The sequence below is a fragment of the Pleurodeles waltl genome, chromosome 4_1, assembly GCF_031143425.1.
Source record: "Pleurodeles waltl isolate 20211129_DDA chromosome 4_1, aPleWal1.hap1.20221129, whole genome shotgun sequence".
Taxonomy (NCBI): Eukaryota; Metazoa; Chordata; class Amphibia; order Caudata; family Salamandridae; genus Pleurodeles; species Pleurodeles waltl.
In genome coordinates this window covers 63,783,015-63,927,193 of record NC_090442.1, presented here as the reverse complement: position 1 = coordinate 63,927,193, position 144,179 = coordinate 63,783,015, and positions in this window count along the sequence as shown.

Here is a 144,179-nt window from a genome sequence, read left to right as displayed (position 1 = left end):
TATATATTCCTGATACTACTCCTTTTTGGTCCCCTATTGTACAAATGATTTTACAACTGTTCTGGGGGGTTCGAGGGTCCCTGTTTTCCAAGCTTTGTGGGCAATTTTAATGATGGCATTGTGGGTGATGAATAAGCCTGGGGGAAGGTTTTATTGGTTCTGTAATTCAGCGTAGGTGAGCATTTTCCCCTCATTGTATAGGTCTCCCAATTTAGTGATGTTATTAGACATCAATTTGTTGAGACCTGGGATAACTTGTTTCCCTGAAATATTAGACAAGTAAGACAGTGGGATTTCCGGTGTATATGGAGTTTTGATGTGTGCGTGTTTTAGGTATTGGGACCAGCACTGTTTGGACGACTCCCATTCCATCGGTAGTTTATCTTTGGATTTGGATTTCCAGGGGTTCAATAGAATTCCCATTATTTTGTCTATAGGGCAGTTTAAAGGGATGCTCAGTTCGGTGGTGTTTGGGGGGTTGCATAGCAGTTTTGCAATCCATTGTAGTTGGCCTGCCCAGTACTACATTTCCATGTTCAGGGCTGCTAAGCCACCCTCGGCTGTGGGTCTTTGGAGAGTTTGTATTGCTATTCTATGTCTGCTCTGGCCCCATATGAAGGTGGTTGACATGGTCTCTATTTCTTTGAATGTTGATTTCTGGATTATAAATGGGATTGTTGAGAAATAGTATAATAACCTAGGCAACACTATCATTTTGAGGAGGGCAATTCTGCCCGTGACTGTTAATGGCAGTGTTTCCCAGAAGCGCATGCTAGATCTAATCCCTCTAAGAGCTCTCTGTATGTTCCCTTATAGTAGGTCGTTTACTGAGTGATAGATCCTTACTCCTAGATATTTAAAGGTGTTGGGGGACCATGGAAGACCTCTTGTGTTGGTGGGTTCTGAGGTGTTAGCGTGCAGTGGAAAGATGGCTGACTTCCTCCAGTTAATCCGGAGTCCGGAGGCAGCTCCGTAATTATCTAGCATACTCATGGCCCCTTGTTGTTCCGTCTCTAAGTTTTGTAGGAAGAGTAGCATGTCGTCTGCGGATAGAGCGATGTAATGGGTCCAGTTGTTAATTTGGATACCTTTATAATAGGAGCCGGTTCTGGCCATTTGAGCTAGTGGTTCTATTGCAATTGCAAAGAGAAGGGGGGACAGTGGGCACCCTTGCCTAGTACCCCTTCCAACCTGTAGTGGGGGGGATATATAGTTGCCGGTTCTTACTCTTGCAGTGGGATTAGTATATAGTAGTTTGGTCCATTTTACGAACCCTTCCCCTAGTCCCATTTTCAGCATGACTTGTTCTAAGTAGTCCCACCTCAGACTATCGAATGCTTTCTCTATATCAACCGAAATGATTGCTGCTTTAGGTATGTTTGGGGGCAAGGAGTGAAGTATTGATGTAAGGCGTCTAATATTCTGGGATGTGCTGCGTTTGGGTATAAAGCCCGATTGGTCTTGATGTATCAATGAGGTCATGTGTGGGAGCAGTCTGTCTGCTAAGATACGGCTAAGTATTTTGTAGTCTATGTTAAGCATGGATAAGGGGCGGTAGGAACGGACGTCATTAGCGGGTCTGTCTGGTTTCATCAATGGGATCATAATGGCTACGTTAGTCGATTGAGGTAGGGTATTGCTATTCCATGCTTCTGCGTATAGTGTGCAGAGGTGGGGGGCTAGCATGTCCTGATACTGGCGGTAAAATTCTAATGGGAGTCCATCTGCTCCTGGAACTTTGCTCCCTGCCATGCTTTGGATGGCTGCTTTTATTTCAGAGATTGTTATATGTTGCGCTAGGGAAGACTTTATTTCTGGAGTTAGGCTGGGGGCAGGGAGGGCTTCCAATTCGTGTAATTGGGTGGTGGTCAATGTTTCTAAGGGGGGCGCATAGAGATTGGCATAGTAATCATGGAAGACGGCGTTTATCTCTTTTTGGGTATATATCTGTGTGCCTTGTGAATTTTCAATTTCGACTATGGTGGTTTGTTTTTTGGGGGGTTGCGCAAGCCAGGCTAGTAGAGCGCTAGCTTTGTCCCCTTCTGCGTGTTGTCTAGTTAGATATTGTTTGTAGTCAAAGCGAGCAAGTTTGGTACCTGCTGCGCAGATTTTTGTCCTGGTTGTCACCAGAGTGGGGTGTAGGTCGGGTTGTGTGGGGTACCTTCTTTCTAGGTCTCTAAGAGATTCTTCCAATTGCAAAAGTTCTGTTTCTATTGATTTTCGGACGCCTATGTTTTCGACAATGCACTTGCCCCGGATCACTATTTTAAAAGTCTCCCATTCGATAGATCTAGTAGATGCGGTTCCTTCATTGATTTTAAAGAATTCTCCTATGGCTGTATGTAGTGTGTTTTTAAACGCTTCGTCTTCGAGCATTTCTGCTCTAAGGCGCCATGTTGGTATTGTGGGCTTTTCTCTGCCCCAGGATAGAGTGGTTAACAGGGGGTTGTGGTCTGATATAGTTCTACTAAGGTATTCGGCTGCAGTCATGTCGCTCTGTATTTCGGGAGACACCAAAATGGTGTTGAGTCTAACGTGTAGGTCGTGTACTGGTGAGTAGTATGAGTAATCCCTTGACTGAGGGTTAGTTGTTCTCCAGCTATCTATTAATTGCCAGTATTGCTGCCATTCTACGAAATGCTTTGCAGTTTTCAGTGATTGGGATTGTGATATTGGAGGGTGTGATCTGTCTAAGGAGTTGTTAGTTATGCAGTTGAAGTCCCCCCCTATTATATTTTTGCCAGCCAGTAGGGGGCCTGTTTCTAGTGACAGTCTGTCCAAATCTTTACTTTGGTCATAGTTTGGCGCGTATATACTTCCTATAGTTAATTCTCTTCCTCCTAGTCTCCCCTTTATCACCACGTACCTTCCCTCTTTGTCAATGCTCTTGTGAAGTATTTGCATGGGAACTTCAGGGCGGATCCATATCAGTGCCCCCCTAGCGTAAGCGGAATAGTTAGTGGCTATTATTTGGCCCCTCCATCTTTTGTTAAGGGTTTTGACTTCTTGTTCGGTGAGGTGGGTTTCTTGTAGCAGGGCTATGTGGATTCCTCTACGCTTGAGGTAGTTGTGAACTTTGTAACGTTTGGACATGTTATTTAGGCCTCTTACATTCCAGGTTATTATTTTATACTGTGTCGTCATCGGCTAGATTGATCTTTGTTACTTTGACAGGGTTAGATGTGTGCTCTGCAGAATGTAAGATCATGTTTAGTGGCCTATGTTTGGTTTGAGTTCCTCCAACTATTGTGGTTGTGTGTGCATGAGTTATTCCCTCCCCGATAATAACAAAAACTTTCCCCAACTCCCTCTCCCCAGGACCGGTTATTAAAACTTTCCCCGTCCAAACCATTTAACTTGTCTTATCACCTATTGGTGGTGGGAGGTGTGCCAGAGCCGAGAGCTTACACTCTAGGTCGGTCCCGGGGCCCGGTAGAGGTATATCTATAGCCTTTGGTGGATTGTTCAAAGTTTATCATTTACTTATGGTTGCGTGACGAGTTCTTCTCGGATAAGGCCGTTTGCTATTGAAGATCAAGTGGTAGATTAAAAGTTCTGTGACCAATTCAAGAGTTACTAAATGATTTATTCTGCTGTTCTGGGGGTGACTTTTGGGAGGTCAGTGCAGGTGTCTTGTGAAGAGACAGAGAAGCTCCCACAGCTTGAGTCGTGGTCTGAGGTGTCTCCTAATGCTTGTGAGTCAAGTGTTTTTTTTTTGCTCAGGGTTGCTGCTATGTCTATCGCCTCACGCATTTCCTGTAAGGATTGGTGTCTGGGGGGTGTTGTAACCAATACTCTATTGGAGGACCTTCCTCGTCTCTTGCTGGCTGCGCGGGAGGGCTTACTCTGTGTGCTTGATGGTGTGAAGTTAAGAGTTTCCATCCAGTCTCCTGCTAGCTGAGGGGTTGAGAAAAAGTGTGTCTTGCCTTTGTGTTCGACTCTCAGTTTAGCAGGGAATAGCATTGCATATTTAATGCCTTTTTCGCACAGGGTGCGTTTACAGTCATTATATGAGGCCCTTAGGGACAGGGTTTCCCTGGTGAAGTCAGGGAATATTATTATGCGCTGATTATTTAGTGTGATTTCCCCTATTTTGCGGGCTTGCAAGAGGACATAGTCCCTGTCTTTAAAGTGCAGTAGTTTGGCTATGATTGGGCGAGGACCCTGTGGGCTCTTTCGAGTGCAAAGAAAGGTGATAAGCCTTCAGAAGGGATGGTGTCTTTGAGCCAGTTTTCTAAGAAAATTTCCATGTTTGCTGTGGAAGACTCTGATCCCTCCGGCACTCCGACTAGCCTCAGGTTGTTCCTGCGGGAACCGTTTTCCGCATCCTCTGCTCTGGTCTCCAGTGTTTTGATTCTAGCTGTGAGCTCGGCCGTCTCTATGGTTGATGTTTTTTGAGTTGACGTCACCAATTTTAGTGTTTTCTCTGCAGTTCCTACCCTTTCTGTTAGTTTGCGATGGTCGTCTCGTAGTAGTGATAAGTCCACGGTTAGATTATCTATTTTTTGTTCGAGGGCTTCACGAGATTCTCTTTGGCCTGCAGGAGCGTGTCCAAGGTTGTTTCTTGTTGAGTTGGTGTGGTCTTGGGATCCGGATGAAGAGGTTGTCCGGGCGTCTTATTGGACAACGGCTCCTCTTGGTCTTGTCCCTCTTGTTTTTTGGGTTTGCCCATTTTGCCATCTTTATCGTTGGGTGGCGTGTGGGAAGAGAAAAAAGGGAAAGGTCTCCGGTCAATGCAATTGTCCAGGACCCAGGTGAATGGTTGCTGCTGCCAGGTGATTCAGTTGTGGTGTGGTTTTAGGCCAGGGACTATTGGTCAATGATTTCAATCTATGTCGGGGAGAGCGTTCTGCATCCAGTTCCTTGCCGCTGTAATCTTTGCCGTGTTCAGGCACAGTACAGTTCTCTGGAGGAGGATAGCTTTCTGCGCGTGGGTCTCCAGTGGTCCAGTGGGCGATGGTCGCTGCGTCCCTCTGGTCTCTAGTTGATTGTTGGTGTTTGCGCGTTAACTTGGTTCTTGCTCATGGAAGGCCTCTGTGTGTGAGTCTCCGGTGGCCCGGGGGTGATGGTCGCTACGTCTGTCCTGCCTCGGGTTGATTGGCGAAGCTTGGCGGGTGGGTATGTGCGGGGTAGGGTTCACGCTTAAGTTTCCCTGATGTGGCTCCTTGTGTGCGTTATGGAGGGCGTTTGATTATGTCAGGGCATTGACGGGGGTAAGTGTTCTTGGTTAGTGCTTTCGCTGTGCTAGTTGTTCGCAGTGCGACTCTCCACCCCGGCGTTCAAGCTCTTTTCCCCCTTGCTTCTGGTTCCCGATCGGCCTGATTCTGCGCTCTCACCTGGATTTCATAGTCGTTCCGTAATTCTTCTTTCGCCGTTTCTATTATTCCCCGAGTCGAGCCACCTTTCCTTATCGTTGAGCAGCGTGTGGGAGGAGAAAAAAGGAAAGGCCCCCGGTCAATGCAGCTGTCCAGAACCCAGGTGAATGGGTGCTGCTGCCAGGTGATTCAATTGTGGTGTAGTTCAGGGCCAGAGACTATTGGTCAATGATTTCAATCTATGGCAGGGGGGGCTCTCTGCATCCCGTTCTTCGCGGCTGTGATCTTTGCGGTGTTCAGGCACAGTGCAGGCCTCTAGAGGAGGATAGCTTTCTGCGCGTGAGTCTCCAGTGGTCCAGTGGACGATGATCACTGCGTCCCCCTGGTCTCTAGTTAATTGTTGGTGTTTGCGCGTTAACTTGGTTCTTGCTCGCGGAGGGCCTCTGTGTGTGAGTCACCGGAGGTCCGGGGGTGATGGTCGCTATGTCTTTCCTGCCCCAGGTTGATTGGCGAAGTTTGGCGGGCGGGTATGTGCGAGGGAAGGGTTCACGCGTTAGTTTCTCTGATGTGGCTCCTTGTGTGCGTTGTGGAGGGCGTTTGACTATGTCAAGGCACTGACGGAGGTAAGTGTTCTTGGTTAGTGCTTTCGCTGGGCTAGTTGTTCGCAGCGCGACTCTCCGCCCCGGCGTTCAAGCTCTTTTCCCCCTTGCTTCTGGCTCCCGATCTGCCCGACTCTGCGCTCTCACCTGGATTTCATCGTTGTTCCGTAATTCTTCTGTTGCCGTTTCTATTATTCCCCGAGTCGAACCACCTTTCCTTCTTCAGCCGGGGAGTTGGTGCAATGTAAGTTTCTAGGTGCAGCCGCCATTTTGAGATCTGCGCGTGGTGTAGCTCGTAACTCTTTTCCTTTCCGTACGACTGTTCTTGGGCGATGGCACCTCTCAGACTTCTACACAGGGGTCCCCAATTGTTGGGGCTGCTTTTAGATAAGTTTTGGGCTTTGTTTAAGGCAGGATTCTTCCCGGGCCCCGTTCTCGGCTCCGGAGCTCCGCTCTCACGTGTGCAGCTTCATCGGCTGCTGGCCACGCCCCCAGACTCGTTCATTGTTGCCACATAATCGGATGCCTGGAAACATGCCACAGTACTTCCCCTCCTTCAATAACATTCAGCGGATTTGAAAACCTTAGCCAACTACCGACCTATACGCCTGCTACCTTACCAGTCAAAATAAATGGAAAAGATAATAAGAAAATGCCTAGCCATCCACCTCACCGACAACCACCTCCTTGACACCACTCAATCCAGATGCAGCCCCAACCACATAAAAGAGACTGTCCTCATTGCCACTGACGAGGGCATCCCGATGATTATAGACAGAGGTGGCACCGTAGCCCTCATCCTACTGGATCTTTCTGCAGACTTCAACACCATCTCCTGTCCTATCCTTATCCAATAACTGCACAAAGCCAGTATCCAAGTTCCTGCCCTTTGTGGGATTTGCTCCTTTCTGGGAGGCCACACCCAGTCGGTCAGCCTGGCCTCCTTCAGCTTTCACGCTGTCAACCTCATTTACAGAGTTCCACAAGAATCCTCACTCAGCCACAGTTTGTTTAATGCCTACATAACTCCACCCACCAGCACCATCCATGCCCAAAGAATCATATACAATGCTAACTAGGCATTGGCGGAACTCGTGGAGTTTCAATCCGTGGAATTTTGTGGAGTTATATAAAACTCCGGAAGATTCTGCAGAGTTCCGTGAGCAGGAGGAAATCGGTACATTGTGCTGATTGTTAGTGTCAGGAGCTTGTTCTGCGCTGAGAAATCAGAGTGAACGGCACCACATGACGTGCCAGAAGGTGCTGCTGCTTGAGTTGGTTTTACTGCCATTTGAATAGATTTTCTAATCAAGGGCAGCTTTCCCAAACAAATGGTTGCGGCCACCCATAATGAGATAATCTTGCCGGGTGCCCTCCTAGTGCCCAAAAATCATGCTACTGGGCACCAATTCTCGCTTGCGCTCACCAACTTACCATTGGGGAGCAGTGCTCCTGAAAAAACTCTGCCACACAGTGGTCAGCGGAATTTGGTCAGAACTCCACATTGCATGCATAATGCAGAGTGGTCAAAACTCTGCGAACTCTGCCAGTGGAGGCAAGTTTATGACCCACCGACTCATAAAGACGCCAAACATCTGGACCGATTTCTTCTCCGCATGACCAAAGTTGCCCCATCAATGAAAACCAACTGCCTCAAGCTTAACACAGACAACAGGGACATTAGTAATCTTTTGCACAGACACTTTGTTCTCTGGGCTCTACTCAGTGGCCCAGTACTAGACACTTTTGAAAAAAAGACGTGTGGGAGTCCAGGATGCTTTGGACTGCATGGATTCTACTACCTTTAGTTACCCAGAATGCCTTGCAAACCAGGTCTGAAATCATTGATGTTTCTCGCATTTTGTTGAACAAAAGTACCAGATTTAAGGTGCACTGGCCAAAGTCCTATCAACAAGCTTTATCACAAATCTGCTGATAAAATGCTACCCTACTGGTGTGAGTAGGCCTATTGTTCAGGACAGAAAAGGTCCTAAATGTATCAAGCAAACATCAAGCTTTTTCCAAAGACTTTTGATGATTTTAGAGATGTGTGTGTTATCTTTTGTGTGTTTTTACCAAACCTTTAGCCTTCACTCTTCCTTTTTTGCTCAATTTATTTTTGTTGTCATTAGCATTCTGCACACTTTACCAATGCTAACCAATACTAAAGGGTTTGTACTCGCTCCTCTGAAATCGTAAAATTGACTTACACCTAATTAGCACATTAAATTTACTTACAAATCCTTAGTAAAGTGGTATGACAAAGCTGGTCCTATACAGAACTAACCAGTACCACTATTGAGACAAAATTGCCCAAATTGTAATTTCAGTTTTTTCTAAGATAAGTATGACAGTACTGGAGTAGCTCATACAATTGGGCCTGAGGTAAAAATCCCTTATAAGCCATACCCTTACCTTCAACAAGAACATGGAGGGAGCTTATCTCTCTTCATTCGGCACCATTGGAGTGTTAAGAGACAGGGAGAAGGTGTGACAGAAGTTGTCGGAGTAACTACTCTGCCTCCCCAGCAGCACTAGACCGTTAACCACAGTTCACCATCTTGGTTGAACAAAATGCCTAATACTAATGAGTTGCATGCATTTAACCCTTTGCTGCATGTGCACACCACTAATATATGCAACAATCCTCTTCCCCATGTTTTTTAGACATTAGGCACAAGTGCCATCAGGAAGCGAATGTCATGAGTCCAACCTGAAACCGCGGAAATCATATGTGTTCTGAATGTAGAGTAGGAACAATACCCTTCTACAGCCATCATCAAAATGGTGCAAAGATGTATATCTTACTAATATTAATATATCCAGTATGTATGCATGATAGTGAACATAATCAGAAATAACCAAAGTCAAGGTTTATATTTCACTCTGAACTACAGCACTATACAAGTTAACTATTTGGGCCTTCAGAGACAATTTACAGTGTGGCCAATTCTTACATCTATGCTGTAGTTGTCGTCTCAAGGAAGACTACTTCAAAGAGGCAGAAGTACTTAGATCAAATCTTCTAGAGTGGGTGTATCCAAGACAAATGATCTCCAGAGCCATGAAGAGGGCTTGTTTTTGTTCCAGGGAAAGTTTGGTAACCCCTAGACAAGAGAGGAATCCAAAGATAGAGTGGTGATGGTGAGCACATTTTCTCCTGTCAGTAACGAAATCCAGAAGATCATTAGGAAACATTGGTCTTTAATTAAAAAAACATGTAAAGGGGCTCCCTTGTTTTCCTTTAAGTGGAACAGAAATGTTAGGGACTGTATTGTAAGGGCCCATACAGAAACTGGAAAGGTGACATTAGAGCACTATGGGGCTTACTTGATGTCCTAGGACACTACAAACGTGGTGGATGCACCACCTGCAGATTTACTTAGGAAACCAAATATTTTGCAATCAATAATAGAATTTTGAATTTACAATCCTTTTCAAACTGCAATGCTCGTAATGCTGTATATGTCATTATATGCCTCTGTATGAAGATATATGTGGGACACACAACACAAATGGTGAAACAGCGAATAGACCAGCACAGAACTCAGATCAAGGGCAAACTTGAAGAAGACCGTCTGGTACAACAGTTTGAGGAGTGTGGGCAAACTGAAGATCAAATTTACTGGCAAGTAGTGGAGGTCATAACCCTGGACAGCAGAGGGGCAACATCTCTGCAACTCTGGATTGGAAAGAATGCAAATGGATGGTAATTCTGGACAGTGCTCTGAATGGCATAAATTATATCAATGATTTGTGAAAATTAGCAGCAAGGCAATGTTGAAGTTATCAACATTCTTGTTATTAAGACCACTCTATATAGTATCAATATGCTGTGGATATAATGCATTCATTCATGTACCACTAACAAGACATAATAATGTTGGGTCGCAGCTTATGTCATTCTGGTTATGTTCATGCATAAATAATAGATATCAGTTGTTAGAAATGGGGTTTTTGGTTGGCAGTCAGGTTACCCCCTGTCCAAGCAAGAACCCTCACTCTAGTCAGGGTAAGTCACACACAATCCAAAATCAGCCTGTGCCCACCCTCTGGTAGCTTGGCACGAGCAGTCAGGCTTAACTTAGAAGGCAATGTGTAAAACATTTGTGCAATAAATCATACAATACCATAATATAGCACCACAAAAATACACCACACAGTGTTTAGAAAAATATATAATATTTATCTGGGTATTTGTAGGTCAAAACGATCAAAGATGCAATATGAATTTGTAAAGATATCACTGAAAAGTGATATAAAGTGCCTTAAGTCTTTAAAAAGCAAACAAAGGGCCTGATTACAACTTTGGAGGAGGTGTTAATCCGTCCCAAAAGTGACGGTAAAGTGACGGATATACCACCAGCCGTATTACAAGTTCCATAGGATATAATGGACTCGTAATACGGCTGGTGGTATATCCGTCACTTTACCGTCACTTTTGGGACGGATTAACACCTCCTCCAAAGTTGTAATCAGGCCCAAAGTCTCTTTCAAGCACAAAGTACCTGGTTTGGAGTGGAAAATGTCTGCAAAGGGCCGCAGAAGAAGAGATACGTGGAAAAATGGTGTGTGCGTCGATTTCTCCGCAGCACACACGTACTTGCAACGTTATTTTTCACGCAGGGAAGTCGCGCGCCGTTTTCCGGCGCGTGGACAGTCTCTTTCTGTGGGTCACGGGGATTACCAGATGTCCAGGGTCTGTGCATGGATTCTCCTGCTTGTTTTCCGGCTGCGCGTCGTTCCGCGGGGCTGTGCGTCGAAGTTTCGCTCTCATGGCAGGCGTCGCGCCGATTTCTCCTCTGGAAGTCGGGCGGCGATGTCCTTGCGAGGCTGTGCATCGAAGTTCAGGTCGCCCCGAAGGCGTTGCGTCGATCAGCGTCGGTGTGCAGCGTTTTTCTCGCCTTTGAACAAGCTGTGCGTCGATATTTTCGGCGCACGAAGAGTCCAAATGAAAAAAGAGAAGTCTTTTTGGTCCTGAGACTTCAGAGAACAGGAGGCAAGCTCTATCCAAGCCCTTGGAGAGCACTTTTACAGCCAGACAAGAGTTCAGCAAGGCAGCAGGCCAACAGCAAGGCAGCAGTCCTTTGGAGAAAGCAGACAGGTGAGTCCTTTGAGCAGCCAGGCAGTTCTTCTTGGCAGGATGTAGTTTCTGGTTCAGGTTTCTTCTCCAGCAAGTGTCTGATGAGCTAGGGCAGAGGCCCTGTTTTATACTAAATTGTGCCTTTGAAGTGGGGTGACTTCAAAGAGTGTCTAAGAAATGCACCAGGTCCCCTTTCAGTTCAATCCTGTCTGCCAGGGTCCCAGAAGGGGGTGTGGCAGTCCTTTGTGTGAGGGCAGGCCCTCCACCCTCCCAGACCAGGAAGACCCATTCAAAATGCAGATGTATGCAAGTGAGGCTGAGTACCCTGTGTTTGGGGTGTGTCTGAGTGAATGCACAAGGAGCTGTCAACTAAACCTAGCCAGACATGGATTGAAGTGCACAGAAAGATTTAAGTGCAAAGAAATGCTCACTTTCTAAAAGTGGCATTTGTAGAATGGTAATATTAAATCCGACTTCACCAGTCAGCAGGATTTTATATTACCATTCTGGCCATACTAAATATGACCTTCCTGCTCCTTTCAGATCAGCAGCTGTCACTTCAACAATGTATGAGGGCAGCCCCAATGTTAGCCTATGAAGGGAGCATGCCTCACAGTAGTGTAAAAACGAATTTAGGAGTTTTACACTACCAGGACATATAACTACACAGGTACATGTCCTGCCTTTTACCCACACAGCACCCTGCTCTAGGGGTTACCTAGGGCACACATTAGGGGTGACTTATATGTAGAAAAAGGGGAGTTCTAGGCTTGGCAAGTACTTTTAAATGCCAGGTCAAAGTGGCAGTGATACTGCACCGACAGGCCTTGCAATGGCAGGCCTGAGACAAGGTTAAGGGGCTACTGAAGTGGGTGGCACAACCAGTGCTTCAGGCCCACTCGTATAATTTAATCTACAGGCCCTAGGCACATATAGTGCACTCTACTAGGGACTTATAAGTAAATTAAATAGCCAATCATGGATAAACCAATCAATAGTATAATTTACACAGAGAGCATATGCACTTTAGCACTGGTTAGCAGTGGTAAAGTGCCCAGAGGTCAAAAGCCAACAACAACAGGTCAGAAAAAATAGGAGGAAGGAGGCAAAAAGTTTGGGGATGACCCTGTCAAAAAGCCAGGTCCAACATGACCCCCCACCAGCCTAAAGCCAGGGGAGAACAATCACTATCCTGATGTACTTCCCTGTTTGAGGCGACAGAACAAGGACCCAGGCCCACAACAGCAGGGGCATGCTCCAGTTCTTCGCCTTCCTGACTCCAATTGGATCCCTCTGTCCATACTCTCAGGGCCCACTAAGCCAACCAATGGGGAACCTTTCTCCTTACCTGCAGATCCCATCTGTGCAGCACCTAACCTTACTTTGCTCACAGATGTATCCCAGGAGCAGGATAGTACCACCAGGACCAACACAGTGGTGTTGCCCACTCTACCCCCGGGGTGTGACTCTTGTCCCCTCCCCAGGGATAACTCTGTCCACCTGGACAGCAAGCCACAGTGGTTACTGACAGCTGTCAGGGATAAGAGCCAGGCCCCAGGCCCCCCAAGGCTCTCCCACCACTGGGACTGTGGAGAGTGGGGGGCGGTAGCCCCAGGTGCTGGGCACCCTTTAACCATTCTCCCTTCCACCAGGTCAGTGATGACAGCCTGAACCTGGTCCTCCCCTCTGGGGCTCCGTACCCTCCCTCCTGGAGCGGTACCCCCATAGTCCAACATGGTCAGGGTGCTTAAAGAAGCCGCCCTGCACCATTCCTCCACCAGTGCAGGGCTGTTAACCTGCAACTGGCCCTTCAACCTGGTGTCTGTACCTTCAGGTTGGACTAGGGCCCGGGGTGTGGCTTCCCTCCCCCTGCCCTCCCTTCTGGGGTCCAGCACCCTCCAACTAGGAGTGGCCTCCTCAGAAGACAACACAGTAGGGGCACTGTTATCAGTAGCCCCTCCCTCCAGGTCCGGGGGGACACCCTGAACCTGGCCTTCCAGCCCAGGGTCTGTACCCTCAGACTGGATCACTGCCTGGCAAACCAGGACTTTCTGGGGGGCACACCTACCCCCCACCAGGTCAGAGTTTAACCTCTGCACCTGACCATCCAACCCAGAGTCATCACCCTGAGGTTGAACAATTGCCTGGCACACCAGGACTTTCTGGGGGCATACCTACCCCCCACCAGGTCAGAGTTAAACCTCTGAGCCTGGTTATCCAACCCAGAGTCACCACCCTGAGGTTGAACCATTGCCTGGCATACCAGGACTTTCTGGGGGGCACACCTACCCCCCACCATGTCAGAGTTTAACCTCTGAACCCGGTTATCCAACCCAGAGTCACCACCCTGAGGTTGAACCATTGCCTGGCATGCCAGGACTTCCTGGGGGGCGCACTCACCACCCACAAGGGACAAACCGTCCCCAAGGGCCACACAAGAGTCTGGTTGGTGCAGGTCTCCTGACCTCTGCCCATCCGGCAGAGTCTGGATCACCCCCAAACCAGAAACGGTTTCACCTGGGTCATTCCTGGGGGGCTCTGCTCTCAGAGCTGACCCCTGACTCTCCAGGTCCTCCACTGGGGTCCGCAACCCCCTCTCAACCCTCTGTCTGGACTTCTGCACCCCCTCACTAGGAGTGGTACTGCCAGACACCAGAACTGTTGGGGTGCTGGCTACAGTCACCCCCCCAAGTTCTTCTGACACTGCGGGGCTTCCCTTAACAGGTGGCCCTACGGTACAGGCTATGCTTCCCTCCTGGTGTTCCCTCATGGAACCCTCTAGGACCTGGGACCTACCTGGGACACTACAATCCTCTCCCACCTCACTTGGTTGGGAAACACCTAGACCACTCCCTTCAGGAGCACCCCCAAATGCCTCTTCAGACTCTCTAGTACTCACCCAGAAGTCTGCCTCCATTGTAAGCTCCCTAGGGTCAGAGAACTCACACTCCACCTGGTGTTGGCGTAGCTCTGGAAAATAAGGACCAGACATATGCTCTCCAGCAATTACATCACTCTGCCCTTCGCATGTATTAACCACAGTACCCTTCACCCAACCATCCAGTGACTCAGCCTTGAAAAAGCACTCTACATCACCCTCCTGAGACTGGTGAGACAGTATCTGACTGTCCCTGACACTCAACCCATACTCTTCTGGGATGTCTCTACACTCTATATCCAGGATGTCCATCAGGGGGGAACCCTTTTCCCTGTCACTCTCCTCTAGAGCCAGTAAAGTGTCCCTCCCCCAGTAGGAATATGACTCTCTGTGCCAGTTCCCCAATCCTTCTCAGGGACCCTGTGCATAACGGGAACTACCTCATACCCTTGAACCGCTTGGGGTGTGTCAACTCCCTTCTTCAAGTTGGGCACCACATCTCTGGGCTTGTGCCCTTCTTCAGCAGTACTGGATGCAAGATTTTTGCTGCCACCATCTGAACTGGACTCAGCCCTTCCGGCCTCCAGTTTCAGCTCTTCACAGCTCAGCTCCAGAGCTGCAATCCTTTCTTTTTCCAGGGCTAAGGCGCTCTCTGCCTCAGCCCTCTCAATAAAGTCATCTAGCTCCTTCATCCACCGCTCTTGAGCTAGGTGCCATTCATCTCTCACTGGTTTTCTTTCCTCATCTGAGTAGTCTTCCTCCTCATCTGAGCAGTCCTCTTCATCTGAGGAGTACTTAGTCATTTGGTTTTTTGCTGCCTCTTGCTCTGCCCATCTTTCTTCCCCCCAGGTTATGTAGGTATCTATCAGTACCATCTTAGTAGATCTCCTTGATACAGGAAGGCCCCATTTTCTGCAAAGCCTCCTTAAGTCAGCCTTAGTGAGGTGGTCAGTAGGCACAAAGTATGATATACGGTAGATACCCATTCTAAATCTGATAAGGGTATCATAGGCAAAAACCAAAATCCAAAGACCAAAATATCAATAGTATATCCAGGAGGACATCAGAGAACCAAAAGCAAAAAGATGAAAAATCAAGTTGACCTTCAACTGTGGGTAGGTAGTGAAATACTTAGCTACTGTATGTCACTGCACAAACACAAGTCCTATCCTCACCGCTGATCACCAATGTTAGAAATTGGGTTTTTGGTTGGCAGTCAGGTTACCCCCGTCCAAGCAAGAACCCTCACTCTAGTCAGGGTAAGTCACACACAATCCAAAATCAGCCTGTGCCCACCCTCTGGTAGCTTGGCACGAGCAGTCAGGCTTAACTTAGAAGGCAATGTGTAAAGCATTTGTGCAATAAATCATACAATACCATAATATAGCACCACAAAAATACACCACATAGTGTTTAGAAAAATATATAATATTTATCTGGGTATTTGTAGGTCAAAATGATCAAAGATGCAATATGAATTTGTAAAGATATCACTGAAAAGTGATATAAATTGTCTTAAGTTTTTAAAAACAAAGGGGGTCATTACGACCTCGGCGGTCTTGTAAAAAGACCGCTGAGGCCGCGGGAGACAGAATACCGCCATTGCCGGCGGTATTCCTGGCTCCCTATTATGACATTTCCGCTGGGCCAGCGGACGGTAACAGTGTTACTGTCCGCTGGCCCAGCGGAAATGTCACATCAACATTGCTGCCGGCTCGTAATAGAGCCAGCAGCAATGCTGATGTGCAGCGGGTGCAGTAGCACCCGTCGCGCATTTCACTGCCCGAAATTCGGGCAGTGAAATGCGCGACGGGACTATGCCTGGGGGCCCCTGCACTGCCCATGCCAAGTGCATGGGCAGTGCAGGGGCCCCCAGGGATACCCCAAGTCCCCTTACCGCCAGCCTTTCAATGGCGGTGTCTACCGTCACAGACAGGCTGGCGGTCGGGGACTCATAATCCCCAGGGCAGCGGTGCTTGCACCGCTGCCCTGGGGATTATGACCGCCGGCGGAATCCTGGCGGGATATTGGAAGGGCCGGCGGTATGGCCGTGACAATTCCGCCACGGTCATAATTGCTGGAGGAACACCACCAGCCTGTTGGCGGTGTTACCGCCACCTTACCGCCGGCCGCCAGGGTCGTAATGACCCCCAAAGTCTCTTTCAAGCATAAAGTACCTGGTTTGGAGTGGAAAATCTCTGCAAAGGGCCGCAGAAGAAGAGATACGTGGAAAAATGGTGTGTGCGTCGATTTCTCCCCAGCACACATGGACTTGCGTCGTTATTTTTCACGCGGGGAAGTCGTGCGCCGTTTTCCGGCGCGCGGACAGTCTCTTTCTCTGGGTCGCGGGGATTACCAGATGTCCCGGGTCTGTGCATGGATTCTCCTGCTTGTTTTCCGGCTGCGCGTCGTTCAGCGGGGCTGTGCGTCGAAGTTTTGCTCTCATGGCAGGCGTCGCGTCGATTTCTCCTCTGGAAGTCGGGCGGCGTTGTCCTTGCGAGGCCGTGCATCGAAGTTCCGGTCGCCCTGAAGGTGTTGCGACGATCAGAGTCGGTGTGCAGCGTTTTTCTCGCCGCGGAACAAGCTGTGCGTCGAAATTTTCGGCGCACGAAGAGTCCAAATGAAAAAGAGAAGTATTTTTGGTCCTGAGACTTCAGGGAACAGGAGGCAAGCTCTATCCAAGCCCTTGGAGAGCACTTTTACAGCCAGACAAGAGTTCAGCAAGGCAGCAGGCCAACAGCAAGGCAGCAGTCCTTTGGAGAAAGCAGACAGGTGAGTCCTTTGAGCAGCCAGGCAGTTCTTCTTGGCAGGATATAGTTTCTGGTTCAGGTTTCTTCTCCAGCAAGTGTCTGATGAGGTAGGGCAGAGGCCCTGTTTTATACTAAATTGTGCCTTTGAAGTGGGGTGACTTCAAAGAGTGTCTAAGAAATACACCAGGTCCCCTTTCAGTTCAATCCTGTCTGCCAGGGTCCCAGTAGGGGGTGTGGCAGTCCTTCGTGTGAGGGCAGGCCCTCCACCCTCCCAGCCCAGGAAGACCCATTCAAAATGCCGATGTATGCAAGTGAGGCTGAGTACCCTGTGTTTGGGGTGTGTCTGAGTGAATGCACAAGGAGCTGTCAACTAAACCTAGCCAGACGTGGATTGAAGGGCACAGAAAGATTTAAGTGCAAAGAAATGCTCACTTTCTAAAAGTGGCATTTCTAGAATGGTAATATTAAATCCGACTTCACCAGTCAGCAGGATTTTGTATTACCATTCTGGCCATACTAAATATGACCTTCCTACTCCTTTCAGATCAGCAGCTGCCACTTCAACAATGTATGAGGGCAGCCCCAATGTTAGCCTATGAAGGGAGCAGGCCTCACAGTAGTGTAAAAACGAATTTAGGAGTTTTACACTACCAGGACATATAACTACACAGGTACATGTCCTGCCTTTTACCCACAGAGCACCCTGCTCTAGGGGTTACCTAGAGCACACATTAGGGGTGACCTATATGTAGAAAAAGGGGAGTTCTAGGCTTGGCAAGTACTTTTAAATGCCAAGTCGAAGTGGCAGTGAAACTGCACACACAGGCCTTGCAATGGCAGGCCTGAGACAAGGTTAAGGGGCTGCTGAAGTGGGTGGCACAACCAGTGCTGCAGGCCCACTCGTAGCATTTAATCTACAGGCCCTAGGCACATATAGTGCACTCTACTAGGGACTTATAAGTAAATTAAATAGCCAATCATGGATAAACCAATCAATAGTATAATTTACACAGAGAGCATATGCACTTTAGCACTGGTTAGCAGTGATAAAGTGCCCAGAGGTCAAAAGCCAACAACAACAGGTCAGAAAAAATAGGAGGAAGGAGGCAAAAAGTTTGGGGATGACCCTGTCAAAAAGCCAGGTCCAACATCCGTATTGTTGTAAATGGTCCTTTCTGCAGGGTTATCCCTGAACTTTTTTGCCTTATTCCTCCTGTTTTATCTGACCTTCTTTTTGGTGGCTTTAGGACTCTGGGCACTTTACCGCTGCTTATCAGTGTTAAGTGCATGTGTTCTCTCCCCTGAAACTTAGTATGATTGGCTTACACCTGTTTGGCATTTTTAATTTACCTGTAAGTCCCTTGTACAGTGGTATCCCTTTCCCCAGGGCCTGTTAATTAAATGCTACTAGTGGACCTGCAGCGCTGATTGCGACACGCGCAGTTGTAGGCTTTCAAACCTGTCTCAGGCATTCCACTGCCTGCTGCATTGACTTGGCAATGCGAACTACTGCCAAGGTCTAAACTCCCCTTTTACTACACCTACGTCACCCCTAAGGTAGGCCCTAGGTAGCCCTCTGGGCAGGGTGCTGTGTATGTTAAAGATTGGACATGTTCTTTTATGTTTTACATGTCATAGTAGTGACAAACAGCCTATTATGTTTTTCACTACTGTGAGGACTGGTTCTCTCATAGGTTAGCATTGAAAATCCCCTTATATATTTGTAAATGATCATTTCATATCTGAAAGGAACACCATTGGCTGTTTGGTATGTTTGGAATGGTAGTAAGAAAGCGTGTTTACTGGTGTAGTTGGATTTTTTATTACTATTTTAGAAATGCCATATTTAGAAAGTGGGCATTTCTCTGTGCCCATAACTCTGAGTGTTTTTCAGCCTGACTCAAATCCATGCCTAGTGTAGAGTGACAGCTACACTTTGTGCATACTTTCCAGACAGCCACAACACAGGAGGGTCTGGGTGTGACAGGAGAGGCATCTGCATCCATCTGCTTACTGATAGTGATACTGGGCTGAGAGAGAGGGAGGCGGGCACACATACATTTGTATAGGCTGTGCCCTGCCCTCACACAAAGGGCTGATGTACCCCCAACAGATGTCTGGATGCAGGGCTGGGTTGACAGGTATTGTGTTACACTTGAAAGGGCTCCTTTGAAGTCACCCCTTGAACAAAGACATTTTTGAGTATAAGTACAGGGACTCTGACCCCATGTATTTAGAACACTTTTGGAACTGGCACTGAACCGCTGTCAGAAGGACTACTGCACTACACAAAGGATTCATCTGAACTGCTCTTCTGCTGTTGCCCTGCTGCCTGCTATCTGCTGGATGGCATAAAGACTCACTGGATTGCTTTTCTGTTGTTGCCCTGCTGCCAGCTGCTCCCTGATCCTGGTTTGCTGGAGGACTGCTGTTTGCTAAAAGGTACCACCATCAGGACTATCTGACTTATGTGCTAGCCAGCCACTTGCTAGCCCCCTCTGTGCCCCACATCTAGTGTTATCCAGTCGCTGGCTGGAGGAACCCTGATCCCTTAGAGCAGAGGTCTTCCAACTGGGGGGCGGGCCCCCCTAGTGGGGCCTTGAGTGATCCCAGGGGGGGCCCAGACTCTGGCCAACTTAAATATTATACAGATAATAGGTTTTTTATTAAGCAGAAACATGTTATTGCAGTTTTAAAAAGGTAACAGTACTTAACTGCAATGTTTAAATAGGTTTAGACATATTTAAACATTGCCATGTTTATAAAATAATTGTGAAAAATTCTGAGGGGGGCCCAAAGATGTTTATTTTTCAACTGGGGGGGCGCGGCATTAAAAAGTTTGGAGACCTCTGCCTTAGAGTCTCTGTGCCGGTGGGGTTCTGAAGCTGAAAACTCATATCTCTTTAAAGGTGGTGCAGGAAGAGTGCTTCATTTTCTTCTTTCTGGCCACAAGCGCAAAGTGTGTGCTTTATCTTCCCCCAGTGAGTGCATAGCACATGCTAGTGCCAATAAAGAACTACCTGTCAGAGTCCCCCTTCAGGGTGTGAGGAAACAGTCACGAACCATGTGAGAGAGAGGGTTTGGTGTTCGCCCGGGATGGAAGAGCTGCGCCAGGACCGGCTTGTCGCCAAACTGACTCGTGTCAGTGTAGGCATGAGCCTGCGAGCATTCGATGTCGGTGAGGACTGACCCAGGAGTGTGCCCCGATGCCTGCCTTCATGTCTGGAGCAATGAGTAACAGCGCCTCGTAGTCCGAAACCCCCCCCCCACCCGTGAACAGAAGGGGGCATCGTCCTGGGGACTTGCTTGTGCGGCCCGGAGGCACTAGGCCAGATGTCGAGTTGTGTTCAGACTGCAGGGGACCAAATGATGTCACCCATGTGACACTAAAGTGGTCTCTTCCCCCCTCCTTTTCTCCGGGGACCCCGCCTAGTTCTCCTTGGTGTGGGAAGCCCTGGAGGAGGAACCTGGAAGTGGCAGGGAGCCATTACGAGGGACACTCCTGTCAGGGTAGGGAACCCCACAACAAAGCTGGAAGGAACGCAAAGGCTTCGGGCCCCGTGGGTGACTGCATGGGAGTTAATGATTCCCTGCAAATAGTTGACTATTTCTAGAGATGTTATGTTCTCTAGAAAGATATCTCTGTGTCACACACGTATGAAGGAATCTTTGGGAAACATCTACACTCAGCTAGTCTAATCCTCCGTTCCAGGGCTTTTACCTTCTATCCTGCAGCGCCTTCCCTATTCAGTCATTGCTGCCTGGGTAAAACCATCCTAGCGATCCCAGAGAGGCATGAGAACACCTCATGTGAAGTCGCAGAAATTACTGCGCAATGCACGCTAGGTGCGCCGAGTTACCTGGCCCTACGTGTTGTTGGTAAATGCGGTCTTTTCAAGGAGATCCATAGTTACCGTATGACACTTAATATGAGTGTGGTTATGCTGCACACTATGGCCTGGTGGAGACATTTCATGATCCATGCATTTTACTGTAATCTGTGAGGATTAATGTGCTTTCTTGATGCATTTCATGCCCTTATGTTGTTTTGCCTTGCATTGCCAGGATAACAAGTACCACTTCAGTGTTGGCATAATATGCACAATATATATGATTTATATCATCTGTGGTCTACGATATATATTGACAAAATATGAAACATATTTTTATATAATCACCTGTGGAGTCTCTTTGTGGTGTATTTATTGTGTCACTGGTGTAAGTGTCTTGCACAAACACTTTACACATTGTCTCTGGGGATAAGCCTGTATGCTCTGTGCTAAGCTACCAGAGGGTGAGCACGGGTTATCTTTGGTGTGTAAATTACTCACCCTGACTAGAGCAGTGCATTCTGCCTGGCTTAAGTGCATACCCTAGCCTACCAGAAACCTCATTTCTAACAGTAAGATATACATCTTTGCTCCACTTTGATTTTGGCAGTCAAATGGTATTGCACCTACTCCACGTATGATGATGTCTATGGTTACAGGTTGGACTCGTGACAATCATTTCCTTGTAGGCACGTGTGGCTGATATCTCAAATTCATGGTGAAATTCGAAGAGCACTTTGTGATGGATTTACATGGAATCTATGTATATAAAGATATGGAATAAGATTAAATTTTGGAATATTCACTGAATCACAAATGTTTAACTCTATGAGATAAACCACAGGGAATTCAAAGATTATATTCAGCCAATTAGGGTCAACGAGTGGTACTCAAGGGGGACACTATCCTGAGACAGGAATAGTGCTAATGAACATTACCACCAGTCATGGTCAGTCGCCAGTCAGGTACCCCTAAGAAGACTGTTGAAGGAGCCGAGTATGGATTACGGAGACACAATGAGTCATTAGTGTTACCGCATTCCTATTTTTACTGCCACGTTCCACCTGGAGATCTCCATCCCATTGATGTCAATGCACCAAAATGCCAGGGGTGGCGGAAGTGACATCACAGTCCCTTTGATTTCCACTTTCACTCATACACACGTACGTACACATAAAATGTACACTTATATACACTCTCACCCGCAAGCATGCACACAATATACATTTAAAAGAATTTTTACTTACCTCAGCTGCCTTGGAAGGGACTAATTCAGTTAAATGTACTCCATTCTTATTACACTAATAGTGAATAATTTATTATTATTAGCTATAAGTGTAATCAAAAATTTATAGAAAACAAAGAGAGTGGAGCCCCAACAGACGTCCACGAGAAGGAGCTGCCCCTATGTTAAAGGCACTGAATTTGACACCTCTGAGGCCAGGGGTCGCAAAGACAGTATCTGGGGTAGCAAAGGGCTAGCCAGGGGTCGCAGCTGCGACCCCCGGCCACCGCTAAATGAGGTCAATGCTCCGTCCCATGTTCTCCTGTCCGCAGTCCAGCATGATTGTTCTCCATAAGTGCCACCTCTCTTGGGAGGCAGCTTTTCCCCTTTTGACTCCCTAGAATTCATCCTAAACTCTGAAGAGCCTCAATCCTCAGATTCTTATTGCATCCGCTGCTCATTTCTGTCATCTGTGGAAACCCTAAATATGGCCACAGTACCACCAGAACTCCTTCGTGTGCATTTTTAGTTTCTTCCCCAGGCAGAATTCTAGGTACTTGACAGCTCTAATGTCTTTTAGTGCTACAAAGGTTTAGAAACTCACACTCCCATTGACAATAACTATTGATAACTGGTTATAATAACACTTGTACTAATACTAACAATCGTAATATAAAGAATGGTATTACTATTCTCATTACTAATTATACACATATTAATGTTATAAATAAATAATGGTCAACTGAAAAGATAAAAGCAAAGCTGATGCAGCATTATATTGAACACTTATAACAATTAACAAAGATAATGATATTAATGTTATTACAAATGTTGCAATCAATAACATAAAATGTGTCCTAACGTGTTTGTTGTAAAGTACTTCCTAGTGAAATAGATCCCTCTTTTTTTGCTAGAAACCATCTACCAGGTATTAAAATTCAGCAAACTTTGATTGTGTGCAGAATACTTGCACATTAATAGGGGAAAAATAGTACAAAAGCAATTGACACTGCAAATTACATCCCTTGCAGAAGACAAGACACCCAATGTTGAAAGATCAAAACGTCCTGCTCTACTTGAAGTTTTGCCACGTTTAGTCAATTGTCATTGGATGGAACTGATGAGCCTCCACCTGCTCAGCCTCCAGGTATCCTAAAATACAATCCATCCATTGCAATACTTTGACAAGTAGGACTCAACAGCTGCATGGGAAAATACTTCAGCCTCATTTGAATATGTTCATACTTGTCTTGTGACACCATAATAGATATTTGATTGTTAATTGAATGTTCTTATAGGAAGTAGTGGAACCTTTAACAAATGTTAATAATTGTGAAGACAAAGGCTCCCCCAAAGTGAGTCATGCTTAAAATCTTTGCTTTGCCTTTTCTCTAGTGCGGGCTCAGAGCTGCTCGTGGCCTGGAGGGCTACCTGCACATTTCTGCAAGGCCAGTGGACTTCCTCATCACAACATAGGAAGTGGATGGTGTAGCCTGCGCACAGCACATACATGTGACACGCGTCAGCACAACGTGTGTTGATGAACTGAGCAGACTTCAGCGTTCAGCTTCCTGCCTGCAGCGTACTCTACTTAAACTCCATTATTTTGTAACTCACCCCGGGGTGGAGTGGGGTCAGTGAGGCTTACCGACACCACCCATCCTGTGGGAGTGATGAATGTCATGGCTCGTGTCCCACGATAAACACGTAGTCATAGGCACTGCAGAGCCAATACCTGAAGCACCTTCGGTTATCCTCACCTCCGCGTCATAAAGGGGCGGTCCACAGTGCAGAGGGATATAGTTTTGCGTGGCTGATGACCTCACAGATCTCCGGCTGAGAGGTGGTCAGCCTGTCAGCTGCTGATGAATGGCTGAGCTAGTGCCGGGGCACACCGCTACTGGCTTGAAAGCGCTTCCCTCACTTTGCATGAAAAACACAGCAAGCCTGGGCCAGCAACAGGGGTGTGGGCATGTTTTTTAATGTCCATTCACAAAACAATAAAGGAAAACTACAGACAGAGAAACAAGAAGGGCAGAGCCCAAGGTCCACCGAAGCGAGCCGCCACTGAGGGCTAAATAGTCACACTGACTGTAATGGGGATAGCTAGGCTTTTCATTCTATTGACATATCACAATCCGTCTATCCAGTTCCTCTTGCGATTTACTCCTCCACAGCACTCCTGAGCCTAGGCTTTTAACCATAAGCAGGGTCAGCGATTTCTGTGCCCCAGATATCTGTTAGTGCCAGCAGGAGGGTACTGCCCACGCATGCGCAGTGCTCCTCTGGGGATGGGAGGTGGGTTCCTTGCCGTGGGACTGATCACAATGCGCATGCGCTGATGTCTCTATGGGGGCACGGGGTGTTGAGAGGCCGGCTTGTGACTCATTATGTGACGTATGCCGCATCAGAGCACTGAGGCATAGCATGACAGGCTGATGTCACGACATTTTTACTTAGAGCTTTTTAGAAGCACCAATGACCAAGTTATGCCCCTCACCACGAGGCCAAGAGGCATAGTAAGCTGCCATAAATGAAGTTTCTGATATTTGGTACAGAATGTGCTTCTAGTCTACCTGGGCTGATATTTATTGTACATCCATCAAGGATAGTGGGCAGCAGTTTTTTCCTGCTTTCCAAACACATTTCTCTTTGGGGAGGTGATGTGCACATTTCGCTAAGATGAACGAGCAGAGCTAGGAAAGCTGACACGCAATCTTGAAAAAGTGCACAACGCCTTTTACTCCATCACTGCTTACAAGCTTCTCAGCCTGAGATCTACTGAACAAACACTCATTCTTGTTGCAAAGTGAAGAATGGATGTTGTCAACTATGGCTTAAAAGACTGCACACCCTCATTTGCAGGTTTATTTTGAGAAGTGTGAAAAACCGCTGTTATCACCTGAAAAGTCCCTCAGTGGTCCAGAATGCCACTGTGCCTCTTTTGAGATAAGTTTAGACACACAGCCTCCATCTACAGAGGGCAGCAGAGAGGGTCTCCTGAACATGCCCAGAGCAGGGGGTCTGTGAGCAAATGTATGAGGGGTTACCATGCATACCCAAGGGACTTCCACAGAGCCTGCTTCCTGTTCAGAGCTTCCTTTCAGAATAGATGTATCAGGTGGAAACTGTTAGCACTCTGCGTGCTGCGTGTTGCGTGGTGTGTACAGCCATCTGGTCATCTGGGAGTGCTGCTAGATCGCTGGAGCATGCTGGAGTGCGTGGAGTTTAGAGCTCGGAGCCCTACTCCCAGAGGCGCTGTGAGCAGGGAGCGGGGGAGCCCTGACCTGGAGCTTAATGCCCAAGCAAAAGAGCTTGAGGAGCCCTTGAGGATTCCTGGGAGACGACCTGTCGAGGAGGCATTAGGCTGATGGTCGCTGTACAGAAGGAGCCGCTGGTGGTAGTGCAGAAGCGGTCAACCCAGGTGCTGGCACTCCCGATCCCCTCCAACTGTATCTCGACACACCAACACTCTGCAATAGTCCACCACAACATCATCCCAGGGTTGTTTTAGCCCTGAGAAGTGTGGTGCGTCGACTAATAATGCACCAAGCAGCCCTTCCTGTGAGTGGTGAGCTGGTCCAGTGCTCCACAGCAGTGTCTCCACCAGTCACTGATATTTGCTGGGCTATCCTCCCCGTGGGACCAGCGGTCCCCGCAACCATATACACAAAGCTGCCTAATTGAAAGACTTAGGGCCTGATTTATGAAACATTTGTGCCACCTTTGCATGATTTATTGACACAAAAGCAGCGCAAACTTACAAAATACAATTATATTTGGAAATTTGCACCATTTACGTCAAAAAATGACGCAAAGGTGGCGCAAACGTTTTATAAATCAGGCCCGTAGGTTAGTGAGGGGCAAGTGAGGACAAGAGGTGAAGAGTTAAAGAAGAGCCTGGTGATGAAGAGGGAGTGTGCTGACACCAGAGGGTGAGCTAAAAGATTTTTTGTTCTGGAGTGTCCAACTACGACCAGAAGGGACTTAATCCACCATGACTTGGTGCAGCTATTGCAGAACTCGCATGTTCCCATGTCCGGCTCCAGTTCGCCTGACCTCCCCCCCCCCCAACCTCCCCATGCTCCATGTCCTCTACAGTTACATTAAATTGATGATTTTCAGAACAATGTTCAGAAAGGGCACTATAGAACTTGCTCAAACCTTTTGGAGTTTTTGTAGATTCAGATAAGTTGCATTATAAACCATTGGCTATCAATGACCAAAAGCTATTCAGGCCAGTACAATATTAGGGGGGGGCGGGGAGCATTTTTTACTCATCATACAAACGAGGTCTGGAAAGTTGAGATCTTATATTCTATTCACCCAAAAAAGAGGAAATCTCAACAGGCACTATATCAGAATAAAAAAACACAAGTTCCCTTTCAATGGGATCTATCCTAAAATCGGTCAAAAGGGAAATCGACTTCCCAAACACTTACAAGTTTGTTCTCACTACATCTGCACAGAATGTTCTAGCACGAGCGAGTTTTTAGTTACTGAAAGAAATAGAAGCTGAATTTGCGGCAGATATCTCCAGGAGCTTAGCTTGGTCAGTATGAATGGGTGAGTTAGAGCCTACAATTTCCCAACAGTCACACTGAGACATCTTGTTAAAACATATTATATGAGAAGCAAGACATGAGAGGTACTTAAGGGGCAGTGGAAAGAGAGAGGAGTGTGGATTGTTAGGGGTTCTTAAAACAATATGGGTCTTATTTACACGCCCCCGTGGCACAGGGCGGTGCAACAAGTGTCTTGCTGAGCCGCGCTGCACCACGAGGAGAGGGCAGAAATGCACTGTATCTACATGATACAACACATTCTTCCCTCTCCCCGGCGCTGGCACACAAATTGCTGCCTAGCACCAACGAAGGCACCCTTGCACCATGGTGCAAGGGTGCCTGCATTGTGGGGATGATTGTTTTTGAGCAGGAAGGGACACCTTCCTGCACAAAAACAATCACAAGAGGTGTTTTCCTTTTTCTATGTGTGCTACAGAACTTCGCAGGAATGATGATGAGTCAAATCAATAAACCACATTGACGCTGGTATTGACCCTGGAATATGCTTCAGAAGTTCAACACAATGTTTTAAACCAAGGTAATGTTTTAGAATTGATAAAGTACATTCCTTCCTCATTGCACAACAATTCTCCTGATATTGAGCAAATCAAAAGTGTTCCAGTTCAAACGAAAAGAATCAATCATGGCTGCCAAGACCAGCCCCCATCTCCAGCCTGGAAAATCAAATAGGAAAAACCATGCCTACTAAAGTAGAAGATTCACTACTTAGAACGAACCAAACACCTTCTGATTCGTCGGCGTAGACTAAAGCTGACTCCTTGCCAAGCTTCATAGTCACTCATCACAATAAACCCAGCTCGTGCCTTTGGATGAACCTACAGCTACCCTTACACTTGATCATCTACTTTTTTGCTCCTCGAATGTGGGCGGACTCACAAACTTAATAAAAGATCAACAAATGACAAAGTTGTTAATATCCTTTCATATAATCTCATTACAGGAAATGTGGGCCCAACAATCAATCCCGTTTATAGGTTATAAAGAATTCAGCAACTATGCAGTAAGGGACAAGGTGAAGGGACGCCCAAGAGGTGGGTTGACCACCTACATCTCAGCAGATCTAAATGATTCAGGTTCGATAATTCAACAGAACATCACATGGGTCCTTGCAGTAAAATTAGACCAATGGTTATGCCATATGACCAACCCCTTAAATCATTCTAAACATTTATATAAGGCCAGCTGCGAAAGAACAAAAGTCCACCATAGCAAATTTACAGCCCTTGCTGATGGACATAAAAGCAGCACAAAACACAGCTGAATTCATTCTACCAGGAGAATTTAACTGTAACCTTTTTCTCAGCATTTTAAAGAAGTCCAAAACGTAATTCAAGATCAGGCATGGAACGTTTCTGAACAGATGATCAGCACAAGTAAGTGGCATGACAAATCAGGACCAAATATTGTGGCTTCTTGTGCAGCAATAGGCCTAGGAGTTATAAATGGAAGATTCACCAATGACCAACCACCAGCGCAAACCCGGGTCACCTCAAAGAGCAGGTCATTTTCTCCCTACACATTGGTCTTGCTACCGCTTTGTGGCATTGTAGCCTATTTCAAAATAGTTTTCCGTAAAGAAAATGATCATCTGTTACAGACAATGGCACTTCTTACCAAGACACCATTTCATCTCTGGGCAAAAAGTCTAATATTTTCAGCAACTGCATCGAATTTGAAAAAATTAAAGTTGGATGGACTACTGTCGAACAATGATTTGTGACCAACCTGATCCAAAACTGGTTGTCCTTCACAAACGACCTCAGAGCACGACAGGTGGATCCAATATCTATTAAATCCAGGTGGTACACACAAGATCTCAACATACTGAAAAGAAATAAAAAACAATTATACAGGGTCCAAGGGAATACTCTAAAAATGTGACAGATGTTACATTGTTCAGAAAAACAAAGCAACAATATAGGAATCCTGTCTAGCTCCCCAAAGGGGACATCATGTCCAACTCCTTGCAACTTCTCTGTGCACAAGGAGCGTATTAAATTGAAGGCTGGGTCATTGATTACATCTTTCTTTAATTGTACAAAGCTCTGTGGGGTCAAACATTGTTGCCCTTATTGAAGGTCTTTGGTGCTAAACTGCGTCCAACTATCTCATATGGTTTTTATGGCGAACCCACATCTTTTTTGATTCGCCCCACAACGCCTCCCAAGCTCAAGCGAGGGCTGAATTCAGCCTCATCAACCAAGAAATCGCTAGACAAGGCGTTTTCACAAAAATGTGCTTTAAACAAAAAATGGCAAAGGAAGGAATCTTAGATCATATGCTTTCATCTGAAATGTCTGGCCCGATGCTTACACAATCTTCAAACCCTCAATCTTTGGAAGGACGCTCTGGCAGAATGGTCAAATGCATGGTCAGTGATATCCCCCTACCACCTTCTATTTCACCTGCCGCACCCAGGCTGCAGTTTTTCTAATTTTTCAAAGTCAAAGATCAAGGTGGATTACCTCGGTGGATTACCCACCTTAGATTTTGTCCCAAAGTGGTCCTCCCAACACAGCAACAAAAACAAGCAAATGGTGCAAAGACGCACAGGAATCCATTTTTTATGTTTTTTGCGTCTGTCTTATTCTTTTAGAAAAAATAACCATTTATTCAAAGAGTATTTTAAGGGAAATAATTCAATTTTAACTTGCAAAAATGGGTACATTTCTTAACGAAGAAGGGAAAGAAAAGTCTTGCATCCTTTCCTTAATAAATAATGCATTGTCATCCTGTTCCATGGTATTATTTGCAATTCGCAGTATTTTTATGAAATGTGCCTTTCTATTTTTATCTTGTATATACACATGCCATGGTTCTAATTAACTTTGTATGAAAAGCATTAATGAATATTTATCAACTGATGTTTTTTGATGTTTAGGCAGCCATTGAAAGTCAGTAGACCATCTCATTAGGGCACCAGACCTATAACGCTGGCCCATCACAGCTAAATGGGTCATGCTCCACCCCTCAACCCCTAAATGCACCACTAAAACCAGTGGCTGTTCAATGTCTCTCTTTACGTTATGCATTTGTTTACTTAGGATGTTTTGTAAAGTGGTGGTTGTCGTTTTACAATTCGTTCATAGATCTTCTGTGCAGAATTCAGAGTGTGGCCACCAGTGCTTAATTTGTGCTTGTAGTTTCTGGTGCTGAGCACTTCCACTTATTTTTTAGGGCCGGGGCTTATTCTTTTGCCGCAAGCATTTGCTGCGAGCACAAGACACATATGGGAAAGACGGAGGAAGAGAAAAACAAAAAATCGTCACAAAGGGAGAAAGTAAAAAGCTGCAAGAGTGAGCTGAAGGGGCAGGAAGTGGCTTTAAATGGATTGAAGAGGCCCGATATGGCTTCAGGATTACGCCGCCTCAGTATTCAGTGTTCCCGCATTTAATTGCAGCAGCCGCGTCACTAATAGCAGGGCTTTGGGCACCGGCACGTTTTTATTTACAAATTAAGCACTGGTGGCCAACAATGTGCAATTGGCAGTGAGTGAATAGAGTCCTGCAGGATGAGGTGAAGGCCATTAGTGCAGATTCTTTCTTAGCCATGACAGGAGGTGTGGATTCATGGAACTGGCGACCTAGAATGTAGATTGTCAGAAATGGGGTCTTTGGTTGGCAGTCAGGTTACCCCCCTGTCCAAGCAAGGACCCTCAATCTAGTCAGGGTAAGTCACACACAATCCAAATTATCCTGTGCCCACCCTCTGGTAGCTTGGCACTGAGCAGTCAGGCTTAACTTAGATGGCAATGTATAAAGTATTTGTGCAATAAATCATACAATAACACAATATAGCACCACAGAAATACACCACACAGCGTTTAGAAAAATATATAATATTTATCTGGATATTTGTAGGTCAAAACGATAAAAGATGCAATAAGGAAATGTAAAGGTATCACTGGAAAGTGATATAAAGTGTCTTAAGTCTTTTAAAAGCAAACAAAGTCTCTTTCAAGCTCAAAGTACCTGGCTTGAGTGAAAAATCTCCGCAAAGAGCCGCAGAGGAGGAGATGCGTGGAAAATGGTGTGTGCGTCGGTTTTGCCCCTTCACACACAGACTTGCGTCATTATTTTTCACGCGGGGAAGATGTTGCATCGGTTTCCGGCACGCGGACGGGCCTCCTCTTCGGGTCGCGGGGTTTTCAGACGCCCTGGGGTCTGTGCGTGGAATCCTGGGCTTGTTGAGCAGCTCTGCGTCGTTCCGGTGGGCGATGCGGGGAAGTTTCTCCCTCACGGCAGGCACTGCGTCGATTTCCCCTCTGGAAGTCAGGCGGCGTTGTCCCAGGTGGGCCGTGCGTCGAAGTTCGGGTCGCACCGCAGGTGCCGCGTCGATCTTTTCCTCGCGAAGTTGAGCGGCGTCGTTCCAGTTCGGCGAGCAGTGAATTTTTCACCTCAGCACAAGCTGTGTGTTGGAAAATGGGTTATTGGTAAGGGCAGGTAGGTACCTACACCTAGCAACAAGCCACTAACCTCCACTTAGGTCCAGTTAGGTCTCAGTAAATTAACCCCAGCTCAACCCTTGGTAGCTTGGCAACGAGCGTCAAGGCTTAACTTAGGAGACAGTGTGTAAAGCATTCAAATATCACAAAACAGTAATTAAATAAAACACAGGAAACAGTTTAAAAATCCAAAACCAATTTATAAAAATAGTTTATATTTTTATCTTTAAAATGACACCAAAACGAATAAAATCGGTTGAGGCAAGCCGGCTAGAATTTCCGCGGCGGGTCGGTCCCTCTACGGAGCTTTTTTACAAAAATTCTCAAATCTTCTCCAAACTTCTGGGGCTTCACCCAGATGTTCTTTTAAGGTTCTTTTGGGGTCCACAGCTCACCCCAATGGTCCAGAAGTTCTGAGATGGTCCTTGGGGGGTGTGGACTACCACTCCCAGAATGCACCTGGCGCAAACTCCTTTTTGGCCACTGGACAGTGGTCAGCTGGTCACTTTCTTCAGGAGTTGGTGCAGGGGACTCTGGGGGAGTCCCTCCTTGAACCAGTTGAAGCCAGGCAAAGTCCTTCTTGTGGTGAAGCCCAAGTGTGCAGCTGGTGCAGTCCTTCTGAGCGCAGGTTCCAGGTGCAGCCCAGGGGTCCAGCAGGGCAGTCCTTCTTCTCCTTTAGTTCTTTTCTTGTTGAAATCTGGTGGGGATCTGAGGTGTGGGTGCAGGTCTGCCAGTTTTATCCTTGCTCCTGGGTGAAAAGCAGGGGGGTCCTGGTTCTCCAATCAGGTACAGGGTTGTCCCCCTGTGATGACCACTTCCTGGGAAGTGTGGCAAAAATCCATCCCAGAAGGCAACATCCTCTAAAAATCCAACATGGCAGAATCTGATTTTTGGAGGTTACATCTGGCTGAGCCCACCCACTGGTGTGGCTAAAAATCATAAACACACCCCTCTCCTGCCCTCTCCTAATCTAATCAAGGGGGCACCTAGTTGTCTGGGGTTGCAGGATGTGGGGGTGTTGCTGGTTGCTCCAAATGTCTTTCTCTGCCTTTGAAGACCAGTTTGGCAGCCCTCCCCCTTCCTGCCTCACCATCTGCTGAGGGGAGATTCTCTCCCACAAGCACATTCCTTTGTGTGAAGCCAGGCCACTTCACACCTCATCAAGGGAGCTTGGCTAAGCTGCTGCAGGCTGGCCAATCAGAGCACAGCAGCAAAAACAATGCAGGGCTGAAATTGGCAACTTTTTAGGTAAAGTCTAAAACTCTTTACCTGAACAAGCTATATTAAATCCCACAACTGGAAGTTGTGGGATTTATTACAACAATTAATTTGATACTTAATTCTTGGTATGCATCTTTTAAGGAGACTTTAAAATTTAAAACAAAGTCTCCCCATTCTAGCCTATGAAGGCCATTTACTACTATGAGGGAAAAACGAATTTGGCTGTTTTTACCTCACCAGGGCTTATAAAACTATTTTTATAAAGTCCCTGCTTATAGTTACATGGCACCCAGCCCTAGGGGCACATAGGGCACACCTTAGGGATGATTTATATGTAAAAATAAGGTAGTTTAAGACTTTGTCACTACTCTTAATTCCAAAGTCGAATTTGCATATAACTTTAATTTAAAAGCAGCCAGCAAGGCAGGCTGCCTTTAAAATGACACTGGGCACCTCAGCAGTGCACCTATGGGTGCACTACCTATGCTGTGGTCCCTAAACCTACATGCCCTACCATATACTAGGGACTTATAGGTAGGTTAACTTAGCCAATTATAATTAGCCTAATTTGCATATTGATTTTACACAGAGCACAGGCCCTGGGACTGGTTAGCAGTACCCAGGGCACCATCAGAGTCAGGAAAACACCAGCATAAAGTGGAAAATGGGGGCAAAAAGTTAGGGGGCCTCTGCAATCAGCCCTGTTTTCTCACACTGTGCGTCAAATTTTTCGGCGCACAAGGAGTCCAGTTGCAAGAGAGAAGTCTTTTTGGTCCTGAGACTTCAGGGAACAGGAGGCAAGATCTATCCAAGCCCTTGGAGAGCACTTCTGCAGCAAAGCAAGAGAGCAGCAAGACAGCAGGGTAACAGCAAGGCAGCAGTCCTCTGTAGAGAGCAGTCAGGTGAGTCCTTTGAGCAGCCAGGCAGTTCTTCTTGTCAGGGTGCAGGTTCTGGTTCAGGTTTCTTCTCCAGGAAGTGTCGGAGGTGGTAGGGCAGAGGCCCTGTTTTATACCCAAATGTGCCTTTAAAGTGGGGGAGACTTCAACAAGTGGCTTAGAAGTGCACCAGGTCCCCTTTCAGTTCAATCCTGTCTGCCAGGGTCCCAGTATGGGGTGTGGCAGTCCTTTGTGTGAGAGCAGGCCCTCCACCCTCCCAGCCCAGGAAGACCCATTCAAAATGCAGATGTATGCAAGTGAGGCTGAGTACCCTGTGTTTGGGGTGTGTCTGACTGAATGCACAAGGATCTGTCAACTAAACCCAGCCAGACGTGGATTGTAAGGCAGAGAAAGATTTAAGTGCAGAGAAATGCTCACTTTCTAAAAGTGGCATTTCTAAAATAGTAATACTAAATCCAACTTCACCAGTCAGCAGGATTTTGTATTACCATTCTGGCCATACTAAATATGACCTACCTACTCCTTCCAGATCAGCAGCTACCACTTCAACTATGTATGAGGGCAGCCCTAATGCTAGCCTATGAAGGGAGCAGGCCTCACAGTAGTGTAAAAACGAATTTGGGAGTTTTGCACTACCAGGACATGTAAATTACACAGGTACATGTCCTGCCTTTTACCCACACAGCACCCTGCTCTAGGGGTTTCCAAGGGCACACATTAGGGGTAACTTATATGTAGAAAAAGGGGAGTTTTAGGCTTGGCAAGTACTTTTAAATGCTAAGTCGAAGTGACAGTGAAACTGCACACACAGGCCTTGCAATGGCAGGCCTGAGACAAGGTTGAGGGGCTACTTAAGTGGGTGGCACAACCAGTGCTGCAGGCCCACTAGTAGCATTTAATTTACAGGCCATGGGCACATATAGTGCACTCTACTAGGGACTTATAAGTAAATTAAATAATCCAATTTGGTGTGATCCAAGATTACCATGTTTAAAGGGAGAGAGAGCATATGCACTTTAGCACCGGTTAGCAGTGTATGAGGGCAGCCCTAATGCTAGCCTATGAAGGGAGCAGGCCTCACAGTAGTGTAAAAACGAATTTGGGAGTTTTGCACTACCAGGACATGTAAATTACACAGGTACATGTCCTGCCTTTTACCCACACAGCACCCTGCTCTAGGGGTTTCCAAGGGCACACATTAGGGGTAACTTATATGTAGAAAAAGGGGAGTTTTAGGCTTGGCAAGTACTTTTAAATGCTAAGTCGAAGTGACAGTGAAACTGCACACACAGGCCTTGCAATGGCAGGCCTGAGACAAGGTTGAGGGGCTACTTAAGTGGGTGGCACAACCAGTGCTGCAGGCCCACTAGTAGCATTTAATCTACAGGCCATGGGCACATATAGTGCACTCTACTAGGGACTTATAAGTCAATTAAATAATCCAATTTGGTGTGATCCAAGGTTACCATGTTTAAAGGGAGAGAGAGCATATGCACTTTAGCACCGGTTAGCAGTGTATGAGGGCAGCCCTAATGCTAGCCTATGAAGGGAGCAGGCCTCACAGTAGTGTAAAAACGAATTTGGGAGTTTTGCACTACCAGGACATGTAAATTACACAGGTACATGTCCTGCCTTTTACCCACACAGCACCCTGCTCTAGGGGTTTCCAAGGGCACACATTAGGGGTAACTTATATGTAGAAAAAGGGGAGTTTTAGGCTTGGCAAGTACTTTTAAATGCTAAGTCGAAGTGACAGTGAAACTGCACACACAGGCCTTGCAATGGCAGGCCTGAGACAAGGTAGAGGGGCTACTTAAGTGGGTGGCACAACCAGTGCTGCAGGCCCACTAGTAGCATTTAATCTACAGGCCATGGGCACATATAGTGCACTCTACTAGGGACTTATAAGTCAATTAAATAATCCAATTTGGTGTGATCCAAGGTTACCATGTTTAAAGGGAGAGAGAGCATATGCACTTTAGCACCGGTTAGCAGTGGTAAAGTTCGCAGAGTCTAAAAACCAGCAAAAACAGTGTCCAAAAAGTGGAGGGAGGCAAGCAAAAAGTTAGGAGTGACCACCCTAAGGCTGTCAGGTCTAACACAGATGTATAGGCTCCAGGAACCTCCACTTTTACATTGCCCCTCACACCTTCCACCACATCAGTCTGGCTCAATAAGATATTTTTGAATACGAACACCTGAGACTGCTTTCCAGAAAGTCTTCTAGGCGCGTGACAAGAGTTTGATCCAGCATCCTGACACCCTTTTAGAAGGGGCAGTGGATGCTCATGTGGGCGCTTTTATAATATGCACGGCATCACCGCAGATGTGTTCTGGCGTGATCATGTGGGGCATTTCCTCATTTCTTAGGGGTTTGATTGTGAGGAGCACAGAGACTGTGTGCTACAAAGAGGTGGTGCCCATATTTATACTTTATTAGCGCTGCATTTGTGCCATTTTTTTTACGCGAAAGCGGCACAAACTTACAAAATACAATTATATTTTGTTAGTTTGCGCCGCTTTTGCGTCAAAAAGTATAAATATGGGCCTAAGTGCACATACTGAGGACGATGGGAATAGATGTTTTTTGAACCACCAGGCATTTCCCTGCAGCAGGGTTTAGTCACTCACTCCCTGCTCCCCCTCAAATTTGTGTGGCTCATTTGACTCCAGTAAAAGACTGAGCTGCAGTTTCAAACCACGAGCCTCTCTTTCACTAATGATCCCTCCCTAGCGCATACGAAAACTGTCAGGGTTTGAACCTGCACTGATGTCAGTGGATTTTTGTGTTAATTAACTTAGCTATTAATTTAATCCACAACTGGAAACTGGAGAAAATGCTTCAACAGTTTCCCCAGGCCACAAACCAAATACAATAACCAACACATTTACAACCATAATCAATAACCACTGGGCTAACCACTAACCTGGGTTAGGGGTAGTGAGCTACCCCTGTAACGCACGAAAACACCACGGCATGGGTAGTAAGCACTAGATAAATGCACGTACAATGCATGACTATGACGCTGATGTCACTCTCTGTGATGCCTTTTACGCTGCATATCAAGTGACATTAATTCCTGTGATGTGAATGATTACAGAAATTCATACTCACTTCGAAGAATTTGTGAAGACTGGAGAGACAGCTCTTTGTTGGCTGAGACGTGACATACATCATCTTTATAACTCTCAGCACGACCTATGTCAGGTGTTTGTAGGTAGTGTAAATCTGTCTTCCTTATAGTTTCTGCTACTTATGGGTTCCCCTTTCACTATTCACTTTATCTATGCCAAGCCTAAATGGGAACAGTTGTGCCTATGCAGGTGAAAGTCCATATTTTATATATTTGTGTTTTTGACCGGGGTTAATCAATTACATCACAGTGCACAAGGCTCAGACCGAGGAGCCAGGAAGAAGGCATATTGCATCAGCGAATTAACTTTTAAATGCACAACATTAAAGGGCTAAGAAGTGGTGAACACTAAACTACACCACAAATCTACAGCACCAAATAGAATAAGGTAGGGTAGCACAGCAAAGCACAGCACAGCACAGCACAGCGTAATATAAGATAACGTGTATAACAGAGCAAAATAGTCTACCAGTAAGCAAAAACGGATAAAAAAATACAAAACATAACATAGAACATTACACAAAAATATATAACAAATCAGCCCGGTGCTCCTTCTTGTTTTTGTTGCTCCCAGGGGCAGGGTGCTGTGGGCCCCTCACCCCTGCCAACCCTTCTACAGACTTTGGCCACAGCGCTTTCCAAAGGGCGCTCTTTTTGTTGCTAAAGACAAATCACCGCCACAGCCCAGGCTGCAGCTTTGACCTAGCGCTGTGTAAAGCGCTTTATTTGGGGCCCCTGCGCTTTGATAAGCGCACCTCTACTGTAGAGAGATCACCGCCGCAGCCGGGTTCAGCAAATTACTCGGAAGTGCAGGGATCGCGCTTCTCTCAGTGCCCCCGGGGCACACAAACAAAAGCATCGGAGCAAGCGTGCTCCTCTCGGCGCCCCCAAGGCACCTCCCGCTCCTGGGAGCGCCCCCGGGGCACCAGCTGCCTCCGGCTTCTCACGGAGCCTCCCGGCGGCCCGGGAGCGGCTCCTTGTACTCGTGCACCACATCGGGTGCGGGAGAGTATTTCATCGGACCCCCGGAGGGGTCCGAGTGCCTTTCACTGTTGAAGCAGGACTCGGGGAAGGCGCGGGGAGCGCCCTCCTTCTCCGGTCACTGCGTAAGGAGCGGGACGCTCCTGTTGTGGGCATCTTTCTTTGATTTCCTAACTGAAATCGCGAAGGGAGACCTCGATGGAGGTCCCTTCCCGCCTTTGCCCAGAATTGTTGTTGGGCCATGCCCGGCCCTCACCCCACGGACAGGGTGTGAGGAGGCCGAGGCTGGCCCCCCTCCACGACGTAGGCCCCCGTTTTGAGCACAGGAGCGCCGGGGGCCCCAGTACTCACTTTTAGGCACTGAAAGTGCCTCTTCTACCAGAAAATAGGTACTTTTCAGGGAATTTGGGCTCTAGAAGCCTAGTACAGACTTATAGTGTAGTGTGGTTAGTTTTACATATTCATTGCGCTTTAGCTTCAGGCTTTAGGCCTTTGTGCACTTTGCCCTGAATATATTTTATTCATTTGCTGACAGCTTAGAGCCTCTGTGCACTTTGCTCTACATGCTTTTTATTAGGCTTCGTACTGTTATTTTTCAAATAGCCAGTTCTACGGTGTTGTTTTTTATTCATATCACACTGTTTTGCCTACTTCGCACTGGAGTTCTCCATAACATATTTACTCTGTGCTTCAGTCAAGGATACAGTCTGGTACATTGCCGATAGACGTGGTAAGAGTTTAGACTTGGCATTCCTGCGTAGGGACATTTTGTGATCACGATGACATGTTAGTTATAAAATCACTTCCTTGTCCCAATACACGCAAGAGGGAGATTCCGACCAGGGAACCACAACTTGACGCTGACTGCCTCGTTGCAGATGCTGAACCAAGATCACAGGTCTTTGCTCAGGTATGAGGGCTGATATCTCCACGGTGATTCTAATAGGCAAGCTAGAAGCTTAACATGCTGTGCTCTAGATAGAACAAGCAGAGGGAGAGTAGAAACTGTTTGACAATATGATAGCATTGTTTTTATGTTTTACTCTCCTGGTAACTATTACAATCCTACTGTGTTGTATCGTTCTGGTTATTGCGGCTCACGCCTTAATATCTAAAATACAGTCGTTTTATTAAAACATTATATAAAACTTATACTGTCTTTGTCATTGGTATATGAGATCATATTGGAAATGAGAGAGTTGGTTTGGATCTGAGTAACCACGACTTCCCTGAGAAGTTCCAAAGATGTCATGCGCTCGGCTGCCAAATCATTCCTTCCACATGGGAGAAATGAGGCACTGCTAGTTAGCCGGAGCAAAAACCGGATTTAGGGTGACAGAGTTCTTTACACGTGGGTCAGACTCAGTCCCCCACACCGTTATCGATCCTGCTACCTAGAAATCCAGTAGTCTCATTTAGAATAATGATAGCCCACGCGACATGGCGCCGCCAACGTTTGGTCTGGCTCTAATGATTAGGTCCGACTGACTCTCTTGGTCTCATATATGTTTTGACTCCTCGGTTCCGTATACGGAGAATTCCGTGGGGCTGAGGGTTTCCGCCACCACGGCATAGGTACTTCCTATTGCTTAGTGGTTGGTTGTTCAAGCTTGAACTTTGAAAGGAAAAAACCCCGATATTGGTGTGCCTTCTCTGTCCTGTAGCTGTTTTTGATAAAATGGCGAATCCTAATGTAGTGAACATAGCAATTAATATGCGACATCCGCTCACGGGACATCTATTTACACATGGACTGACAGTCCAGGGGGGTCCAGTCACTTTTGTGGTGGACGCCCATGCAGCCTATAGAACGGAACTTTTTTATTCTTGGGTCGCATTTCCAGCAGTGGATGGGGGAACAAATACTTTTCACGAATACACAGTTGCGAATGTCCCTGGACAATACAGGGCTTACGCTTATTTAGAAATACCTCTATCTTATCAAGAACACCATAATTGGCTTGATGGCGCCCTCCCACACTCAATAGCACAAGTTAGGTTAGGTCCACTGAGTAATGATGGTCCTACCTGGCCTTTATTGGCTACATATACACCACATCCTGCGGTTGCTCAATTGGCAGTGGTTGAAGTTCGTCGTTTATATACAGAATTAACGGCTACATATAGACGATTAGCTCAGTTTGTGATGCAGACATTAAATACGAATGCAGCGCGTGCTGCTCCAGCGCACCCACAGGCTGTGGTTCCGGGTCTTAATCCGGCCACTGTACACTCGGTTATGTGTAAAGTACCGGCTAAACGAGAGGAGACTCCGTTTTGGCTGGCGCAAAAAATTAATACGCTGGAAGCAGTATTTCCCCATACGGGACCTCAGGATAAACATAGAATTTTGACGATGTGTTTGCCGTACGGGATGGTTCCTCCGGTGGACCTTTGTAATACCTGGGGCGCGGTGTTTGCCGCGCTCTACACTACGGCACACGGTACACCGACATTAGCTAATTTACCGGACGTACTTAAACAGATTCAGGATGAATATGGGGCTGCCCCTGCCTTGGATTTGGGCATGCAGTTGCTGGGCAATTTTGCCACAGTTTCTTCTAATATTTTGAGTAATCTCAAAGGAGAGGCAGTAGCACTAGCAGTGCGTATGCGTCTTCGGGATGTTCCGCTGCTTAATCAGGAGCGGGAGCTTCCAAGAATAATAGCGGAAACATATTCTAGTATTGGTCGTGATAGTCTAGGGGCTAGACCACAAAAACCCCAGTTACAGGGTAAAAATAATAAAGATAATGCTAAACAGCAACAACCTGAGGGTTCGAAAAAGCGCTGGGAAAAGAAACAGCAAACACCTAAGAAGGATGGTGGGCAGTCTCCGCAACCGGAGACCCCACAGAATAAATATAATCTCAGGAATAGGGATACTTTGAAGACGCCTGATAGATATCAATATACTGATACACGCCAATCTCGTTCCTTTCAGGACTCCTCGGAAAAGAGAAGTGAGAGAGGTGGGCGGTCAGAGCGGAGGACGGAGTACGTGAAACCGAGACAGGATTCACAACGCTCGGCGGAGGTTTCTATTAAACAAGAAGAGAAACCGCTGCAACAGGAACAGCAATTTAAAAAGAAGAAAGTGGCAGCTGCCTCAGTTAGACATGCCGCTCAAGAAGAGAGTTCTCTTGACGAACAAGACATGGGCGTTAGCTCTGTTAGACAGCGCGGCAGAGGTCACAATAGTTCGCCGGAGTCTTCTAGAGCATCTGGAGGTGAAAGCAACTGATGACTTCATACAAGTCGAGACGGCGGATATGCGTGTCTCTGATCCTGATAGAGTATATGAAGTGACTCTGCGATTGGAAGGGGACATTGACCGTATTATAAACGCCATTTTTTGGGACCATGTGGTAAAATCATATGATGTTCTGTTGGCCGAACAAGATTGGCCACCTGACTTTGTTCGCGACTGTCCAGTTGGGGAGGAGGTTATTACACCTTCCTTCTCACCACTTGTTCCGAGAGAACTCGCGGAGTCCTATAGTAAATCATGGGCTCTAGCATAGGCTCCCGTCTTGTATAGAAATAACGTGGGGTGGGACAGACAATCACCTTATCATGTAATACCGATAAAGGGCGAACCTCAGCCACAACCGCAATATCCTATCAAATTTGAAGCTAGGGCATCGGTTAGGAAAATTCTTACACAATTGGAGTATCAGGGTGTAATTGAGCCCTGTGTCTCGCCGATGAATAATCCCTTGTTTCCGGTTGCTAAACCGGACCATTCATATAGGATAGTGGTGGATTACCGACATTTGAATAGTCATACACGCACATATGCGATACAGAATTCACATAGCGCAGCGCTTATGAATAATATAGTGCATAAAAAATACAAATCAACATTAGATATCTCGAATGGATTTTTCTGCCAGAATATAGCGCCCGAGAGTCGGGACTATACCTGTTTCAGTGCGTTTGGCTCTCAGAAATTTTTTTGTCGTTTGCCTCAGGGGTATAAGAATAGCCCAGGACTGTTTTCGGCTCGTGTAACTGAAATGCTGCATGAGCTCGACCCTGAAGCATTATCATATGTTGATGACATATATCTGACAGATGATGAGATTCTACAACATCTAAGGCGTGTATCGCGCATTGTTGTGGGGTTTGCTGATATTGGCTATAAGTTTAATTTTAAGAAATCAAAGATTGCCTTCATCAGCGTCATTTTCCTGGGATATGAGTTGTCGAGTGAGGGCAAGAGCTTAGCGCCTCATTTTTTGGAGAAATGTGCTTTATTGCAGCCTCCTAATACGGTTCGGAAGTTCCAGTCATTGTTGGGGTTTCTGAATTTTGGCAGAACTTACATTCCTGAATATGCAACGCGTATAAAACCCTTATACGAGTTGATTCGCCCGAATTTTTCGAGTAAATTTTGGACGATTGAACATACCCACATACTGCGAGACTTGCAGAGTGATCTCTTAGCAGTTAAACACTTACACACACGGGACAATAAGACACATTTAGTGATCAGGGTGATACCTGGGGCTGTTGGGTTTACTTATGTCACCTTTAATGAAGGGGAGACTGTCCCGATTGCATACAAGTCTCACTTGTATTCTGCTGCAGAGCAGCGTTTTGCACCAACTGAGAAAATTCTCACTGCAGTACAGATGGCTGTTATTAAAAAAGACCGCTGGCCCAGGGTCAACGCATTGTTGTCGTCTCCCCAGTTCCGGCCTTAGAGGCTGTTACAAAAGCGAGTGTTCCTAATTCGAAAGCTTTACACCCGCGATGGATACAATGGGCTACGTCTTTGACAGCCACTGATGTAGATTATGTATTTGACCCTAAACTGCAGACTCAAGAATTTCTTCAATACGAAATAGAATACCCTGTTCCTGCTGGTACGTTGCCTATTGACCAATATGAAGTGGTCATGTATACTGATGACTCTGCGCAACCAGCGGTTGGGACTAAACAACAGTATTCTGCTGCATGTGCGGTGGTGAGCGGCACTATGGAGGGGGAAGTGTTCTGCCCCCGACATACTTATACTAAAACATTGGGAGATTGCACGGCACAGCTGGCTGAGCTCAAAGCTCTATTGTTAGCGTTGGAGCACGCGGATCCGGCACTTTTAACCTTGCTGGTCTGTGACTCCTACTACTGTGTGCAGTCTTTCAACGAATATTTACACTATTGGAAGATGAATGGGTTCAGAGATTCTAAAGGCAACACCATTAAGCATAAAATGTTGTGGGGTAAGGTTGCGGATCTGAAGGAAACGCTTCCTAAAGTCCATGTTGTGCATACACTTGGACACCAGCGCGTTGGAATATACGTTGCTGGTAATACTTTGGCTGATGAAGCCGCGAAATCGGCAGTGGCTGTCGCCACTGTGGCCGCAGTTACTCGTTTGAGTTCCAAACCAGACACAGACATTTCAGCTGCCATAAAAGCTATGGCTGATGGCACACCCTTTCCTAAAGGATTTCCTTCAAAATATAGTTACTGCTTGAATGGTGCGCTAAATGCTACTGTTACAATTCCAGGCATTGGTGTACGTGAAATTCCCAATAAAATTGAGAGACCTCGATTGATTTCTGCAGCACATGAGGGGGTGGCTTCTGCACATGCTGGGGTGGCTGCCACAATTTCACTTTTACAGGCTCGTTACTGGTGGCCTGGTCTCTATAAAGAGACGAAGCAATATGTCCTTTGTTGTGACGTTTGTCAACAAATTAAAGCATCGTCGGCTAGACGCCCGCAGCAGACGCCCCTTCTGATTTCAAATAAGCCATTACAGTGTGTGTACTTGGATCATTGTGGTCCGCTGACACCAGATAGTGCATACAAATATATATTGGTTGCTGTAGATTCGTGCTCCAGATTTGTATGGGTATGGCCACAACGCTCGGCTGACGCTCAAACTGTTATTAAAGATTTGCGCATCTTTGTCGATATATTTGCAGTTGCGGCTTTCATTCAGACCAGGGCCCTGCTTTTGCCTCTAAGGCATTCAGGGACACCATGGCTTCGTTGGGGGTCCAGCTCCAATTCTCGTCTCCATTTCATCCAGAGGGAAATTCTGTCGTGGAGCGTTTAAATCGTGATTTAAAGCAGTCCTTAACGGCCAGAGTTATAGGTACGGGTCGTGGTTGGCTAGCCCACCTATATGGAGTACAGAGAGCACTTAATAACTTGCCTAGAAGGTCACTGGGGGGTCGTACTTCATATGAGTGCCTGTTTGGAACACAAATGTATGTTCCTGATGTAGATGGTCCTGGTGTGGAAGCGGCAGATACGCCCTTTGACATAAATGATCGTGTCACTGTAATGCAGGATTTACAACAATTCCGTGAAGATAACTCTTCTGCAAGTGCTGCCTCCTCAGGAATTAAGGATGAGCCAGTAACACCTACTGGTTGGATACCCAGGATTGGGGATCTGGTGCGTGAAAAGGTCGCAGTTAAAAAATAATTTGGTCCTTCTTATCGAGAACCTGTCCCTGTGTTGGGGGTGAGCGGCACGAGAACTGTGATTTTACCGCCGCTGCGAGGGGCCAAAGGAAATCGCTTTGTTTCCATTGATAATGTCAAGTTACAATATGTGGCCGATTCTGCACAGCAGACCAAGAGGGACACCCAGTAGTTCCGGAATCCCTCTCACTACTGGGGAGGAAGTCCCGCTGCAGGTGATTTTCACCGACACTGTTTCCTCTCCGAGCTTGGGGAGGGTGGATGATGATCTTGCGATTGTTCCACCGACGGTGATTAATATGGAATCTTGTGATCAAATTGCTGTACGTTCTACTGACGTTTCTGAACATGTGGTTTATAGCGTGCCACGGCGAGAGCCTCCGTCTGCTTCTTCGTTCACAGCTGCACCTTTTGCTAGAACTGCTTCTGGCTGCTTCAACGACGCTGATAATGATGGGTCCGGTTCCTCGTCTTCGATGTCTTCTGTCCACGGTCCACGACGGCTGCTGGGATGGCTTAAACGAACATATTTTGTTTTTCCTTGGAACTATTTTTGGCTGTTTTTGGCCGTGATGACTATTTTATTATGGTTGGGATTTGTGGTTACTTTTTTTCTGATAATACATGGTCATTTTCTTCCTGATCGATCTGACATTGAGCACGTGGAGACTGTGTTAAAACCACATTTTTAGTCTCATATGGTTCAAAGAGACTTGTCCACAGTGAACATTTCTGCTATACCAGTTCCGGATGGAATTGTGTGGGATAAAGTAATGTTTGATATATATGGTCCTACTGAATTGATTCAAATACCGTATGTCCTCAAATTATCGATGAATGATATTGTTATACCTGGCATTGTTTCTGATGATTGGGATGTGAAGACAGTAGATTCTATGCTAACGGATTTGCAATATTATACTGTCTATGACGATGAAGATGCTTACCAGTTTAGAGATAATCATGGTGACATGTTTTGTTACAACTATTATGGACACCACTTTATTCATAAAGCTAGTAGCCCTAAGCGCATGTTTAATTATGTGCAATGGGAACATTGCTCGACTCCTCCACAAGGGAGTTCAAAAACGTATTATGAAAAATTTGCATATTTTGCTGGGCATGATCCACGTAATGCTAGGTCCTACTATTTTAAAGTTACACCGTATTCTAATAAGCAAATGTTATTGACCGATACTAAATTACTGTATTCCAATTTGTTTGTATCTAAACTGTCGGTCGAGGGATATGAATACTGGTTCAAAACTGTTGACTTGAAAAGTGTTTGGGGTACAAAAAATTGGCAAATGCAAGGCAGGGACACGTTATTTAGAGCATGTATTATCCCTGTGCAGATGATTTTCCTCAATGACACAGTACAACAGACTAGCTGTTTGGGCTTAGCGACGATTAGGGAGTTAACTTTGCCTAGTATACCTGTCCCTTCTAAATAAAAAAATTGGCAGCACTATGTGAATGCTACTTTCAGTGACTTTACACATTGGGTCCAGAATGGTACGCTTAACACTTCATCGTTACATCCAGGCGGGTGGTTATTATGGCCTGTAGACACTAATAAGTGTCATCAATGTTTTGTCACCTCTTCAGGGGGGTTCAGGACTAGTAGGGCAGACCCTCGTTATGTTTCACCAGAACATGCTGATATTATAACTACATACAGTGTGGGGAAGCTTTGTCAGCAATGATTGAAGTCATCCACGCTGGATGCAGTTAAGTCACATCTCATGTTACTGTCTAATAATACTGATTTACAAGATTTTTTGTCAGGTCCCAGAGTACCACGGAAGAAAAGGTTCTTATACGAGGTTTATAATGAGATTTGGAAGCTTTCACAACAAGAAGCTGCAGCCCGGTTGAGGCAGATTGATCAAAAAAATCTGATGCAGACTTTGTCTGTTGTAGATAATGGCATGCATACCCTTTCTGAATGTGTTTACACGATTGACAGCATTGTTTCCTCTGCCATTGACATTATTAAATCGGACATGTCTTCTTTATATCATGGGCAGAGTCAGACGCGGTCCATCATGCAGCTGGGTTGGACTCTTCAGACCTTGAAGGCGGGTCGCATTCCATGGCAGCACGTTCGTGCCAGAGAGATCTTTATCTCTTTTAATTTAACTCGTCAACAACAACTGATGGCTAAAAAGGAAGCGACATATGTTATGTTAAATATTGAGAAATTAGAGAAACTGCCTTTCACAGTAGCTGAGATTCCGTCAGCTGAATGGTTGATCCATGGGGTTATTAATTTGCCTATCTCTACTTTGCAATGTACTTCGTGTTTGAAGCACATTCCGGTGGGTAGATATGAACTATTGGGAGACAGTTACATACACGAGGTGTGGGACCTTCCCTTTCAGTACAGATGTGTTAATGGTTTGAAGGAGGGTTTTCTTAGCGGCAGCGAATGCGAAGCTTCTGTCAGCCATTCAATGGTTTGTAAACAGCTGTCCTTGCACGGGGCGTGTAACGCTTCGATTGCTAACTTAGCTTGTTATCTGAAGGGAGTTCCAGTCCTGGTTATTAAAAACACTTTCCAGGTGCTTTCTAACGGCAGTTACATTGTTCTTAACAGCGAACGCTGCTGTGGCATGCGTGCCGGAATAGTTTACATCTTCGTTGTCAACAAGGCCGTTACGTGCTGCGGGAATGTGTTGTTTCCCCCCACTCAAATTAGGGAGGTAGCGGACATCTGGCCTCATATTGCTACTTCCAAGGTTGATTTCGACAAGTTGAGTCGGCTAAAAGCTTTATTGTTTCAAAAGCATGTGGCCCTTACATCTGCTAGCGAGACCTACGCACTTCAGGTGGCAAGGTCATCGGCGGAGATACAGTCCCTTTTGAATACTAACTTTCCGAATCACTTCGGTGAACTTGTGGGACGTATATTTAATGCATCCAGCACTGCTGGTATTGCACATTTTTTCAAAGTCGTTGGTGTTGGTTTTGCTCATACCTTCTCTTCCATATTCGGTTTGATACCTTTGGCTATACATTCTATTTTCGGAAGCATTTTTGGGGGTTTCCCGATTACTTTGGCTTTATTGGCTGGAGTCTTGCTGTTGTTGCTATTTTTTCGCAATGGCTGTCCCGTCACGACGAGATCCTGTATTGCTGCTCCCGTCAGCGCAGCTGTGTCGTGAACGCATGATGCAGCATTTTGGAGCAACACTCCTGGGACATTTGGAGTGCGAGTGGTCTCTGTCATTCAGACCGGTTTTGGATTGTGTGCAACCCGTGTTTCGATGCCTTTGGTGCTCGTTTGAACATGCACTGGCTCTCTGTCTCTCATTGCAGCGCCCTCCAATGGTCGATACTGATCTGTTGATGTTCCCGATTAGGGCTCATTCCCAGACTTGTGCACTACGGATGCGCTTGCTTCGTGAGGCAGTTTATGAGATTCCCTTCCTGCAGGAAGATGGTATTGTCTCTTTCATGGGCCCTGCACGGGGTGCCGCCCTGAATGGTTTTGGGGCTTTGGATCACACCTGCTCCATGGTACTTTGTGGCGTGGATCTTCCGATATTGACATATATCGAAGTGGAGGAACTCCTGCGTTCTATTGCTTCTATCTGACGATTGGATTTTTACGAAATTGACACTATATTGAATTTGGTTTTATGATCACATGTTACCTAAATTTATGACTTTGTTGTCTTCTCACCTTGTCGAAATACTTGTTTTAGGTATTGTTTATATTTAGGGCATCCTTTTATATTATTGGAACCACTTGCTACCGACAAGGGGAGGGTGTAGTGTGGTTAGTTTTACGTATTCATTGCGCTTTAGCTTCAGGCTTTAGGCCTTTGTGCACTTTGCCCTGAATATATTTTATTCATTTGCTGACAGCTTAGAGCCTCTGTGCACTTTGCTCTACATGCTTTTTATTAGGCTTCGTACTGTTATTTTTCAAATAGCCAGTTCTACGGTGGGGTTTTTAATTCATATCACACTGTTTTGCCTACTTCGCACTGGAGTTCTCCATAACATATTTACTCTGTGCTTCAGTCAAGGATACAGTCTGGTACATTGCCGATAGACGTGGCAAGAGTTTAGACTTGGCATTCCTGCGTAGGGACATTTTGTGATCACGATGACATGTTAGTTATAAAATCACTTCCTTGTCCCAATACACGCAAGAGGGAGATTCCGACCAGGGAACCACAACTTGACGCTGACTGCCTCGTTGCAGATGCTGAACCAAGATCACAGGTCTTTGCTCAGGTATGAGGGCTGATATCTCCACTGTGATTCTAATAGGCAAGCTAGAAGCTTAACATGCTGTGCTCTAGATAGAACAAGCAGAGGGAGAGTAGAAACTGTTTGACAATATGATAGCATTGTTTTTATGTTTTACTCTCCTGGTAACTATTACAATCCTACTGTGTTGTATCGTTCTGGTTATTGCGGCTCACGCCTTAATATCTAAAATACAGTCGTTTTATTAAAACATTATATAAAACTTATACTGTCTTTGTCATTGGTATATGAGATCATATTGGAAATGAGAGAGTTGGTTTGGATCTGAGTAACCACGACTTCCCTGAGAAGTTCCAAAGATGTCATGCGCTCGGCTGCCAAATCATTCCTTCCACATGGGAGAAATGAGGCACTGCTAGTTAGCCGGAGCAAAAACCGGATTTAGGGTGACAGAGTTCTTTACACGTGGGTCAGACTCAGTCCCCCACACCGTTATCGATCCTGCTACCTAGAAATCCAGTAGTCTCATTTAGAATAATGAGAGCCCACGCGACAATAGATGTTTTAGGTTTCATACCTGTTTACTGTTTATACATATATGTGCTAATGTTCCTTTTATGGGCATGTCTAGCTGATATGTATTTATATGACTTGTGGTATATTCTCTAATTTTCCTTTTATGGGTATTTAGGAATTGTTCATGACAAGTGCATATATCTTTTACTATAATTCCTGACTACTGCTTATGTTGCAGAATCCTGAGTACTTACGTGTTCTAATGTGACAACTGCATATTCCTGCAGAGTATTAGTAACTTGTGTAACATTCTGACAACTGCTAAGGTAGCAGGGTATTACTTACGTGTAATGTTGGTCTAATTATGTTTTGTGCAATACAGATTATTTTTACATAGCTCAGTGTTGTGTTTACTTTGTGGTGTACATTTTGCGTCACGTGTGTTGTGCAAACGCTTTACACATTGCCTCCGGGTTAAGCCTGTCTGCTCGTGCCAAGCTACCAAGGGGGTCAGCAGGGGTTATCTTGGACGTGTAACTCCCTAGCCCTGACTAGAGTGGGTAAGTTCTGCCTGGCTGAGGCGCATACCCTAGCCAACCAGAAACCCCATTTCTAACAATTATATACACATATATGTAGATACACACACAAATACATATACACACCCACACCCAAACATGCATATATATATTTAACCATGAGTAAATATACATTTATTAAACAGGATTAAAGAGAATGTGTACAATTCATTATTATGAAATATTAGCTATACATATTTCTTAAAGAACTATACATATCTAGAATATACACATAATGAGATTATAAATATTTATCAACACAGGCAGTCCATTGCTGTTTGAATATGGTGGTTATGAATTCAAAAGCCAACTCTTCAGTAGTCTTCCGAAGACAAGATAGTTATCCGTGGATCTTATATTTGGGGGTAATGAATTCCATGGTTTGGCTGCTTGAACAGAGAAGGATGTACCACCTATTGTCTTTTTCTTGTGTGGTGGTGTTTTAAGGCAGGGTGCCAATCTTGAGCAGAGGTTTCTTTGTTAAATTTATTTGTTTATTTTGTTTCTGATGAAAAGCAGTCCTGTTCCATGTATAGCTTTGTGAGTGATACAAAACAGCTTGAAGGTGGATCTTCTGGGAACCGGTAACCAGTGTAGTGCTCTCAAGGCAGGAGAGATGTGGGCTTGTGGCTTTACATGGTATAGTAGCCTGACAGCTGAGTTCTGGATACGTTGAAGTTTTTTCATAATAGTTGAGATGATCCATGGTAGAGGACATTGGCATAATCCAGTTTAGATAGTACAAGAGAGATAGTTGCCTGCACCGTGTGTGGAAATCCGAGGTGGGGGAAGATGCGTTGCAGAGTCTTCAAGGTGATGAAGCTTGATCGTGCTAATTTGTCCACTTGGGAATTCATTGTTAACTCGGAGTCCATGGTAATTCCAAGGTTTTTAACTTCCTTGTATACTTTAGAAGGTGGTCCCAGATGTCAGGTCAAGCGCACAGTGGGTCATAATTTTTCCAGTCACCACATGTGAGTATTTCTGTTTTGGAAGCATTAAGTTTGAAATGGCTCGAACTCATCTACTGATCAACAGCTCTAAGGGCAACTGAAGATTTGTGAGTTTTCAATGTCTTTGGGGTATTCCAATTTAATACGTATTTTATGTCTCATCTGCATAGTTGTAGCATGTGAGTTGAAAACCATTGATCTATTCTGGTAATGACATCATGTAGATGTTGAAAAGCATAGGTGAGATCATTGATCCTTGGGGGACCCCTGGTTTTGTGAGGCAGGGTTTGGAGGAGAAGGGGAGAAAATAGATAATATCAGTTCTGTTTTGAAGTTAGGATGTAATCCAGTCAAGAGTGGTCCTTTCTAATGGTCTTCGTGGAGTCTTTGAATTAGGGTGTTATGGTCAACAGTATCAAAGGCAGCAGAGAGGACCAAGAGAAGTAGCACAGGTACTCCATTGCAATCGAGTGTGTTTTTAAGATCATCCCAGATTGCTATGGGTGCCGATTCAGTGCCTCTTCCTGGGTGGAATCCAGTTTGGTAGTCAGAAAGTATGAAGTTGTCTTCAATGAATTGTGAAGTCTGGACGAATGCTGCTTTTTCAGTCAGTTTGCCCAGGAAAGGTCCATTTGTAATTGGTCTGTAGTTGTTGGGGTCATGCGGGTCTACGTTTTTTTTTTCTTTAATAACGGGCATATGGTAAACATATAGGAGCATATTTACAAAGAACTGGCACAGCAAGCTTGGCAGGGGTGCTCTGTGTCAGTTCTGAAACTCAGGGATTTACTGTATTAAAATACTGCATAAATTAGCTGCCTAGCGCCAACGTAGCCACCCTTGCACCATGATGCAAGGATGGGTGTGTTGTGGGGGAGATTGTTTTTGTATAGGAAGGGACACCTTCCTGCACAAACACAATCTTCAATGGTGATTTGCTCTTTCTATGTGTGCTGCAGAATGCAGGACACGTAGAGCAAAAAACAAGGAGAAATGAAAGCATTTCTCCTCATTTCACCATTCTAATGCCACCCATGGGGTGGGGTTAGATTTACGATTTCTCGTAAATGTGGGGCAGCATTAAAACACAATGGGTGTTGCTGTGGAACGCCCACAGCAACACCCATTGCACTCCCCTTCCACGCAAAGTGCTGAGTGTGAAGAGTTTGTATTTACAAGGAGGTGTTAAGCCACAACAAGTGACTTAACGCCACGTTGTAAATACGGCACAGAGCACAGCGCCACCTGAGCATCACAAAAAGTGATCTCTGGTGCTGCTAGGTACTTGTAAATATGCCCCACATTTCCAAACTTTAAAAAACTGAATGATAGGAAGAGAAAATTTGTCTTGGCCAGCTTAAATTGGAGTTGGGTTATTACCATGTCGAACTTCACTAATCTTCATATGCTAGAAAACAGCTAATCACTAGCGTCAAATGCTCATAAGAGTTAAAAAAATGCAATGTGTGTAACAAGATATTCTTCAGAATACGGAACACAAATGCTAAAACTGGACATAGTTTCAGTACAGAAAAAACATACTGGGAGTGGCATTAAGGGCCTGATTTATATTTTGGTGGACGGGTTACTCTGTCACAACAGTGGCAGATATCCTGTCCGTTGAAATATAAATTCCAAAATACCCGGGATATCTGTCACTGTTTTGACGGAGTAACTCATCTGCTGAAACATAAATCAGGCCCTCAGTTACCAAGTGGAGATTCTATAAACAAAAAAGGAACAAGGATGGTAAAGATAAAAAGTGGCACAGTTTATGTATACAAACAAAAAAAGCATGCTGAAGAAATGCACCAAGTGTTCTTATTGCGTTTTTCAACTTACTTCTCTGCTGCAACACGATAACAATCAGTACATATTATATATGGAAAGATATAGGCCCAGTGTGAAAAACCTGCAGGCTTCCTTGTTCTTATTGTGTGATTTTATGAATGTTCCTCTGAAATCTATAGCATCCTCCCCAGCCCGGGAGCATGTAAATGAATACTCTACACATGGAGCTCTGTAGCAGATATCTTGATTCTTCATACTATCTCGCTCTGCACACATTGCTTCATAACAAAACCCTAACACCTCCAATCTGATTGTGTAATTCCTGTTTCGAGTCCCCCAGGATCGTCAGGGCCCTAGCGTGCATGATGCCAAAGACACTACATCTCCCTCGTTGTAAATAAAAAGTACAAACAACATTAGCATCATATTTCTTCAATACGTCCATGAGGCGCTCACACTGGCCTTCCAGATCGCTTGGTATGAGGTAATTGAGATGCATTGTCATCATGCATCAATGAATAAGCTCAGATGTGCAATCTGGACATTCAGGCGGGGTTGCCTCGCTTGTTATCTCAGGAGCTGACGAACATTGAGGTAAATGTATAAAGCGTGATGAGTGCTGCGTGATGGATTTTCCAGGGGGATGCGCTGTCACCATGTGTCCTTTGCATGGCCTGACCCTCAAAGGGTCGACAGCAAATAGAGTTTCAGTTTTCTGCATCTGTGGCACGAACCTTATCGGCATTCATTGATCCGCCCGATGTTAATTGTGGTAGTTTGGTTCTGATGGCTCTCCCAAATAGCAAGGTGGCAGAGATCTGACCAATTGTAAAGTGAGGAGTTGATCGTTAGGCACAAACGGCTCGGCACAGAACTCAGTTTAGATCAATTCCCTCCATCAACGCTAGCTAAATTACCCTTTTGAGGGTACTCAAAAATCGATCACCAACAAAGTTGGCTTGTGGCCAGATGGGTGTACTTTATTGAGGCTTGACCTTTGGTTGAACAAGAAACTCCTTGAATTCTTTGCAACTGAAAGTCGGGCCATTGTCAAATGTGAGAATAGTGGGGATTCCTCATGCTACAAAGATGTCATCAACCACTCAATAAATTTATCTTGGGTTGTCAATGATAAGTCTTCCACCAAAGAAAAAAAGTGAGTATTCAGTAAAGACTACCATGAATCTATTTTCAAAAGGCCCAAAAAATCAACTGCAATTCTATCCCAGAAATGCGCAGGAAGGGTAGACATTGCCAATGGATGCTGTGTCACCTTGGGGACAAACAGTTCCAAAGGTGGCATGATTTTAGCTCTCTGTCAAATCTTTCATCTAGGCGAGGAAATCACACTTGGTCTCATAGGGCTCTTTTGATGGCTACAATGCCATGATGTTCTTCACAGGCTAGCTCAATGATTTGCTGTCTGGGGCTCTCAGATATGACAATCCTCAAGCCTCTCAATATGAAACCCTCTCAAGTGATGGATAACTCACCCTGTATATATTTTTTGGAATTCAACATCAGTAAATGGTTAAATACTTGTCTTCCAAGATTGCAGCAGGCCTCAGACATGTTTACAGGACTACTCATGTGGGTGGCACAATCAGTGCTGTAGGCCCAATGGTATCACTTGATTTACAGGCCCTGGGCACCTCAAGTGCGTTTTACTAGGGACTTACTAGTAAATTAAATATACCAACTATGGATAAACCAATTACCAATCCAATTTATACAGAGAGCACTTGTACTTTAGCACTGGTCAGCAACGGTAAAGTGCCAAAACCAGCAAAAACGAAATCCAGTACACAGCCAAAATACAGGAGGCAGAGTCAAAAAGACAGGGGGATGACCCTGCAAAAAGGATAATTTCCAACACAACCCCCTCCCAGCCTAAAGCCAGGGTAAGCCAATCCATACCTTGATGGACTTCCCAGCTTAGGCCAATAGAACCTGGACAAATGCCCACTATTGCAGGGGCTTTTGCCAATTCTACGTCTCTCTGATCCCAGGCGGATCCCAATGTCTAAACTCTCTGGGCCCACTGAGCTAACCCAGGGGGAACCCTTCTCCTCATCTCTGCACTTCATCTGGGCAGCACTTAACCTTAACTTGCTCACAGATGCATCCCAGTAGGCAGACAGCACCACCATCGCCAACAGTGTGAAGTGTCCCATTCCACGCCACGGGTCTGACTTTGGTCCCCAACCCAGGGAAAACTCTGACCACAAGAACAACAACCAACAGAAGCCACCGACAACTGTCAATGTCAAGAGCCAGGCCCCAGGCCATCCCATAGTCTCTAGTCTCTGTGATTCAACTTAGGGTCTGTACCATCAAGCTGAGCAGAGCAGAGGAGAGGTGTGGGCTCTCCCTCCTCCTGTCTCTCTTGCTGGGGTCCTGTACCTTCTACTTTGGAGTGGTACCCCCATAAAACTAAACTGTGAGAGCACCTCTGGCTGCCGCCGCTCCCAGTTCCCCTGACACCTGGGGCAACTCATTCCCCAGAAGGCAGTCTTTGGGTATCTGGGGACTAACTCTGACCCTCTTCTCAGGCACCTCCCCACCCCACTCTAGGCTAGCCCCACTGTCCCCAGAGCAGTGACTGGGACCCTATTAACTGTTAACTGGTGGAAGTGATAATTCCCACCCTCTGGGATCAGCAACTCACCTTCTGAGTCCACCTCCCAACCAAGAGATATCATGGCATGGTCTATGACCTGCCCCTGGGGACTACCTTCCCCTAAGGCCACACTGGCCACTCCTGTAGAGGGGCCACCAGTGGGTGTTCTCTTAGAATGGGCAGAATCACCTTTCTTGTGTCCTATCTTAGAACACTCAAAGCAACAGGGTTGAAAATGGGGCACCCTGGGCCACCACCCACCAGAACCTCCTCCTTCTGATCAGATGGGACATTGGAACCTTTTTCTCCCCCCTAATTTTGGGACCTGTCTGTGTCTCCCTTTACCTCCCCTTCCTTCTTTTGATGGGGAACCTGCCCACCCTTGACTGAGTCTCCCCCATACCTCTTGTGGACCGTGGTACTCTCCCAGTGGTCTGCTTCTTAGGGTCGGTGAGCTCTGGAAAACAAAGATTATACAAGTGCCTCCATGCAATCAAATTGTACTGCCCCTCATAATCTGTTACCTTTCTGCCCTTCACCCAACCATCCTGTGCTCTGCAAAAAGAATCAACACATTCTATTCAAGTTTGGGATCCAACTGCTCGTAGGACCTAAACCTTTCATTTTACTGCTCTGGGGGGAGGCCATACCTAGTGAGTAGAACACCCTTCATGGCAGAGTAGGTGAGCCCCTTGCGATCCCCAAAGGCTATCAAGGTGTCCCTACCCTATACCTCAAAGGGCTTCCACAGACCAGAGTACCAAAACCAGCAAAAGCAAAACCCAGCACACATTCAGAAATACATGAGGAAGAGGCAAAAAGACAGGGGAATAACCCTGCAAAAAGGGCAATTTCTAACAATGTACCTCTCGTAGTCGACATTTGGCATCGGACTGAACTTGGCATCTAGAGCTATTTTAAAATTTTGGTATGATGTTGCATCAGCTTGTGAGACTTTCTCTAGCACTTCTTTCACTCCATCACCGGCAAAGTTTTTCAAATATTCAATGATTTTGTTATAATCTTCTCCTAGCGCATCCATGAAGTCACTAAACATCTCGATCCATGCAGCCCACCTAGTACCAATGGTCTGTTTCTTCGTTGTATCAAACAAAGGGAGTGGCTTCAGGAATGCAACTGCATCATACTTTGTACCTCAATCTGTCGCCATTGAGAGCATGTGCTGTTCAGGCAGCATTCTTCTCGCAAAGCAGGACAGGCAACCTCTCCATGCAATACCCCATTGCTTGGGCCTGGTCGTCACGCCCGTTTTTTTCCAGGTCGTATAGCACTTCACTCGCTTTTGCCGATAAGTAGGTTTCTATTTTTGTACCAGATCTTCCCTACTGTAAGCATTTGTTTTGTATTGATGATGCTTTGTGTCATGGCACAGCACATTACCTCTTCTTTTAGCCTTAACAATAGGTTTTGGCAGGCTTTTCAAATATGCTCCTTTGCAGGTCCTTCGACTTCTTTGATGGCTGTGAATGGGCTGAATTAGGGCTTTGACTCCACATACACTAATCGCAGACCATTCTACATTGTTTTGAAGTGCACATGGCACGCACAAGCAGTTGGCTGCACCTTTGCAAACTCACAGGGAGAGCAGCTTTGTTTCTTTGGGGCACGTATCCCCTACTCGTCGGCAGTTGTAGCATCCTCCCCATCCCTTGAACGTGTAAATGAATGCACCACACACGGAGCTCTATAAACAGACATCTTAATTCTTCAACACATTACCGCGCTCTGTACACATTGCATCATAACTTTTATAACCACCTTAATACCTCCCATCCAATTATATAGTTCCTGTCTTGAGTCCGCCCAAGACCGCAAAGGCCCTAGCGCACATGATATCAAAACACTACAAAATCCACAATAAAGGAAGGAGAAACTGCGTCCTTCACTAGAATGTGATATATTTGTTTCATCTGGGAAAGCTTTCAGAAGTTCTTTGATGCATCACTATATTATGCACCAGTTTGGCAATCAAAGCAGCAGAGCTTCCCATTCCCATTTTGGAAAAGTTGATACCCTTCATTAAAAGAAAGTTGATTCTCCTTATAAATTCCAGTGCAAAATAATATCCTTAGATTAACTTTGAAACTTTTCCTACAGTGGATGTGTGCTGTACAGTGCAGGACACATACAAAGTCAGAAAAGTTAGGAGAAAGTATTTCTCCTTTTTAAGTCCTGCTTCAAAGTGGTGTCACTTTTGGAGCAAAACCACGTCTTCCGTTGCTAGAAATAGGGTGTTATACTGGAAAAATGGGTGAATACATGGGAATGCCCATGTACCACCCATGGAGCACCTCTTTGATGCAGAGTAATGCAAAGCTGTGCTAAGCGCTGCTTTGCCTTACTTTGAGGAAGCTTTCCACAAAACAAGTTTTATCCAGGAATGTAAATAAAAATAAAAGTATTTTGCACAGGTTCGTATCACTTTTGTGTCACAAGCACAGCGCTAAAGGTTTGTTAATCTGGGCCATAGTGTATAGCGCTGTGTCAGCCTGTGGTGTGTGTAGTGTCCTGCTGGACACGTTCTAGTGTTCCACCAGCCACTCGGCTGATGGCTGGCTGTACACACACCCCACACCCATCCAACACAGGTGTCAACAGCCAGGTGACCCTGCCAATAAAAAGGGTCGGGCGCAAGTGCCGGGGGCCAGTTACCAGAACCCTAACCATGTGTCTGTGTCACCTCATACAGTAGCATGAGGGCCTAGGGTCCCCAACACAAGTGTGTGGCAGCACTATTGTAAAAAATAATAAACGAATGATCGAAGACAATGCCCTCCTCAGGAGTGAGCAATTCACATGAAACACACAGCAGCAGCTCAAACTCTAGCTGAAGCAGTCAAGAAAGGGTGCAGGGAAAGTTCTGGCTCACAGCTCTTGTGCCCGCCTGTCGACCATTTGACAAAGCGCGTGCTATACATATGTATCTGCCTTCTTCTGTAGGCTGTGGGCAGAACTCTCAACTGCCTGCAGATTATCCTGTAGCGCTGATTATGCAGGTCACAGAGAAAGCGCTTAATTTCATAGCAAAACTCGAACCAGAGAGAACACTGCCCCGTGAAGCTCTCAAGGCAAGAATCTTAATGTGCAATGATGTGTCCCAGCTTTGTCTTAGAAAGGCCAAACTCATGAATATATGCATAAGTATGCAAATATTATTTGTAAAGTGCAGCCTTATGCCCCTGGGCTTCTTGGCACTGAAGATAACTGGATAAAAACTTGCAGAAGAAAGCAAAGAAGATCAAGTGTTAGACAGAAAGTCCTGAACTGTGAAACAATTATATTCCCCATGAATGTTTTTATTTTGCCTGCCAGCATTTGCGTTGTTTCTGACTTTATTAATGCGGAAACAGCTCCCTGATCCGACTCTTTAGCAGTTCTGGATTTAAGCTGCCTAGCACTAGTCTTCTGCGGAGCCAGGGTACTGCAAGATACTTAGGGCCAGATTTATGAAAACGTCACGCATTGCAATGGAGCAAGACAACTAAGATATGACGCATTCCTACTCTTTCCCAGCTCTGGTGCACTGAGACCTGCCTAGCACCAATGCGGGCACCCTTGCGCCATGGTGCAAGCATCTCTGCATTACAGCAAGGATTGTTTTTGTGCAGGAAGGGATGTCTAGCACCCACGCAGACACCCTTGCCCCATGATGCCAGGGTGCTTTCGTTACAGGCAGATTGTTTTTGTGCAGGAAGGGGCTCCTCATTACATCTCTGTTGAGAAGCATATCATTTTGATGCATTCCCAGTATTTGTAAATCTGGAACTGTGCCAAAATTCTTGGCTGGATGCATGGGAATGCCGTCTCCTGGAAAGCCTTCCTAACCCAGAGTAATGAAAGGCAGCAATTTGTCCTACCTTTCTTTAATCTGGATTTACTAAGGCATGAAGAGTCATGCAAAGTGAATTTGCGTGTTTTAGTAATTCTCACATAAGCCCCTGCAACGCCTTTAGTGAAGCCAGGGAAATTCAAGGACTTTGTAAATCTGACCCTTAGGGTCAGTTTTACAAGAAAATAGTGCATCAGCTGTGATGAGACACTTTTCTTGTGCCCCCTTGAATTCCCCCTAGCGACACCATATGTGTGCCATATTTACAATGCAGCACACCATGGCGCATGTTGGGACAATAGCGATTAAATTTATGATGCAATTGTGGAACTTTGCAGGATTAGTGCCATAAATTGTAGCGCTAATCCTGCAAAGTAAACGGAGGCCCATTAAAAGTAATGGGCACGTCATTTTAATGGCTGCTCTGAGCAGGCGGTGCCTGGCACAGGCATAATGTGGCGCAAGGGGGTGCAAAGTGGCAAAATGCAAGCATTGTTCCACTTTGTAACTATGGTGAAGAAGAATGACCTCCTTAACGCCACATTAGTGCAAAAAACAATTACGCTAATGTGGCGCTAAGAGGCGTTAAGGCCTTGTAATTCTGGCCCCTAGTGTCTCTGGTGTGTAACCCTTGTCTAGCTAACTGCACGGCAGCTACCTGCTCAGGAACACGCAAGACATTTCACTACTCCATGGAAACAGCGTTTTGTGTCTGTAGCACTCCCCTTACAATGGAAACAAGCATTTCCAAATGCAATAGATTGCACCTTGCCCAACCCTCTCTCCACAATTGGGGCACTGGCAGAGACATTATCTCTTCTGAGTTTTGAGGAGAGAGTTAGCTAAGGATGTATGCTACTGTACATGTTACATATGTTCTCAGGAACTGGTTTCTATCATTTGAGCTTGCTTGAACCTTAATGGATTCATAAACATTCACATTTGTGCCTTTGCATCATCTTATCAAGATTGTCCACAATATACCAAGATTTGCTGTCTTAAAGCCATACCTACACTATGTCAAGGTGGGCACCGCCGTTCCCACAATACCTTATAAATTAATACCATAAGTCTGGGTCCATCATAAGGAACGAAGTGCCCAAACCACTAGTGTGCTATCACTGCCTAGAATATAGAACGGCTTATGATAATTTGGTCATGGCTACCACTATGCCTGCGATAAACACCATCATACAATGACTGTCCACAGTGTGCAAGGGATTATGAGAATTGTGCCAGGCCCAACATTTCAGCAGTGGTGGGCATTGTGCCATGAATGCACACAAGTTGCCAAGAATTACCACCACTGTAGGAGGACTAGTATTTGCCCTGCGATGGGCATCATGTCATGGATGTCCAGAAATTGGCAGGAAATACCACCATTATACCAGGACCTATATGTTATTAAGGGTAGACAATAGGGATCCCAAAACTGCATAAGAATTTCAAATACCTACCACCATAATGGTGATAGGCAGAATTTTCCCAGGGTAGACAATGGGCATTATCAGTACATGTCTCCACGAATTATCATCAATTTGCAAGGACCGAATATTTTACAAGGGCGAGCACGAGGCATCATTCCAAGGATGCCCACAAGTTGCCTAGAATTACCATCGTTATGTGATGTGCAACATTTTACCAGGAGAGTGCCATAGGTACAATATGCATAGAAACAGTATCAGAAATGCACAAACACACACGTGCGTACATATATCTACACATATTTAGCCACACAGACACACAAATGCATGAACATGCATGCTTGCACACTCTCTCACAGCATCAAAACTTTTCTTTAATACTTACTTTCCACTGCCAAGCTGCTACTGTGAGTTGTCATTCCTCTCCCTCAGATGGCTATCTAGATGTCCTGCAGGCAGTTCTGCGTGGACTGGCCTAGAGGGCAATCTAATAGTACCCGAAGAGCTGGTTTCACAGATCAGTGCATCAGCTAGATTTTTTTGGTTTGCTTGTAGGACTGTTTTGTGGTATGGTAGCCTGGTGGTTTTAACTGTTGATTTTTCTAATGTTACCACAAACACTGCCTGCAGCTAGCACAAATGCAGCAGAATCCGAAACCCAGGGCCACTGGCATTAGGTGGCTGTGACTTTTTTCATAATTACCGATTTGTCACATTTGCCACATAATTCATCATTCCCAGCATAATCTGCAAATTTTAACAAAAAAAAGTGATGTTTCTAGATCATACAGTTCAAAAGTTATAAAATGATGCACTATGGTGCTAAAGAATGGATAGCGTAAAAGAAAGACGCAAACTGGGGGGGATGGCTTTAGGATGAATGGCGCTAGTGGGTCAGAAATTACGTTAGGCTGGTTAGCAGCAAAAATTCTGCCGCTAGTCAGCCTAGTGTCATTTTCTGATGCACAAGCAGCCCAAAAATGACTCCTGTCTAAGTTTAAACAGGAGTTATGCCCACCACCCCAATTCCCACCACAGGGGGCCAGTGTCCCCTGGGCAAGCCCTACATACCCAGTGCCAGGCAGAGGGGCCCATGTAAGGGGCCCCCAATGGCACACCACACACAAACACAAAAACTTACCTCCAACTTACCTGGGATGGGCTCCCTCCTCTTGGAGTGTCCATGTGGAGTGGGTGGTGGTGTTGCTGGGGTTTGGGGTGAACATCTTTGTGCCCATTCCATGGTGTTTCATCATGGAAGTGGGCATACCTGCACTCTAATGCCTGGTGTGACCCAAGCATTAAAAAATGGCACTAAGCGGGCTTAGCGCCATTATTTAGGTCCACTTTCCACTTGTGCGTCATTTCTGCGCATCATGTTTAGGATGGGAATGTCTACCTTGCATCCCATTGACGCAAGGTGGGTTAGTGCATCCTAAACATGGCGTTAACTCCAATATCTAGACGGGTCTAGCGTCAAAATATAAACATGGAGTTAGGTTAGCCCCGCTTTAGCGCCAAAATTAATGGCGCGAAGGCGATTCTAAGGTTCTATAAATATGGGCCCTAGTGTTGAGGGCCGTGTATAGGAGTGTGCGAAATTTGCGTAATTCGTTTTTTTGTGTAAGTATACGAACTTTCAGAGAAATTATGTGTAATTATGGAAAATGGAAATCTGTCATTTGGTGCCATAGTTTAGCGTGAACTGCAGCCTTGCATCAATTTATGATACGGAGACGCATTTAATGCCAAAATTATTTAAAAAAAGGAAAAATTCCACCATCAGGCGCCCTCATTCTGCTGTTCCTGTGCAATCACAGTACTTTTTAACCACCAATGGTGCTTTCGCTGTACATTATCACAATGACCAATTACACTGGCTTAGTTTATATTTCACCCAGGCTTAGTCATGGTAGACGTCAGGGGAACGCATTATGTTGGGCGTCTGAGGAACACATCCATGTCAAATAAAGTCAGAAAGTGACCGCATCAGATATAAATGACAAAACACAGTAAAGTAGAAAGTATCTCAGAGGTCAGAATTCTCTGTCTCACTGGAAAGCACTGCAGAGTGGACCAACATAGTCTTACTCTCCCCAGGTATGTGTATGTCTTCCAAGCTCGTGTTCTCCCCAGAACCTGTCCACATTCCCATAAGAAGCCATGAATGGCAGTGATACAGAGCAGACCCTCAGTACAGAACCTCCTGCTCTGGAAGGCCCCCACCCCCACCTTTGAGAGCCCAGTCAATCTACCTGGTGTTTAGATAGAATACTGGAAACAAAAATATTGTGGGTCAGGATATCTTCTCAAGAATACTGTATTGAGGACAGAAACATTGTCATGGTGCGTTTCTATAGGCTAGAAACGTTTTAGTACATGGAACTCCACATATATTTTCTTTTGCACTTTTTGTATAGTGCAGACTCAACTCAAAAGCACTGGAGCTCTTGACATCAGCACCAGTTACATTACACAAAGACACTGCCTTTTTGGTAGGCGCAGGGACATTAAGGGCCAGATGTAGCAAGGCATTAGCGCCTCACAAATGGCGAAAAACGCCGTTTGCGAGGCGCTAATGCCCGTATGCGATGCAGAAACACATTTTGCGAGTCAGAACCGACTCGCAAAATGTGTTTCCGACTCGCAAATAGGAAGGGGTGTTCCCTTCCTATTTGCGACTCGCAACGCTATGTAAGTTGAGCGGTCGCAAATAAACTCGCAGTTACCATCCACTTGAAGTGGATGGTAACTCATTCGCAAACGGGAAGGGGCCCCCATGGGACCCCTTCCCCTTTGTGAATGATCACAAAATTATTTTTTCAGAGCAGGCAGTGGTCCTATTGATCACTGCCTGCTCTGAAAAAACCCAAAACAAAAGGTTTCGGTAATTTTTTCTATTTGCAGCTCATTTTCCTTTAAGGAAAACGGGCTGCAGATAGAAAAAAATAACTTCTTTATTGAAAAGCAGTCACGGAGATGGAGGTCTGCTGTCTCCAGCAGGCCACCATCCCCGTGAGTGCCCATACTCGCAATGGGGTCGCAAACTGCGACCCACCTCATTAATATTAATGAGGTGGGTCTTTGCGACCCCATAGCGAGTCGCAGAAGGTGTCTGAGACAGCTTTCTGCATAGCAAATTGCGAGTTGCAAATTGCGAGTCGGAAGGACTCGCAATTTGCTTTCTACCTACATCTGGCCCATAGTGATTTTTCCACATTCATAGGATATGGAGCCAATGCCGAGACCGAACTGGGGGTCCCCAGCTCCAAAGTCTGCAGCTCTTCCCTTTATGCCACATCCTCTCCTGTTGGACCTTCTATAATGGTATATAAGGTATATGTGCCTCGATGAGACAATATATATATATATATATATATATACACATACGTATGGAGTGAGGTGATGACCCTATGGCTCATTGATGCTCCAGGCACAAATATTCTGCGTTTACATCGCCTCTTCTCTAACAACTCTGTGTTTTCCTCAAGATCTTTCAGCGGCTAAAATTCACCATAAAAGTGCAGATTGCATAATGGGTTTGGCCTCACTGCTGTGACACACACTTTACAACTCCATCGATCGGAACTCAGTTTATACAGAAAGCTGCTTTTACAGCCTGCAGCCCATACTGCGGCACCTGACCCTTAACGATGTGTGACTGCCGGAACACATTGGCTCATATTTAAGAAAAAGTGGCGCATAAGAGCTGCACGTAACAACACCATGGTTATGCCGTATGTATGTTACAGTGCACCACGGTAGTCGTTAGTACAATAGCATCAAAAGTTTTGACACTATTGTGGAGCTTTGAAACACTAGTGCCAAAAATGTTGACGTTAGTGTAGCAAAGTACAAGGAGGCCCATAGGTTAATATGTGTGCGTCATTTTAAGGCCTGCTCTGAGCAGTTGTTAAAATGATGCCAAAAATGGTGCAGTGAAATCTGTTAAATATCACTGCACCATTTTTGCGGGCCTCCTAGTGCCAGAACATCCCCCTTGCATACATTATGCCTGGGGCAGGCATAATGTGGCACAAGGGTTTACAAAGTGGTGTAATGCATGCATTGCACCACTTTGTAAATATGGCACATGGAAAAAGCCACTTTAGTGCTGATTTAGCGTAAAAAAAATGACACTATGACAGCGCTAAGGTGGTGCCAAGGGCTCTTAAATATGCACCATAGTTTGATGATTGAAGATAATTCTATTGTCTAATATTGAAAGTAATACAAATGTTCTCTATAACAGCACTAATACACTAGGGGCCAGATGTAGCAAACGATTTGCGCGTCGCAAACTGCGAAAATCGCCGTTTGCGAGGCGCAAATGCCTCTTTGCCATGCAGAAATGCATATTGCGAGTCGGGACCGACTCGCAATATGCATTTCAGAATCGCAAATAGGAAGGGGTGTTCCCTTCCTATTTGCGATTCGGAGTGGTATGCAATACCATTTGCGACCGCATATGCGGTCGCAAATGGTGTCGCAGTTACCATCCACTTCAAGTGGATGGTAACCCACTCGCAAATTGGAAGGGGTCCCCATGGGACCCCTTCCAGTTTGTGAATGGACCCAAAACAATTTTTTCAGGGCAGGGAGTGGTCCAAGGGACCACTGCCTGCCCTGAAAAAATACCGAAACTAAAGGTTGCGATTTTTTTTTTAAGAGCAGCTCGTTTTCCTTTAAGGAAAACGGGCTACACTTAAAAAAAAAAAAACTGCTTTATTTACAAGCAGTCACGAACATGGAGGTCTGCTGACTACAGCAGGCCTCCATGTTTGCGAGTGCCTAGACTCGCTATGGGGCCGCAATTTGCGACCCACCTCATGAATATTAATGAGGTGGGTCATTGCGACCCCATAGCGAGTCGCAGACGGTGTCTGAGACACCGTTCTGCATTGCAAATTGCGACTTGCAATTTGCGAGTCGGAAGGACTCGCAAATTGCAAGTCGCAATTTGCAATTTTCCTGCATCTGGCCCTAAGTGACTTCTATAAGGACATTATCCATTAGTTGGAGTCAGAAGAGATATGTGAGTCCTGATGAAGGTCATTGACCTATCTGGGCAGTGAATACTGGCTGAAACATGTTGACCCAGAGATGGAAGGTTGAACAGGGCCTGTGATACATTTTAACCGTGCCAAAAATAACCACAATTAAAATCAAAATAGGTTGTGTATCACTTTAGACAGATTTAACCTACTCTTCAGTTTATCGATCCATAAGTATCATCTAGAGCTCAATAAATCTAAAAGCTCCACTATTGTAAATACATGTGTACAGTTAGATGTTTGCAGCATGCCCTATGTTGAAACATGCCACGTAACTAGGTGAGGGCATTGCACAAAAATGAATGCAATTTGTTTAGAAGTAGTGATTTAATTTACAACTGTCATCAATTTCTATCTCTGGTATATTATGAACGGGAGGCTGATTGATGAATCATTCCTCTCCCTTACTGGTAGTGTGTTCATCTACATGTAACTGCAACACCAGTGTATTGGAAAGAAGTGCAAGGGCTGCCAAGCTGCTGCAGTTCCTCAAGTTCTCACTAGAGGTCCTTCTGAATTTAGGTGTAATTGCTTGAAAATTCAATCACAAAGCTGAGAGGGTGCAGCTTCAACCTAGAAATTTGCATATATACCCGGCACTCTAATACCGTGTGCTTGTTTTTCTAAAGGATAAATGCATACACCTAAGCTGGATGATAGCGGTGAGTCAACACTGCAGTTTACAATACATACCTTGAGTGTTTTGGAAATAGTTGATGACATCCTACTATAGATAGGGACTGGCAGTCAAGGACAAATGTCTAAATAGTTTTATATTAGGAAACTTTTTCAGGTGTATGTTGGTAGGTATTTGCAAGAGTAAAATACAATCATAGTGAAGGTATTCAATGGCTAAAGTGAGCTGTACCTTGCAACTATGTTTTTTGTGTAGTGGAAGGGAACATTATCTGGGTGATGCTTGCAATTACCATTGATGAAAGAATGTTGATTGAGAGAAGACTCTTTTGTTTTCATTTTTGTATGATAGTGTTAGACTTTTCATCTTTGGCGTGGTCTCCCTTAACTTTTTGCCTCTGTTCCCCAGGTTGTTGATGTGTGCTGGACTCTGATTTTGCTGTTTTTGTTACTCTGGGCACTTTACCACTGCTAACCAGTGCTAAAGTGCAAGTGCTCCTGTTTAAATTATATATAAGTGGTTCATCCATGATTGGCATATTTGAATTACTAGTAAGTCCCTAGTAATGTGCACTAGAGGTGCCAGGGCCTGTAAATCAAATGCTACTAGTGGGCCTGCAGCACTGGTTGTGCCACCCACATAAGTAGCTCTGTAATCATGTCTCAGACCTGCCACTGCAGTGTCTGTATGTGTATTTTTACACTGTAAATTCGACTTGGCAAGTGTACCCACTTGCCAGGCCTAAACCTTCCCTTTCCTTACATGTAAGGCACCCCTAAGGTATGCCCTAGGTAGCCCCAAGGGCAGGGTGCAGTGTATGGATAAGGTAGGACATATAGTAATGTGGTTTATATGTCCTGACAGTGAAATACTGCCAATTTCGTTTTCACTGTTGCAAGGTCTGTCTCTCTCTCATAGGATAATATGGGGGCTACCTTTAAATATGATTAAAGTGTAGATTCCCCTAGAGAGTAGATGGACATGTGGAGTTTGGGATCCCTGAACTCACAATTTAAAAATACATCTTTTAGTAAAGTTGATTTTAAGATTGTGCGTTTGGAAATGCCACTTTTAGAAAGTGAGCATTTTCTTGCTTAAACCATTCTGTGACTCTGCCTTGTTTGTGGATTCCCTGTCTGGGTCAGTTGACAGTTGGGTTGTTTTTCACCTCACACCAGACAGTGACACAAAGGGAGCTGGGGTGTGATCTGCATTCCTGATTAGCCATCTCTGCTAGGAGGGAGGGGTGGAGTGGTCACTCTCATCTGAAAGGACTGTGCCTGCCTCTGACAATGCTGTCTCCAGCCCCCTGGTGTGTGTCTGAGGCCTTGCCTGGGCAAGGCAGGATTTCACAAGAAGGTGTGAGTCCCCTTTGAAGAAAGGTGACTTCAAAGACTAAAATGGGTATAAGAAGGGCACCCAAACTTACAAACTTTAGAAACACTTCTGGAACCAAGAGGAACCTCTGCCTGGAGAAGAGCTGATCGCTGAGGAACAAGTGCTGCCCTGCCTGTGACTGTGCTTTGTGGAGCTTTCCTGCAGTGCTGCTTCTGCCAGAGTAAGAGGGCAAAGACTGGACTTTGTGTGCCTTCCATCTTGAAGAAGAAATCTCCAAGGGCTTGATGTAGAGCTTGCCTCCTGTTGTTGAAGTCTCAGGGATAGCAAAGACTTCTTCCTGCCAGCACCTGGAGTCTCTGGAGAGACCCCTACTCTGCTCTGTGGTGCCCTTCCAGTTCCTGGGACCCTGAAAGGAGAGGCTGGCAGCCTAAGGACAAAAATACACGCACCGAGCACCGTGCGGAGAAAAGATCGACGCGAATCCGATCGCGGCTGAGAAAACGACGCGACGCCGGCTCCGCAGCTGAGAAACGACGCCGCTGGAAACGCGACCGGAGAATCGACGCCCGGAGCAGGAGAAACGACGCGCAGCATCGCTGACGAAGGCTGAGAGATCGCAACCAGCGCCGCGGGACTTCGGACCGTCGCGTGGCTGGCTTTTTCGACGCGCCTCGCCGAGCCGAGCTGTTTTCGACGCATAAACCCGTGCCGGGTTATTTTCGACGCACACCGCCCGTGCGGGGTTATTTTTGACGCAAACCAGGTACATTTTTCACGCTAGCAGCGCTAGTGTGTTGTTACAACTACCTAAAGACTCTTTTTATTTTAAACCTTTTAAAAATCATAACTTGACTTGTGTATGTTGGATTTTTGTCGTTTTGGTCTTGTTTTGTCTAGATAAATATTTCCTATTTTTCTAAACTGGTGTTGTGTCATTTTGTAGTGTTTTCATTAAGTTACTGTGTGTGTTGGTACAAATACTTTACGCCCAGCACTCTGAGGTTAAGCCTACTGCTCTGCCAAGCTACCAAGGGGGTAAGCAGGGGTTAGCTGAGGGTGATTCTCTTTTATCCTAACTAGAGTGAGGGTCCTTGCTTGAACAGGGGGTAACCTGACTGTCAACCAAAGACCCCATTTCTAACATTGGTGACCAGCGGTCGGGATTTGGACTTGTATTTGTACTTGACATACAGTAATTAAGTGTACACTACTGTTTTGATCTCAGACCACTACGTGACCACATACTACTAGTCTTGTGATTTTTGGTTTTTTACTTGGACTGTTTTTCTCTGCATTCAGTTTCTTTTTTTCACTGATCCCGGGATTGACTTTGCTGAAACTTCATTTGAGAACTTGCTTTTCTGTTTTTGGAACTGTGCATATTTTTTTTTAACCTCTCATCATGTCTCAGTCTGGAGATGCCCTAGCTGAAACTGCTTTTGATTTGGAGAAATTGGAGAGCTACAAGGTGGCTCAGTTGAAGCAGTTTTGTAGGAATGTTGGCTGTCCCATTGAGAGCTCATCCAAGAAGGATGAGCTGCAAAAGGCGCTGAGGGCCTGGGTGACAGCCAAAGCAGCTGAGGGGCACACAGATGAGGAGCCAGAGGGGGAAGAGGAGTTGCAAGTCACTCACACTGATGTAGTGGGTGGGCCTGCTATGTCTCAGGGGAGAATCTCTAGGGCAAGTAGCAGTGTATCCTCCAAGGGTCTGACACCTGAAGAGTTGCAGGACAGACAGGCAGAAAGGGAGTACCAATTGAAGCAGAGAAGGCTAGCCCTTGAGGAGAAGAAGATAACAATGGCTCATGAGCTTAGCTTGAAAGAGATAGATCATAGAAACCAGTCCAGTAGGGATGGTGGCAGCAATTCTACAGTGCAGCCTGAGAGAAGGGTACACATCCCAAAAGACCTTGTGAGGGATTATAAAAGGGAGGATGATATCTACTTGTGGTTCAAGGGTTATGAGTCAGCTCTCCACATGAACCTGGTCCCTGAAGCTCATTGGGGGGCAGCCCTGTGGAAGCATTTTGAGGCAGAGGGGAGGGACACACTGACGGCCTTAGGGGATGCTCAGAGTCTCACCTACCCTGCCATGAAGGAGGCCTTACTTACCAGGTATGGTCTCACCCCTGAGCAGTACAAAGAGAAGTTTAGATCCTACAAGAGAAAGGAATCCCAAACATGGTTGGAATGTGTTGATTCTTGTTGCAGGTCACTGGATGGTTGGGTGAAGGGCAGTAAGGTAAACACGTATGAGGGGCTTTACAATTTAATTGCTTGGGAGCACTTGTACAGTTTATGTTTTCCAGAGCTGCGCCAGCACCTCATTGACAGCAAGCTGACTGACCCCAGGAAGCTTGCACAGGAAGCGGACCGCTGGGAGAGCACCAGGGTCCAAAAGAGGTATGGGGGAGACCACGCCAAGGGTGGGCAGGGTCCCTCTCAGAAGAAAGGGGGGGGTAAGGGCAAACAGGATGAGTTCTCTAAAGGGCCCCAAACTGATTCCCAGGGTAAGGATTCCCAACCCCCCAGTGAAAAGAGGCCATGGTTCTCCAAAGGGAAGCCAATGGCAGGTGGTCCCCTACGTAAGTGCTATTCATGTGACCAGGTGGGTCATGTGAGGGGGGACCCCAAATGCCCCAAAAGTACACCGGCACCCACTGGTGCACCGTCCCAGGGTTTGGCCAGTGTAGCGCTTGGGGAGGAGTTGGTTTCAGGTGGGTGGGAACCAGCAGAAATGACCCTTGTCTCACTAGGGGACAGTGAGATGGTCCAGAGAAACCTAGTGCCTGATAACACTAAGAAGTACAGGCAATGGGTGACCATCAATGGACAGAGGGTGGAGGCTCTGAGAGACACAGGAGCCAGTGTGACTACAGTGAGGAGTCACCTGGTGTCTGAAGAGCAGATTGATCCCCGGGTACTTCACCAAGTAGTTGCAGTAGACAACTCTGAGCGCCTCTGCAGAGTGGCGCAGGTTCCCTTTGAATGGGGGGGGGTCTCAGGTTCCTGGAAAGTAGCTGTGAGTCCAACCATGCCTGTTGATTGTTTGCTAGGCAACGACCTGGAGGATTCCCCTTGGAAGGAGGTGGAACACAGGTCTCACTTGGAGATGTTGGGTCTGCCTGGGTGGGTATGCGTATCCACCCGGTCTATGGCAGCCAATCAGGGTAGTCAAGAGCCCCTGGAGCCTGAAACAGTGGCCCAGGGGACCGCCAAGAAGAGGAAAGGCAGGAGGCGCGGGAAACCCGCCCCAGAAGTTCCCACGGTCCGGGAGGAGGCAGAGCCTGAGGGTGATGCCCCGGAACCTACAGGGGAACAGGTGGCTGAACTGGGGGAGGTCCCTGAGCTGTCGCAGTGGCAGCAGGAAGGGGGACCCACCAGGGAAGTATTCTGCACAGCGCAGAAGGAATGCCCTACTCTTGAGGGACTGCGGCAGCAGGCTGCAGCCCAGGCGGCTGGCGGGGCGCCAGGTACTCACCTGATTTATTGGGAGGATGGCCTCCTGTATAGTGAGCCTAAGGTTCCTGAGCCGGGGTCAGCTCGTATGCTGGTGGTACCCCAGGGCTTCAGGACCTTCCTACTGGGTTTGGCTCATGATGTGCCTTTGGCAGGACATCTAGGGCAGGACAAGACCTATAAGAGGCTTGTCTCCCACTTTTACTGGCCCTTGATGAACAAGCAGTCAGCTGCTTATTGTAGATCTTGTCAGACTTGTCAGGCAAGTGGCAAGAGTGGGGGGAAATGCAAAGCTCCCCTCCAACCTTTACCGGTAGTCAGTACTCCCTTTGAAAGGGTAGGAATTGACATTGTGGGGCCCCTGGATCCCAAGACAGCCCTGGGCAACAGGTTCATCCTGGTCTTGGTGGACCATGCCACACGGTACCCAGAAGCTATTCCTCTAAGGACGGTCACCGCCCCCGTGGTGGGACGTGCCTTGATGGGGGTTTTTACCCGCATGGGGTTCCCCAAGGAGGTAGTATCTGATAGGGGTACAAACTTCATATCCACTTATATGAAGTCTCTGTGGAAGGTGTGTGGGGTAACCTACAAGTTCACCACCCCTTACCACCCCCAAAGTAATGGTCTGGTTGAGAGATTCAACCGCACCTTGAAAGGCATGATTCAGGGCCTGTCAGAGCCCTTGAGGCGTAAGTGGGACGTCCTCTTGCCATGCCTTCTGTTCGCTTACAGGGAGGTGCCTCAAAAGGGACTTGGCTTTAGCCCCTTTGAGCTCATCTATGGCCACCCTGTGAGGGGACCGCTCAGTCTGGTGAAGGAGGCTTTGGAGAAAGCTCCTAGTAAACCACCCCAGGATGTATTTAGCTACATGCTGGCACTAAGAAACCAGACTGCCCGCTTCAGGCGTCTCGCTCAGGAGAACCTGGAAGCAAGCCAGGAGGACATGAAACGGTGGTACGACCAGAATGCCACTCTGGTTGAGTTTCAGCCTGGACAAAAAGTGTGGGTCATGGCACCAGTAGAGCCTAGGGCTCTCCAAGATAAGTGGACTGGGCCTTTTGAGGTGGTGGAAAGAAAGAGCGAGGTCACCTATCTGGTAGACTTGCAATCCCCCAGGAACCCCTTGAGGGTCCTACATGTCAACCGCCTCAAACCCCACTTTGAGCGAACTGAGCTATCCATGCTCCTAGCGACAGATGACGGGGTGGAGGAAGAGAGTGAGCCTCTTCCTGACCTCCTGTCTGCAGGAGAGAAAGATGGGTCTGTGGAGGGAGTGATCCTCTCCCCCTCCCTGACTGAGGAACAGCAGAGGGACTGTCGCCACGTGCTGGGACAGTTCGCCTCACTGTTTTCCCTGATCCCAGGAGTCACACACCTGTGCACACATGATGTGGACACTGGGGACAGTACACCTGTTAAACATAAGGTTTACAGGGTGACTGACAGGGTGAGGGCTTGCATTAAGGAGGAAGTCTCCAAAATGTTAGCCCTAAGGGTTATTGAGCACTCCAGCAGTCCTTGGGCCAGCCCAGTGGTCTTGGTCCCAAAGGCTACTGCTCCTGGTGCCACTCCAGAACTTAGGTTCTGTGTGGACTACCGGGGTCTCAATGCGGTCAGCAAGACTGACGCACACCCCATCCCCCGAGCTGATGAGCTCATTGATCGGTTAGGAGCTGCCAAGTACCTCAGTACGTTTGATTTAACATCTGGGTACTGGCAGATTGCCTTAACTGAAGGGGCAAAGGAGAGGTCAGCATTCTCTACCCCCGATGGGCACTTCCACTTCAATGTGATGCCCTTTGGGATGAAGAATGCCCCTGCCACCTTTCAGAGGTTGGTCAACCAGGTGTTGGCAGGACTGGATGAGTTCAGTGCCGCCTACCTGGATGACATTGCTGTGTTTAGTTCCACATGGGAGGAACACCTGCAACACCTCTGGAGAGTGTTAGAGGCCCTGCAGAAGGCAGGCCTCACTATTAAGGCGAGCAAGTGCCAAATAGGGCAGGGTTCTGTTGTGTACTTAGGACACCAGGTGGGGAGTGGCCAGGTGGCACCCCTACAGCCTAAGATTGACACGATTCTGGCTTGGGAGCCTCCCAAGACCCAGACTGAAGTGAGAGCCTTTTTAGGTCTCACAGGATACTATAGGAGGTTCGTTAAGGGATATGGTACCATTGTTACCCCCTTAACTGAGTTGACTTCTAAGAAGCAACCCAAGAAAGTGATCTGGACAGAGGCTTGCCAGAACGCTTTTGATGCCCTGAAGGCTGCCATGTGCACAGCACCTGTGCTGAAGGCACCTGACTACTCCGCGGAGTTTGTTGTACAGACAGACGCCTCAGAGCATGGTATTGGAGCAGTACTCTCACAGCTGAATGAAGAGGGCCTAGATCAACCCGTAGCCTTCATTAGCAGGAGGTTACTACCCAGGGAACGTAGGTGGAGTGCTATAGAACGTGAAGCGTTTGCTGTGGTCTGGGCACTGAAGAAGCTAAGACCCTACTTGTTTGGGACTCACTTCCGAGTTCAGACCGACCACAGACCCCTCAGATGGTTAATGCAGATGAGGGGTGAGAACCCAAAACTGTTGAGGTGGTCCATTTCCCTACAGGGGATGGACTTTACGGTGGAACATCGACCCGGTACAGAACACGCCAATGCTGATGGTCTGTCCAGGTTCTTCCGCCTTAGTGATGAGAACTCCCATGAGGTTGGGTAGTTGCTCCCCACTTTTAGCTGGGGGGGACACGTGTTAGACTTTTCATCTTTGGCGTGGTCTCCCTTAACTTTTTGCCTCTGTTCCCCAGGTTGTTGATGTGTGCTGGACTCTGATTTTGCTGTTTTTGTTACTCTGGGCACTTTACCACTGCTAACCAGTGCTAAAGTGCAAGTGCTCCTGTTTAAATTATATATAAGTGGTTCATCCATGATTGGCATATTTGAATTACTAGTAAGTCCCTAGTAATGTGCACTAGAGGTGCCAGGGCCTGTAAATCAAATGCTACTAGTGGGCCTGCAGCACTGGTTGTGCCACCCACATAAGTAGCTCTGTAATCATGTCTCAGACCTGCCACTGCAGTGTCTGTATGTGTATTTTTACACTGTAAATTCGACTTGGCAAGTGTACCCACTTGCCAGGCCTAAACCTTCCCTTTCCTTACATGTAAGGCACCCCTAAGGTATGCCCTAGGTAGCCCCAAGGGCAGGGTGCAGTGTATGGATAAGGTAGGACATATAGTAATGTGGTTTATATGTCCTGACAGTGAAATACTGCCAATTTCGTTTTCACTGTTGCAAGGTCTGTCTCTCTCTCATAGGATAATATGGGGGCTACCTTTAAATATGATTAAAGTGTAGATTCCCCTAGAGAGTAGATGGACATGTGGAGTTTGGGATCCCTGAACTCACAATTTAAAAATACATCTTTTAGTAAAGTTGATTTTAAGATTGTGCGTTTGGAAATGCCACTTTTAGAAAGTGAGCATTTTCTTGCTTAAACCATTCTGTGACTCTGCCTTGTTTGTGGATTCCCTGTCTGGGTCAGTTGACAGTTGGGTTGTTTTTCACCTCACACCAGACAGTGACACAAAGGGAGCTGGGGTGTGATCTGCATTCCTGATTAGCCATCTCTGCTAGGAGGGAGGGGTGGAGTGGTCACTCTCATCTGAAAGGACTGTGCCTGCCTCTGACAATGCTGTCTCCAGCCCCCTGGTGTGTGTCTGAGGCCTTGCCTGGGCAAGGCAGGATTTCACAAGAAGGTGTGAGTCCCCTTTGAAGAAAGGTGACTTCAAAGACTAAAATGGGTATAAGAAGGGCACCCAAACTTACAAACTTTAGAAACACTTCTGGAACCAAGAGGAACCTCTGCCTGGAGAAGAGCTGATCGCTGAGGAACAAGTGCTGCCCTGCCTGTGACTGTGCTTTGTGGAGCTTTCCTGCAGTGCTGCTTCTGCCAGAGTAAGAGGGCAAAGACTGGACTTTGTGTGCCTTCCATCTTGAAGAAGAAATCTCCAAGGGCTTGATGTAGAGCTTGCCTCCTGTTGTTGAAGTCTCAGGGATAGCAAAGACTTCTTCCTGCCAGCACCTGGAGTCTCTGGAGAGACCCCTACTCTGCTCTGTGGTGCCCTTCCAGTTCCTGGGACCCTGAAAGGAGAGGCTGGCAGCCTAAGGACAAAAATACACGCACGAGCACCGTGCGGAGAAAAGATCGACGCGAATCCGATCGCGGCTGAGAAAACGACGCGACGCCGGCTCCGCAGCTGAGAAACGACGCCGCTGGAAACGCGACCGGAGAATCGACGCCCGGAGCAGGAGAAACGACGCGCAGCATCGCTGACGAAGGCTGAGAGATCGCAACCAGCGCCGCGGGACTTCGGACCGTCGCGTGGCTGGCTTTTTCGACGCGCCTCGCCGAGCCGAGCTGTTTTCGACGCATAAACCCGTGCCGGGTTATTTTCGACGCACACCGCCCGTGCGGGGTTATTTTTGACGCAAACCAGGTACATTTTTCACGCTAGCAGCGCTAGTGTGTTGTTACAACTACCTAAAGACTCTTTTTATTTTAAACCTTTTAAAAATCATAACTTGACTTGTGTATGTTGGATTTTTGTCGTTTTGGTCTTGTTTTGTCTAGATAAATATTTCCTATTTTTCAAAACTGGTGTTGTGTCATTTTGTAGTGTTTTCATTAAGTTACTGTGTGTGTTGGTACAAATACTTTACGCCCAGCACTCTGAGGTTAAGCCTACTGCTCTGCCAAGCTACCAAGGGGGTAAGCAGGGGTTAGCTGAGGGTGATTCTCTTTTATCCTAACTAGAGTGAGGGTCCTTGCTTGAACAGGGGGTAACCTGACTGTCAACCAAAGACCCCATTTCTAACAGATAGTTTTTGGAAAACATGAGGATGGCAATATATTGAAGCTGTCTTTAGGCCAGAATTTAAAATGGTTGATTTTGGCATTAGTCCAGGAGTACATCTAAAAATAAAGAAAAGGGACCGCAGCAGATTCAGTAAGTATGCTAATGTGTGTAACAAAGAGATGTGCAATGCTACCTGGCTTGGCAGTACCATGACTTTCAGTTAGGCAATACTCAGAACAAGGTTTGACTAGGATTAGTCAGTACATCTATGTTCCCCAGGCAGGGTTGGTTCCTCAATTATAGCTTCGGGCCCCACCCTAACCTAATTTATTACCTTCTATCTTTTTCCATCTACGCAGCTACATTAAATTTGGAATCTCTCAACCTCACTCTCTGGGAGGACTAGTTAGGATCAGGCAGTGCTTAATTTGTGCAAGTGTTTTCTGGTGCTGGGCACCAGCACTTATTTCTAAACACCGCCACCTATTATGGACTTTCACCACATGGTGGCGGTGTGTGTTTATTGTTCAGCTGGATTAATCAGCAGTGTATTTCCTTAAAAATTGTAAAACTAGCACATAGGCAATCGTAGAACTGACATTCTGCAGCAGTGGCAGAGCTGGGGGTGGTGCCAGCTGGAGTAGATGCCTATGAAGTGCCTTGGGCACCAGCACTTATTTTGTTTACAAATTAAGCACTGGAAACAGGCTCTTTGGAAAGACACGTGTGCTAGTGCGCATATGTCTGCTGTCGTACATTTTAGAGGGCTTACTTGGTGTCAGCTCTGGTCCTCTGCTGTGCAACAATGTAAGGCCAGTGCCCTTAATGGTGCAGTGCAGTCTCGCTAATTGAAAACAGGCTGGGCACTTTAAGCTTAAGCTCTGGGCTGTCCAAGGCTGTTTGTCAATCAGCGAGCTTGCACACTGCACCCATCAATTTCCTAACTCGTCACAGGGTGGGATGGGATCAGCAAGCCTTCATGGCCCCATCCCACCCCGGAGGGGTTGGGAAATGTTTGAGGGGAACATGAGTCTGGCAGGCTGTCCACAGTGAGATCTGTGGCATGCATTCCTCATGTGAGGGTGGGTGCTGCTTGAAGCAAGGCAGAGTCAAGAGTGTGGGAGAAAGGGAAAGTGTTGAAGCGGTGAAGGATTGAAGTACAAAGCTAGAAGGACGTGTTTACGAAGAAAGGGTCTGGCACTGTAAGTGATGATAGAGGTCTGTATATGAAAGGTGTAAAGCATATAGGACAGAGAGGGTAATAGACCCAGAGAAGAGGGTGCAGGTTAGGAGGATGTGCACCCGAGCAACATGCAAGAGATGGCCAATAAGCCATTTCAGTCAAGGCAATAGAAAGAGCGTTGTCACAGAATAATGGTGGATGAGACGATCTTTGAGGATGTGAGCACATAGATCATTTTAACAGAATGATATTGGATGCAGAGTGAAGTCCTGGTTCCCGGTATGTGTTGTTTGGTTCCTCGCTAGCATGCGTGAGCTCCCCTTCTGAGTCTGTAGTGCAATCCTGTTCCAGTGGTCCCAAGTTGCACTTTTAGGCATCCCCTGGGTGTCCCAGTTGCCCTGTGAGGTGTCCCTCAAGTGTTCTCTGAGGTGTTCTCCTACTGCCCTGTGAGGTATTCCCCGGTTGTCCCAGGTGTGCTGTGAAGTACCCCTAAGGTGTCCTACTATGTATTTCTCAGGTGACGTGTTAGGCCTTCCCCAGGTGCCCTGTGAGTTATTACCCAGGTGTTGTGTTAGGGGTTTCTTGGGTGTCCCAGGTGCCTTGTGAGGTGTTCTCCAGGTGTAATGTAAGAAATTCACCTGGGGCCTTGTTAGGTTTTTCCTAGGTGTCTATGAATTGTTCCAAGTGTGCCTTAGGTGCTCCATGAGGTGTCACCCAGGAGTCCTGTGAGCTCCCTATGGTCCCAAAGTGGCCAGTGAGGCGTAACCTAAGTGAGCTCTAAAGCATTCTCCATATGTTCTCTGAGGTTTTCCATAGTTGTCCTGAGATGGGTTTATCAGGTGCCCTATGAGGTATTCCATGGGTATCCTAGGCATCTTGTGAGGTTTTCCCTGGGGTCTTCTGAGGTGATTGCCAGGTGCCCTGATAGGTGTTCCCAGGAGCCGTGATTGGTGTGCCCTGTAGGTGTTCTTCAAGTTCCCATATTTCCTGTGTGTTGTCCCTCAAATGAACTGCGAGGTGTTCTCCAGTTGTCCTGTGAGGCATTCCCCAGGGTTTTTGTGAGTTATTCCTGTGAGTTGTAGGTGCATTGTGAAATGTCCCCTGTGTATCCCAGGTGCAATGTGATGTGCTGTTTTGGTGCACTAGGACCTATTGGCTTTGTATCCTGCGTGGTGTTCTCCAGGTGCCTTATGAGGTGTTTACCTGGTGTCCCTGGGTGTCCTCTGATGTCTTCCCCAGGTGCTCTGACTGACAGTTGTTCCCCAGGGTGTTCTATGAGGTGTTCCTCAGATGTCCTTAAGGTGTTCCCTGGATGCCCTGTGATAAGCTCCACGGCTATCCAGTGATGTGTTTCCCCCTGTGTTCTAGGTGCTCTGTGAGGTTTTCCCTCAGGTTCAGGTGCCCTGTGACTAGTCAACCAGGTGTGCTGTTCCCTGGGTGTCCCAGATGTATTGTGATTAGGCCCGAGATAAATCTTAATTCCCCCAGTGGAATTAGGGAATGTATATGGAGTTCCCACCAAAATCCACCAACTCCCACATGATGTTTTTTTTTTTACTGTTCGAGCACCACAGTGACAACGGGAACAACACAAGGGTTCAGAATGCAAGCTGAAGAGCACAAGTGAGATTTGGCATCCTCTTGCCAGATTTTCAGCCGCTAGGAGGACTTCCAGTGAGTTTTTCTGGAGGTAGCAAGCAGTCGTGGGCAGACTTAGTAGATTTTCTACTTGAGCCACAGCAAAATCAACTTGAAAATAGCATGATGCCATTCGTGTTGATTCTTCAGCATAGAACACGCTAACACTAGCAAAATCGGAGCACAAGCATCGCAATGTGCATTTTCAGCCTGAATCTGCAGAAAAGAATTTGCACGCTTTATATGAATTTATCGAATCATATTATATTGTCATAATATTTTAACTCCCTGTGATTTGGTGAAATAAAATTCTGCGAGTTCTGCCCCGGCCTAATTGTGATATGTTTCGCATGTATCTTTGATAAGTTCCTAAGGTGCACTGAGAAGTGTTCTCTTTGAGTCCCTGATGCATGACAGGTATTCCTCAGGTTACTGCTTCCTGGATCAAAGAGTGTGCCTCTGAAAGAGGCCTCACCCAGAATCAAGACACAACCAGATGCAGTGCGCATGAAAATGTTCAGTGAGAGGCGTATTGTTATTTTTAGGGCGTTGTCTTTCGGTTAGTGAAAGTATTATTTGGAACAGTTTAGCTATGGGGGTTGCAGGACTTCTCAGAAGTATGTTTGTAGTTTTGGCCAAATGAAACAAGCATTTGCAATGCAACGAGTCTCGCATTACGTCGACTTAGAGCTATTAGCGCTGTAAACTCCTAACCGGACTTTTCTTGCCACATTAAATGAAAAAAAAAAAAACGTGCACGATCGGGCTGCGTAATAAAGAGAAAAAGTATCCCAGAAACCATACGGAAAGCATGGAGCCTCATCTGTTTCCAGTAGTTTACCGGTGCTCTCGAGGCGGGCTAAACACCGGAAAAGTGATGACATATGCATGCCTTTCACCAATGAAAACAAGCAGATTTTAAAAGGCAAGCCCACGAACCAATGAAAGTGACTGATGTAACATGAGTGTGGTTAAAATCCCCCTAAAGAGAGATTAGAAGAGGGAAGGAGCGCTTTGCGCTCGCCCCTAAAAAATTGCATTTTCTTAAAGCGGCAGCTCTTTTGCAGAACCAAAAATCACTAAAAAGTGCTCTGGAGAAATGAAATATTGTTGTTCAAACTATTATACGTATTAACGAAAATGCAATTTTGTTTATGCTTGTGAGAGATTTTTACATGCTAATAATGTCAGGGCAGGCCAATTCAAGTAGTCTATACCTCTGATTTATTCTGAGCACTAGGGGGCATATTTACCAACTTTTGGCACAGGGCAGCACGCAAGCCTTCTTGCTGCGCTGCCCTGCGTCAGAAGAAAAGGGCAGGAATGCACCATATCTATAAGATACAGTGCATTCCTGTTCTTTTCCCCCTGTGCTGGTGCACAATGGGCTTCCTTGCACCATGGTGCAAGAGTGTCTGTTTTGCAGGGATGATTGTTGTTGTGCAGGAATGGACACCATCCTGCGCAAAAACAATCACAAGAAGCATTGTTCTCTTTCTATGTGTGCTGCAGAATACAACACACATATAAAAAAGGAAAAACAAAGAGAACTAAAGGTATTTCTCCTTGTTGCTCCCCTGCCTTTGACGCATTGTCAGCTTTACAAAATCTTGTAAATCTGGGACTGTGTCCAATGTCATGGGTGTTAAGTGGAAACACCCACCATAACGTCCATGGCACGCCTCCCTGTCACAGGGTGACGCATCGCAGTGACTTGACTTGCGTTTTCTCAGTCCATATTAACAAGGCCATGAAGAGTCATGCAGTGTGGCTGTACCTTGGCCTTGTTAAAATGCCCTGCAACTAAAAGTGACGTTGTCCTAGGGGTATCCCAAAGTCACCAGGTTGTCTTGGAAACAGTACTTGGTTTTCTCAGTCACAGCCATCTGTTGGATGTCTCGCAGTTTAGTAAATTATATGGATGTCTCTATCAGACACAGCCCTCATAGGGGCATATTTAAGAAACGTGGTACTGCACACAGTGCAGCGCCACTTTTCTTGTGCCCCTTAGAGCTTCCCTAAAGCCACCATGGTGCGGCGCATTCAAAATACGGCACACCATGGCGGTAGTTAGGAGACTAGCGTCAGAATTTTTTATGTTAGGCCAGAACTTTGCAGGGTTAGTGTCAAACATTTTTACGCTAATACTGCAAAGCGCCCAGAGGCCCATTGTAAGCAATGGAAGCCTTCTTTTAACGCCTGCTCTGAGCAGGCATTCAAAGTGCCAAAAAATGACACAATGAATCTCTTAGATTTCTTTGTGCCATTTTTTTGCCCCCCCTAATGGGGGGACACCCTCTTTGCATACAAAATGCCTGGCTCAGGCATAATGTAGTGCAAAGGGTGACATAGTGGCACAATGCATACATTGCACCACTTTGCAAATATGGTGCAGCATTTTTGGCCTTCTAACGCTACACAAGCGTATAAAAAATGACGCTAACGTGGCGTTAGAATGGCACTAGGGTCTCTTAAATATGCCCCATAGTGTCTCAGACTCCAAGGCAGTCTCCATGGGTTTCTCATTCTGAATCATCAGGATGCCTCAGGCACAATTACCCTAGTGTCTCAGGAGCAGCTCTTGATATCTCCTCCAGATGTCTCCATCCAGGAAAAGACCTGCAGGTATCTCATGTCTTAGTCTGAGTCCTCAGGGCATCTCAGACCCAAATACCATGGACCCTCTTTATGGTTGTCCCATTCTGAGTCTTCGGGGTGTCCCAGGCACCAGTATATTTTGGAAACAGACCTAAGTGGCTCAAGTACATTTGTCTTCTGGATGTCACATAGGCACAGTCCTCTGGGTGTGTCACTCGCACTGGTCCTGAGTGGGTCTCTATATGAGACCTTTTGGTGTCTCAGTCACAATTCCCAGGCTGACTTAGAAACAGTCATGGGTTTCTGAGGTGCAATCATCTCCTGGGTGTCTCACTCTCAGAAACTATACTCAATCAATCAATCAATCAATCAGTTTATTTGTAGAGCGCACTACCACCCGTGAGGGTCTCAAGGTACTGAGGGAGGTGCTGCTACTGTTCAAATAGCCAGGTTTTGAGCCGCTTCCTGAAAGTCAGCAGGTCTTTGGTCTGTCGTAGGGGCAAGGGAAGGGTGTTCCAGGTCTTGGTGGCGAGGTGGGAGAAGGATCTGCCACCGGTAGTCGCTCTTCGGATGCGGGGGATGGTGGCGAGGGCAAGGTCAGCTGAGTGGAGATGGCGGGACGGGGTGTAGAAGGTGAGTCGTCTGTTGAGGTGGGTGTTGTGGAGTGCCTTGTGTGGGTGGGCGAGGAGCTTGAAGGTTATCCTTTTGTTGACGGGGAGCCAGTGTAGGTCTCTCATGCTGTCCGTGGTCTGCATGGCGAGGGATAGAGCCCGGTAGATCTATACTAGATGCGCTTGGTGTCACTTGCAACCCTTTTCATCCCTTCCAAACCCCATTGGCACAACTGTGCTTCAGTCACTCAGGGAAATTTAGGAGTTCGACTCCCGCCCCACCAACTCTGAAATTCACCAGCGGCCACTGACAAGATGAAAGCCATGGACGTCTGATAGGGATTGCCAGAGTAAGATTGTTTATTTGAGAGAGAGAGTGTCTGTAAATGTGAATTTGTGTGTATGTGTAAGTATGTGTGTTTGAGTGAAAGTGGAGGTCAAAGGGCGTGCAATCTCACTTCCGGTACCCCTGGCATTTCGGTGAATTGACGTCCATGATGAAAGGAGAGACCAAGCTGGAGACACAACGAGCTCTGCAGTGCTGCAGCAGCCAGTGGAATTGGCAGGCAAGAGCATCATGGAGGGTATGATTTGCTGGTAAATATCTAAGGGAAAGCAAGAGTAATTATTTTGAACAAAATATGAAAATATTAAGAAACATTAGCCAGAAAAATGCTTTTCAGAGCCTGGAAGGGGTGGGCAGCTGCTGGGTCCCCTCCTCCCTCCCCCAAGTGCTGTTCCATCTGCCCATGCTGTCATCACTCTGCTTGCAAACCCCGCCGTCTGACAAGTGACAGCATCTAAACAATAACGAGAGTGAGGCTGGTGCAGAGACCTGCAGGGCCCTGATGTGCGAGGTGGCCCTCTCCCCGTGGCGCAGCATTATTTACGGTTTCTCTCAGCTTTCACATCCCCTACGGGGGTCTCTACTCCCAGGGGAAGCCCAGGTGCACGCCTGACAGCTAGAGGAATATCAGAAAACCACACATTAAAGCACTTAGAGGGTTTGGTCGTAAACAGCATGTGGTATTCCCTGTAATGGCTCCTTCCTCTACCTAAGCCCCCCCACACCAGTAACCCCCCCAGCCAGAGCCCTAGGTACAATGGTTCTCCCCACCCAACATTCCATCTGCTGAGTCCTGTGTCAGGTAGGTGTTTGCTGGGGAGTGATTATATATATATATATACACACACACACACACACACACACACGCACATATATATATATATCTATATATACATATATATAGATACATATACACACATATATGTATATATATATATATATATTTTTTTTTTAACTGTTGTGCACCCTTTACTTTGCACTTCCACACAGCACTCTCTTCAGTTTGCTGGTCATAAAGTCCTCCCTAGAGTGAAACCAGGAGACTTCTAGACAGATCAGTGCTTCTGAAAGACAGGTAAAGCTTGGTCAAGAGACATAGGGGGTCATTCTGACCCCCGCGGGCGGCGGGAGCCGCCTGCCTGGAGGGAGCCGCCATATGGCCGCTCCGCGGTCGAAAGACCGCGGAGGCCATTCTGGCTTTCCTGCTGGGCTGGCGGGCAACCGCCAGAAGGCCGCCGCCAGCCCAGCGGGAAACCCCTCCCCACGAGGAAGCCGGCTCCGAATGGAGCCGGCGGAGTGGGTAGGTGCGACGGGTGCAGTGGCACCCGTCGCGTATTTCAGTGTCTGCAAAGCAGACACTGAAATACAAAGTGGGGCCTTCTTACGGGGGCCCCACGACACCCCTCACTGCCATCCTGTTCCTGGCGGTCGGAGCCGCCAGGAACAGGATGGCGGTGAGGGGGTCGGAATCCCCCATGGCGGCGCAGCAAGCTGCGCCGCCATGGGGGATTCCCAGGGCAGCGGAAAACCGGCGGGAGACCGCCGGTTTTCCTGGTCTGACCGCGGCCAAACCGCCGCGGTCAGAATGCCCTGCGGGGCACCGCCAGCCTGTTGGCGGTGCTCCCGCATCCCCGGCCCCGGCGGTCCTTGACCGCCGGGGTCGGAATGACCCCCATAGTCAGTCACAACGCAGGGTGGCCTGACTTTGTCTCTATACCAGTTGCCATTTATATGAAACCGCCAATGTCACTGGTTCAATTTAGATCTATCCCTTTTTCAGATATGCTCTCTTGCCTTTTAATCTGCTCCGGGTCCAATCAACCCATAGTTCTTGCCTCCCATCCATGGTGAGACGTGGGTATGGTCTCCTTGTAATCTGACCTCGGAATGAGCTACGCCTGGGTCCCGTTGTAATATGATCTCTGAAAAAATTACCCTGTGACACCCTTGTAATTTGACCTCTGAATGAGCTACTCTGTGGCCCCCTTGGAAACTGACCTCTGAATGAGCTACTCTGTGGCCCCCTTGTAAACTGATCTCTGAATGAGCTATTTTGTGTTCCCCTTGTAATCTGATCTGTTAATGAGACACTCTGTGGCCCATCTAGTAATCTGAACTCTGAATTAGCTACTCTGTGCCCCCCCTTGTAACCTGAACAGTGAATGATCTCTATTGTGCCCCCGCTCCTTGTAATCTGACCTCTGAGTGAGCTACTCTGTGGCCCAATGCAATCTGAACTCTGAATGAGTTACTCTGGCAAAGTGGAAATGGAAAAACACGTAGCCTGGGAACTCTCAGCCTGCAACTTGTAGCCCATCTGGGTAATGCTGCTTTAGTGTATATACATGTGAAACCTGCAGGTCACAAGGCTTAAGATTTGTAAAATAGCTCAGTAGGTTATGCATCTTCTGGGAACATCTGCATGCAACCATTATGGCATGTGTTCTAGCTTGGCTGTAGCCCATTTGGCCAGCCTCCGGTTTCCGGGCATAGTATTGTAAACAAACACCCAAAAGGTGTTGGGTGTAATGCATGCAAACAGTGTAACCACTGGCATTCTCATTCCAACCCATTGTTTTTTTCCCACTGCGTCACACTTGACAGATGGCCTGCTTTACGGTTCGGCCGATGGAGTTTTTTTACGTCTCCCATCCTGCCTTCATTCCTTTTGGCAAATTTAGAGACGTCCACTGGCCTCACTGATATCTCTATACATTGGTATGACTTGTCGCCATAATGGTTCCTGTCATTGTAGGAAAAGTTTGTCAGATAAGTATGGGCATATTTTTTTCTTTTCTTTAACTGCCCCTCATTGCTAAGGTGTACGTTGCAATGATGGACAGTAAAAAGCCATCTGACTGTCCACACTTATTAGAGCGGACCGTTGGATAGCTTAACTCCCACAGCTCCTACTCCATTGGGCTTTCAGAGGAAGCTTTACACCACTGGTGTAAAATTTTAAGTCAAAATCAGGTGGGCAGAGTACTCTGTCACCACTGCGATGGCCCACTGCTTTTTTAGTTGGGAAATGTGAGAGCAAAACTCCCTGAATCTCACTGACTAAGCTACACCACCGCAAAACAAGTGCACCTTTGTTTTCTCTAAGGGACTGTTGAGTCAGGAATCAAAGTGTGGCAGAGACCAGCTTTGATTTAGGACAAATGCTTACATTTAGGACACAATGAGAAAAGGAATTACCCTGGTCTTCATAGGGATGAGAAGGAAAGGTCTCACTTACAGCATGCCGGAGGAGATCAAGCAAACAACTGCCAGGAAGGTCCTCAGTGTCTGTTCAATATCAGCCTGCTCCATGGAGCTACGATACTGGGACCAATGTGAGGGAAGTCCACCCAGTCCTTGCACACCCATGAGACACTTTTGGTTTTGAGGCACACTGTGATGAGACAGTGTGAAGGTTCAAGTAGAGGACATTGTGTTTCACCCAGTGGCGTAGCGTGGGTTGTCAGCACCCGGGGCAAGGCAAGTAATTTGCGCCCCCTAACCCGGGGCAAGGCAAGTAATTTGCGCCCCCTAACCCGTGGATTTAGTCTCTTCCAAGATGTTGCGCCCGGTGCGGCCGGCCCCCCGTGCACCCCCCACGCTACGCCACTGGTTCCACCTCATCTCTGTATTCAGTCAAATTCGCCTGCATCCAAGACAGAATCACCTTATCCCCAGTGGAAGCATAAGTGTTTTCTGTCGCTCCAAGCTCGGACTCAAGGCGGTCCAGGAGATTATGAACTGACTTGAGAACACCAACACTTTTGGACATGCACATTCCCCTGATATACACTTTAAAAGCTTTTCACAGTGTAGCCAATGCAGCGTCATGAGACTATGGGACTGATTTAGAACTTGGCGGATGGGTTACTCTGTCACAACAGTGATGGATATCCCATCAGCCAAAAAGATTTAGATTTTGGTGGACTGGGTTATCCGTCACTGTTGTGAAGAAGTAACCCATCCGCCAAGTTCTCAATCAGGACCCATGTGCGCTACAACACTTGCAGTTCTAGGCGGACTCAACAGAGGAATTACCTAACTTGCTGGGAAATGTTAAGATATGGTAATTAATGGTTATGACATAAACAGTGTGCAGTGGATGAGGAATAAAGGGATCTGTTATAGAGCTCCATGTGTGGCGTGGTAATTTAAATGCTCCTGGGCTGGGGAGGACGCTATAACTGGCAACGAGTAGGGGATACAGACTCTGAAGAAACAAGATTGCTCTCCCTCAGAGTTTGCAATGATTCAGCAAACTGCTTGGCCTGTCTCATGCACTCAAACCGATGAGAAGCAGTTCGAAGTTGGCGTGTGTGGAGTCAAAGCCCCGCTCCAGCCCACATACGGCCCTCGAAGAAGTAGTCTCTGTGGAGGAGCACATTTGAAATACCCACCATAATCCATTGGTAAGGCTGAAAGAAGAAAGAAAGAAGAAATACTCCTTTGTGCCATAACACAGAGCCATCATCAATGTAAAGCAAACGCTAAAGACAGTGATAACCAGGTACGAAAGTGCAAAACGTACTTACCAGCAAGAGCGAAGAAAGTGCCACATGACCTCGAATCGGGTGTGACAACCCAGGCCCAGATGAGAAGCCAAGGCGTACACAGTGGCAAGTGACATCCAGTGCACCGAAAGCCACCAGAATAGTGTATTTTCTCGATGGCTGTAAAAAAGAGCACACAGGTCGATGCAGCTGTGTTTCTGAAACCACCAGTGCCATTAGACACCGCCAAGCATCAAAATATTGGTGCCAGGTGGACTGCATTGATCGAGACGTTCAATGATTTCATAGATGCACAAGAAGAAGTAGATGATAAGAAAATCATTAAGTATTTAAAGAACCTTGCCTGTGACGGAGTAAAAGAAGTGCTGAAGAAAATCTCAGACTGATGCAATATTGTACCGTCAGATGAAAGAAGCATTTGGTTCCAAGTTCAATCCGATGCCGAAGGTCGACTATGAAGGGCACATTTGCAATCAAGTGAGAATGCAAGCTGGTGAAACGATGGATGAGTTTGTTGAAAGACTTGATGTACTTATCAAACACAGCGGGCCAGATGTATGCCTGTATGTTTTGTGACTCACAATTTGGGTTTCATTTGCAAATTGCAAATTGAAGTCGCAAAACCAAATATACAGCAGTGGCACTGTGATTCTCAGTGGGGTCACAAATGACCTACTTCATCAATATTCATGAGGTAGGTCACAATTTGAAACCCCATTGGGAATGGCAGCACTCTCTGGGGACAGTAGATAACCAAGTCTGTGACTGTTTTTTAAACAAAGCAGCTTTTTAAAAAAAAATGCAGCCTGTTTTCTTTAAAGGAAAATGGGATGCATTTCAAACACAAAAATGAAAAGTTTTCTTTCCATTTATTCAGAGTAGGGAATGGTCCATGGGACCACTACCTGCTCTGAATTTTTTGTTGTTGCTTCCATTCACAAAGGGGAAGGGGTCCCATGGGGACCCCTTCCCGTTTGAGGATGGATTACCACCAATTTGAAATTAGTGGTAACTATGCGGTCACAAAACAATCATACATGCCACTACGACTCGCAATTAGGTAGGGACGTCCTTTGAATGCCCCTTCCTAATTGCTAGTCGCAATCCCTATTTTGCGAGTCGGTATATGCATGCAAGCTTGCAAATTATGGATGGTACATTCGAATAGGCAGTTTTGTGTGTTGCAAAAAGCAAAAGATACACCTTTTGCGGACGGGCCCTGTAAGTTTAGTGAATTTAATGATGAAGAAGCAATATGCCTCAGAGTAATCAATGGCTGTCTTTCAGACTCTCTCAGAAGACGCATATTGACAAAGGGGCTCAGTTTAGAGAAAATATTAATGTCTGCGAGAGCCAAGGAAAGAGCAGAACAATGATGAATGAATCAGCGCTGGTCCTGAAAAGCAAGCACAAGTACAAGGTAGATGCATGCAAGTCGACTTTTTTAAGGAAGAAAAAGTGTTTTTGATGTGAGTTTCCATTCCCCATGAAGGTAAATCTCCAGCCTTATGACAGATGAGCAAAGGTTTCAGGACAAAACACCTCATAACTGTTTGCAAAGGGAAAGAAAAACACAATACGTCACATCAAGAAGTGAAAACGGACACCAGAAGGTTCCAGAAGCATTCTTGCAATGCTCACAAAGGCCAAAAAGCAACATCAGTTACAACAAGGCAAAGTCAATCATCTTCAAGCTCATTCTACAAAAGCTCTTCAATGTCATTATCAAGCACCGATGAATAAGATGGATGTGAAGTGATGGTATCGACTGGATGGAAAGCCAGGTACATGCCGGTTTGGCTGCTTGCAAGAAAGAACAAAAGACAAAGGTAAATCATTAAACAAAACAACTGAATTCATTTGGACACTGCCCCAATGTTAAAATAAAAGTTGACCCATAACCGTTATCATAGACAGTGGTCCATCGGTTAACATCATGCCAGTCCAGAAGTTCAATAGTCGGTCTCCTGTGCCACACCTCAACCTGTCAAGCACAAAGGTATTTATGTGGGCTGCTTCTAAACCGCTGCAGAGTCAAGGGTCATTCACAGTGACAATGCTACATAAAGCAGTATCAGTGCAAGTGACACGTCACGTTCTTCAAGGAATTTCATCCAGTGTATGCCTAATCAGTTTTGCCACTGCTGCTGACATGGGATTGGTATGTCTCAATTACAAGCGCCACACTCAATCTGAAATTGTGAGTCAGTTTCCATCTTTGTTTCGTGGCCTAAGAATGCTCAGGACCATGAAAGTGCAACTTCACATTAATGAGGACATTTGCCCGGTTGGCCAGCGGCACCGCAGAGTCACTTTTCACTTGCAAGAAGCTGTTGAGAAAAAACTAGAAACACTGCTGAAGCATGACATCATCCAGAGCTCCACCAGTCCTATGCCTTATGTTTCATCCATAGTGGTGATGCCAAATTAGGACAGGGGAGGTGCAGTGTGCATCTGTGTTGAGATGTGCCAGGCCAACAAAAAATAGAAAGAGAAGAAGATCCTGGTCCACACATAGCGAACATGATCACGCAACTGAACTGTGCCAAAGTCTTCTCCCATCTTGACCTGAACAAGGGATACCATCAACTCGAGTTGGAATAGAACTGCAGTGCACCACATTTACAAGGCCGCGCTAAGCCACTTTTTGTGGCTTAATGCCACCTTATAAATATGGATCCCTCTGAGGCAGTTTTCTGTGGCAGAGAGGCGTACAATGGGTGTTGATGTGGGCATTCCACTGCAACACCCATTGCTTTTGACGCTGCCCCAGATTTACAAGAATCTGTAAATCTATGGCAGCGCCAAAAATGAACACCACTCCAGAGGTGGCGTCAGCATGGCAAAACGAGGAGGAATACTTTTATTCCCCCTCCTTTTTGCTTTCTGCCTCTGTCTACTGTAAGACATACCTTCCTACACATAAACAATCATTCAATAATAATGATTTGTTACTTCTATGTGTGCTGCATTCTGTAGCACACATGGAAGTGCCAAATCACCATTGTAGATTGTTTATGTGCAGGCAGGGACACCTTCCTGCACATAAACAATCAATCCCCTCAACGCGACATCCTTGCACTATGGTGCAAGGATGCCTGCATTGGCACTGGCAGAAAATGTAACTCTGGAGTAGGGGGAAACATAAGGTTGCACCGTATTTTACTAAATACGGCACATCCCTCCATTTGTAAAGTGGCGCGTCACTGCAAAGTTTGGCGCAGCACCGTGCTGTGCCACTTTAGTAAATCTGGCCCTGAGTGTGGTTCCCGCATTTTAGAAATGGGGTCTTTGTTTGGCAGTCAGGTTACCCCCTGTCCAAGCAAGGACCCTCACTCTAGTCAGGGTAAGGGAGAATCATCCTCAGTTGACCCCTGTTCACCCCCTTGGTAGCTTGGCATGAGCAGGCAGGCTTAACTTCAAAAGCAAGGTGCCAAGTATTTGTACCAACACACATAATAACTCAGTGGAAACACTGCAAAAGAACACAACACAGGTTTATAAAAATAGATAATATTTATTTAAACAAAACAAGTTGAAAATGACAAAAATCCATCGTACACAAGTCAAGTTATGAATTTAAAAAGCAAAAGAGTCTTAAATCCTCTAGAAAACAGTGAGAACAGTGCAAAAGTACCTGGGTAGTGTCAAATTAACACCGCACAGGCGAGTGTGCGTCGGAAAAGGCCATTGATGCGTTGATTTCTCACTTTGTTTCCTCTCTCCTGCAGGAGAGTGATGCGTTGATCCGGACGGGCACCTCGGGTCCAGGTAGGCTTTGCTTTGTTTTTCCACATCGAGCGATGTTGCGTTGAAAATCCGGTTGCACGGTATCACAAAGCCGCACTGCATGGGGTTTGCATCATTATCAGTCTCCGTGAGCAGGTGTTGCGTGTCGTTTCTCCAGCTGCGTAGCGTCGATCTTCCAGCTGTGATGCAGGTGGAGTACAGCGTGTCGTTTATCAGCCGCAACACGGAAAGTGTTTCGAAAATTTCCCTGCATGGCTGTTTGTGCATGGATTTTCAGTTCTTGGTTGCCAGCTTCATCTCTCAAGGGCCAAGGGACTGGATTGACCACCACTTGGCAGGGCAGGAGTCTCAGCAGAGAGTTCAGGTGCTGGGAGGGGAAGTCTTTGATGGCCCTGAGACTTCAACAACAGAAGCAAGCTCAGTTCAGGCCCTTGGAGATTCTTCTTCAAGCAGGAATGCACAACAAAATCTAGTCTTTGCCCTCTTTCACAGGCAGAAGCAGCAACTGCAGGATAGCCCAACAAAGCACAGTGTCAGGCAGGGGCAGCACTTCTCCTCAGCTCTTCAGCTCTTCTCCTTGGAGGAGGTTCCTCCTGGTTCCAGAAGTGATCTAATTTTCAGGGGTTTTGGGTGCTCTTCTTATACCTCTTTCTGCCTTTGAAGTAGGCCTACTTCAAAGTGAAGTCTCTGCTGTTTTAAAGATCCTGCCTTGCCCAGGCCAAGCCTCAGACACACACCAGGGGGCTGGAGACTGCATTGCGTGAGGGCAGGCACAGCCCTTTCAGGTGTAAATGACCACTCCTCCCCTCCCTCCCAGCACAGATGGCTCATCGGAATATGCAGGCTAAACCCCAGCTCCCTTTGTGTCACTGTCTAGAGAGAGGTGCAAACAGCCCAACTGTCAAACTAACCCAGACAGGGAATCCACAAACAGGCAGAGTCACAGAATGGTTTAAGCAAGAAAATGCCTACTTTCTAAAAGTGGCATTTTCAAACACACAATCTAAAAACCATCTTCACTAAAAGATGTAGTTTTAAACTGTGAGTTCAAACTCCAAATGTCTATCTGCTCCCAAAGGGAATCATCACTTTAATAACATTTAAAGGCAGCCCCCCATGTTAACCTATGAGAGAGACAGGCCTTGCAACAGTGAAAAACGAATTTGGCAGTATTTCACCGTAAGGGCATGTAACAAACATAAGTACATGTCCCACCTTTTTACACTGCACCCTGGCGCTGGGGCTACCTAGGGCCTACCTTACGGGTCCCTTACATGTATAAAAAGGGACGGTTTAGGCATGGCAAGTGGATTCAGACTATAATATCCAGATAAAGTTCAAACTGTGGAGACCATTTAAAATCGATAAAAGAATTGGTTAATCGACCATGTGTTTTGCAGGTTACATAATTATCCCTAACTTAAGACCAATAGATTGACTTTGAAAAATTTTTATGACGTCTCTCTAGATTATGGGGAAACCAGTGAGATACATGTTGGATCCAAGGGAGTGTGTTGACATTTTGACATTTTAGTAAATCGAGTAATGAGGTCTTGTATATGTCTAATTCAGGAGTGGTCCATATCCTGATCCAATAAAGAAGAGGTCTTAGAATGACTAGGTCAGCTACTCGACTTAAACCCAGGTAAAAAAATAATGGGGACAAGGGTGTGGTGCGTGGACCCGCAATCAAAGCCCTTGCGAAATAATTTTTGCCCACTGATATCTTGTTGCAATAGGAAAATCCCCATACTTCTGCTCCGTACAGAGCTGCTCCTTGCGCCTTGGCTATATAACTTTTAATTGCTGGGGATACAACTTTTGTAAAGGAACTTTGATAAAAACGCAATATAGATGAAGCTCTATGTTGTAACAACCCTGCACTCTTTATGATCTGATCTTCCCATGTTAGCTTGCTAGTTAGCCTGACACCCAGGTAATCTATGGAGCTGACTTTCTTCAGGGGGACTCCATCAATTTAGATGGAACATCTTTAACTAGGACCTTTGGAAAGCACCATCAATTTAGTTTTGTTAATGTTAACCTCCAACCCATGTTCGCTACAGAATAAATTGAATCGGTTAACGAGGGTTTGGAGCCCCATTGGTGTCTCTGAAATGAGGAGTGAGTCATCTGCGAAGAGGAGAATGGGAATTTTTTGTGCATTCAAAGAAGGGGCATCATTCTGACAAGTGGTCACAACCTTCACCGCTTCATTAATAAATAAGGTAAATAGTAAGGCGGCTAGCACGCAACCTTGGCGAACTCCCCTTCTGATTGGAATCTGTTCAGTCAGTTCGCCTTGATTGCCCCACCTCACTTGCGCATAGGTGTTTTCATGTAGTCGTTTTAACAAAAGTAGTATATCCCCTGGAACTCTCAGTCTACCCAGCACTTCCCATAATTTAGCTCTTGGGACCAGATCAAAGGAGGATCGCAGATCTATAAATACTACATATAAGCGCTGCTTGGCGATAAGTACATATTTCCAATACATTATAGCCAACCTGAAGACCTGGTCTACCGTGCTGGTTTGCGCACGGAATCCTGCCTAAAGTGATGAGAGAATTTGATGATCCTCAACCCAGCTAGTTAGCCTCTGTAAAATTTGTTTAGCAAAGATCTTTTGTAAGTTATCTATAAGGCTAATTGGCCTATAATTGGCTGGGAGATTTACATTGCCTTTTTTATAGATTGGTATGATTTCCGCCCCCTTCCATGTGCCTGGGATTTGTCCCCCTGCAGCAATACTGTTTGGGATAGCATTAATGTACCAGGACCAAATGTTTGGTTCCGATCTATAAAGATCTCCAGGTAGCTCATCCGGCCCGGGTGCTTTGCCAGGTTTTAAACTATTTATGGCCTCAAGGGTTTCTTCTATGGTAAAAATAATACAACCCTTGAAAGCGCAGCGGTCCCCCTCTAGAGGGGGCAGGCTAGGGTTCAAATCTGATGGCATTGATGGGGGATGGACTACATTGATGTCCGTTAGACCCTCTGGTAAGGTATAAGGGGGGTCATTACGACCCTGGCGGAAGGCGGAGAACCGGCGGTAAGACCGCCAACAGGCTGGCGGTCTTACCTTGTGGAATTATGACCATGGCGGCTACCGCCATGGTCATCCGCCGGTTCTCCGTTCCGCCGGGCTGGAGACCTGGGTCTCCAGCCCGGCAGCCGTCACTGTACCGCCAGCGGTATTTTGACCCGGCTTACCGCCGTGGATTTCCAGCGGTTTGAACCGCCATGAAATCCATGGCGTAAGCACTATCAGTGCCAGGGAATTATTTCCCTGGCACTGATAGGGGTCTCCCCCACCCCTCACCCCCACCCGACTCCCTCCCCCACATCCCCCACCACCCCTGCCACCCCCCAAAGGTGGCAGGGCCCCCCTCCCCACCCTGACCCCCAACATCACATAACTCACACACACCCGACACGCATGCAGGCACCACCAACACACACATGCACACACACCGACATACATGCCAACATCCACACACACAGTCAGACACGCACACCCACATTCAAACATACATCCATACAGACATACCCACAGACATACACGCACTCATTCCCAAACACGCATCACCCCCACAAGCATACACGCACTCACACAACCCCTCTACATGCTCAGACACACACCCCCATGCACGCACACAACAGACAACACCCCCCAACCCCCTCCCCTAACGGACGATCGACTTACCTTGTCCGTCGATCCTTTGGGAGGGGACGGGAGCCATGGGGGCAGCTCCGCCGACACCACACCGCCAACAGAACACCGCCACGGCGAATCACAGGACGTGATTCGCTGGCGGTGTTCTGTTGGCGTGGCGGTGGAGGTGGAGCAACCTCCACTACCCGCCTCTCGCCAGTATGGCTGTTGGCGGCTCTCCGTCCGTAAAGGGACGGAGAGCTGCCAACAGTCATAATATGCCGAGCGGCAAACCGCCACTACTGGCGGTCTTCCGCACGGCGGTCCCTCGGCGGTCTTGTAAAAAGACTGCCGAGGTTGTAATGAGCCCCAAAGACTGGAAAAATGCTCTACCCAACTTTTGGGTTGTATGTGGTCATTAGGGCAATTCCTACCTCCATTTTCTCTTTTAGACAAAAGTTCCTAGAAGTGCTTGTTGTTCTTCAATCTAGAGGCATCTAATAATTACTGCCACAGGGAATCCTCCCACCGCTTTTTTGCATTGGTTAGGGTTCCTTTGTATGTGCACCTGGCTTGTTTGATCTCCTCCAGGGAACCTGACATTACTGCTGCATTTAGCCCAGACTTTGCCCTAGAGCAGATCTCATCAAACCATCCCTTGAGCCCTTTTCCCTTCGCAAGGCCTTGGCCAACCTACTTTATAGAAAAAGCTCTGTAGCTGAATGGCCAGGCTGTCGTGTATTTTGAGAATCGGAATATTTTCCACAGCCTGGTCTTCATACTCCGCCAAGTTGTCTATAAAGGTTTGATATATTGCTCTGATCAAATGGGGGTTGGACATCACTTTAGGCCAAGTAGCCTTGGTGAAATTGTTATTCCAACATGGTGGCGGAACCAATGTGACGTGATTATTTAGTGTTCTCCTAAACATTTCCCCAGACAAGGTAAGAAGCAGAGGGAAGTGATCACTGTCACATCTCACTTCTACTCTCATGTCTTCCAAGTAAGGCCACAGCCTAACATCCACCAAAAAATAATCAATAGTACTTGTGGACATACCCCTTTTAAATTTTGGTGCAATGTTCAGATCAGATAATGTTCTACCATTGCAAGCCCTGAGGCCATGCTTTAAACATAATGTGGCTAGTTGCATGGCCACACAAGAGCGTGTACCGGGCCGAGTGGTGGATAACTGTGGGATCCCCCACAGCTCGTCTTCTTCGTCGGTTAGGCCGCTAAGTAGGGTAGAGGGTTAATCACAGGGCACTCGTAACAGTTTAAGCACATACCTCATCGTTCATCAACTCCTGTAATTATAAATGAGGCGATCCTGCCTAACAGCACAGATCAAGCATCAGAACCTGTGCCATCAGTGCACAACCTGAGTGCATCTCACCCACCTCATAACAGTCGGTCTGGCCGACTAGTGCGAGTTCCTCAATGACTTATTAAAGAAATATAATGTGACTGTTGTTTATACTTTTCATTTAACAAAGGGGAAGATGTAGTGTCGTGAGACTATGTGCACTCTGTTAAATTCTAAGTGGATTTAGCATAGGAATAACATAACTTGCCGGGAGGTGTTAAAGTGTTGTTATTAATGGTTATGACATAATCAGTGTGCAGTGTGTGATCGTAGGCTGAAAAGTAGACACATCTGTAATAGAGGTCCTTGTGTGGCATGGTCACTTGCATGCTCCCGGGGAGGACACTACAGCCACTTCATCAACAGAGTTATCATTTAAACTTATAGCTTCCCTAATTTAAGTCCTGAAAATAGCATCTCGCAGCTCTTTGCCTTATAGGTGCCAACTGTATAATCGTGGGGGAGGGGTGGAACTTTCAAATGCTACTGTCACTGGGGAATGATCACACAAAGTACACAGAGTATCTCAGTGCCTCTGACCATAGGCATTAGCGCCCAGGACACCAGCGACATATCAAGATGAAAGGACATATAATGCACAGGAGAGTAAACAGTATGTTCAGCTACATGCAGATGTGTCACCCACCAGGCATCTACCAAGTTATACAATTGCATTATATTAGCAGGTGCAGCGCTGGATTGTGATGTGGGTCATGGACTCTCAGAGGCCCTGTCAATGTTTGACTGGAATGTCAGATTGAAATCCCCCCCAGTAACATTGGCCGGTCCCTGTACTTGGAGCATAAGTGTAAACATTGGCAAAAAAGACAAGGTCATCAATATTTGGACCTTGTATGATCACAAACAATAATCATTGACTCCCCAGCATACCAGATACCACAATCATCTGCCCTCCAAGTCTTTGAAATGTTCTACTAGTGTGAAATGATTGTCTCCTTTAGCCATCGGATCTCTTCTGTAGCAGGGTCTTGTTTTGCCATGTTAAGGGCGTTAAAAATATGCTGGAGTTTGTTCCCTTAGATGTTCAGGAAACCATTGTCCATCTAGCCATAGCTATGAAACATAACCCCTTATATCTACAGATTGTGAAAAATGCAGCAGCCAGGTTGATTTTGGGATTGCCTGATTCTCAGTCGGTCAGTTTACATCTGAAAGGTCTTCACTGGCTTCCTGTCAGTAAATGCATCATTCACAAGGGCTTAGTGTTGGAATTTTGAGCCTTTCATCAGATGGCTCCCAGATATCTTTGCATCAAACTTAGTCGTTATCTGCCTGGTAGCACTCTTTGCATTCAGAATATCCTCTTTTTTTAAACTGCCCCCGGTTTCGTTTAAAAAACAGAGAAAGCTGCTCCTTTACAGTGTTAGCTGCCAATGCCTGGAAGGCTCTTCCTTTAGCGTTGCATCATCTTGAGATGGAAAACCTGTGTAGATCAAAATTAAAGACTGGACTTCTTGACCAGTAATAATACTTTTGTCTTTAGCTCCAGTCTTGTGTTCTAGTACCAGGATGCCAGTTGGCAGCTGTGTTCTCTACAAATGCATTGATTGATTGATTGATTATGATGTTTCCTAATACAGATAACCATAACCACCCTTCAAGAGTAAGTGGAGGATGAAGGAAAATATCGATGTGGGCCACAAGCCGATGCAAAGGTGGGATTACCCTTCAGGAGGTCAGTGAGTCTCCTGCAACATAGCAACGTCTATCTTGAGCTGGACAAGGTATGTGTGTAGCTGGCGGGCCTTACGGGGTTGTTCCTGCCACAGACATTCCAAGTAACAAGGTTCATATGGGTTCAGACATGAAAGATGTGTATCTGTCATCACCGCTAGACTCCAAGCCAACCAGCAAAGTCATGGTATAGCCAGCGGTAGCTTGTTCATATCTATTGGAGTGGCTTTAAGAGAATAAAAGGAAAACAACAACTGCAATAAGAAACCCTTCCCTCTCCCCCTCCACACCAACCCCAATTGTTAGTGAGTACCCCAACTCTAGTAACCTTCACAGAAGTTACCGACCATGTGGTAAATCTAGACCACATATGTGCGCTCCTCGCATGGTGTGGGCCACGGAGCACGGCATAGCCCCTGGGCAAAGTGTTCACAACTGTTGTTTAATGCCAATCATTCAGTGGTTAATTTGTAAGTAAAAATGTGTTGTGCCCAAAGCTCTCCACTGGAACACGTGACTGCTGCATTTATATGTGTGTGCACAGAATACGGAGGCAGCTAATCCCATCACCTTCTCAGGCCCTTTAATCCATTTAAAGAAACTCCCTACCCTTTCAGCTCACTCTTGCAGATTGCTGCTTTCTCCCTTTGTGATGCTTTTACGTCTTTCTTTGCTCCGTCTTTCCCATATGTGTCTATTGTTCGCAGTAATTGCCTAATGCAGAAAAAATAAGTGCCTGCCCTCAAAAATAAGTGCTGATGTCCCCCACTGCAACCCCCAGCTCAACTCAAATTAAGCACTGGAACCATTCTAACTAATGTCATCTGTGCAGTCATGGAGTAGACAACCTACAATTATAAGTTGTTGAAAGCTCAGTAATGCATGAGCATGCAGTTATTGCGCTTGAACAGTTTCAACAAATGTTTCAATATGCATAGTTTCCAAAGTGCATGCATTAGCCAAGCAGATAAGGAGAGAACATAACCACAATAGTCATCTTGCATTGAGATGGAATGCAGGCCAATGAGAAGCAGAAAAGACAAGTTAGTCACTGTCACTGGGAGCAGAGGCACCATGCAACCCACACTTCTGGTGGTGGCCGTGCCTGCTGATTCCGACTATATACTTTTCCTCAGTATCATATATTGCTAAAAAAATCCAAGTGCTGCTTTGGGATGTTTAAAAAAGTGAGCTTTTCAGTTTTCTTCCAGGTGTAGCTTTGCTGGGAACAATACTGAGTATTTAACTGCTTTAGATGTCAGGAGTTTCCTGACCTCTGTGCACGAGTGCTGGGCCTCCTGCACTGCCTGCTTATAATTGGGTTACAAAGACACTTGTGAAGAGTCGCCCCTTTTAGTCTCAGAATTAGGTCTGTGTCCCTCTAATTAAGGAGGCTAGCAATGATAGGCCTAGGACTTTGGCCAAGCATGGGTGTGGGTGGTGCACTCTCTCCACAATGGGAACATTTGAGAACTTATTGCAGCCAAACAATGTATCTAATAGTTCCTCTACAAAGATTTCCATATTGCTGCTAGCTGCAGATTCAGGGATACCTGTTATCTGTACATTTTTTCGATGGGATCTACCTTCCAAATCCTAATTTTTAGCTTTTATAGCTTTCAGTTCATGCATTAACAAAGATAGGGCATGATGTGCTTGATGTTGCATGTCTTCTAAGTCACAGACTCTCGCCGCAATTTGTGTAAGTCATGCGTCATGTCGATTGACCCGTTCCTGAAACAAGTCCAGTCTAGAAGTTAAGGTATCTATTTTGCTGTCAATAGATTTCAGACTATCTTGCACTTCTTTCAGTATTGCAGTGAAAATTGCATCATGTAAGTCAGGAGGGACAACATTCCATTTCTCATTCTCTGTTGTGGAAGGCCTCTTATTGAAGCAGAGTTTGACATTTTATCTGTTTTATCCATATTGGGGCTCAAAGGAGACTCCATTGTGCAAGAAACGATAAAACAAAGTAGTGTCAGAGCTGGGATGCTACACCAGCAGTAATACAGCAAGGGGCAGAGCGTGATCCAAATAGGTGGGAGGCAAGAGACCAACAGTTTAATGAGGTACACAAATATCAATGGCATATGCGGTGATCTAGCCCAGCAGAGGTGCAGGGGCCAGAGCAGGCCAATTTTGTACACCCGGTGACAAAACAGTGCCAGTCTCAATCAATACAGACGTCTGGACCCCCACAGGGAACTGGTTCTCACAATCTATGCAAGTGGAGAAACCACAAGTTGCTGGTCCCACCCGGATCAGGGTGTCTGATGCAGATGGTGTGGGCTGTTCACAGTGCACTGAGATGGAACGTGTATCAGGTGCCAGGGCACCTACCAGGCTTGGTGATTTTGGGCACGGGACCTGCATGAAGGTTAATCTACAGGAAGGCAGGCTGTCCGATGGCAGTGACCGACTTCGATAGGCCCTGCCCCATGGATGTACTGACCGGTGCCCCCAACCTCAGGGAGAACGAGGCTGACTACATCTATCAGCCCCAAGGAACCCCAAACACAGCAGTGACGGTCCCACATGCCTCAAGCAGTGCTGGCACAGGAGTACTAAGATGGCGGGCGCACAATGCCAGTCAGGCCTACGATGAGCTGCCTGATAGTAGGTCTAGGTTGCAACCGACCCCAACCAGCATGCTTGTCACATACCCAGAGAGAGTGTTCAGGGTTGAATCATGGCCTGCCTGGCCTTTGCATGCCGCTCATCGGGTGAGTCGCTGCTGCACTCCGATTGTGGATCCTGCAGCAGGATGCAGAGGAAGGCTGTGCTGTGGTCCCAACAGTCAGGTGGGGAATCATTTGGAATCAGCTGGAGGCTGCAGTCCACGGCCCACGTTATCAGTCTCTCCAGTGTGCCTAGGAAGGTAGGAGCATGATGAGGCGGCTAATCTTTCCCCATTACAGCGATGAAGTTGCAGCTTTTTAAGCGCATCTGCCATAGCTGCCAGATTAGGCAGCTCTTAGTTCATTGCCTGCTCTCTGGTGCTAAAGATCAAGTCCTTAAGTAGCAGTTCTGAAGTTGCTTTCTGAAAAAAGCAGTTTCACTTTTTTTGCAGAGTGAGCTGGCACAAGGGCATCTTCATTTTCTTGGGACTTTGTTTCTTGAGGTTGGTACTTGACACTGGGTAAAAGTTGGGATACAAGTCCTTCAAGGTTCATGTCTTTTGGCCAGATTTGGACTCGTTGTTGCTTGTTGTACTTGGGACAGCATAAATATCTTTTGATGGGGTTAAGCTTCAGGTATGTGCCTGAAAACCCAGCAAGCCATTGGAGACACTTGGTTCTGGGGATGTAGAGATTCAGGTCCAGTCCTTCTCATTTCCAGGCAAGGTGGCCAGCAGGCAGCAGGGCAGGCACAGCAAAACAGGAGTCCAGCATGTCCAGCAGAGTGACAGTATTTTCAGCAAGACTGCAGTCCTCCTTCCTGGCAGAATGTCCTCAGGTCCAGAAGTGTACTAATTTGGTGGGGTTTGGAGTCCAGTACGTATACCCGGTTGTTGTGATTTGAAGTGGGGAAGACTTCAAAGAAAGGCCTTTGAAGTACACAAAGTCCCTGTCCTTCCTTCCCTGGCTTCAGACAAATTACAGGGGGTTATGCAGCCCTTTGTGTGGAGATAGGCACAGCCTTATTCAGATGCAAGCATCGGCTCCCCCCTCCCATTTAGCTCAGGAAGGCTCATCAGCCTCGTGATGGGTCAGCAGGATGTGAATGACACACCTCAGCTCCTTTTGTGTGTGACTGTCTAGAGGGAATGATTAAAGCTCAGCTGTCACCTACCCCATCTGCGTATTCAGAGACAGGCAGAAGGCACAGAGTAGTTAAAGTAAGAAAATGCAAATGTTAGAAATGGGGTCTTTGGTTGGCAGTCCGGTTACCCCCTGTCCAAGCAAGGAACCTCACTCTAGTCAGGGTAAGTCACACACAATCCAAATTATCCTGTGCCCACCCTCTGGTAGCTTGCCACTTAGCAGTCAGGCTTAACTTAGAAGGCAATGTGTAAAGTATTTGTGCAATAAATCATGAAATAACACAGTGAAAACACCACAAAAAGACACCAAACAGGTTTAGAAAAATATAAGATATTTATCTGATTAATTTAAGGTAAAAAACTAGCAAGATTTGGTAATCTCTAGTTGAAAATATCATGGTGATATCAATAAGAATAGTCTTAAGTTCTTAAAAGCAACAATTTCCTCTTGCAAGCACAAAGTAGTCAGCTTTATTCTCCCTGAGGTTTGCATCAAAATTACACGCACGGAGGCCACAGAGGAGGAGATGCGTGGAAAATGAAGGGTATGAGTCAGATTTCCAGGCGCAAGCAGATGATGCGTCAATTCTTTTCCACCCGACAAGAGTTGCGTCATTCCAGTTCAGCGATGCGTCCATCCGGTGGGCTGTGCATCGAAGTTCCGGTTTCAACACTGGTGCTGCGTCGATCTCCACTCGGGGAGCCGGGCTGCGTCATTCCGGGTTGGCGATGCAGTGACTCTTTCACCTCGAGGTAGGCTGTGCGTTGATTCAGGCCGGCTGTGCATTGATTTTCACCGCACAAGGAATTTCTTTGCAGAGATTAAGGTGGTCATTCTGACCTCGGCGGTAAAAGGCGCTTACCGCCGGTCAGAAATCCTCCATAATTCCGCCGCGGTCGCAGTAATCCGCCACGGTCATTCTGACCCACAGCAGCCAAACCGCTGAAAATCCGACAGCCACAACAGACCGCCAGACCAGCGGTCGGCGGAAAAGTGGAGGTGACCAAACCTCCACCGTCACGCCAACAGAAATACGCCCATGCCATTCTGACCCACGAATCCACGCGGCGGTCTTTCAATCGCGGTTTTCCATTGGCGGTACACACCGCCGCGGTCAGAATACACACAAACGAACAAAACTCAGCAACATTGGACGATTTGAATTCCACACACCTGATACACATACACACACCACTCCCACACACACAATACAATATAAAACACACACCCACATCACCCACAAACCCCTTCGACCAAAATCCAAAAAGAAGCACTGAGAGACACAGCAGCGATCATAGAACACCATCACACAGAGGCACACTACACCATCACCCACACAATATCCACACACAAAACAACACACACCACCACACTCAACACACTTAACTACACATACTCCACCCCACACATCATACACACCACTCCATGGCACCCCAAAGACACCCCCGCTTCTCAGACGAAGAACTCAGGGTCATGGTGGAGGAAATCGTTCGGGTAGAGCCCCAGCTCTTCGGCACACAGGTCCAATACACCAGCATTGCCCGGAGGACGGAGCTATGGCAGAGGATTGTCGACAGGGTCAACGCTGTGGGACAGCACCCCAGAAATCGGGAAGACATCAGGAAGCGATGGAACGACCTACGGGGGAAGGTGCGTTCCATGGTATCCAGGCACAACATCGCCGTGCAGAAGACTGGCGGAGGACCCCCACCTCAACCCCCACAATTTACAACATGGGAGGAGGAACTCTTGAACATCCTGCATCCTGACGGCCTCGCAGGAGTCGCCGGAGGAATGGATTCTGGTAAGTTGAAGCTTCAATACTGCTCCCCCCCCACCTGCATGCCAAATCATACCCCAACCCTCACCCCCATCCTCGAACCCCACCATCACCCCCACCCCTATCCTCACCCCCACCCTCACCCCCACCACCATCCTCACCCCCACCCTCACCCCCACCACCATCCTCACCCCCACCACCATCCTCACCCCCACCCCCAGCACACCTATTCCCTGCCAATGTCTCACCATCACAACCCACACATCCCAAAACCTAGGCCTGCGTGCGTCCACTAAGCATGGACACCCATCACCAAAGCATGCCCAATGCATATACACATCCCCCCCACAAGCCACCCTCACCAAAGCCCCCACACACGAATGCCAGCACTTGGGGACACGGGAACCCACAGATACACCCATATGGCACACATTGAAACTATAACCATACCTCTATACCCCTGCAGGACCCGACCGCCAACACACCGCCACAGAGGGCCCAGAATTCTCCACACCCCCCACCCAAGAGGCCGTCAGCGATGACAGCAGCTCTGTCGACCTGGACACTGATGACCAGCCCGGACCATCGGGGACCTCTGGACAGTCGGTTCCCCTCAGACAGCCACAGGCCACTACAGACCCAAACCCCTCTGGGAACACCAGCACAGCTCCCACCCAGCGGGCCCATGCCTCTGTCTCCAGGGCGCGTCAATCAGCGGTGTGTCTACCACTACAGGGCACCCAGGATAACCCACCACCCCAACAACAACAGGGACCTGGGGGCAGTGGTAGTGGGCACACCGGCCAGGGGGCAGAGGCCCAGGGAAACAGGGGAACTGGGAGGGCAGCTGTGCGACAGGGGGGGGGGACGGGCCCAGGGAACCCACTCTCCACGAGGCCCTCACCACCATCATGGGAGCATACAACCGCTCCCAGGAGACGATGGCGACGGTACTGGCCAGGTTCCAGGAGATCCAGGTACTGCAGGAGGAACACTATCGGGGGTACAGGGAGGACATCAGAGCCCTCACCTCCACCCTGGTTACCATGGTAGGGCTGCTGCAGGAACTCATCAACACCAGGACAGACACTCAACAACAACAAAGGGCCCCTGCCACTAGCCTGGACCAAGAACAGCCAACCACCTCCGCCGGCGCTAGTGGACAGGAGGCCCCCGCACAACAGCAGCCCACCAGACCCCCACCTCCTGCAGGAGAAGAACCACCCCGCAAGAGGGCCCTGAGATCTCGCAAGAAGACAGAGTAGGATGTCAAGACCCCCGCCAGCAAAGGATACCACCTGATGTCATCCCACTGTCCCACATTGTCACCCTGTCCATCCTTGAACTGCCCATGCTCCATCTCTCCACAGGCCTATGGACAATGCACCTGTGTGACTGTTACTCTGGACTCTGCCATGGACATTCCTTCACCATAGCCCCCACCCACTTGAAACCACCCATCCCATTTTGAGCACTGAAATAAACACCTATTTTGCACAAAACTATCTGGAGTCTGGCTGTGATTTCAAAATATTGTAATTGACATGACAGTGCAAATATGTCCTTGTACATAGTGAAGTCAACAAAGCGCTGCCACAAAGCTGTAGTCCATGGGGAAACGAAGCACAGGACTCGTAGTGGGGACCCCAGATCTGAAATAGGGAGGGAAAAGCCACAACTCAGTCATCATACACTGGGGCAAATAGACAGGCAGCAGAGATGCAGGAGAGTAGTTTACATTTACTAAATTATGTTTGAATTGTTACCTGTGTCCTATTGGAAGTACTGTGCAATGATTCTGTCCCTGTTGTCTGTTTCAGCCCCGTCGTCTTCCTCCTCGTCACTCTCCACAGGTTCCACAGCTGCCACAACACCACCGTCTCGACCATCCTCCTGCAGGAAAGGCACCTGGAGGCGCAAAGCCAGGTTGTGAAGCATGCAGCAGGCCACGATGATGTGACACACCTTCTTAGGTGAGTACATTAGGGATCCACCTGTCATATGCAGGCACCGAAACCTGGCCTTTAGGAGGCCGAAGGTGCGTTCGATCACCCTCCTAGTACGCCCATGGGCCTCATTGTACCGTTCCTCTGCCCTGGTCTGGGGATTCCTTACTGGCGTCAGTAGCCACGACAGGTTGGGGTACCCAGAGTCCCCCAATAGCCATACACGGTGTCTCTCTAGCTGTTCCATCACGTAAGGGATGCTGCTATTCCTTAGGATGTAGGCGTCATGCACTGACCCAGGGAATTTGGCATTGACATGGGAGATGTACTGGTCAGCCAAACACACCACCTGGATGTTCATAGAATGGTAACTTTTCCTGTTCCTGTACACCTGCTCACTTCCTTGGGGGGGAACCAAAGCCACATGGGTCCCATCAATGGCACCAATGACGTTGGGAATATGTCCAAGGGCATAGAAATCACCCTTCACTGTAGCCAATTCGCCCACCTCAGGGAAAAGGATGTAGCTCCTCATGTATTTCATCAGGGCAGACAACACTCTGGATAACACCTTCGAAAACATGGGCTGAGACATCCCAGAAGCAATTCCCACTGTTGTCTGAAATGACCCACTTGCCAAGAAATGGAGTACTGACAGGACCTGCACCAGAGGGGGAATCCCTGTGGGTTGGCGGATGGGGGACATCAGGTCGGGCTCCAGCTGGGCACACAGTTCATGTATAGTGGCACGGTCAAGCCGGTAGGTCAGGATAATGTGGCGTGCTTCCATTGTCGACAGGTCCACCAGCGGTCTGTACACGGGAGGATTCCTCCTTCTCCTCGCCAAACCCAGCGGACGGTGCCTAGGAAGGACAACATGGAGCACACAGTCAAGCAACCCACAGGTACGTACTCACAGCTTGCACAGTAAACGATTCTCTATGCAGTGAATGGCGTGTATGAGTGGCTATGCAAGGCCTAGGCCTGTGTGACGCAGTTGAAATTGAGCCATGTGGACCTTCGAAATGGCGGCTGCCTGACCTGTGAAGTGTGACAATGGGATGTGAGGTCAATGCGCTGGCGTGGCACACCGCGGCGGTCGGTGGTCGAAGACCGCGGCGCGAAGCCGCATTGGTTAACATTGAAGCCTATGGGTTTCAGGAGCCAATGGCGAAGGGCGCCGGCGGTGGCGGTACGCACCGCCGCGGTACGCACCGCCGCGGTCGTGACCGCCATTTTCTATCTACTTATTCACTCGCGACTTGAACTTTCACAGGAGAGGACCTGTACTGCAAGTGTTGCTGTGACCTCGGTCTGGAAGGGACAATGGCTGCTGCGCCTGGGGAAAGGGCCCCTGCCTTCACTGGAGAAGAGTTGGAGAAACTTGTGGATGGGGTCCTCCCCCAGTATGCGCTACTCTACGGTCCTCCAGACCAACAAGTGAGTTTAATTCAATATGGATTTGGGGCCACTGGCTGGCTTGGGGGCCTGGCGGGGGGCCTGGCGGGGATGGGGGGCATGTTGGGCCTGGCGGGGGGCCTGGCGGGGGGCATGGCGGGGATGGGGGGCATGTTGGGCCTGGCAGGGGGCATGGCGGGGGGCATGGCGGGGATGGGGGGCATGTTGGGCCTGGCGGGGGGCATGGCAGGGATGGGGGGCATGTTGGGCCTGGCGGGGGGCCTGGCGGGGGGCATGGCGGGGATGGGGTGCATGTTGGGCCTGCCGGGGGGCATGGCGGGGGGCATGGCGGGGATGGGGGCATGTTGGGCCTGCCGGGGGGCATGGCGGGGATGGGGGGCATGTTGGGCCTGGCGGGGGGCCTGGCGGGGGGCATGGCGGGGATGGGAGGCATGTTGGGCCTGGCGGGGGCCTGGCGGGGGGCATGGCTGGGATGGGGGGCATGTTGGGCCTGGCGGGGGGCCTGGCGGGGGGCATGGCGGGGATGGGGGGCATGTTGGGCCTGGCGGGGGGCCTGGCGGGGTGCATGGCGGGGGGCATGGCGGGGATGGGGGGCATGTTGGGCCTGGCGGGGGCATGGCGGGGATGGGGGCATGTTGGGCCTGGCGGGGGGCCTGGCGGGGGGCATGGCGGGGATGGGGGGCATGTTGGGCCTGGCGGGGGGCATGGCGGGGGCATGGCGGGGATGGGGGGCATGTTGGGCCTGGCGGGGGCATGGCGGGGGGCATGGCGGGGATGGGGGGCATGTTGGGCCTGGCGGGGGGCCTGGCGGGGGGCATGGCGGGGATGGGGGGCATGTTGGGCCTGGCGGGGGCATGGCGGGGGGCATGGCGGGGATGGGGGGCATGTTGGGCCTGGCGGGGGGCCTGGCGGGGGGCATGGCGGGGATGGGGGGCATGTTGGGCCTGGCGGGGGGCATGGCAGGGATGGGGGGCATGTTGGGCCTGGCGGGGGGCCTGGCGGGGGGCCTGGCGGGGGGCATGGCGGAGATGGGGGGCATGTTGGGCCTGGCGGGGGCATGGCGGGGGGCATGGCGGGGATGGGAGGCATGTTGGGCCTGGCGGGGGGCATGGCGGGGATGGGGGGCATGTTGGGCCTGGCGGGGGCCTGGCGGGGGGCATGGCGGGGATGGGGGGCATGTTGGGCCTGGCGGGGGGCCTGACGGGGGGCATGGCGGGGATGGGGGGCATGTTGGGCCTGGCGGGGGGCATGGCGGGGATGGGGGGCATGTTGGGCCTGGCGGGGGGCCTGGCGGGGATGGGGGGCGTTGGGCCACTGGCAACAAAAATGCAGACAAACTTGAACGTGGTATTTCTCCCTCCCTGTACGTGTCACATAGGTCCGCGCCCATGAGAAGATCGGGATTTGGCGTGCCATCGCCAAGGAAGTCTGGACCCTGGGGGTCCACCAGCGACGGGGCACCCACTGCCGCAAGAGGTGGGAGGACATCCGCCGCGGGACCAAGAAGACCGCCGAGTCTCTGCTGGGGATGGCCTCCCAACGTAGGCGGGGTGCCTGCCGTCAACTGACCTCCCTGATGTTCTGGATCCTGGCGGTGGCCTACCCTGATTTGGATGGGCGCGTGAGGGCAGCACAGCAGACACAAGGGGGTGAGTACAAGCATAATCTACTCTGTTGTCGCGCAGTGGAGGTGTCTGGGTGGGGGAGGAGGGCTGTGGGTCCCCCTAGGCCAGGGCGATATCTGTAGGCTGGGCACCCCCGTAAGCCCCTGTGTCCCCAGCCTCCACCCTCAGTAGTGTGCCAGTACAGACATCCCTGGGCCGTGTCATCCATGGGTGCAGTTGTCAACTCTAGGCGTGTAGGGCATGTTCCACGGAATGCGTAGCGGACCCCAAGTGCGCAACTTAGTGCAGGGGGCATCTGTGTCTGTCATGTCCGCTAACTGTACCGGTGATCCATGTACTCAAAATCTCTTTATTTCTCTCTCCCCCCCCTTTTTGTTTGTCTTTCTGTGCTTGTGTGCATCAGCATCATCAGGCGGAGGAGAAGTGGCATCGGGGCAGGAGGGAGCTGCATCTCACATGGCCCAGGAGGGCCATGCCACAGAGTCTGACTGGACCCGTGAGACGGAGGGCGAGGGGAGCTCCACAACGGGGACGACTGGACCCTGCAGCGACACGGACACGTCCTCGGAAGGGAGCTCCCTTGCGGGGGTGGCACCATCCGTGCCCCCCGCCATTACAGGTACAGCCGCCACCCAGCGCACCATCTCCGCCCTCCCAGCAGCCCCTCAGCGTTCGCCCCGTGCCCGCTCTGCCAGGAAGCCGGGCATCTCCTTCGCCCCAGGCACCTCAGGCCCTGCCCCTGTTACCCCCGCTGCCCTCAGTGAGGAGGTCATTGACCTCCTCCGAACGCTCATTGTTGGGCAGTCTACCCTTTTGAATGCCATCCAGGGGGTGGAGAGGGAGGTTCATCGCAGCAATGCGTACCTGGAGGGCATTCATTCGGGTCAGGCTGCCCATCAGCGATCGTTCCAGGCTCTGGCCTCAGCACTGACGGCAGCCATTGTCCCTGTCTCCTGCCTCCCTCTACTAACTCCCTCCTCCCAGTGTCCTGTTCCTCTGCCTGTCCCACCCACACCATAAGACCAGCCTGCACACACCTCAACACCCAAGAGCGGCTCATCCAAACATAAGCACCACAGATCACGCAGACATTCACACGAGCAACATTCCGATGCAGACATGCCAACAGTCACTACCACCTCTGTGACCCCCACCTCCTCGTCTCCCTCCTCCCTCCCTGTGACGTCTACACTCACACCTTCATTCACCTCACCATCAGCCAGTGTTTCCATCACCAGCACACCCTCCAGTACAGTCCGCACACGTGCAGTCACCACCCCCACTGCCATTTACACGTCCCCTGTGTCCTCTCCCACTGTGTCTGTCACCCCCTCTTCCACACCACACAAACGCAGCCACCCACCCACCCAACAGCCATCCACCTCACGACAGCCTATCCCTCCTGCACCTGCACCCAAAGACAGCAAACGTGACTCACCTACAACCACATCCTCTCCCTCCACTCCCATTCCCACTGTACCTACCACTCTCCATTGTCCTAAAAAAATCTTTCTCGCTACTGCTAACTTCTTTCCTGACCCTGAGCCCCCCCCCTCCTTCTCGTCGGGGTAAGAAGAGCACCTCAGCCACCACCAGCCCTGCAGCCCCCTTGACAAGGGTGCAGGGGTATTGGAGCCCACCAGCCCGCATGTCTGGATCTTCGCCCAGCAGCAAGGGGACAGGCAGCCCACCCCCTGGGAAGAGGAGCAGAAGGCGGAAGGGCCGCCGCAGGAGCCCGGGTTCTATATCCCCCCAGGACACTAGCCAGCCACCGTCAACAGCCACAGCTCCAAAGGGAGGAAAGGGCCACAGACTCCCGACTAAGGAGGGCAAGGGCAGCAAGGCGGAGAAGTCAGGCAGCAGGCCTGCTGCCCATGGAGGACCCGTCACAGCTGCCCAGGAGGAGCCCACAACCCCCATAGCCGCTGCCCAGGGAGGAACCGTCACAGCTGCCCAGGGAGAGCCCACCACCCCCATAGCCGCTGCCCAGGGAGGACCTAGCCCAGCTGGCCAGGAGGGCCCCACCACCCACAGCCCAGGTGGGCACTGAAGGAGCACCATCCCCGCTGCCCAGGAGGGCACCACCAGGCAATGAGCAGTTGGCCACAGAATGGCCGCCGTCTCCAGCACCGCTCCGCTGGGGACCGCCGTCTCAAGAACCGCTGAACTGGGCCCTTCAAGGCAAGAACAGCTGAACTGGGCCCTTTAAGGCAAGAACCGCTGAACTGGGCCCTTCAAGGCAAGAACCGCTGAACTGGGCCCTTCAAGGCAAGAACCGCTGAACTGGGCCCCGCCGTCTCCAGCACCGCTCCGCTAAGGACCGCCGTCTCAAGAACCGCTGAACTGGGCCCTTCAAGGCAAGAACCGCTGAACTGGGCCCTTCAAGGCAAGAACCGCTGAACTGGGCCCTTCAAGGCAAGAACCGCTGAACTGGGCCCCGCCGTCTCCAGCACCGCTCCGCTGGGGACCGCCGTCTCAAGAACCGCTGAACTGGGCCCTTCAAGGCAAGAACCGCTGAACTGGGCCCTTCAAGGCAAGAACCGCTGAACTGGGCCCTTCAAGGCAAGAACTGCTGAACTGGGCCCTTCAAGGCAAGAACCGCTGAACTGGGCCCCGCCGTCTCCAGCACCGCTCCGCTGGGGACCGCCGTCTCAAGAACCGCTGAACTGGGCCCTTCAAGGCAAGAACCGCTGAACTGGGCCCTTCAAGGCAAGAACCGCTGAACTGGGCCCCGCCGTCTCCAGCACCGCTCCGCTGGGGACCGCCGTCTCAAGAACCGCTGAACTGGGCCCTTCAAGGCAAGAACCGCTGAACTGGGCCCTTCAAGGCAAGAACCGCTGAACTGGGCCCGCCGTCTCCAGCACCGCTCCGCTGGGGACCGCCGTCTCAAGAACCGCTGAACTGGGCCCTTCAAGGCAAGAACCGCTGAACTGGGCCCTTCAAGGCAAGAACCGCTGAACTGGGCCCCGCCGTCTCCAGCACCGCTCCGCTGGGGACCGCCGTCTCAAGAACCGCTGAACTGGGCCCTTCAAGGCAAGAACCGCTGGCCCTTTGGCAGACGTGGCAGGGCAGGATCTGTCTCGGGCAGGGCTGCAGGATGTCCTCTGGCCAACATGCCTCCTCCAGTGGCAGTGGAGTCTGTTATGGACTGTTTGGACTGTGGCTTTGCACTCCCCAGGATGGCCCAGTGTGCAGGCCACCCACTGTATGGACTGTATGGACTGTGGCTTTGCTCTCCCCAGGATGGCCCAGTGGGCAGGCCACCCACTGTATGGACTGTATGGACTGTGGCTTTGCACTCCCCAGGATGGCCCAGTGGGCAGGCCACCCACTGTATGGACTGTATGGACTGTGGCTTTGCACTCCCCAGGATGGCCCAGTGGGCAGGCCACCCACTGTATGGACTGTATGGACTGTGGCTTTGCTCTCCCCAGGATGGCCCAGTGGGTAGGCCACCCACTGTATGGACTGTGGCTTTGCTCTCCCCAGGATGGCCCAGTGGGCAGGCCACCCACTGTATGGACTGTATGGACTGTGGCTTTGCTCTCCCCAGGATGGCCCAGTGGGCAGGCCACCCACTGTATGGACTGTATGGACTGTGGCTTTGCACTCCCCAGGATGGCCCAGTCGGCAGGCCACCCACTGTATGGACTGTATGGACTGTGGCTTTGCTCTCCCCAGGATGGCCCAGTGGGCAGGCCACCCACTGTATGGACTGTATGGACTGTGGCTTTGCACTCCCCAGGATGGCCCAGTGGGCAGGCCACCCACTGTATGGACTGTATGGACTGTGGCTTTGCACTCCCCAGGATGGCCCAGTGGGCAGGCCACCCACTGTATGGACTGTATGGACTGTGGCTTTGCACTCCCCAGGATGGCCCAGTGGGCAGGCCACCCACTGTATGGACTGTATGGACTGTGGCTTTGCTCTCCCCAGGATGGGCCAGTGGTCATGGAGTCCCCTCGTGGATCTGGCGTTGTGTACTCAAGTGGCTGAGGTGCCCCCCCTTCCCTTCCCCCTGAGGTGCCTGTCCTTTTTTCTTTCTGATGCCCCTGCAGTGTTCTCTCCGTGGAGTTCTTGTCATGGGACTGGGCCTTGCCCCTTTGCTCAGGACCCCTGTGGTCCACGGACAGTGGTTGGACTACATATAGTAGATGTATATATTTTGTACATAGTTTATTTATTTATTTGGATTACTGCTGTCCATTTATCAATATATCTGCCCGTTTAAGATCTCTTCTTTTGGTCTTTGCATTATTTCGGAGGGGGGGGTTTGTGGGTTGTGACAGTGATCTGTGGGAATGCATTGATGTGTGTGTTGTAGTGGGTGTGGGTGGGTGGGTGTGTGCCGGTAATCTTTTCCCTCCCCTGTGTCGTAGGTGCAGTACTCACCTATGTCTTCCGCGCCGCCGGGCGTGCTCCTGGTACAGGAGCAGGTATAGGAGTGCGGGGATGACCTGTAACTCGGGTTCCATACTGCCGGAATCTCGCGTGGAGTATGTGGAGGTGAGCGTTTTCCCATTCGTAGTCTGTTTCCGTCGTGTTTTTATCGGCGGGGCTCCCGCCCCGGAAAAGGGGGCGGATTGGTGGGTCGTTATCGGGTAGGCGGTACATTGTCTCCCGCCGGGCTGTTGGCGGTGACCGCCAGGCTATTTGTTTGTACCGCCGTGGCGGTCGGAGTGTTGAAGCGGCGGTCTCTGTTGGCGGTAACCGCCAGGGTCAGAATTCCATTTTTTGGACCGCCAGCCTGTCGGCGGTATGGTCGCGGCTTTAACACCGACCGCCAGGGTTGGAATGAGGGCCTAAGTCTTTTTGGCCCTGAGACTTGAGGAACAGGAGGCAAGCTCAATCCAAGCCCTTGGAGAGCACTTCTCAGCAGAGCCAGAAGCCAGCAAGGCAGCAGGGCAACAGCAAGGCTGCAGTCCTACTCAGAAAAGCAGTCCAGGTGATTCCCTTGGGTAGCCAGACAGTTGTCTTGGCAGGTTGCAGGTTCTGGGACACAGTGTCTGTCTCAAGGAGTATCTTGAAGTGTCCAAAAGTTCCTTTGAAGTGGGGGAGACTTCAAAGAGTGGATTTGAAGTGCACGAGGTCCCCTTTCAGTACAACCCTGTCTTCTAGAGTCCAAGTAGGGGGTTTGGCAGTCCATTGTGTGAGGGCAGACCACTGCCCTTTGAAATGTAAGTGTCAGGCCCTCCACCCTTCCAGCCCAGGAAGACCCATTCAGTATGCAGATGTGTGCAGGTGTGACTGAGCATCCTTAGTTTATGGCTGTCTGGGCGAAATGCACAAGGGAGCTGTCAACCAGCCCAGACGTGGATTGTAAGGCACAGAAGGATTTAAGTGCAGAGAAATGCTCACTTTTTAAAAGTGTCATTTCTAAAATAGTAATATAAAAATCCAACTTCACCAAGAAGTAGGACTTTACATTACCATTCTCGCCATACTAAATAGGACCTGTTTACCCCTTTCTGATGAGAATCTACCACTCAAACACTATATGAGGGTAGCCCTAATGTTAGCCTATGAAGGGAGCAGGCCTCACAGCAGTACAAAACATATTTAGGAGTTTTCCACTACCAGGACATATAAAACACACAGCTATATGTCCTGCATTTTACCTACACAGCACCCTGCCCTCTTGGTTACCTAGGGCCTACCTTAGGAGTGACTTATATGTAGAAAAGGGGAGTTTAAGGCTGGGCAAGTACTTTTAAATGGCAAGTCGAAGTGGCAGTGAAACTGCACACACAGGCCTTGCAATGGCAGGCCTGAGACATGGTTAAGGGGCTACTTATGTGGGTGTCACAATTAGTGATGCAGGCCCACTAGTAGCATTTAATTTACAGGCCCTGGGCACATTTAGTGCACTTTACTAGGGCCTTACAAGTAGATTAAAATATGCCGATTGTATATGAACCAATGTCACCATGTTTTAAGGGAGAGAGCATATGCACTTTAGCACTGGTTAGCAGTGGTAAAGCGCACAGAGTCCTAAAACCAGCAGAAACAGTGTCAAAAAGTGGAGGGAGGTGGGCAAAAAAGTTGGGGCTGACCACCCTAAGGCTGTCAGGTCTAACAGCAAACTTTTCTAAAAGTGACATTTTCTGACTTACAACTTTAATCCGATTTGACCATAAGTTGTTATTTTAAATTGTGAGTCCAAAGACACCAAACTGTCTATCTTGTCCCAATTGGAAAATGCACTTATAAAATGTAATAAGCTGATCCCAATGTCGACCTATGTGATAGATGCGTTACAATGAGAATGCCATTACTATGCATTTCCCTTACCACGCAATGCTTTATACCGAATTATGGCCCATATTTATACTTTTTAACGCCGCGTTTGCATCATTTTCTGATGCAAAAGCGGTGCAAACGTACAAAAAATAATTGTATTTTGTGAGTTTGCGCTGCTTTTCCGTAAAACATTTTTGCAAACGCAGCACAAAAAAAGTATAAATATGGGCCTATGTTGTAAAAGCATGTGCTTTAAAGGCATATGCAATGTAAAGGTCCCAGCGTGACAACCCCCTCAGTTATTCAAAAAAATACCCCTGCCTCGCCCTATACTCTAAATTAGTACAGCCCTATCCCCCGCCCTGAACCCTGCCCCCTCCTTAAAACAGTAGCTACCACCCCTAGGCCCAATCCCCCTTACCTCATTCTAAGCCCAAAAGCCACCCCTCAAAAACCTAACCCCCAACCCCTACTCCTCACTTAAACAGTAAATCCCTACCCCCAGGCCCAATCCCTCTTATCTCACCCCTAAGGCATGGTGCAGATTGTTCTGAGGAAACTGAATGATCTTTCAGTTTCCTCTAACAACGCCCATAGCCTTCACCAGCATTACCAAACATAGCCCTTATCATGCATATGTGGGTGGCACAACCAGTGCTGCAGGCCCACAGGTAGCATTTAATTTACAGTCCCTGGGTACACGTTGTGCACTTTACTAGGGACTTACAAGTAGCTTAAATTTGCCAATTTTGGAAAGGCTTATGTTACCACATTTTTAGGACAAAAGCACATGCACTTTAGTACTGGTCAACAGTGGTAAAGTGCCCAGAATCCTAAAGCCAGAAAAAATTAAGTCAGCAAAACAGGAGGTCGGAGGGCTAAATGTCTAGGGCAAAAAGACCAGGTCTAACAATGGTATTGTGAGAAGGTGACACTGATGTGCAGAGAGAAGTCCGAAAAGGAAGGCAGAGGTAAAGCTTGCACTGTTCTGCAGACAGAGGACTGAAAAGGAATGCTGAGGTTAAGCTGGCATTGGTGTGTCCTGAGATAAGTGTGCAAAGGAAGGTAGTGCATGAAGTTGACAGTAGTGTGCAATGAGAATGTGCAAAAAGGAAGGCATCGAGGGAGGATGACACTGGTGCCCAGTGAAAAAGGAAGAAAGTGCAAGAAGCTGACACTGGTATTTAGTGAGAGAAGTCTAGAAAGGAAGGACGTGCGCAAAGCTAACACTGGTGCACGCAAGGAAAGTGTTAAAAAGGCAATCTGTGTGGAAACTGAAACTGCTGTGCCCTGAGACAAGTGTGAAAAGGAAGGAAGTGTGTGGAAAGTGTGTGGAAAGCAGCGTGAAAAGCTGATAGCTGTCAGCAGAGTCAGAGGCTGGTCTTGATGGGTGCTGATAAAGGCTAGTGTGGCGTAGAGTGGGAGTAGTAGGTACTTGTGACAATGTGCAAGTGTAGAGTTGTAGGCATTGTGAATAGTGCATATAGTGCCCTAGCACCACATTAACGTCATTGTTTTTTACGTTAATGTGGCCCAACGTGGCAGAAATCCCCGCGTCTTATTTACAGGGTGGTGCAATGCATGCATTGTGCCACTCTGTAACCCTCTGCGCTACATTATGCCTGCGCCAGGCATAATGTATGCAAAGGGGGCGTTCCCCTGTTAGGGGATCCGAAAAATGGCATATGGAAATCTATGAGATTTCCTTACGCCATTTTTTACTGCACTTTTAACGCCTGTTCAAGAGCAGGCATTAAAAGGGGCCTTCCATTCTTTAGAATGGGGCCCTAGGTACTCTGCAGGAATTTCGCAAATATTTTGGCACCATGATGCTATTGCCTCCTACCCTGCAACATGGTGTGCCGTATTTTAAATACGGCGCATACATGGTGGCTGTAGGGGGATGCTCAGGGGTGCAGGGAAGGTGGCACTGCACTCGGTGCAGCACCACTTTCCATAAATCTGCCCCTCAGTGTGAAGCATAGAGAGTACCTTTGGCGTGTACTGCTGTTGCCATGTGTCCAATCCATATGGATACAGAGAAGTTTTAAGGCTTGGGTACAGTGGGACCTGGCCTAGAGCCCCAGCCTTTCAGGGGGCCCCCTAGCCAGCTCTGTTCTTGACCCGATTACCATGGCAGAGCAGTAGGCTTAACTTCAGAGTGCTAGGTGTAAAGTATTTGTACCAACACACACAGTAACTTAATGAAAACACTACAAAATGACACAATGCCAGTTTAGAAAAATAGGAAATATTTATCTAAACAAAACAAGACCAAAATGACAAAAATCCGACATACACAAGTCAAGTTATGAATTTTTAAAGATTAAACTCAAAAATAGCGCTTATAAACACAAAATGCTTCGATGAGGTGTTAACACGGCGTCGTGATGGAGTCGTTCCCAACAAGCTGACACCCGTGGTGCCGGACACGGAGTTGCGTAGACCCCCAAGTACAGTACTTTTGGTGAAGAGTGAAAACAAGTCGATGCGCGAAGTCGGGGATTGCGGCGTCTGTGCAAAAAGTTGAATCCGCCCACTTCGAGCGGCGTCGGTCACGACGTGGTGCGGCGACTTCTACGGAGTCGCGGACTTCAGCGGGGCTGCAGCGGTGTCGGGCCTGCGAAGGTCGTCACGTTCCAGCGAAGTTCACGGAGTCGGTTGCAGGCGGCGTCACCAGATTCAGCGGCGGCGGTACGAAGTTGTCCGAAGTTGATTTTCTTGGATTTCCACCAGCTTTCCTTTCAAGGGCCCAGGGACTGGATAGGGCACCACTTGTCGGGGCAGGAGTCTCTCCAGAGACTCCAGGTGCTGGCAGAGAGAAGACTTTGCTGTCCCTGAGACTTCAAACAACAGGAGACAAACTACAAATCAAGCCCTTGGAGATTTCTTCACACGATGTAAGGCACACAAAGTCCAGTCTTTGCCCTCTTACTCTGGCAGAAGCAGCAACTGCAGGATAGCTCCACAAAGCACAGTCACAGGCAGGGCAGCACTTCTCCTCAGCTCTTCACCTCTTCTCCAGGCAGAGGTTCCCATTGATGTCCAGAAGTGATCTAAAGTCTGTGGTTTTGGGTGCCCTTCTTATACCCAATTTCTCCTTTGAAGTAGGCCTACTTCAAAGTAAAGTCTCTTGTGAATGTGAAATCCTGCTTGCCCAGGCCAGGCCCCAGACACTCACCAGGGGGTTGGAGACTGCATTTGTGAGGACAGGCACAGCCCTTTCAGGTGTAAGTGACCACTCCGCCCCTCCCTCCTAGCACAGATGGCTCATCAGGATATGCAGACTACACCCCAGCTCCTTTTGGATCACTGTCTAGTGTCTGTGAGGTGCAACCAGCCCAACTGTCTAACTGACCAAGACAGGGAATCCACAAACAGGCAGAGTCACAGAAATGGTTTAGGCAAGAAAATGCCCACTTTTTAAAAGTGGCATTTTCAAACAAACAATCTTAAAATCAACTTTACTAAAAGATGTATTTTTAAATTGTGAGCTCAGAGGCCCCAAACTCCACATGGCCATCCGCTCCCAAAGGGAATGTACACTTTAATCAGATTTAAAGGTAGCCCCCATGTTACCTATGAGAGGGACAGGCCTTGCAACAGTGAAAAACAAATTTAGCAATATTTCACTGTCAGGACATATAAAACACATTACTATATGTCCTACCTTAACCATACACTGCACCCTGCCCTTGGGGCTACCTAGGGCCTACCTTAGGGATGCCTTACATGTAAGAAAGTGGAAGGTTTAGACCTGGCAAGTGGGTACACTTGCCAAGTTGAATTTATAGTTAAAACTGCACACACAGACACTACAGTGGCAGGTCTGAGACATGAATACCAAGCTACTTATGTGGGTGGCACAACCAGTGCTGCAGGCCCACTAGTTGCATTTGATTTACAGGCCTAGGGCACCTCTAGTGCACTTTACTAAGGGCTTACTAGTAAATCAAATACACCAATCATGGATAAACCAATTACAAACAATTTTACACATAGACCCTATGTACTCTAGCTCTGGTTAGCAGTGGTAAAGTGCTCAGAGTTCAAAAGCCAACAGCAACAGGTCAGAAAAAATAGGAGGCAGGAGGCAAAAAGATTGGGGATGACTCTGCATAAGCAAAAAAATCCAACACATATTAAATGTGGCAAATACAGAAACAGGTTTATTGCTTTTATCTTGTTACATTTGCTTTGTATTGATGTCCGGGTCTCCAGTGCACTTTGGGGAGAGGCTTGCAAGAATCGAGAACTTTGAGGATATAAGTGGTTGGGAGAGAGTGGAAGAAAGAAGATAAAATTTAACAATGGAGGGGACGTGATAAGACTCCAGACATGAGACAGCATGTGGTAAGAGAAGAAAGTGACAGAGAAAGAGAAGAGAGGTGAGAGCTAAAGGTTAAAGGAGAGAAGTGAATAACAGCAACACACGAGGAAGTGAATAGGGGAAGTAGTTGAGAGAGGTAAAAAGAGGCTGAGTAGACAAGGAGAGCAAAATGTAAAAAAAAAAGTCTGCTGGGAGGGGATGGACTACGTGGAAGAGACAAAGGAAAGAAGATGAGGAATGAGCATAAGGGAGGAAAGTACAAGAGACTGTAGTGTAGCCATTTCTAATGTAGCTTTATGCGTGTTAGCTTAACGTATTAGGCCTCTGTGCACTTTGCCCTAGATGCATTTTATTCAACCTCGCACTGTTATTGTACAATAACCAGTTTCACAGTCTTGTTTTTCCTTCATTCTATCACACTGCTTAGCTTACTTCAGCACTGTGTTCTCAAACAAATACATTCTTGCTTGCTCTGTGCTTCAGTCAAGGATACAGTTTGGGACATTGCCGATAGACGTGGTAGAAGTTTAATTTTTAGGGTTCATAGAAAGTACACATCCTTACGTAGAGACGTTTCTTAGAACATCGGCGTGTTAGTTCTAAAAACACTTTCTAGTCCTAGTACAAGTTAGAGGGAAATTCCGATCAGGAACCCACAACTAGATGCTGACTGCCCCGTTGCAGATGCTGATGCAGATTACAGGTCTTTGCTCAGGTATGAGGGTTGATGTCTTCCCGGGGGAACCTGAAAGGCAGGCTTAGAGCTTCACAGGCTGTGCTCAACATATAACTTAGAGAGAACATAATCTAGTTGCACTATGATAGCTTTATTCTTGTGCTTCACTCTCCTCGTTACTATTTCAATCCTATTGTGTTGTATAGTTCTGGTTATTGGTCTGCTCACGCTTTGTTATCTAAAATGCAGTTGTTTTATTAAACCAATCTTTAAAACTCAAACTGCCTTTGTCATTTATATATGAGACCGCACTGTGTACGAGAGAACCGGTTGTGACCTGAGTGACCACGACTTCCCTGGGAAGTACTAAGATGTCATGCGCTCGGCTGCCTAATTGTCTCTTCCCTTCGGGAGAGATGAGGCACTGCTAGTTAGCCGGAGCAAAAACCGGGTTTGGGGTGACAGGGTCCTTCACCGGGTGTCAGACTTAGTCCCCCACACTGTGAATGATCTTGCCACCCAAAAATCCAGTAGTCTCATTAGGATAATGAAAGCCTACGCGACAAGCCAAAGAAGGACATAGGTGCTAAGAGTAGGAGTGCAGATGGAGGGGAGCTGCAAGGTCAAGTGTCAGGTGGTCTTCTGGCAAATTGTTGCTTATTCTTTTAATATGGGGATTGCTGCTTGCTTTTCTTTGACTGAATACAAAGTGAGAGGATTTTGTAAATTGAACTATGTGACAGTCTTGCTGGTGTGAAAAGATGTCATTTTTTGTTAACCCACAACAAAATGTAAATACGTAACAAGCATTTGCAATGCAGTGGGTCTCGCTTTTGCTCGAGTTAAAGCTATTAGCGTTGCAAACTTCTAACCTGACTTTTCTTGCACATAAACTGAAAATGAAAAGTAAAACAGTTTCACTAGCATTGCAGGGCTCACTCCAGCCTTTATCATCAACGCTTTACATTACAGCTTCAGGGCCCAGGGAAGGAAGCCCCACTCCCCTGGGCCTCTCAGCGCTGTGAGTTCCAGGAGTTGGTGCCCCTTTCTTAGGACATGCACCCATTACCCAGCATTAGGATGCCCAAGACAGGGAGCCCCCCACTCCTAAGCCGCACATCGCTATACTGTAGCTGTGAAGTCCAGGGACTGACACATCCTCCTCTGGGCCTCACAGCACACGGAGTAGCTTAATGTTGTTTATAGTCATTGCTGAGATATTGATCACTAAATTACATCTGGGCTTGAGACCCAGAGAACCTGCCTGGGTATACACTGCACACCATGCTTTGGTTGAGCCCTGCCTTTTAATAAATGCTTTCCCTATCCTGGGCTTCATGTCTACAGCATAGCGCTACAAGGCCCAGGAGAGGGCCCCGAGCCCTAGGTCTCACTGCACTGGATCACGGCTGCGATGAGGACTAGTGTAGGAGACTCTCCAGGGCTTGGACCAATTATCTAGCGCTGTGAGGCTCAGGTGAGGGGGGCTTTGATGGTGATTGTAGCGCTACATTATGCAGCGAGATCCTGGACAGGTGTAAGCATTCATTAAAAAGCAGGACATTGAAAGGAGTTTATATTGTGTCTATTTTTATATCCTTCCCAGTGGACAACATTGATAGCTATCTCAACAATGACTGTACAACATTACGGTGATCCATGTCAGTCATGCCAGTGAGGTTGCTCCTACTTGTATTCCATATATCCTACCTAAGTTACTGCCCTAAAGTATTTGTTTTTTACCTAGATTTGCCTTATGTATATTTTTTTGTGCAAAATGTCAGCCTCTTATTCTGGAAACTGCGTCTTGACTCGTCTAAAAGTGTTTGTGTGAGTTACGGATGCGGGTGGGTTAAAATCGGGCGAGGGTCGGGAGCGCTCGTGCTGAGTCTGGAGTTAGCCTGGGGATCTCACAGTGGCGGCTAGTGGCGGTTTCTGTAGGACGGCGTTGGGGCTCCGCCCTCGTAACCGTAACAAAAAAGAAAAAAAAAGTGAAAGAAACTCCCCTAACTCCCCCCTAAAACAAATGCACACACCTCTTTCTTGCTAGGGGCTGGGGCCTGGCTCGGGGCTACTGTGTCACGTGACATGAGACTGTCAGGATCAGGCCAGGCCCTCCCCTGACTGAGTCTATGTTTGCCAGGCTGACAAGCTCACAGCCTGAGGCCTGTGAGGTCATCAGCTCGGCAAAGACATAGCTCAGAGGACCAGTCTCCACCCCCTAATGACGTGTGGATAAAGTTAGCCCCGGGCGCTTCAGGTTGAAGCTCTGTAGCGCTAGGGGCTTCACGTCAGTCAGGATAGTGGAGGATGGTCACCCCACCCTTTCCCAATTCGCCACAGAGGGTGGGTCTAGCCCCGTGACAAGTTGGGAAATGGTGGGAGGGGCTGCAGGCAGCAAACTCAAAATCGAGTCTGCATAGTTTGTGCACAGTGCACTGTTAGCAAACACAAGGTGTTTGCTTCCCGCGCTGCGGTTGGGAGTCGATCTCGGTCAGACGGTAGACCCCCAGCCACACGCCAGGTGCTTGGCAGGCCTCCTGCTCCTGAGCAGCCCAGTCCGCACCAGCAGCAGCACGCGCGCTCCCTCCACCTGGGCTCAGAGTCATCACCAGCACCCCGGCCTCGCCGCACGGCTTCCAGGCGCTTTAGTTCATGTAAGGATTACTGAATCATAAAATATAAAGATACAGGGTTAATGTGTTTTTGTTTTACTGTCATACATGAGATCGAGTTGGTTATTAATGGTGTGGATCTGTTGATATTTAAGAAACTTCATCATTCTACAATTGATCTATTTTAATTAGAGGCAGACATATATATGGGACACATCGGGTTCACTTCATTAGCGTAGCCAGCACCCCAATGGCCCTAAAACAAGAAAGGAACACTCTCTGCCGTTCCCAAATGTATGAGCAGCCATATCTCGTGGGCACGGCGGGCACCTCACAACCTTGGGCCCTAGTGCCACCGCACCTGCTGCACTACTGAGCACGGGACCAGCGCACGCCCTGGTCTGTGCTGGCCCCGTGCACTATCAGCAACGGTGATTGAACAGCGCTGCTGAGTTCTACACGGGGTCTCCGTGCACTGCCTGTGACGACACAGGCCCTGATGAAATGCCAATTCAATTAGAAAGCTTGATAGCTACTGGTAGCTTTATTGACTGACGTCAGACCTGAGCACAAGCTTAATGGATATATTTTGTTTGGTTGAATTAGGTATAGTTTCCAAGTTGAAAAGGATGTATTTAAAGTAAAATGTGTGTTTTTCCGGACCTGATGGGCTGATGCTTGCAGAAAAATTATAGTTAAGGCTGATATTTAAATGGTAAATCATGTTTCGTTGGGAAGTCTTATTACCATTGTTCTTTATTAGGTGCCAGAGGGCGTCGCGTATATTACAGGTATGGCATATAAAGGCATTCAAAATTAAAATTGAGAATTTGTTTTAAATTATTGCTTCTAACCTTGCCTGATTCACAGAGCTGGTCACTGCTGGTAATTCTGTATGTAATGTCCACTAATGAAATATTGTCTTTTGCGGTCACTATTGTAAACACCCACAAGTTGTGTTAGTAGCTCGGGATTTTTTTTTTAAATTAAACATAAATAGCTTTTATTATTGAAAAGGTTGAGGATCCCGGGTCTACAGAGGCTTCCTGCGCTGCGCATTGACCTTGTCCACGAGGCAGGCAATGATGGGTTGTGCACTGGGCTACCTCCTCTGCACATGGAATAGGGACTGACAGGGTGTGCACCGAGGCCTTCTGCACTGCACTTGCAACAGACGTGAATCATACAGCCTGTAAACATATTGTCACCATACAATGGCACATCATTATGAAAACAGAATTGCGTGAACTTCAGTAATATGCGCTTGGCCATTCAATCTTTGGTTCTCATGTTAGGGGCAAACATGTATAAAATATGATCTGTTATAGGGGCGGGATAGAAACAGGAAGAGAGCATTGTCCACGTGGAAAAACTCTGCAGAAATTGTCCGTCATGTAACTCGCCATTGCCGAAGAGTGCAAACGGTCTGTAACGCATTTAACAGGCACTAAAAGAATGTGCTCTGATTTCTATTTTGCAAATGAGATATGCACTGATAGCGTGTGCACTGAGTTCCATACACTGTCTGTAAGGTTATAGACAATGATAGCAGTGCTTAATTTGTGAATAAAAACGTGCCGGTGCCCAAAGCCCTCCTCTTAAACATACGGCTTCTGCAATTAAATGTCACAACACGTAATACTCAGGCATCTAGGGGCTCTTCAATCCATATAAAGACACTGCCTGCCCCCTCAGCTCAATCTAGCAGCTTTCTACTTTCTCCCTTTGTGACGCTTTTTCGTTTTTCCCTTCTTCCATCTTTCCCATATGTGTCTTTTGCTCACAGCAAATGCTTTAGGCAGAAGAATAAGCGCCGGCCCTCAAAAATAAGTGCCGGTGTTCAGCACCAGAAACAGCAAGCACAAATTAAGCACTGACTGATAGGATGCACTGTGCTACCCACACGATCTGTAAAACAGATACTGATTGGGTGTGCACTGGATCATCACAATATAAGACAGGCAATTACGAGGTGTCGTGTGCATAAGCATCCTGACAACATAATATTGGCACAGATGGGATATGCACTCTGCTTCCTATTCTACACGTCAGTGGCGTAACAAAGGCCCTTGCAGCCCCCGCGCAGCGAGGACGGGGGCAAACTCCAGGGGGGCCTCCTCAGCGCAGTATACTGTGTGTGTGCAGCAAGTCCCTGACTGGATCCAGAGGGGAGGGGCCCCCGTCCAGGTAGGCCACCGCTACACGTACAACAGGCACTGGTGGTGTGTGTACTGACCAGAACTGGTACTGACCACCGCCCCCCCGTGGGTTAGATAAGCTCTGATGGAGTGATGGAGTGATGCCCACCCTCCACTGCACATGAAACCGGCATTGCTGGAGTTTGCATTGGTCTCTCTTAGTGCGTAATTGTATCAATTGGAACAAGAGAGGAACTCAGCAGAAAGTTGTCTCCAGATTCCTGAGGAACTCAGCAGATAGTTTATCAGGAGGCATGATTTACTAAATCAGCAGAAAGTTCATCACCTGTTGCTAAAAAGTAACTTGAAGTGCAGTTGCAAGTGGGTGAAGAATCTATAATCTAGTTTAGCCTTTCTTTGTCTTGTTCATTTAATTGTTTGCAAAAATGAATTCAGTAGACAGTTTACTGACAAAACCATTTCTGGGAATGACACCCGAAGACAAACTTCGTGTTAAAGCACTAGGACCAGAGAAACCCGACATACACATTGAGCAGTCTGCAAAAGACTGGGGGAAAGGTTACACACGCAGGTTTGCACGAACATGGTTTGATAAAATGGAGTGGCTTACTGCCAGTTCTTCTAAGAATGCCTTGTTCTGTTTCCCCTGCTTGCTCTTTGGGGGTGAAGTTAGCTGGACTAGAACAGGAGTTACTGATCTTAAGCATCTGGCAGAAAAAATAAAGAGACACGACTCCAGTGAATCCCACTTGACCAATGTGTTAAAGTTATCTTTGTTTGGAAAATCAAATATTGCACTCCAGTTAAATGAAGCCTACCGCAAGGGAGTAATCAAACATAATGAGGAGGTTGATAAGAACCGTTATATATTATCCAAATTGATTGACTGTGTGAAATTTTGTGGAGCCTTTGAATTGGCGCTGCGAGGCCACGTTGAAACAGAAGAGTCACTAAATCCCGGTGTCTTCAGAGGGCTGGTTGATTTTGTGTCCAGTTTAGACAGTGCAATGGAAGCACACTTGAAAAGTGCAACTGTATTTAAAGGCACTTCTAAGACAATCCAGAATGAGTTGCTTGACTGTATGCTGGAGGTAACAAAAGAAACCATTGTACAGCAATTAAGAAGCACTGATTACGTGGCTATCCAGGCCGATGATACAACTGATGTCTCTACCAAGACACAGTCAGTACTTGTTTTTCGCTACATTGATGGCAATTTCAAGGTGGTAGAAAATTTTTATTGATTCTCGTATCTGAAAGATTCATCTGCAGATACAATTTCAGCAGCTATTCTTAATAAACTTAACCTTATATTACCAGAGCGGAGTGGTAAAGAGAAGTTAATTGCTCAGAGCTATGATGGTGCTAGTGTCATGCGTGGTGCCTCTGGTGGGGTTAAAAAACAAATCTGAGATATGTATCCTAATGCAGATTATGTCCACTGCTACGCCCACCATCTAAATCTAATAATGGAACAGGCTGCATCAAAAATATCCAGAGTCAGAATTTTCTTTAAAGAGCTGGGTGGCATTACTGCATTTTTTTCCCGTTCTCCAAAACGGACTGAAGTTCTTGAGCAGATAGTGGCAAGAAGAATACTGAGAGGGTCTGCAACTCGCTGGAACTTCAACATTCGAGCTATCAATATAATTCACGAACACAGAGAGGACCTTGTAGAATGCATGAAATCTATTACACAAAACACTACATTTGATTCCACTTCTGTATGCGTATTCACCAGAACTCTGGAAGACAAGGAGTTTCTTTTTTTTCTTCTGCTGTTCCACAGCATAATGCCTCATGTCAATATTTTATACAATCAGTTGCAGAAGCAAGACGTTGATACTTTATTTGTACAAAGGGCCACTTCAGACTTTGTGATAAGCATCAACAAGGTATGGGAATCCATTGACAATTTGGACTCTGAATTGCCCCATGATTGTCAATTTACAAACCGCAAACTGCAGATTAGTACCTTGATACAGGAGGGAAAAGAAGTATGTGACATTATTGTGGTGCATGCCAGGGAGCGCTTTGCATTTACAAGGCATCTTGTCAGTGCAACACTACTGTATAGTGAGCTGTTTCAAAAACATGCCAAATGTTTTCCTAGTGCAGCTCTCAATGAAACAGTTGAAGCATATCCAATGCCAACAAAGTCAAGACTACGCACTGAGCTATCAATCCTGTATGGAAGACAGGATTTTCATCAGGCTACAGGCGGTGCCATGTCTTTATATATATTTTTATGTTAAAATAACCTGCAGAAATCTTTTTCTGAGACTCTAAAGTTATTGAGAATTGTCATTACAACACCCATGACCACATCTGAAGCTGAAAGATGTTTTTCTACACTGAAGAGAATAAAAACTCTTTAAGAAACACAATGACTCAAGCTCGACTAAATCCATTAGCCATGCTATCAATGGAAAAGGAACTAATAAATCAGATTCCAGAATTCAACAAAAGAACTATTGAAAGGTTTGCTCACATTAAAGAACGTCGTGCAAACTTTCTGTATAAATAGAAACCATGGCAATGCATGTAGCGTTGTAAAATATTGTTCCTAGGGAATACAGTTTTGGTTTAGTTTGTATTGTAAGTAACATTGAGAAATACCGTAGGTACCTTGTATGCAAGAAAGTGCACCATGTATTTAATGTATGTTTCAGTATTTTGCATTGCCTGAGAGGAATTCAGACTTGCTTATCCTTACAAAGCCACATAGCTTGGTGTTGTTCAGGGTATTAGATAATATACGTTTCACTGTTTCTTATTTTTTTTTTTTCAAGTTCACCAGCAAATATGGCCCAGTTATGTAAATAAGCTAAACTCTGGAAAGCTTTGGACAAACTTACAAACCTCAGCCAGACAGACTGACAATGTACCTTCCATGACATACGTAATGATGGCGCATACCGACCAACAACCAGTCTTGTAAGAAGCTACAGGATTCTATTTATTGCTCTCAACTTTCCTGAGGGTATTATAGTCGTGGTTTGCAAACTCTAGCAGTACAGCAAGGGTTTTATTAGGAGAAGGGATTTTCTGATGGCTATCCGGCTGATGAAGCATTAATTGTTTGCTCTTTTCCAAATTGCAAAATCATAAGCTGTAATGTTTGCTGTACTGTTAAAAGCCTGTAGAATTGTTACCATATGTAGGGCTATGAGTACCACATGGACTGATAATGAGTGAATTTGTTGATTATATTTCTTGCTTTATAATGATGGACTTCCTTACTGAATGGATATGGCTTAATATCCTTTTCCACTGAAGAGCAGAGTAGATTATTTGACACCAGTGAATAGCTTTAGATCTACACATGGCGTGTTACGTCAAACTTGATTGCTCAATGCCAAAGTAAAAAGGTTCATAGTTCAAACAATTATATAGAGGTGGCACCACTTCATGTTGATCAAGTGTGTTTGTTTAGCAGAATCTGAGTCTAATCGCCATCTGCAGTGATGCAAATGCTATGAAGGTGCACTTACATTTTCATCAAAGTTGTCTGAATGTTGGCTCATTTTTGATTGATAAATGATGATATAACAATGTTTGTGTACGTTGGCACATGTTGACTTATCTACAACTACTAGTAAGATTTTGTGATGGGGCATGGGTGTCAGATAATATATTTTATATATAAATGGGTAAACCCATACATCTTGGAGACAGGTTTATTTCTTCTTTGAACCAATACATATTTAATTTCATTATATAATTTCTCTAAAGTACTTGGTAACTAAAGTCCTTATCAGAGATGTACAAAGTATTTAATGTTAAAGTATAATGTTAAAGTGTGCAAATTTACTTTTTGAACTATTAAACCGTCCCTACACAAAGAGTTTTCAGAGATGGATATTTACTTTTTGTGTTTCAACTACCCTGGTCAAAATGTAGTTTACTTTCTATAAGATCAAATTATTATTTATTTATTCAAATAAATATTTCTTCTATCTGACTGTGGCCAATTATATTATATGAATAATTGTTTGAACTCCTGTGTGCTTGGCTTTGAACAGATGCTTCAGAAAAGAAACAGACACACACTAAAGGTAAGAAAAGCATTTTCTGTGTTGCATGTATATATTTTATCTCTCCATGTTTCTCTTTTTTTAGTGTATGTGAGTTGCCTTTATGCATGATCTTGAGTTTCAGTATGGCAAAACTAAACAATATATTATTGTATGTGGACTAAGAAGGCATTGACTTTGTTGGACCATCCTGAATGCCATTTTATCTCTGGCATGTACTGGCTCAATAGACAGCTCCAACCTTTTTATGCAACAGCAACATCATTAAAATAGTATTATTCTCTATATATCCGCCTGACATATTCACATGGAGAGGAGAACTCATTTCACAAACATGTTGTGAGTGAGATATCAACCCCAAAACGTCTTGATGCTGTCAACATTGCTAAAGAAGGAAGTCAGGCTTGCCTACCAAGCCAGGCCAATGAAAGCTATTTTGGTCCTTTTTATCTTAAAAAATGTATCTCTATTTTGTTAAATAGGATTTGCAGAAGAAAGGGAAATTGCTACCAACCTCACGAAAAAATGCGCACGCACATCCCCCTCGACGCCAAGCCCAGCCCCACCACTCACAAACGTCACCAGCCGCCACTGCCAGGGGGTCACAAGTGTTTTTCAAATACCTGCTGCACCAACCTTGCAAGGCCCCTCTGTGGAGGGCAGAGAGCAGTGGTAGCACGTGCTAATTGTACTAGTATCAATGATGTGCAAACCCAGGTCGCACAATTCGGCCGTTTGCGAATGGAAAAATGCCTTTCGCAATGTATGAAAGGCATTCGCAGTGCAATTTTTAGGAATCACAAAAACAGCGATTCCTTAAAATTGCGACCCCATTTAGAGAATCGCAAATTGCTATTCTCTAAATAGGAAATCGCAAATAAGGAATCCCTATTTGTAATTTCCAAAGCCCATGTATCAAGCATTTCCTAAATGCGAATTGGGCATTTAGGAAATGCAGTTTCCACCAAATCCAATTTGGTGGTAAGCATGTGCAATTTTAAAAAATGCATTTAAAAAAATGACATGTAGCACATACATGCCCATGGGGTCTGTGTGTGCTTCACATGGACGCAAATATTTTTTTGGGGTGCATCAGAGGGGACATTAGGCCCCCAGCACTAACTGGAATTCGCAAATTGAGAAATGCAAAACCATTGGGATGAATGGAGTCGCATTCTCTATTTGCGATTCAGTAATAGCGTTTGCGAATTTTAAGAAATCGCTATTACAGAATCGCAAATTTCATACATACCATTTTGCATTTCTTAAATAGCGATTTCTTAAAATTCACTATTTAAGAAATGCAAATCGGATTTTTGATACATCTGGCCCAATGCCCCTCAAATACAGTGCTCACAGGTGAGTGGTGTGTTGTGTGTATGCGGAAGAGGATGGCAAAGTGAAGCAGAGGCAAGAAAATATGTGCAGAAGGAGAAAGGGAAAAGAGGGTTCAGAAAGGAAAGACGTGAGGTCAGACATATGTAGGTAGAAAAGGGTGTAAATGTCTCACAGAGAGGTGGCAGAGGAAAGTTGTTTTCACAGGGTTACCTAATGTTTAACACAGTCTCACACTTTCAGAATTTTAACTATTTCATTTCTGATTATTCACAACAATATCTATATTGTAACCCATTTACCTGATACTGTTAATAGGCACGAGATGGACATATTTCATTTGGGTATTTATATTTTAAATTATTTGGCTGATATCAACACTATGGGGGTCATTCTGACCCCCGCGGGCGGCGGAAGCCGCCCGCCTGGCGGGAACTGCCAGAAGACCGTACCGCGGTCAAAAGACCGCGGCGGTCATTCTGACTTTCCCGCTGGGCTGGCGGGCAACCGCCAAAAGGCCGCCCGCCCGCCCGCCCAGCGGGAAAGCCCCAGCAACGAGGAAGCCGGCTCCGAATGGAGCCGGCGGAGTTGCTGGTGTGCGACGGGTGCAGTTGCACCCGTCGCGATTTTCAGTGTCTGCCAAGCAGACACTGAAAATCTTAATGGGGCCCTGTTAGGGGGCCCCTGCAGTGCCCATGCCAGTGGCATGGGCACTGCAGGGGCCCCCAGGGGCCCCACAACACCCGTTCCCGCCATCCTGTTTCTGGCGGTGAAAACCGCCAGAAACAGGATGGCGGGAAGGGGGTCGGAATCCCCATGGCGGCGCTGCTTGCATCGCCGCCGTGGAGGATTCCCTGGGGCCGCGGGAAAACGGTTTCCCTTTTCTGACCGCGGCAGAATGGCCCCAGAAGCACCGCCAGCCTGTTGGCGGTGCTTCCGCGGTCGTTGGCCCTGGTGGTCCATGACCGCCAGGGTCAGAATGACCCCCTATGTCACTTCTGTGATGCAAAAGAAGATCAATAGCCCTGTGATGTCACTTCCTGTGATGTCACATCACATGCAGATTACAGGGGCCTCACATCTACTCTTTCGCCTGGGGACTAAAAAGTCCTAGGACTGCCCATGCTTTCATTCATTCACTCCCTCACGCCTCTTTATATTGCTAAGGACAACTGTCGTCCTCTTCTCCAGCCCTGCGTTCAGACACTCTGGAGCACTCCATAGTTCATTGTAGTTCATTCTTTCGCTCATTCCTTCATTCACCAGTTCTGCTTAGCCCTTCCTGTGTTGACACTTGTCATCCTCTCCAGCCTTGGATGCAGACCTTAAGTGCAGGCAGCTTTGAAGCGCTCCATGATTCATTCATTCACTCCCCCATGCCTCCCTGCATTGCTAAAGATATCTCTCCTCCTGTTCTCCCGTCCTGAGTTCAGACACTCTGAAGCACTTAGGCCCTCATTACGACCCTGGCGGTATAGAACCGCCAGGGCCGCGGCACGCGGGAGCACCGCCGACAGGCCGGCGGTGCCCCGCGGGGCATTCTGACTGCGGCGGCTTAGCCGCGGTCAGAGAAGGGAAACCGGCGGTCTCCCGCCGGTTTCCCGATGCCCCCAAGGAATCCTCCGACTCCCCCTCCCGCCATCCAGTTCCTGGCGGTTCTCCCGCCGGGAACCAGATGGCGGGAGGGGGAGTCGCGGGGCCCCTGGCATGGGCACTGCAGTGGCCCCCATAAGAGGGCCCCAAAATGTATTTCACTGTCTGCCTTGCAGACAGTGAAATACGCGACGGGTGCAACAGCACCCGTCGCACCTTCCCACTCTCGATTACGAGCCGGCATCCTCGTGGGAAGGGAGTTTTTCCCTGGGCTGGCGGGCGGTCTTTTGGAGACCGCCCGCCAGCCCAGGGAAAAACTCATAATACCCTCTGCGGTCTTTTGACCGCGGAGCGGTATTATGGAGGGCTGAATTCTGGCGGGCGGCCTCCGCCGCCCGCCAGAATCAGAATGAGGGCCTTAGTTTGTTCGTTCATTCATTTATTCATCCATCCATCCACTAGCGCGGCTCAGCTCTTCCTGTGCTGTCACTTTTCCTGTTTTCTAGCCTTCGATGCAGACCTTGAATGCACACTGCCTTGAAGCACTCTATAGTTCACTCATTCATTCACTCCCCCATGGCTTCCTGCATCGCTAGAGATATCTCTCCCGCTCCTCTCCAGCCCTGAGTGTAGGGAGCCTTGAAGTACTTTATAGTTAATTCATTCATTCACTCACCCATGGCTCCCTGCACTGCTAAAAATATCTCTCCAGCCCTGAGTGTAGGGAGCCTTGAAGCACTCTATAGTTCATTCATTCCTTCACTCCCCCAGGGCTCCCTGCACTGCTAAGGATATCTCTCCCGCTCCTCTCCAGCCCTGAGTTTAAGGAGCTGTGAAGCACTCTATAGTTCATTCGTTCCTTCAATCCCCCATGGCTTCCTGCATTGCTAAGGATATCTCTCCCCCTCCTCTCCAGCCCTGAGTGTAGGGAGCCTTGAAGCACTCTATAGTTCATTCATTACTTCACTCCCCCATCGCTCCCTGCTCTGCTAAGGATATCTCTCCCGCTCCTCTCCAGCCCTGAGTGTAGGGAGCCTTGAAGCACTCTATAGTTCATTAATTCACTCCCCCATGGCTTCCTGCACTGCTAAAGATATCTCTCTCGCTCCTCTCCAGTCGAGAATAGGGAGCCTTGAAGCTCTCTATAGTTCATTCATTCACTCCCCCATGGCTCCCTGCACTGCTAAGGATATCACTCCCGCTCCTCTCCAGCCCTGAGTGTAGGGAGCCTTGAAACACTCTATAGTTAATTCATTCATTCACTCCCCCATGGCTCCCTGCACTGCTAAGGATATCACTCCCGCTCCTCTCCAGCCCTGAGTGTAGGAAGCCTTGAAGCACTCTATAGTTCATTCATTCATTCACTCCCCCATGGCTCCCTGCACTGCTAAGGATATCACTCCCGCTCCTCTCCAGCCCTGAGTGTAGGGAGTCTTGAAGCACTCTATAGTTCATTCATTCACTCCCCCATGGCTTCCTGCACTGCTAAAGATATCTCTCTCGCTCCTCTCCAGTCGAGAATAGGGAGCCTTGAAGCACTCTATAGTTCATTCATTCACTCCCCCATGGCTCCCTGCACTGCTAAGGATATCACTCCCGCTCCTCTCCAGCCCTGAGTGTAGGGAGCCTTGAAGCACTCTATAGTTCATTCATTCATTCACTCCCCCATGGCTCCCTGCACTGCTAAGGATATCTCCCCCGCTCCTCTCCAGCCCTGAGTGCAGACACTCTGAGCATGCACCTGGGTGCAGAGTACATCATCTCTCACTGATTTGCATCCTTCGATGAAGAGAAACAGCGTTTTCTCTGCCAAGTTAGTAAATGAACCCAGAGAGAGAGGTGCGGTGCCTCTTAATCTAGGGTATCAGAGGAGCTTTGCTGTAATTTATGCAAAATCTTGGGCTTCGGTTTCTGTGCACTTTTATATCTACTGGTGTATTATAGGGTCTGCTTTACTGCAAGAGGAGCAGAGTGTCTGACATTGATATGTCTTCTTTTTCGCCTCCTTCCTCAGTACTCACCAGAGATTTGAAACCAACAAGCTTAACCAGCCATAAAAACTAGTGCTTTTTTCTAACATTTGGTTACTGAGCAGAGCTGTGATGGAAGAAATTGAGAGGCACCTAGTTTGGCGATTTATTAGGATGCTTGTACAGTTAGTGAAAGTGAATGGTGATACTTATTCTACCTCCCATACATCATCCGTACTTTTCATCCCTACTTCTCATCCATGACCCATACTTCTCTTCCATCATCCCTACTTCTCATCTCTAATTCTCAGCCATCATCCCTATGTCTCATCCAAAACCACTACTTCTCATCCCTATTTCTTATCCAGTATTCCTACCTCTCATCCCTAAATATTAACCATAACCCATACCTCTCATCTGTTATCCCTGCTTCTCTAATATAATTCTTACTAATAACCCATACTTCTCATCTATTATACCTGCTTCTCATTTATCCTTCCTACATCTCATCCATCATGTGTACGTCTCATTCCTACTTCAGGTTCATCATTCCTACTTCTCATTGATCATCCCTACTTCTCATCTCTATTTCTCATCCATCAATCCTACGTCTTATCCGTAATCCCTACTTCTCATCCATCATCCCTACTTCCCATTCATCATACATCATCCCTATTTCTCATACAGGTTTCTCCTCCATTATCCATTATCCTTACTTCTAATCCAGCATTCAATATCCCTACTTCTCAACCTTCATCCCAGTTTCTCATCCATCACCCATACTTCTCATCCCTACTTCTCATCCAACATTCCTATTTCTCATCCCTACTCCTCATTCATCATCCTTCATCCTTACTTCTCATCCCCATCCCTCAGTTATACCAACACATATTCAATGTTGTGAAACACCCTTTCACACTGATCGGTTGGTACGAGCCAATCAGGGTTAAGAGAGAGGGATGCACTCTATGGGTGAGGCCAGTGAAACACGTTGCACATTACTCATTGCACATGCTGGTTGAGGACAGAGCAGAGGAAATGAAACTGGTGTTTGCTTCCACTGAATCCAAGGCTGTAAAGCAGGTGTCTCCAACCAGTCCATCCCAAGGTACAAATAGCTCCCAGACACCATTAAAGTAGCTCACAGCCTTAGATTCATTTTAAATAGACACATGGTCATGATTTTTCCTTTCAAAGCTAAGGGAAGGCTGTGTTTATTTCACATTATTATCTTCAGGCTGCAGATAACAGGGACTGATAAGGAGCAGTGCTGGAGTCAGATTTGTGATCCAGGGCACAGAGGTGCACAACTGAAGCACTGAGTCATTTAACTCTTGAATAAAAGTCCTTGTCAACTTGAGATTGGAGGTGAGAACACAATGAGGTTTCTCGAAGATTTGAAGTCAGAGAAAATGAAAAACAAAAGTTACCTTATGATTAAGTAACTTTTCTATTTAATTTTCTCAAATTGTTTTCCAAAGTGTTGCATTTACAAACAGCAGGCCTCTTGCTCCCAGTGGCCAGTGGAACACTGTGCCATATTTATAACTGAAAAATAGAGTCATTGTTTAAATGTGAGAATGTTTAAATGGGAGAAATGTAAAGTGCAGAAACATGTTTCACACTCTAAACATTTTTGCACTTTAAATTCCTCCCATTTGAAAACATGATTGTATATGTGTAATACATCTAACAGTGCCACATATAGCAACAGGTATGCCCTGTGCTACAAGTACGTTCAACACATGCTCTCAGTTACCCATGCACACATATCGCATTCATACGCACACATGTTCATCCATCCCCAAAGACCATACACTCACTGACACACAAGGCAACCCTGTCAAAGCACCCCTAGTCAAAGTATTTAGTTCAAACCATAGTGAAAATTTCGGGCTGCAGAAGAAGGCTTGTGGTTTTTTCCCTGAAAATGGCATCAACAAAGGGTTTGCGGTGCTAAAATCACCAGCATCCCAGCTTTCAGGAACAGGCATACTTGAATCAGAAAACCCACATTTTCAACACAATTTTGGCATTTTACTGGGACATACCCAATTTTTATGATTTTTTTGTACTTTCAGCCTCCTTCCAGTCAGTGACAGAAATGGGTGTGAAACCAATGCTGGATCCCAGAAACCTAAACATTTCTGAAAAGAAGACAGAATTCTGAATTCTGCAATGGGTAATTTATGTAGATCCTACAAGGGTTTCCTACAGAAAATAACAACTGAAATAAACAAATATTGAAATTGAGGTGAAAAAAACAGCCATTTTTCTCTACTTTTTACTCTGTAACTTTTTCCTGTGATGTCAGATTTTTTAAAGCAATATACCGTTACGTCTGCTGGACTCTTCTGGTTGCAGGGATGTATAGGGATTGTAGGTTCATCAAGAACCGTAGGTACAAAGAGCCAATAAATGAGCTGCACCCTGCTGTGGGTTTTCATTCTATACTGGGTATGCAGCAATTCATTTGCTGAAATATGAAGAGTGAAAAATAAGTATCAAGAAAACCTTTGTATTTCCAAAATGGGCACAAGATAAGGTGTTGAGGAGCAGTGGTTATTTGCACATCTCTGAATGCCATACTAGCATGTGAATTACAGGGCATTTCTCAAATAGACGTCTTATTTACACACTCTCTTATATTTGGAAGGAAAACATTTAGAGAAAGACAAGGGGCAATAACACTTGTTTTGCTATTCTATGTTACCCCAAGTCTCCCGATAAAAATGGTACCTCACTTGTGTGTGTAGGCCTAGGGCCTGCGACAGGAAATGCCCCAAAACGCAACGTGGACACATCACATTTTCCCAAAGAAACCAGAGGTGTTTTTTGCAAAGTGACGACCTGTGGATTTTGGCCTCTAGTGCAGCCGGCACCTAGGGAAACCTACCAAACCTGTGCATTTTTGAAAACTAGAGACCTAGGGGAATCCAAGATGGGGTGACTTGTGGGGCTCTCACCAGGTTCTGTTACCCAGAATCCTTTGCAAACCTCAAAATTTGGTTAAAAAAACACATTTTCCTCAAATTTCGGTGACAGAAAGTTCTGGAATCTGAGAGGAGCCACAAATTTCCTTCCACCCAGCATTCCCCCAAGTCTCCCAATAAAAATGATACCTCACTTTTGTGGGTAGGCCTAGTGCCCGCGACAGGAAATGCCCCAAAACACAACGTAGACACATCACATTTTTCCACAGAAAACAGAGGTGTTTTTTGCAAAGTACCTACCTGTGGATTTTGGCCTCTAGCTCAGCCGGCACCTAGGGAAACTGACCAAACCTGTGCATTTTTTAAAACTATAGACATTGGGGAATCCAAGAAGGGTTGACTTGTGGGGCTCTCACCAGGTTCTGTTACCCAGAATCCTTTGCAAACCTCAACATTTGGCTAAAAAAACACTTTTTCCTCACATTTCGGTGACAGAAAGTTCTGGAATCTGAGAGGAGCCACACATTTCCTTCCATCCAGCGTGCCCCCAAGTCTCCCGATAAAAATGATACCCCACTTGTGTGGGTAGGCTTAGTGCTCGCAACAGGAAATGCCCCAAAACACAACGTGGACACATCACATTTTTCCACAGAAAACAGGTGTTTTTTGCAAAGTGCCTACCTGTGGATTTTGGCCTGTAGTTCAGCCGGCACCTAAGAAAACCTATCAAACCTGAGCATTTTTTTAAACTAGAGACCTAGGGGAATCCAAGATGGGGTGACTTGTGGGGCTCTTACCAGGTTCTGTTACCCAGAATCCTTTGCAAACCTCAAAATTTGGCTAAAAAAACACAGTTTCATCACATTTCGGTGACAGAAAGTTCTGCAATCTGAGAGGAGCCACACATTTCCTTCCACCCAGCATGCCCCCAAGTCTCCCAATAAAAATGGTACCTCACTTGTGTGGGTAGGCCTAGGGCCTGCGACAGGAAATGCCCAAAACTCAACGTGGACACATCACATTTTCCCAAAGAAACCTGAGGTGTTTTTTGCAAAGTGACGACCTGTGGATTTTGGCCTCTAGTGCAGCCGGCACCTAGGGAAACCTACCAAACCTGTGCATTTTTTGAAACTAGAGACCTAGGGGAATCCAAGATGGGGTGGCTTGTGGGGCTCTCACCAGGTTCTGTTACCCAGAATCCTTTGCAAACCTCAAAATTTGGTTAAAAAAACACATTTTCCTCAAATTTTGGTGACAGAAAGTTCTGGAATCTGAGAGGAGCCACAAATTTCCTTCCACCCAGCGTGCCCCCAAGTCTCCAGATAAAAATGATACCCCCTTGTGTGGGTAGGCCTAGTGCCCGCAGCAGGAAATGCCCCAAAACACAACGCGGTCACATCACATTTTTTCACAGAAAACATTGGTGTTTTCTGCAAAGTGCCTACTTGTAGATTTTGGCCTCTAGCTCAGCCGGCACCTAGGGAAACCTACCAAACCTGTGCATTTTTTTAAACTAGAGATCTAGGGGAATCCAAGATGGGGTGACTTGTGGGGCTCTCCCCAGGTTCTGTTACCCAGAATCCTTTGCAAACCTCTACATTTGGCTACAAAAACACCTTTTCCTCACATTTCGGTGACAGAAAGTTCTGGAATCTGAGAGCAGCCACAAATGTCCTTCCACCTAGTGTTCCCCCAAGTCTCCCGATAAAAACGATACCTCACTTGTGTGGGTGCGCCAGGTGCCTGCAACAGAAAAAGGGCAAAAACTTGTGGAGATTGAAGGGATAGCACAGCAAGTTGATAAGCACATATTCTTCTTTTATACATCTTTAGGCTGACTCTGCTTTGGGGACCCACACAAGTGAGGTGTAATTTTACTTGGGAGACTGAGGGGAACGCTGAGGAGTAGGAATTTTGTGCTGGAGCGGTGATCCTAAAAAGAAAAGTCAGGAAAATATGCTTTTTTAAGCAGATTGTGAGGTTTGCAGAGGAGTCTGGGTAAGAAAAGTTTGGGGAATCCACGCAAGCCACACCTCCCTGGACTCCTTGGGGTGTCTAGTTTAAAAAAATGTCTGGGTTTGGTAGGTTTCCCTAGATGAAGGCCGCACCCAGGTCCAAAAACATAGGTGCCGCCTCCCCCCAAACACAGGTAGTTTTGTAATATATCATATTGATGTGTCCACGTACGTCTGTGATGTGCCAAACACTAAAATTGTGGAAAGAAACGCACTTAGGTTATGTGAAAAAGACCCCTCAGCCACCAACCAAGTTGGTGGCATGCTTCATCATCGGGGTCCCACCGGAGACACCTAGCATGTCACAAGTGTGCTGCAACGCTTGATTACAGCGGAGCAGGTTTTGTCATTTTTACCACACATACTGGTTTAATTTGGCATGAGGGTGAGTAATGGTTCAGAAGATCAAATTTTATTAACGAGAGATTTCACAAAAGTGAAATGTACTGTTAATAACTGAAAGGCCAAAAAACTGAACCAATGACTCACAGCTCGTGAGCTCTAAAGCCGCGTCAAGTCACCAACCGTTTTACAGTCCATTCACACACCTTTCATACATGACTTGCACAAGACCATTCACGCCGCCAGCCACGGGCCCAGCACATTACAACACTCGCATCGACAGACAGCGACACTCAAGGTCCCATCACTTGCATAGGCCCACATGCCTGATACAGCAGTCACACTAGCTGATGGGAGTGTGTGGACTGACGTTTGGCTGGCACCGCCAGCCAAGCCCCACCCCAAGCACACCGCCAGCCAAGCGCCACCCCAAGCACACCGCCAGCCAAGCGCCACCTCAAGCACACCGCCAGCCAAGCACCACCCCACGCACACCGCCATCACTTTAAAAAAAAATTATAAACAACAAAGAAACTACAAACTAATTATAAAATAAGTACAAAAGTACAAACACAAAAGCTCTAACTAAATGCATGACAGTAATGCCAACCATGAAACTGAACATATGAAAATATAAAACAGGCAGTTTACGCTCACTGTATTTCCCCCAAAAATGTCTTCGTGTGGTACAGCCCAGGCTTTAAAGGGCAATCGGGGCAGTACATCCAGCTCTCCCTCTGGATACCTCTTCGGGCACATACTCTACATTTCTTAGTGGGCAAGTCTTTTTTGGGAGTGGGAGGAATGTGATCTGGAAAGTGGTGATCTTTCAATCTAGCCACATCCTCCACCACTGCTACTCTAGGAACTCTTGCCTGTTCCACCACAATAAGGCTCTCTATCACTGACTCCTGAAATGTAACAAATTTCATCCTTGACTCAGGTGAATAATCCTTGAACGCAATAAAAGCATTAAAAGTTGCCAAATGAAATAAATGTAGGGCCAACTTTTTATACCACACGTAAGACTTACGAAGAGCAGTGTAAGGTTCCTATTGTAGTCCAAAATGCATGCAGGTTTGCACACTTCGGCAACCTGACCCCAAAAAGTCACAGGGGAAGTACTCTCATCATGGATGGTAGATAGCATGTACACATCCCTCCTGTCTTAAAATTTCAGAGCTAGCAGCTCATTATTCCTCTCAAGGTTTTTACAGACAAGCTCCCTTGGATAGCCTTTCCAGTTAGAACGGATTGTGCCACAAGCAACAGTGTCCACTCTAAACAACTCCTTGAACAACTGCACTCCAGTGTAGAAATTATCTACGTCCAAATGGTGACCTTTGTTAAACAGTGTCTAGCAATTTTTTCGCTAACTCTAAAAGTGGGCGGACAACAAGGATGGTCAATACTGGAATTTCTACTAGTGTAGACCCGGAAATTATACATGTATCCTGTACTACTTTCTGACAGCATGTACAATTTAATTCCATACCGTGCCCTCTTACTAGGAATGTAGTGCTTAAAAACTAAACGCCCCTTGAAAAGGACCAAAGACTCTTACACACTTATCTCTTTGCCTGGAACATAGACCTCTGAAAAACGATCTACAAAATGATCAAGGACAGGCCTAATCTTAAAAAGACGGTCACAATCAGGGTGATCTCATGGCAAGGCTAATGCATTGTCTACAAAATGCAGCATACGAAGAAGAAGCAAATAGCGATTACGTGTCATAGTTGCAGGAAATATAGCCGTTGCCATCAAGGGACTAGTAGACCAATAAGAAGACAGTGACAGCTTCCTTATCAACCCCATCAAAAAAGTCAAACCTAAAACTTTTTCATCTCTTCCAGATATGTGGGAACCCACTGAGTAGCTCTAGACTGAGGCCTAAGTCTGGCAGCTTTGTCCCTAAAATATTGCTCCACATACACATTAGTCTGCTCCACAATATCTTCCAAAAATACATCGTCCATAAACAAGTGAAAGAAATTGACAGGCAAAAAGTTTTCTGTATTGCCTCTACACCCTCAGGTTACTGTGGGTGCTCCATGTTTGGGGCAATCCAGGTGTCAGGTCTTCTAATGGGAAACACTTCAGCCCCAGGCTGCTGCACTCTTGGCACATCAATGTCCTCTAAAACAGGCCCTTTGTCTGCACTGAGAGTGGCTTCCTCATCAGAAGAATCCTCTCAGATAGAAAACTCACTGCCAGAATCTCTCACTTCCTCCTCTGCCTCAGATGCAGAGTCAGTCTCATAATCATGGTCTGAAGACGACTCAAAAAGCATGCCAACAACCTGCTGAGCGGTCACTCTGTGGCTAGCCATGATCCTTACTAACAACAAATGGATTGCCATAACAACCAGCACTAAAATAAGTAATAAACAAAGTGCAGCTTTATCACAAAGAGTTATGTACTAAAAAACTATACCACTCACTTGCCTGAAAAAGCTATTCACCAGCGACTACTCTGCACAGACACACCAATCACCAATGATATCCCACTAAAAAGAAAAAAGAAAAAAGAAAATTAGACATATGACAACACAAATATCATTGTGTTCAAATCTAAGGACAATTTCACACACAATACTGCATTTAGTACACCACCTACAAACATGTCATTCATGCATGTCAATACTCTTTTGGAGTAAATTGCTTTTACTTACCTAAAACATGCAACTATGCAAACCGCAGGACAACTACTGCCAAAACCGCAAGGATCCACAGCAAAGGAAGCAAAACCTTTGAACTAGAACAAAAAGAAAAAATAAACTGTTGTAATCACAAATACAAATACTTCGCCATTTGACAAACACCCCGCCACCAAGAACTTAGAAATTGTCCCTGGTGCCTAAGTGGCTTCTGCCCCCATTGGGGGAAGATGGGCCTGAAAAAAATAGGCTGATCTGCCCCCAATGGGGGGGCAGAAATGGCCAACAGCGCTGTACCCTGTTTGGGGGTGACCCTTGCCAAAGTGTGAAAAAGGGGCACCACAGCACAAAAAAACTAAGGGGAACATAAAAAAGAAAATTCCCTCATGTCTTGGTGGCTTCTGCCCCCTTGAGGGCAGATAGGCCTAGAAAAAAATAGTCCGATCTGCCCCCAAGGGGAGCAGAAATGGCCATCCGTAATGTGCCCCCCTTTAGGGAGCGATGCTTGCCAAAGGGGCCGCACCCCCACACAAAACACACACACACAAGATCCCTGGTGCCTAGGTGGATTCTGCCCCCCACACAAAACACACACACACAAGATCCCTGGTGCCTAAGTGGATTCTGCCTCCCTTAGGAGCAGATAAGCTAAAAGAAATAGGCCCATCTGCCTATCGGCAGAAATGCCCAACAGCTCTGTGTCCCCTTCGGGGGGCGACTCTTGTCAAAGGGGGTGCCCCCAGCACAAAAAAAAAACCAAAGGGAACCAAAAAAAAAATCTCTGACATCTTGGTGCCTTCTCCCCCCCCCAGGGGGGGCTGAAACATATAAAAGATTATTGCCCCCGGGGCAGTGACCCTTGCCTAAGGGGTCACTGCCCAAAAACATAAATAAAATATAATCCCTGGTGGTCTAGTGGTTTGCACCGTTTGATGAATCTTTACAAAATTTTCAAAACTAGTGTGCCAGTCACTTCAGCTTCTGTCTGGAAGGTTTTGTGGTGCTTTGTCAAGCAGGGACTGAGAAAAAAGGGGGATCCCAAAATACATTTTCCCAAATAAATTTCCCCTAGGGGTTTTAGACATGACTACAACCCAAACCCCTGAAAGGGAAATACAGTAAATTTGTCAGAAAGCTAGCTGTAGGTCCAGAAAGAGTGCTTTGGTCATTTGGTGTAAGTCTATTTAGTAGTTGTGGCATTATTAAAGACAAAAAATGTATGGATATCTAGAGATGTGGATACACCATGGTGGGTCAGCGGATTCATGTGCAACAGCAATGCCGTGATTGACTGCCACCATTTCTTTCAGGCGGTGTGGCAGCCATCTTGTTACTCGAGACGGCCTGAGTCCCAAGAAAAACACAAGGAGGAAGGGTAGGAATACTCTGACCCCCTAGGCCTGGTGGTGTTGTTTCAGAGGGATCTCAAGCTTTGACTAAAACATTTTTTTTTTATTTTGCTGCAAATTCATGGAGGATACACATAAAAGTGGCAACATTTGTAAAAAAAAAAAACAATTGTGGTCTTCCGCGCTTGTTGCGCCCCTCCCCAGGCAGATTTCACCCCTTGAGACTCCATTACCCCAGGCCTGGCCTTTTAAAAAAAGTGGGTGGGCATGCAGCTACCCTCCCAGGTTGATTTAGGCCTCAGACCCCATCCCCAAGGGCCCAGCCATATTCTAAATGGGCGAGGAGGGCACACAGCACCCTCTCTGGGCTGATTTCAGCCCTGGGGACACCATCCGCTGGGCTCTGGCAGTTTTCAAAAAGGAGAAATAAAACCAGTACGGAGAAGGGGCTGCGTGCCCCATCCCCCTTTTTGCAGTATGACCAGGCTGTTAGGGATGTGATTCCTGGTACCAAAGTTGGCCTGAGAAGGTGGGCCTCGTGCCCCCCTCCCCTATAAATATAATGGCAGACCCCAAGAGGATGGGTTCCCCAGGGCGAAATTCGGCCTGGGAGGGGGGGGGTCATGTGCCCATCCCCTGGGGCTCACAAGTCAAAATCAGCCTAGGGAGGGGGCAAAGTGCCCTCCCCCCCCCCACAAAGTGTGCCAAGTCCTGGGGAATGGGGTCCCTGGGGCCAAAATCACCCCAGGGTTGAGGCATGTGTCCCCCTCCCATTAAATATGGTCAGGGGGATGGGGCCCTTGGGGACGAAATCCACCTGGGAAGGGGGCTGCATGCTTCCCTCATACTTAAATATGTTGCTGGGCACTGGGGGATGGGGTCCCCGGAGCCAATAGCTGCCCGGGGAGGGGGTCTATAAGTTGACTGCCTTTGGGGTGGTGGCCGGGTCCTGCGGCCAATCCTCTGCTGCACACGGCCTAAGGCCATGTGCGGCGTGGGGTTGGCTGCGCATGGGGGGGTTGGCCACAGGGCCTAGTCGCAAGTCGGCCGTGTGTGGTTGGCTGCATGCATGGTTGCCTGAAGGCCAGGCCCTGCGGGCATTCGTGATGGCAGTTGAATTAACACATGGTAATTAAATATTACTTAAATAAATAAAAAAACTAGAAATTCACTGAATAAAACAAAGGTTACAGGGACATTATAGTTAGGAAATAGCTTTAAAAGACATACAAATTCACTGAAAAAAACAAAGGTTACAGGAAGGTTATAGTTAGGAACTAGAATTTTAAAAACCTTCGAAATTCACCAAAAAAACAAAAATTACAGAGATGTTATAGTTAGGTTCAGATTTTACACACATAAAACCATAGAAAATCTGTAGTTATAGTCATAGTTATCTCAAGAAGCTACCACCAGTGTCTAAGATTATTATAACTCTTGCCCTCGCAATGCACTGCTAATTAACCCACATGTTATATCAGTCGTGACATATTCCATGAGATTGTTGATAATATCATTGCAACATTAACAATAACATTTATGATGAGTAAACTGTGCCTGACGGGGACGCAAGTGATAACGCGTCACGTCTTAAATAATTAATTAGTCTGGGACTCGTTTTAGGCCAATTAATCTTTTGACCCTGATTGGAGACACCTCAGGACGAGACAATTAATCAACATAACAATCAATAAATCAATAACATCATCAATATTCACTATAACAAATCGATTCAATTTGGATAATGGCATAAGTATGAATCAAATCACACCAAGACCTCTCAGTCATGAAAAACCACACAATATTTTGTAAGATTTATGATATTTATTCCCCATTGATTACACTCTACTAGCAAGTTTGTAAGTTTCAAAACCATAAAACACATCAACACTGTTATAATATGGCAACTCGAATAAGATTTAATCAAAGCAAAAATCATAAACATTAGAACAAAGCACGACGTCAACATGGGTTAATCTTAGCAAAGTATCATTAGTGCATTATTCAACAAAGCATAGATTCAGTCATTTGTCTATTTGCGTCCGTTTAGTGAATTCCTTAACTAACCTCGAATTAGCATTAGCATGTTGGACTTCATGCAAAACAATTTAGCAACACCAATTTGGAAAACATCTAACTATGGTCCTTACCAAAAGGAAGCATTTGGTACCTAGCAAGAAAAGGCAAACAGACAATTACAATTTCATCCTCATATAGTTACCCTCCGTAATGGGTCAGCATACAGAGTCAGTCTTCGTCCTCAGGACATCAGTTGATTCACCATCAGCCGGGAAACATAGCAAAGTTCAGTCTTGGGACAATAATTATATCCCTTACGACTTCTTCAGGGCTAGAGATCATGGAATAAAAATGAACAATAAGAATATAATACAAAATAAAATAAGTTATATTATAATTGAGTTAAGACCAAAGTGCTCCATCGTCAAATCACATAAGTGTAAGTGAAAGCCCAAGGGAGGTAAAAAAAACTCATAAATATAATACTATTAAAAAAGTAAAGTAGATAAAGTAAAATAGGCCCGTAGTTATAAATATCTATTGGCAGAATCTAGAACAATTCATTCCTGATAACCTATAGTAGACTATCGTGATCGTGAAAAGCAACCTCGGTGAGTAATAGATATTAAGTAGCAGACCACCTAAAGTGCAACCAAGTGTCAACTAACTGATAAAGTAACAGGATACCTTAATTGTACATAAATGTTCTCCAACTCAAATTAATAATCTTGGTAACTCCAAGCTTTATCCTCTTCATAAATCAAATAATGATTTAATGGAAAACCAATCCACTGTCAAAAAAAAATATATAATAAGTAATGAATACCACTTGATACCACTTGAAACCACAATAATGTAACAAAGATTAATAATAAATCTGAAATCACCCAAGGTGTCACTACGTGTTGCAAGTTCACACTGTTGCATTCGGCAAGAATGTCTCCTTGAGCAAGTCTAGTCTCATGAGAAAGAATTTACTACGGTTACACACATCTTCTAGCTTCTGGAAAAGTACGACTACATGTCCTTTGGCAAGTCAGCACATTGCACGTTAGAAAAACACATTTAATATGAAACCGGACAGCTAGGCCCGACTAATGCTAGCTAAGGCCTAGTGATTAATTAGCAAAACCTTAACATATAACCCTTAATATTAATACAAAGTCATTCATTAGTACATTAATATTTCATTATTAGTCAGTTTCAATTATCATCATTTACGTTGGAGGCCACTCCCCGTGGGCACATTTCAAACACACGTTTAGTAAAATCATATTAATACATTTTCTATGCGGCATCATTACACATTAATTCGCAAACAT